At 41.2% G+C, this 140,069-nt stretch overlaps 16 protein-coding genes and 1 pseudogene across 18 annotated transcripts; 7 read left to right on the top strand and 10 right to left on the bottom strand.

Moving 5' to 3' along the window:
- The first annotated feature begins 10,705 nt into the window (after positions 1-10,705).
- LOC107304799 lies at positions 10,706-11,576 on the top strand. The gene has a single exon (XM_040527075.1). It carries the CDS (start codon positions 10,744-10,746, stop codon positions 11,026-11,028), a length of 285 nt encoding a protein of 94 aa, XP_040383009.1. The 5' UTR covers positions 10,706-10,743; the 3' UTR covers positions 11,029-11,576.
- A 6,538-nt stretch (positions 11,577-18,114) lies between these two features.
- LOC107304773 lies at positions 18,115-19,544 on the bottom strand. The gene is made up of 2 exons (XM_015840356.1): positions 19,243-19,544; positions 18,115-18,363 (listed from the first exon to the last, which is right to left on the bottom strand). Exons 1-2 carry the CDS (start codon positions 19,463-19,465, stop codon positions 18,299-18,301), a joined length of 288 nt encoding a protein of 95 aa, XP_015695842.1. The 5' UTR covers positions 19,466-19,544; the 3' UTR covers positions 18,115-18,298.
- A 208-nt stretch (positions 19,545-19,752) lies between these two features.
- Positions 19,753-23,937, top strand: LOC102710325 (uncharacterized protein At4g14342). Its single transcript, XM_015840265.2, has 5 exons — positions 19,753-19,914; positions 20,795-20,848; positions 21,822-21,907; positions 21,986-22,109; positions 23,570-23,937. The coding sequence occupies exons 2-5, from the start codon at positions 20,843-20,845 to the stop codon at positions 23,615-23,617; spliced, it is 264 nt and encodes an 87-aa protein (XP_015695751.1). The 5' UTR covers positions 19,753-19,914; positions 20,795-20,842; the 3' UTR covers positions 23,618-23,937.
- Positions 23,938-25,905: 1,968 nt separating this feature from the next.
- Positions 25,906-26,956, bottom strand: LOC102710046 (tetraspanin-8-like). The gene has a single exon (XM_006660108.2). It carries the CDS (start codon positions 26,954-26,956, stop codon positions 26,120-26,122), a length of 837 nt encoding a protein of 278 aa, XP_006660171.2. The 3' UTR covers positions 25,906-26,119.
- Positions 26,957-30,267: 3,311 nt separating this feature from the next.
- LOC102709763 (keratin, type I cytoskeletal 9-like) lies at positions 30,268-31,261 on the top strand. The gene has a single exon (XM_015840403.2). It carries the CDS (start codon positions 30,387-30,389, stop codon positions 31,032-31,034), a length of 648 nt encoding a protein of 215 aa, XP_015695889.1. The 5' UTR covers positions 30,268-30,386; the 3' UTR covers positions 31,035-31,261.
- A 431-nt stretch (positions 31,262-31,692) lies between these two features.
- LOC102722885 (30S ribosomal protein S17) lies at positions 31,693-33,624 on the bottom strand. Its single transcript, XM_006659393.3, has 2 exons — positions 33,345-33,624; positions 31,693-32,008 (listed from the first exon to the last, which is right to left on the bottom strand). Exons 1-2 carry the CDS (start codon positions 33,504-33,506, stop codon positions 31,844-31,846), a joined length of 327 nt encoding a protein of 108 aa, XP_006659456.1. The 5' UTR covers positions 33,507-33,624; the 3' UTR covers positions 31,693-31,843.
- Positions 33,625-40,125: 6,501 nt separating this feature from the next.
- Positions 40,126-45,850, top strand: LOC102722603 (probable LRR receptor-like serine/threonine-protein kinase At2g23950). Its single transcript, XM_040527066.1, has 11 exons — positions 40,126-40,343; positions 40,453-40,585; positions 40,742-40,813; positions 40,957-41,100; positions 41,191-41,262; positions 41,391-41,450; positions 41,622-41,755; positions 41,843-42,004; positions 42,081-42,458; positions 44,275-44,666; positions 45,224-45,850. Exons 1-11 carry the CDS (start codon positions 40,250-40,252, stop codon positions 45,596-45,598), a joined length of 2,016 nt encoding a protein of 671 aa, XP_040383000.1. The 5' UTR covers positions 40,126-40,249; the 3' UTR covers positions 45,599-45,850.
- A 949-nt stretch (positions 45,851-46,799) lies between these two features.
- On the bottom strand, positions 46,800-55,650 carry LOC102709484 (histone-lysine N-methyltransferase ASHR3-like). The gene is made up of 10 exons (XM_015840134.2): positions 54,661-55,650; positions 52,445-52,570; positions 51,562-51,588; positions 51,071-51,191; positions 50,837-50,936; positions 50,573-50,666; positions 50,303-50,381; positions 48,246-48,417; positions 48,041-48,121; positions 46,800-47,171 (listed from the first exon to the last, which is right to left on the bottom strand). The coding sequence occupies exons 1-10, from the start codon at positions 55,648-55,650 to the stop codon at positions 47,084-47,086; spliced, it is 1,878 nt and encodes a 625-aa protein (XP_015695620.2). The 3' UTR covers positions 46,800-47,083.
- A 1,989-nt stretch (positions 55,651-57,639) lies between these two features.
- Positions 57,640-62,578, bottom strand: LOC102709197 (AP2-like ethylene-responsive transcription factor At1g16060). The gene is made up of 8 exons (XM_040526526.1): positions 62,120-62,578; positions 61,937-62,019; positions 61,741-61,749; positions 61,556-61,644; positions 61,318-61,391; positions 61,085-61,135; positions 60,916-60,992; positions 57,640-58,844 (listed from the first exon to the last, which is right to left on the bottom strand). Exons 1-8 carry the CDS (start codon positions 62,269-62,271, stop codon positions 58,129-58,131), a joined length of 1,251 nt encoding a protein of 416 aa, XP_040382460.1. The 5' UTR covers positions 62,272-62,578; the 3' UTR covers positions 57,640-58,128.
- A 7,857-nt stretch (positions 62,579-70,435) lies between these two features.
- LOC102722322 lies at positions 70,436-74,043 on the bottom strand. 2 transcript variants are annotated; one of them, XM_006659391.2, is made up of 3 exons: positions 73,948-74,043; positions 71,084-72,645; positions 70,436-70,953 (listed from the first exon to the last, which is right to left on the bottom strand). In XM_006659391.2, exons 2-3 carry the CDS (start codon positions 72,575-72,577, stop codon positions 70,930-70,932), a joined length of 1,518 nt encoding a protein of 505 aa, XP_006659454.1. In that variant the 5' UTR covers positions 72,578-72,645; positions 73,948-74,043; the 3' UTR covers positions 70,436-70,929. The 2 variants fall into 2 exon arrangements, with proteins under 2 accessions (XP_006659454.1, XP_015695837.1); XM_015840351.1 differs by lacking the exon at positions 73,948-74,043 and having other exon boundaries at positions 71,084-72,650.
- Positions 74,044-74,552: 509 nt separating this feature from the next.
- Positions 74,553-77,260, bottom strand: LOC102722039 (calcineurin subunit B-like). The gene is made up of 7 exons (XM_006659390.3): positions 76,997-77,260; positions 76,666-76,853; positions 76,418-76,542; positions 76,172-76,268; positions 75,961-76,070; positions 75,319-75,393; positions 74,553-74,882 (listed from the first exon to the last, which is right to left on the bottom strand). Exons 1-7 carry the CDS (start codon positions 77,242-77,244, stop codon positions 74,832-74,834), a joined length of 894 nt encoding a protein of 297 aa, XP_006659453.2. The 5' UTR covers positions 77,245-77,260; the 3' UTR covers positions 74,553-74,831.
- A 12,092-nt stretch (positions 77,261-89,352) lies between these two features.
- LOC102721571 (QWRF motif-containing protein 4-like) lies at positions 89,353-94,181 on the top strand. Of its 2 annotated transcripts, XM_006659388.3 has the most exons (6): positions 89,359-90,826; positions 91,214-91,333; positions 92,388-92,504; positions 92,603-92,692; positions 92,890-92,997; positions 93,788-94,181. In XM_006659388.3, the coding sequence occupies exons 1-6, from the start codon at positions 89,549-89,551 to the stop codon at positions 93,845-93,847; spliced, it is 1,773 nt and encodes a 590-aa protein (XP_006659451.1). In that variant the 5' UTR covers positions 89,359-89,548; the 3' UTR covers positions 93,848-94,181. The 2 variants fall into 2 exon arrangements, with proteins under 2 accessions (XP_006659452.1, XP_006659451.1); XM_006659389.3 differs by lacking the exons at positions 92,890-92,997; positions 93,788-94,181 and having other exon boundaries at positions 89,353-90,826; positions 92,607-92,676.
- Positions 94,182-96,888: 2,707 nt separating this feature from the next.
- LOC102708918 lies at positions 96,889-99,698 on the top strand. Its single transcript, XM_015840313.2, has 3 exons — positions 96,889-97,026; positions 97,264-97,661; positions 98,648-99,698. The coding sequence occupies exons 2-3, from the start codon at positions 97,344-97,346 to the stop codon at positions 99,176-99,178; spliced, it is 849 nt and encodes a 282-aa protein (XP_015695799.1). The 5' UTR covers positions 96,889-97,026; positions 97,264-97,343; the 3' UTR covers positions 99,179-99,698.
- On the bottom strand, positions 99,678-102,525 carry LOC102721295 (chorismate mutase 2, cytosolic-like). Its single transcript, XM_006659387.3, has 5 exons — positions 102,177-102,525; positions 100,592-100,678; positions 100,333-100,476; positions 100,141-100,233; positions 99,678-100,027 (listed from the first exon to the last, which is right to left on the bottom strand). The coding sequence occupies exons 1-5, from the start codon at positions 102,444-102,446 to the stop codon at positions 99,776-99,778; spliced, it is 846 nt and encodes a 281-aa protein (XP_006659450.1). The 5' UTR covers positions 102,447-102,525; the 3' UTR covers positions 99,678-99,775.
- Positions 102,526-117,726: 15,201 nt separating this feature from the next.
- LOC102721008 (cinnamoyl-CoA reductase 1-like) lies at positions 117,727-123,485 on the top strand. Its single transcript, XM_006659386.3, has 5 exons — positions 117,727-118,060; positions 118,213-118,367; positions 118,490-118,678; positions 120,359-120,714; positions 123,063-123,485. The coding sequence occupies exons 1-5, from the start codon at positions 117,892-117,894 to the stop codon at positions 123,283-123,285; spliced, it is 1,092 nt and encodes a 363-aa protein (XP_006659449.2). The 5' UTR covers positions 117,727-117,891; the 3' UTR covers positions 123,286-123,485.
- Positions 123,486-127,125: 3,640 nt separating this feature from the next.
- Positions 127,126-139,665, bottom strand: LOC102720449 (annotated as a pseudogene).
- LOC102708641 lies at positions 127,957-128,882 on the bottom strand. The gene is made up of 3 exons (XM_015840441.2): positions 128,715-128,882; positions 128,461-128,598; positions 127,957-128,365 (listed from the first exon to the last, which is right to left on the bottom strand). The coding sequence occupies exons 1-3, from the start codon at positions 128,859-128,861 to the stop codon at positions 128,249-128,251; spliced, it is 402 nt and encodes a 133-aa protein (XP_015695927.2). The 5' UTR covers positions 128,862-128,882; the 3' UTR covers positions 127,957-128,248.
- Positions 139,666-140,069: the final 404 nt, after the last annotated feature.

Genomic DNA, 140,069 nt, shown 5'->3' with positions numbered 1-140,069 from the left:
CCGACAATAACCACTATGAGGTGATGATTACAATAGTAGGAGAATACACCGGGTCGTCGCTCTCTTCCCGTGCAGCTTACAAGGGATATATATAAGGGGAAATCAAGGAGTCCTAATAGAAAAGGCCTGACAGAATCCTATTAGGAAACTAATCCTACTCCTATTCCAAGTAGGAAATGGTTAAGAGAAACCTAGTAGGAAACTAGTAATATAATCTAAATACATTATAGATAATAATTCGAATCATATCTCTAACAATCTCCACCTTGAGACGAATTCCCTTGTAGCATAAAAATTAAAATCACCAGAAACCTCATGTAGATAAAATCACCTTGCGACAAATAGTCTTTTGGACTATAGCAAGCACGAACCAAACTTGAGGATAACGAGAATCTCGCTTGTTTTGAACAGAAGCAGAATATCATACTTCAAATTCGCAATGGGAATAAAACCCTAAACCTGTTGGTATAAATTGGTGGAACCCAACAGAGATGCGAACCAAAACGAAGTACTTTAATCTCCTGATAAACCTCATCAAAAATTGGTCATATGCTCATAACAGTTCCTCTGAAATCACGTGATCAAAACAAGAGCATTGAGTAATACTTCAAAACTCACCGTAGGATCGAATCCTAAAGTTGTTGGTATAAATTAGGGGAACCCAACAGAATAGTGAAATGAAGTATTGAAATCTTCTGGGAAATTTGATCAAAGTGATAAACAGGAACAACCAAAAAACTCCTCTCGGTCAATTGTTTTTTCCTTGCGAACACCAACTTGTGCAAGAAAACTCTTATCAAAACCTATCATATGCTGAAATTGATCTTGTCATCAAACTTCTCAATGTCTAATTTGGTGAAAGACTTCAAGAAAAATTACAGATCAAAAAATATATTGTAGATCTAAAGAATGAGAGAAAAATTCCTCGATAGACTTGGTGTGAGCACGTATGATGGCAGATCAAACCAATTGGCTGTTGCGTTGCAAGGCATGCACTGATGCCTCTGCTCTGCTGCGCGTGTAGACGATGCAGGGACGGACCAGGCGGCTGCCTTGGTACCGTGGCTGGTGGCCGTCCGCGAGGAGAAGCGACGATCGCTGCTGCTGTGCCGTGACAGGGATGCACGACGACGACGCAGCCGACTGAAACGCACGACAACGAACTGGACGATCTGCGCCCGCTCTGATATCACTTATTATCAGTCATACTATCTGGTCTAGCCCCCAATGCCGTCTGAACACCAACTTGGGTGAGAATAGCTTTCATCTGAATCTGTCATATGCTGAAATTGATCTTGCCATCAAATTTCTCGATGTCAAATTTGGACGACATATTAAAGAGAAAAAAATATAGTAGATCAAAAAATATACGGTAGATCTGAAGAAAGAGAAAAAATTCCCTGGTATGAAAGTTGTGTGCACGTAGCTGAAAAATCTCCAAAGAAATTGAAGAATAAACGGGTGTTGGTACGATTGGTCGGTGTGAGCGTAGAAAATTCCGCCGGAAAGTCACAGATCAGAACAAAAATTGATGCTTGTTCCTTTTCTTTCTCGTGAAACCACTTGTTAGGAAATAGACATATATCCAAGAAGCAGATTTAATGTGAAAACCCTTACGAGAAGAAATCACGGGCGCCAACCGGCAATAACCACTATGAGGTGATGATTATAATAGCAGGTAATAGCAGGGGAATACACCGGATCGTCGCTCCCTTCCTGTGCACCTTACAAGGGATATATATAAGGGGAAATCAAGGAGTCCTAATAGAAAAAGTATGACAGAATACTATTAGGAAACTAATCCTACTCCTACTCCAAGTAAAAAACGGTTAGGAGAAACCTAGTAGGAAACTAGTAATATAGTCCAAATACATTATAGATAATAATTCGAATCATATCTCTAACAGGTTTAAAACGGATGAGCTCAAATTTTAAGTATATATGTTGATTTAAGTAGAGTTGTGGAAGTGCGAAGGGTTTTAGCCCATGATCACTCCTAAGGACAACCTTGTTCAAAAGTGCTAGTGGATCTGCTGCTTTGGTATACGAAACAAGATGAGTCATTAATATATAAATAATTAAGTACCAGACATTATAAACTTAAAAATTAGATTTATTTGATTTGAGAATAAAACTCCTATGTTAATTGTTCTTATAAAATGTTAATTAGATCGATAACATCATACATTGTTCTTATAATTAAAGGGGCCGACTCCGGTGTATTTTATTGGCGGTAGAATTTAATCTATACCGTTGATCTATTTTTATGGGATGATTCTGATTAAATTATACTACCAACAATACTATGTGTAGTAGAAATTTAATGAGGTAATATCATCCTTTTTATTATGAGCTTTATTGAAAAAACAAAATTACAAAATAGTACTAATTAAGTAATTAACAAAGTATAAAAATATATGTTTTCTACTACAATTAATACTACCATTAAAATGCACCGGAGAGTTGCCTTTTTTATAAATCGAGCCAGTCGCAGGGCTGACTCTACAGGATGTAGTGTATGGATCGATGCGTACGCACGCTCGCCGGCCGGCCAAGCGGACGGACGGCCAGCTAGGCCGCTGTACGTAACGCGATCGGGAAAAAGATTCGGCCTGCGGCCTGTCGATCGTATCGTGGAGCTGTCTGCCCGATCGAACTGTGAATGGACGGCTGGAGTGACGGCAGCACAGTGCCGAGAGGCATGCTGAATCGATCGAAATTGGAGCTAGCTAGCGTTGTCAGTCCAGCTGCTGCTGCCTGGCGACTGACTGCTATGGCTCGATCGAACCCGCTCGTGCCCATGGCCGCCCTCGCCCTCGCCCTCGCTCGCTGCCATTTTTTTTGCGTGTTTCCTGCAGCGAAACCACGCGGCCGGCCGCCGAGAGAGAGAGGGAGCCTCGTGGGTCGGTCGATCGACTGATTCGGACGGTGCCGACGTTGAGATCGATGTCTCGTCCACCACCGCCGGCGCCGGCGCCGCCGACGACGACGACCAAACTCGATATTTGAGTATTCTGCGAGGATATTCAGATTGGTAACAGGAACAAGAACCGTGCGTGCTACACCGTGTGCTAAACTCAATTCACTAATACAAATCTTTCAAGAGCAATGATTTACTATATTCGTACTCGAGCCGACCCATTGCTATCCCCGGTGTTTTTCTTACTGTTGTCAGTATCAAGCATGTTGAGCACTGTTATCAGTATTCCGAATGTTAGAAATAATCTTGTCATTAGCATTAGCATGTTTATTTTGGTTGCATGTGAAAAATAAATGTATAGGTAGCAGCACGTGGTGCCCAAAGAAGCTTGTGGTCGTACGCGAGATGTGTACGCGAAGATGGCCGAGAAGCCGTGCGAGACGGCCGGGTACGTGCGAGATGCTGCAGGAGCACGTCATGCACCTTGACTGAAGTGGCTGAGATGGCTGGGTGATCGGTTTTGTGGCATGGAACGTAGCAAGCAAGCAATACAGTGGCTGGTTAGTTGAGTCATTAGCATAATGGCCGGGTCATTAGGATCTTAGCTAATTAGTAGGTGTGCATGGATGCACTAGTCGATCGTGTAGTCGTGAACGTGGCATGTGGCTGCTAGTGGCTCACGTCCTGGTCTCTAATGCCTATTTAAGCATGTACTTAGCATCTTGTTTAATTGAGTCAAAAAAAAGTGAAAAAGGTTGCGTTTGTGCAGCACCAAACTCCAGTGTTCTTCGCCCCCTGGTGTGTGTTCATCAGGAGTGTGTGCAAGTGTTTCTAGCTAGGGAGTGATTCCCAACAGCGAACCCTATCAATAAAGAAGAGGCAGAGAAAAATTGGAAGACACCTGTCGGCATGCTGTGCTAGAGTCTCGATCAGGCTAGACATGAAAATAAAGTCTGATTGCACTGCAGAAAACTGGAAAGGAATGAGCGTCTCTTCTATAACAGGGCGGGATCTAACGTTATATAATGATTATAGCCATGCATTGCAATTGGATACTCTTTCATAATGTTTACGAATACTAAACGATATGCAAAATCAGTACCATCATTATTAATTGTTCACTCTTGTATTATTATCCCATTTCCATGACAAGCATGATTACATGTGGTAAACTTCAGAGACAAAATCTGATAAGCCTCTGGATCCGAATGATTTCTATTTCAACACACAAAGAGTCCTGGTTGTTTCAGAAAAAAAAACAATCTGAAAATTCAGATTCTGAATTGGTGGCTTTGCTTTCTGCAGGTGAGGTGTGGTACTGTGGAGACGTTGCCTCGGCTCTCCTGTTGCTGCAGAAGCATCTCGGTGTAAACCCATGTTCCCAGCTCCCACAGTGCTTGGGAGTGGCACATGTATTGTCCGGGAAGCTGATGATTTTTTTTCTGATTAATGCTTTCCTTTTTATTAGTTGAAATAGCACTTTCATACATATAATATCAACCTTTAGTTAACACCTGTCCTGTTGTTAATTTGCTGATCGAAACCAGCACCCTGATGAATGTGCAAAAGAACATTTTAGTGAGAGATTTATCTGGATTTTTATAGTTATTGACGGTATAAACGAACGAATTAGCTGCTACAAGTTAAAAATTTACTCTAACATGATCATTTTTATATATAATTGTTTTTATATATAATACTTCCTCTATATTTTTTTATATGACACCGTTGACTTTTAGGTCCACGTTTGATCATTCGTCTTATTAAAAAAATTATATAAGTATTAATTATTTTGTTATAATATGATTTATTATTATAGAAACTTTAATTATACATTATAGTTTTGCATATTTGGATATAAATTTTGAATAAGACAGATAGTCAAACGTGGACCTAAAAGTTAACGGTGGCATACATAAAAATATGGAGGGAGTACATTGTTTTGGCGTTTGGTAAACGTGTCTACGATTAATCCAAGATCTGTGGAGGAAAAGAACCGGGTCACTACTCACTAGTCTATCCAAGAAAATTTGGCAGTTTTTACAAAGTGCAAAAGGCAAGTAATATGTAGACTTCACATATGAAGATTCAAGCGTGCAGCAAGTTAGGTATAGATTCTAATCATCTTGTAGCCTCATCTTTTGCTTCTGGTTATAATTAAATTTATATATAATTGTATTAAAAAGAACTTATAATATCTTATTTATGTTATTAAATTGATCCGTGGCGTTAGCACAGGTATATTGTTTGTTATAACAAGAAGGATAGAAAGGTACCAATTAATTTAATAATAATGTTACTTAGATGGATCCAAATTTATACTAATCATTTCTTCCCATGTAAGCACGTTTCGTTTCGCACACAAGGCCACAAGGGTCAAACTGAAATGATATAGAAGGATTTAAAAAAACGGCCCGATCATCCTTTCCTTTTCTCTCATGGCCTCACAACTCTATCGATCAGTGAATTAAATCAAACACTGAATTGCGAGTAACTTTATAGCCCTTGAGTAGGTCCCGAGATATACCAAACTTTTAATATCTTCTGGTACCTTCTCAAGCACTATAAATATAAAATTACTCCTGAATTACACTAAAACATACCGTTCTCCTTCGCCTCTCAAGTCTTTCTATATAAATATCTCAAAAATTCATTACCACATCTAAGACGTTTTCAGATCTCAGCACCCTACGACTTCGTAAAGCACAAATTGGCCATGTGTGTGCAGGGCCGGCCGGCCAGTGCTGCAATTGGGCACCTGGTCACAGTGAAAACATTGTCATGGGAAACCTGCATGCATCACATAGCTAGCTTCTGCCAACATTCATGCCACAACTCGACAAAGATCACATGGAAAACTTCCCAATGATTATTGCAGCCATTGCTAACCAATATATATATCCAGTGATTAGATCATTAGAACCGTGCAATTTGCTCTAACCTAACCATTTGCAACTAACAACTTAACGACACATGCACGGACATAACTTACTTTAATTTGTCCCTCACAGGAGTAGAGAGAAAGCTCACCGGAGTTCACCTCTACCAGTACTGGTACGTACGAGCGACAAGCTGCCAGTCATCATGTGCAACTCCTGTGCATGTCTTGCCCCAGTTCGCCGGCGAACGGATCGATGAGCCAATGGCTCGCCGGCCGGCCGGTTCATTTGGAAGCAGCAAGCTCAACTCATGTGGACGCTTCGATTGTTGCAACAACTCCTGGCTTCCAAACAGAGCCTACCTGTATGAAGAGAGGTAGCCTATGTTAGTAGAGCAATTTTATAGGCATTGAGAAAATATTAAAAGATACCAAAATTTTAGTGTAGAATTTAATAGCTCTTGTTACCTTAGATACTAGCAAATACCAAATTTTACACTGAAATTTTGGTACCTTTCGTACCTGCCTAAGTACAAGTGGTGCAGCTATTGTGCGACGGCCCTAATTGTTTAAGTTTCTTTTTAATTGCCTAAGTAAAGGGGGGGGGAGTAGGGACGCTAACAATAGTGGTGATCGAGCAGGACAAATAGGAAATCATGTATTTGTTAGAGAAGCTGGAAAATGCTAATCATACATAACGATGACATTGACAAGAGGTGCCATATAAAACGCCACGTAGAGCACGTAAGACCCAGGCCCCGGACAACCTGGCCATGGCCCTAACCCTAGGAATAAGACAACCTTGACATAGTATGGTTAATGATCATATCGTGTATTCTCAGCATGCTCTTGCACAAACGCAAGAGAAACTTGACTATGACAACCGGGTTTAGCCCATTTTTAGGGTTATCTATGCCATTTGGCAATAATAAATAAAGCTTAACTTTTGCACATTGCTTTCTTCCAGGCACTTCTTATTCTCTCCTACCACACGACCGACAATGAACTTCGTATAACCCTTGCTATTGCCCTCCAACCACATGACCGACAATGAACTCCGTATAACCCTTGCTATTGCAATCACTAGCGCCTTGGTTAACTGTTGCGGTACGGCATTCATGGCTAGTTATGCCTTCACCTCCATCTACTACAAATCTAACCAATTTAGGTCATATTTCTTTCAGCTTCAGACAGCTTATTGAATTGGATTATTATAAATTGAAGGAGAATAAGCTGCTGATTGTTTCTTTGTCTAGATTATTGAGTTTACACGGCTAAACGCTAGAATGCCCTCAACTACTTTTGGATGCATGGTAACAGGGCATGTAATTAATTAGAAGTAACCAAGGGTGGTGGGCCTTTTGCTATTAAAAATACTCCTCTTGGTGAGCTTATTGGATTATAATAATCAACCATCAAGATTATAATAAGCTATAAAAATAATCTACATGTCTCTTTTAACTTACTAAGATTATAATAATCCCAAGGTAAATAACAGGGTCTTAGCTTACTGTTTTAATAATTCTCAGAAACCAAATAAATTTAAGAGGCTTGTTTGTAGAGCCTCTTAAGCTCCTTTTGGAGCACAGGAGTTTATTTGAACCAGTAAGATTTCCACACAAATTAAGGTGATTATTAAAAATAATTGCAGCCTACTCCAATATTCTACACTTGAGACTTCATGAGATCTCACATGAGAGGGAGTATTTGAATGTATAAAATGAATCATCTGCATTTTCCTATCAGCTTAGGCTTTAGGTGTAATTGATTGGTACATGAAACTTAACACCTTAAGGTATTTTTTCAAGAATGATAAAAGAAAACCCTTTGAGATGGAGATCAACCCAAGCCCTTAGTCCTTAATTTCCAATTCAATAATATTATTATTTTTTTGAATATTGATGGAAGGAGGGGTGTGCTATGTTGCATTAACAAGTTGCTGCATGAGGGTTTTCTCTGCTCCTCTTAGAACGCACGATCCATTTGATTTCTTCCAAATTTCAGTTTAATTATTGCAGGATTAACACAATCCAAAAGGGACCTAATTAAGCTCTTCTTTCTTTTTTGTGTGGGCCATGTAGATTAATGGGTGTGATTAACACAATGTGCCGGTGGGCTAATGAATTAATCAACATGTTCCCGTGCAGTCGCTTGCGATCTCAGGAGCAGCAGCTATTTGTGCAGTGGCCATTTTGGCATCAGGTTGGATTGAGAGAGATGGAGTGCGTGCATGCGAGGACAGAGCCCCATGACAAGGAAGAAACAAGTGCACGAGACGTGGAGACGTCAAGCAATTATTACCCAATTTATCGAGCTGTCCTCTCGCCACAACAACTACACGTCCCCCAGCTTTTCTCCAAGAAAGATGAACAGCTTATCTTCTTCCATCTATCATATCAATCGCTCGATCGATCATCTGACGGTCATGTTTTGGGACATGGAATTCTATACGACCTAGTTATATATACCCCATAAACAAATGTTACTCTCCAATCATAAACATTTGATGTTCAATATAAATTTTGATCAAACTTTTTAAAGTAGATCACTATTCATTTTATGTTAAATCAATGGGTTCGGTCTACTATACTAGCAGTAAAATTTAATCGACACCATTGATCTATTTTTATCGACACCGTTGATCTATTTTTATCAGACGACTGTAATTAAATTATACTCCAGCAATATTAGGTGCAGTAGAAATTTAAAATGGTAATATCGTCCTTTTTATTGCGAAAAAACAAAATTACAAAATACTGCTAATCATTAATTAACAAAATATAAAAGTACCTTTTTTTAATCGATGGCTGAGATTACGTATTGTTAGTATAATATTATCAGTAAAGTGCAACAGAGAGGGCCCTAAATCAATATGTTTATAAAATAGTAATTAGTATAGTATAATATCGTTATGGTAATCCTATCAGTTTACATAACTGACATCCTTGACTTAAATATTTAAACTTTGACCACTGATTTGTTACACTAAGGCGAACAGAAGTTTTATGCTTATATTTATAAAAGAACACACTTTAATAACATGGATGTATTTTTGGTGTTTGAGAATATTCTAAAAAGAAGACGAGTGTCAAAGTTTGAAAGCGAACAATGCCCAGTGACAACTTTTTAAGAACAGATGTGAGTATTTTCAAAGCAAATCTATGAGTTTATTTTTTAAAGCCTAGAATTTGAAAAGTTATTGGTGGTCAAAGATTTGATCAAATCTTATCCTAAGCATTGAATATTTTGTCCTAGATGGAGTATCAATATTTTTTATGCTTATATTTATAAAAGAACACACTTTAATAACATGGATGTATTTTTGGTGTTTGAGAATATTCTAAAAAGAAGACGAGTGTCAAAGTTTGAAAGCGAACAATGCCCAGTGACAACTTTTTAAGAACAGATGTGAGTATTTTCAAAGCAAATCTATGAGTTTATTTTTTAAAGCCTAGAATTTGAAAAGTTATTGGTGGTCAAAGATTTGATCAAATCTTATCCTAAGCATTGAATATTTTGTCCTAGATGGAGTATCAATATTTTTTGTACAAATTAATTAAACTATGATCGATCAACTTGCTACCAAGGTCAGTTTGACCGTAACAATTTTGTCAATCACCACATGTGTTTTTATCTTAAATTGTAACATCACATACAAAATTTATGTTTCGATATCAAGAGTAGTACAACAGCGTATATTCAAATTTGAAACCCAGGTTAAATGGACCTAGAGTTTCCCCTAATACCAGTTAACGCGGTACTCGGGCTTAAGGTACGAATGGGAAGGGCTAATTGGTAGCCTCGTCAAGTTTGAAAAACTAAACCAAAATTGTAAAATTTGGTATATTTTGTTTGCGTCTTCTTGGTTTAGTTCATGATGTAACCCCTCCCATAATTAAGTAAGTGATCAAAACCCTAATGGACCTGGTCAATGACATGACAAATCCTCGCATAGGGCATGTGCCCTCAGTTCTTTTCACATGTGGTCCAAATAACTACAAAAATTCCAAAGCAACTAAAAATCACAGATTATTGTGTTAATATCTCTCTTAATAGACATGTAAGATCAAAATTGATCTATAACTACAAATGCGACTACAGTTTTCCTTGTCTGATTTCTCTTCTCATGTGTAAACTAATTTTGACCTTACATGTTAATGTAGTATATCTAAAAGAATCATATATATTTTCTAAGGGAGTAACTGTTGGGCTTTTTCATGAAAAAACAAACAAAATATTTGAAAAAAATAATAATTTACGAATAAAATTTTCATATACATATTCTTGGCAATCTAAAAGCCAAGGGCCTAAGGTTGAAAAATAAACTTTGGGAAAAAAACCTAAAATCAATTCTAAATTTAAGGGTAAAAAAATAAATTTTGATTTATAAGCATAATCGAAAAAGCTAGGGGTGTATTTTTTTTCCAAATATTTTATAATTAGTTAGGCCACGTACAAGAAATGAGGGTCCTCAAGGCTTAAAATAGTCTCCCAAACAGGCACAAGAGAAATTAACAGAACCAAAAGATGGATAAAAACTAAACAATAGTACTATCAAACAAAACACATATACCCTAACCTACAAGGCTATATCCTATATGATCAAGAGGAGGGGCTGAAAGGCTCTTAACATATAGGTTTCTCTCCTCTTTGGATTAAACTAAAAGCAGGGAGGAGCCACCCTACCCCCAACCAATAGTCACACACAAGCCATAAAGATATGGTAATCTCACAAGAACTGATGGCCTTTGATGGCTCCAAGTATACCCTCCTTACAGCTCAGTCTACAGCTTTTAGAACCTAGTTCTCCTCTTCCCCCACATGGCCATGAGCAATCTCTTGCCTTTGCTCTCCCCTATAAATACACACACTCCCTCCCTTTACACCCCCACACACACAGAAACAACTCACATTGTAGTTGCAGACATTGTTGAGAGAGAGAGAGATGACAAGGAAGTCCATGGTGGCAGTGGGGAGGAGGAGCAATGGGAGGTGGTGCAGCGGGGGGGTGCAGGTGTCATTGAGGAGGAGGAGGCCGTTCCAGCTGATGGTGCTGAGGAGGCTCCGGGAGCTGAAGAAGATCGTGCCGGCCACCAGCCGCCGCGGTAGCGCGGCGGCCGCCGGCGGCGCCGACGTCGACGCGCTGCTCCGCCGCGCCGCCGAGTACATCTGCGCGCTGGAGCTCAAGGTGGCCGTCCTGCGCAAGCTCTCCGCCATCTACGGCGCTTGATTAGTTAGCCCCCACATGCATATGCATGCCACGCCGGGGAGAGCTAGCCTCGTCGCCGCCGTCGCGGCCGCCGCCGCCGCATGCACGCCAGTGTCGCCGCCATGCACTGTACATGTAGCCCATGTAGGAAGGAGAACGAAGGCCGGGAGAGCAGCTAGCAATCTCCATTTCTTGCCTTAATTTTGCTTCGGCCACATCTCTCTCTGTATACCACCCCTTCTCTATCTCTCTCAGCTTAATTAGCTAAGCTCTCCCATCTTCTACCACCCCACAACTAGTAGTGTTAATTAGTAGCATATCATGTGCCTCCTCTACACAAATATGTGATTGGTTAATTAGGTCACATATGGGAGCGATCACTTTAGGCCTGGCTAGCTATATATATAGCTATAGCTGCAGAATCAAAAGCCAACCGTTTCTTCATCTGTTGGTAGTACTGCTACAAGGAAATATGTTTTGACTGGTGTTTGTTACTAGTTGGCTGTGGGAGAAATGAAGAAAATATGCATGCATGATTCAAGTATCAAATTCTCTAGCTGTGTACAATGGATTTGTATAATCTATTACTCACACTGATCCATATTGCATCATCACACTGAGTGTGATCTTATCTTCATTGATCGATGAATGCAATGGGAAAAAGTGGCATAGCTAGCTAGCAATGTACAATTATATACAGTGTGGATAAAATACACGCGATCGACAATTCAAAACTGAAAGAAATTAGGGAAGAAAAAGGCAACACAGGTGATGATCCAAGCTCTGTGCGCACAGGAGCATTTGGATGCATGTCACCTTTGTCGCATTACAAAATAATAATGGAGTCACACACTAGTGACTGTACTACTCGATCAATTACCCATGATCAGGAGGAGGACGTGCAGCTAGCTGTGTGTGTGCCTACCAGCCAGGCCTAATTGCAAGCCTCCAAACACACAGAGCAGAATATTGAGGGGACTAAATCCATGTGCTGATTATCATCAACCGGCTGATTAAAATTCTTAGCTAGCTACATAGTAGGGACAGCTATGGATCTTGTTAGATCAGGCTCGCCCAAGTGAAACAGGTGAGACAAGGAATTCCCTGTCCAGAATCTCATCATACGAGTCAAGGATTCTTCAACAACAACACAAATCTTCAGGGAAGAAAAAAAAATGGATTCTTCAGGCTTCAACATGGCATACGTACTCTCTCCCAGTCCCTCTGGATAAGAACACACGCATAACCACCTGCTATATTAAAAATGCAAACAGAATAATATATACTCCAATGTACTAGTACTAGTTTTTATTTTTTGAAGTAATTAATTAGATAGTCTCTACCAATGAAAACATTTTGAAATTGGGCGGTACATTTCTACTGAAAGAGAAGTAGTTCCAGCTGGGCCATTGTCAAGTCCATTTCTTCAGGTAGACGGATGGATGGGGATGCATGCACGAATGCATGAATGCATGGTGCTGAGCTAGCTAGAGGCTGTGCAGGATTTTTGATCCTTTTTACCTATGGGGAATATATGCTCAACATGTCACATCAACTGGTGATCTACAATTCTAAGATGGTGTTTAAATTGAGAAAATTTTTGGAAGAAGTGTCACATCAAATGTTTGACCGGATATTGAAAGGGGTTTTCGGACACGAATGAAAAAACGAATTTCACGGCTAGCTTAGAAACCGCGAGACGAATCTTTTAAGCCTAATTAATCTGTCATTAGCACATGTTGGTTACTGTAGTACTTATGGCTAATCATAGACTAATTAGACTTAAAAGATTCGTCTCAAGATTTCTTCCATAACTGTGCAATTAGTTTTTTGATTCATCTATATTTAATGCTTTATTTAGATGTCCAAAAATTTGATGTGATGCTTTTGGAAAAAAATTTAGAAACTAAACAAGGCCAACTTAAAAAGGATGGCATGACGAAGTGAGAGAGAGAGAGGCTACTACCTGTGGGGGATTTGATTCATGCGTGTGTAGTGTACATGTGGATGGATGGATATAGGGTGTGTTATTTTGGTGACGAAAGATAAAGATTTATTGATAGCTATTTAATGGTATAAACGATAAAATTAATCAGTATAAAGTTAAAAATTTACTCTAGAAAGATAAGATGATGAATTTCCGTATAGCAACTTTTAGTAAAAGAGTACACTGTTTAGCAATTTAAAAAAAACATACACGTAAAGGCCAAGAAATAATCTAACAATAATAATTTGCAGAGAAGAACACAGCCATAATGCATACACTCCACTGCTGACCAGATGGATAGCAGCTGGGATATCGGAGGATGCGTCCAAGGACGGCATGTGCGTGCCAAGCCTTGCTCCCTGATGACCTCTAGCTTGCACTGTCCTCTTTGGCTCTCCACTGCTTCACTGCTATTGCCACTGCCCCTCCTCCTCCTCATCACTCAAATCACTTGCAGCTAGCATCCAACAAGCTTAATGCTGCACCAACATTTTATATATCATCTATGTGTTAGTGATTAATCAATCCACTCGAGCTAATTCAGGGAGAATTGAAGCAGGATAGTGGTGGTGGTACTACACACACAGGATGGATTTGCCCAAAGGAAGGAAGGAGCTAGGTCGCCATTAATCTATATCTAGCAAGTTGTCTCTCAGTGGGTGACATTAAATTCAGCGTTGAGGAGGGTTCTCCCCTGTCGGAGCATTGGGGAAAGGGAAGCAGCGCTGGCTGGCCTGAGCTGAGCTGAAGGCCGGCCGGTGACAGTAAAGATTCTGCAATTTACAGCACAGCCATGTGGGATATTCCCTCCAAGGCTTCGTCTTCGTGCATGCTGATCTGATCACTCATCGGAGCCAGGCTAATGCATGGCTGCATGCAGTGCTTGCTTGCTCAGCTACAGGCTCCAGGTCCATGGCCATGGCCATGGCGTTTCCAGCCAGCTACAGCGCTGCCCAAGTTGCCAACGCAGCAGCGGGTGGCGTCTTGCAAGCCGTGGCAACTTGGGTAGGGCCAGGATTTCTGTGCTTGGAGATGGGTGCTGTGACCTGTGAGGGCAAATGCATTCAATTTTTTCTCACCCCAAGGATACTTGGTTTGTGGCACGTTCTGTCATGATTTTTGTACTACTGGCAAGTTTCCATTCGGTTCGATCTGTCAAGAACTCAAAACAAAAGAAATCCATCTGTTTGGTGTCGTAGTAGAGGGGTGCTTGGGTTGATACAAAACATCACCAATGCATGTCTTTAGTTTAGACAAATATATGTTCCTTACTGAGTAGTAGGTACCGAGATTACTGAGTAGTAGGTACCGAGAGGTGGTACCTCCTGATATCTCCTCGATTACTATAAAATTGCTCATGTTTTTTTTCCTATCAAATTATGGCAAGATACCACTCCTTTGAAACCCATGAATCCTATAAGACATATGGATCAAAAATAGTATGTCTAGATGATCATTAGGAATTTTGGACTGCAGGGATCGTGTGAAACTCCAAACTCACGTTAGAAAATCCTCCAAAATTTCTATGAATAAAGTCATTGTAAAGGAATTTACTAGGAATCTCAAATGTGCATTCCTTTGTTCCAAATGAGCATGTAGGAAAATTATCCGTAGGATTTCAAACCAACGAAAATACTCCTTTTTTGTTCCAAAGGATGGGTGTGGCTAATTTGGTGCTACTAAGCTGTAACGAGGTAAATTTGGCATCAGTATAAACAAATCCTATATTTTCAGCACAAGTCGCTACAAAAGAAATCCCTTCCTAGTGTAAAATATGCACGTACCTAAATATGTAAAATTTATTTCTAAAAAAGTAAATATCTATTTTTTTTCGAAAAGGCCAAAAGCAGGTTATGTGGTCAGAAACAAACAACTTCGTTTCCCCACAAATAATCCACATATTAAAGCACATACCATGTTGGAGACATGAAGCCGCAGCAGCCGCTTAAAGACACAACCAAGCCAGGCACAAATCATGGATGAACTATACTTTTTTGCAGTCGCTTTAAAAATCTTAATTTTCGGCCAGCCAATCCAATCCAACTCAACACAAATACCTACAAATTATTCCGTTGGTCAAATTTTAAATTAGTTTTGACTATGACGCACTACAGGGAATCATCAGTGCGAAATCAACAACTAAAACAATCTCACAGCACAAGATGCAATCCACAAACCTAACTAGGTTACTTGAATTTAGCTCATGCAAAAGACACAAATAATGGTCTGGCTTTTCTTGCGGCACCTGGAGCCCATCCATGTGTGAGCAACTGAGCTTGTTGCTTGTGTGGTTCTACGATTTGGACTATCCACCGTAGACAGGACTCTGGCCGGATCAGTAGCATGTGCTCAGCATTAGCCTGCAACAAGACAGACGTGTACAAATTGAAACAATGGCAGATTACTGGATTAGTGCTTGAGCCACATATACATGAGAGTTGATGAATAGGAATATAGGATGTGGTCCATTCAGCCAGGAGATGACATGAAGAGATAACACATTGCAGATTAACAAAGAAAAGTTGAAGGCATGCACATGTTGGAGCATGAATGAATAAGCCAGAGGAAGCTTGTTCGAAGCCAGGGTAGCAGGAATGTCACATGTCATACACTACACAGGGTCGAGTATCAAATTAGTGGCAGCCCTTAGCTCATAGGTTTAGGAGCAGCTGGGCATCATCTGGAGCACAACGCAGAAAGCAAAACAGCTATACCTAAAGCTACATTGCTGAATTTCCTAGCAATAGGACAAACAAAGTTTTACGCTTTAAACTTTGAGCTAGCTAGCTCGTTATTTCCAGGAAACCCAGAAAACGTTGGTGCCATTCACTAAACAACAACAATGAGCAGTCTTAACCGCTTTGGTTATCTCGTCATCAAAAACAGAAATCATACAAATGCTAAGCACTGTATAAACAGATACAGGACCAGGGTTGCAACCAATGGAGATGACATGACGACAAGGTTGTGCCATGCCATGGATCTATCTATCTAATGTTGTTTTAGTAAGAGACTTTTAGGGGCCAAGACAACTGATGTCCTCTCAAGCAACCGGCAATCATCAAACAAGAGATATGACTCGTGATGCACGCGTTCTGATAAGATGTTACGAATGCCAACATAAAAAAGATGTAGGAAAAGAGAATTAGAGAACGTGTATTTGTTGAGTTGTTCTTCCACCTTTTTCTCCTTAAGACAAAATAGAGGTAACGATGAAAGATTTGTATTTTAAAGGGTACCAGTGGTGGCGTGGGTCTCTAGCTCATTGCATCTTCCTTCACATGTAGCAGAGCAGGGTGCGCTACTGCACTCCCAAAAGCATATTCATAATGCAAATTCTGCCTGCAGATAGAATCTACCAGATAAACAGCCGTGCAATGATTGTCACACGCCTTCACAGGTTATAAAAGCGTCTCTGGTAACTTGATTTGGCATGGATTAGCTTAGCATTCAATCACTAGCTTGAACACAAATCATGGAGATATCTAACATGAGAGCTTACCTGAAAATGGTCATGAGCATTTCTTGATCACAGAGCAGCTATAAAGGTGACAGTCGCTTCACCAGCAGAAAGCGAAAGCGAACAACCATCACAAGACTGTTCCTGCGTCTTAAGCAGTTAGACCAACCGGTAGCTTCTGCAGGACCTGGAAGAGCAAAGGTAAGGCCTAATAGCCTCTTTTCGGTGCAATTAGTCCAAGAACATCCAATGATTGCCTAGCTCACTGAACTTTGGTTTTAAGTAGCGAGTACACTTCCCAGAAAATGGTTCACAAAAAAAGAACTTGAAATGTCAAGTGAACAGCCCCGGCTCACTGTGCCATCTAACTACTTTCAGTGAATCAAACACCCAAACGATGAAACTTCACCGTCTCTCAAACCTGATTTCCCGTCATTCCACTGAAGAACGCTCACTTCAATCAAATACCACACGAGAGCAAACCAAATATTAGCTTGCAGGTCCATGCAAACACAAACCCAGTGGCAAACCTATGCAAATGTGGGGGCTCCAAGCCATGTGCACGCATGTGGCTGCTGGTCCTGTTCTTCTGTTCCAACTAATTCAGATTGGCCACCTTTGCTTCCTTCCTTATGGATTTCTCATGACGCGGACCACTAGTTCAATCTCACCATATCCCCATAGGTAGCACCACAAAAATCTCAGGCATGGCCATTGAACTGTACTTTCTGATAAGTTCCAACAAAGCTGGTGGTCATATTCAACCATGTTTAGATTGGAAGAGATCTCATAATTGTCCATGCTTGCCCTCACCCGCACGAGCTCATGGTTGCGTGTGACTAACCTTATTAGACCCAAACAAAGTTACACAGGGAGGACAATGATGATGAAAGTGGCCCAAGAGAGCTAAAGTCCCATGCTTTTTTTTTCTAATCTATCCCCACCAATCCACCAACTACCACAGGAAAGGGGGTTTTGCAACCTCATCAAAGAAAGCATTACTACAAACACAGGTCCTAGATTCCTTAGTGCGTGACCATCGCTTATATTTTTTCTCAAAATGCTGGTTCATTACAGTTGTTTTTATTTTCGTTTTGAAAATGGAAGAGTAAAAGAATATATAAAACAACTGATATTAACTGATGCTGAGAACTAACCTTCGTGGTTTCGTGAAATCAACACCAGGCCGCCAACCTCTGAGCCTGCACTGGTTCTCATACAATGAATGCCTGAGTTCCTCGTTTAAATTCAAAAAGGAATGCTGCTGCCAATTAGGCAGTAGGTGAGTGTCAACAAGGGAGAAATTCTTAATCTTTTCTAGCACCATCCAAGCAAATAATACCAATTTGCAAGAGGTTCAGACTAGAAGTAAGTCTACAACCCCAATGCTTCAAGAGATACATCCCACAATATACATGTACTTGGTGGAAATGGGCACTAATTCTAAACCAAATAAAGAGCGCATCTCTCAATAACTGACATACCAAATAAGTACAAATGTTACAATCTTACACAGATCAAACTACATCACAATGTATAAGGCAACATATGTGTACAACGAAATGGAGTCAAGTGATAGAACAATAGTAAAGAATGCCACTCAAACAAGGAAAAATGTACTTGTCATGATGAAAAGTATGGCACAAAGACAAGGTACCGATAGTTAAACGAGTTCCCCACATTAACATAGTTAGCCTTCTACAGGGGAGAGGAACTCTAGAAGACAGTTAATTGTTAAGATACAACATCTATGCATTACAACAGAATAAAAACAACTAAAACTAGCAATATAACTATATAAGACTACAACTCCAGGAACACCTCCAACTTTTCCTCAAATTCTTCTAGCATGCAGTAAAGGTACCTCGCCAGGAGCCTCTGTATTTTTGCACCAAAGTTAACGCTTTATCTGCAATTCGCATGAAAATATATTGTAAAGTGAACACCTTTCATGATTGTGTTAGACTGAAACCCATATTTCAAATTGCTGAATATTCAAATAGATGGACGGATTCATTGAGGTTTGCTTTACTCGAGGCTTCAAAGGCTACACGGAATAAGTCTATTCTGCCTCCCTCTTCTCTTTGGGTTGTGCCTTATATGGCTGAATTAAATATATTTTGGATCCCTTACCTATTTTTCTTCCCTGCTCATTGGACCATGCTGGGCCAGCCCACCGTGCCAAGGCATCTGCCCTGGTGTGATTTATTTTGATTTTACCAGCAGACTTTAGGGCACTAAGTTAGTGTGATTTATTTTGATTCTACCAAAAGTATATGAATTCTAGTGGGCAGCAAATTCTTCCTATCTATGTCCATTTTGCTCTTTTCCTCTATAAGATTTCCCCAGTACAAATGAAAAGGGTGCAGCATTCCTAATTTCATCGAAATTTACCTTTTCAGGACTCAAACCCATAACATCCATCGTAATCTGTCCTTTTTAAGGACTTAAATCCACAATATCCAGTTTCCAACGAAAGGAAATGCTATCCATCGGTGACTCGGTGTGTGCAATGTGTGATATCAACAGTAGCACAGTACTCAGTTGAATTGCACATGCAACGCACTGACAATAGAGTTAACATTCGAAGTAATCACGGAATCTGAACCAAATCTAGCGGCATCCTAGTTAAACCTGAGCCGAAGTGGCCGGAGGAACCAAGCCCAGCCTGCACCAACAGCTAGCGCTGGGAAATCTGTGCGAGACAATCACCAGACCGAAAATTTTCTAGGGCTCACGATGCTAGCTAGAGTACTATCAGGAATGGGGAATTGGTAAGGCAACTAACCGGAAGAACCTGCTCCCGCAGGCGTCGAGGCAGGCGCTGCCGAGGGCGGCGGCGGCGGCGAGTTCGATACCAGCGGCGCGTACATGAAGGAGTCGGAGGCGAGGTAGGCGGCAATGGCCTTCGCCATGCTAGTCCCACCGCCGCCGCCACCAGCCGTCACCTTGCGCCGCCTCTTCGTGAGCGGCGGGCTCCTGCGGACGCCGAGAAGCTCCTTCTTCTCCATGGATCGATCGCCGCCGTGCCGTGCTGTGCTCGTGGTTTTCGACGGCGAGATTGGAGTACTGGAATTTCGAAGCGGGGAAGAAGAGGAGGAAAGGAGGGTGACGTGGCGCGCGTCGCGGAGGCTTCCAGAATTTTCTGAGGGACGCGTGGCGGGACACGAGGAGATGACGTGGAGCCCAACGGTGAAGTTGGGCCTTCTTCAGCCCAGCTGCATTGGGCCCACTGGGCCGCGTCACCAGTGATGTTGGGCTTGCTCTCCATCGAGCCCTCGTATCCCTAGTAATAATCTTTTCTTCGTCCTCTCTCTCCCCTTACGCGGCAGGGACAGGCGGACGGCTGGCCGGCGAGCTCCCCCCTCCGCGCTCTCCCTTGCGGCGCGCCCATCTCCTCCTCTCGCCACCTCCGCCGATCTCCCGCGAGCAGGGACGCTGTAGTCCTTCGTCCTCACCGGTGAGCATCCATCCATCCCTCATCCCTCTCTATCCACGCATTTTTTCTCTCTTCTGGATTGTGCATCATGAACCCTAGATAGGTTTTCTTCTGGATCTGGATTAATTTGCCCTAATAAATTGCCTTGAGGGAGACTAATAGCAGGTTTCTTCTGTTCCCAAAAAGTTTGGGGGGTTCAGCTGAATAGATCCGCCCCTGTTTAACTTAAACCATTTCATATGCGCACCAAATAAATTGTGTTAGATGAGAGTGATAGAAAGTTATGCTTTATTAGTATCCTCTTGAGCATAAAGAAACAGCAAGAATGTCTGATAATTTATGAAACCTTTTTTTTTTGGATTCTATATGCTTCTATATACTAGTATGTTTCCTTGCTTTCTATTGAACAAATATCCTCATAATAGCAATTAGTAGATCTTAGAATACTCAATCATATCCTCATGAAACCAATTGGTTGTTGTGAGAATGAACGCCTAGTTAGTACGACTATTTTTATGGTGCACATTACATATTACCTGTTCTAAAAGATGTATGTACGTGGTTGTAAGAAGTTTGGTGAGTACTGCATTATCACTTAAAAGTTATTGTTGAGACAAGATTGTTGTGGCCGTGTGGGTGAGTGAGTGGATGGCAGCCAAGGATCCAAATGTGCCATCGGCAAGTGTTAACTTGTTGGCAGACTGTTTGTGATAGTTCTGTTTTGCATCCTCTGTCTCTTAACTTTTGCTTTTCTTATTGCATATCTGTATCAATTGCTTGCTTTTGGTATTTGCTTTTCATGTGGACCAATTGATTTATAACAGTGGTTTACTGTGGATTACTGGACTATAAACCAATTCGTGCTTGTTTTCTCTTATTCTAGCTTTGGTTCTGACTGCAGGTACCTCAAATATCCTGTCCAGGATCAAGACTAAACCTGTCAGCCATCATGCAGGTTAGTAGTCCCTGATCATTTCACCATGCAACTTCAGTTTTTATTCGTTGGTGCCCAACTGCAACTGATACGGATCTGTTTGGATTTTTTGGTGCCAGAACACTTGGGTTCTTGTTTGAAGGGACATTTTTCTTTTGATCTTGAATCATCAATTATATTTTACATTGAGTTGTTCGATAGTAATTGTAGCCTCTGGTTCTTTATCAATTTACAGGGGCATGTGCACCCTGCTGCAGCATTATAATACTTTGGGCTGTTTGCTATGATGCTAGTCTTTGTAAACCTATGTCTTATTAATTTTCAGATATTACTGGTAACTGATTTTGCATGAACGTATTGCCATTAGAATGGTATTGATATGTCTCTTCTATGCAAGGATCTTGATATGTTTAAATGCTTTCCTTGCCTAAGAGCAAAACTTGTGTATATGCTCCATTATTTTACTTATTAGACTACTGTGTTGCTATATGTTCAGGTTTAGTGATTCCCTCTTAGGACAATGTGGAATTGTATATAAAGGTTTTCTATATTTTGGAAAATAGTCCTTAACATGAAGTGTGATAGGAACAGCTGAACCTATCAGTCTTCTTTGTGAGAACAGACTCTGTTTTGTACTGTCTATTCTTTGATTGATTAATATTTGTATCTTTTTATTATAACTATTTGACAGTAATTTTTAGATATTTGAGATCAACAGACTTTGTTTTGTACTGTCTATTTTTAAATAAAAACCTATGCCAAGCAACCATAATTTTTAGATATTTGAGATCAGCATTTTTTGTTTTCGTTAGATCCTTGTCTGTCATGTTAATCTTAGAGCTCACCTGCTGCTGTATACTTTGGATCAGATATCATGATGTTCATTTTCCCTTTATTTACTACTTAAATATGCTGTACTTTTCAATGTACTTTAGTAATATCATTTTATATTTTGACCATGAGGTTGATATGATACAATCACCTTTTTTTAAAGGCTAGTGATAGGTTCAATATAAATTCTCAACTTGAGCATCTTCAAGCGAAATATGTGGGCACCGGGCATGCTGACTTGAACCGATTGTAAGTATAGCTTTTTCTAAGATAAAAAAATCTTGTTGCGAATGTACTAACCACTATTTATAATTACTTTTATTGCAGTGAATGGGCTGTGAACATCCAAAGGGACAGCTATGCATCCTATATTGGGCACTATCCAATGCTGGCATATTTTTCTATTGCTGAGAATGAATCTATTGGAAGAGAGCGTTACAATTTTATGCAGGTATGTTAAAGGCAGTTTCCAATAACATGTATACTGTGCAATAGTTGAAAATTGCGTTGAGCTTATCTGGTTCAATATTAGTGTAGAACTGCTCATAAAATAAAATGAAAGAGAATCATTATCTTGGACATACATTGCATCTGGCCATATTGGCAGCTCATGAAAATAGACCATACCACTACACTTTAGTCTAACTACTCTGTGCAGAGACAATCATACAAGTAGACAACCAAAGTTGGTATAATCACTTAACTGTGTTGTCACATACTCACATGTCAAACTGAATTGTTAGTTTTCTGTCACAAAGACCAGCGCAGAGACATTGGTCTCCTTGGATTTTGTGTGTTGGATAAGTGCATGTGAGCGCTAGATATTTTATGTGATGATGTATACATTTTTTAGATTTAAATTATTTGTTTGTAATTTGGTTTTAGATATTATATTATGTCTATTTTCCATCTGTTGCAATTCATGGTCAAACCGCTATTTCAGTAAATTGACCTCACATAAACTAATGATATATATATATACACAATTTACTAACATTTTGACTGGTATTTTCTATTCCACTATTGGAATATAGCGTCTGCAATCTCCTACATTGATCCCAATCCGCAACTCCCCACAATATGCTATCTAGAACCTTGATATCAAATGAGATAATTTGTACATTTCAACTTCCAACTTTTAGTGGCTTTGGCTATCCATGTTAATGTTTACCTAATCGAATTTAGTGGCGAAAAAGCTGATTTCTTATCTTATTTAATGGTGATACCTACTGAGTATAGAGAATTATAGACTATTCAGATTTCAGAACATATTTTGTTGACTTCAAGTTTTGTTGTTTTGCCTTTGCCTTAAAAGCTGTTGCAAATCAGGATTCAGGGCTTTGTTTTGTTTATTCACCTTATATTGAATAGGCTTCAGCTGTACAGGCTAATATGATTTATACATTGCACGATGTGGTATGCACAAGGAAATGCTTAGATCGTTCTCTTATTGATGATTTTACAATTTAGTCATGTTAGTTAGCGGTCTAGTGTTTTCATGAATACATGATTGTATCTATGGTTCAATTTTATTCTGCAATAGCATTGGCTAAGAAAATATGCTAGGGCAGGGCACAACTTAATATCTAATAAGAAAAATACAGAGTGATGCAGACTTGTAGCCAAGTTTTGAAATCAACTTTTGTGCTCAATTAATTTAAAAGGACAACCTCTTGCAATTCAATTTACTGTATGAACTCTGCGTTTTCCAAAGTACATATTATTTGGTTTCCATCTGATATAGCAAGCTTGAATTGTCATAAATACCATCATTAGATACGGTCACTTTTTAAATAGCTGTTCATGGTTGATTGTAATCATCATTGTAGTTGTGGGCACTTCTATGCAGTCATTTCAATGAGGTATTGCTGTGCAAATTTATATACTGTCTCACCTTTTCTGGTGTTGCAGAAAATGCTGCTTCCTTGTGGCCTCCCTCCCGAGAGAGACGAGGATTGACTTGAAGCAGCCTTCCGTTGGCTTCAGCTATTACAACTACTGGAACTTGGGTTCAGTAGCAGGTCGCTGCCCAAGGCACTAGCATAGCCATTCAGTACTAATATAAGACTGCCTATCTTAAACATCTTAAGCTTGTGTACCCTTTTCGAATGTTCATGATGAATGTTCAACATTTGTGTGCAACTGATACTTTCTTGTGAATGTTGAGAGACAAAATGTCCCTCGAAACTGCTACCTTCTTGTCAAAGCGATCACTTTACCGAGCCATGCATTTCAAAAAACTGCAAACATAGCGAATTGTTTCATCATAAAACTACAAACTTTACTCTTTTATTGATCGATCATTGCTATGGTTGGAAGTTTGGCAAGATTTTGTAAAGCTTGCTATGGTGTGGTTGAGGAATTATTGACTTTAATTTAGATAGATGTGATAATTTTTTAGATTCAGATTTTGTTTCTTTACCAACAACCGTCCCAGTCAATGAACTATTGCTGGTCCACTATCGTCTTTCCCCGTTTGACGTTTCCGACTTGGCAACTGATCCTTAGCAAACAATTGATGATGAGGATCCGGGTGCTGCTTTAGATACATCATTCTCGTACTACGCATTTCTTTATTTTTCTTATTAAAAAAATGGCTTGAATTATATATAGCCTATGATTATAAAGATGGTCAATAGTTGAAGCACTACTATCATGATATGCCCATCCCATGTAGTACAAACTAATGAAACTACGAAGGGTAGGATAGATAACTACGCAGTCCTAAACTAAAAACGCTGTTAGAAGATCAGTAGTGTAGTACTGTATAGCATGAGTAGAAGTAGCAGAAACTAATTTGCAATTAACTTATAATCCGTTCCATTATATATTATAAAGATGTTTTCCTCTTATAACAAATCTAACAAATACCATCAACAAACACTTAATTCTAAGAAATACCATCGATGAGTGTGAGATCTACGAAATACCATCATACAAACGAATTTGTCTAAGAAATAAGAAATGACATTGTCGTTAGGGTTCCGTTAAGTGTTATAGTATGAACAATGTATTTAACGGCAAAAAATAGACGGAAACCTAACGGCAATTACATTTCTCAGACAAATTCGTTTATACGATGGTATTTCTTAGAACTCACATTCGTCAATAGCATTTCTTAGACTTAGACGTTTGTCAATGATATTTTTTAGATTTTCTCTTTTCTTTATCCGATTCATCTAATATATTTTATATTTCTATCTAGGTTTACTGGCTTACCATTCTATAAAGAATCAAAACATTTTATAATATTAGATTTAGGCCTTGTTTAGTTCCCAAAAACATCACGTTAAATTTTTGGACACCTAAATGAAACATTAAACATAAATGAATATTAAAACTAATCACATAGTTATAGGGAAAATTGTGAGACGAATCCTTTGAGTCTAATTAGACCGCGTTCGGCAACCCCCTTAGTTAATTTATCTCTCTCGTTTTCCACACGCATGCTTTCCGAACTACTAAACGGTGTATTTTTTTAAAAAAAAATTATAGGAAAATTGTTTTAAAAAATCATATTAATCTATTTTATATTTTTTAATAATTAATAATTAATTGATCATTTACTAATCTATTACTACGTTTTCCATGCCAGGGCATAAGTTAACTTATGCCTGAGCACCGAACGCGGCCTTAGTGCATAATTAGCCATAAATGCTACAGTAACCAATATATATTAATGATGGATTAATTAGACTAAAAAATTTGTCTTGCGGTTTCCGGGCAGAATCTGAAATTTGTTTTTTAATTAGACTACGTTTAATCTTCAAATGTATAACCGTACGCGTCGATGTGATCCCTCTCTCAAAAATTTTTTGGGAACTAAACGGGCCTTAGAACATCTCCAACAAGAGGCCAATATGATTCCTAAAAAATAAATTTTGGCATTAAAGGATAAAAATAGACTCCAGCTGCCCAAAAATACTCCTAAAATTCTAGCACCCCCAAGCATCAGTGTATTTTCACCTAAATTTTGACCTTGTCATAGGACTCCCAATCTCACGATTCTACGCCATTTTTTTCCACTGCCGCCATTTTTTCATTCCGTCCGCGCACGAGAGAACAAATCCATCGTCGCCATCTTATACTGTCTCATGTCATGTTTAGAGTTCTATTGTTGAACATTTTCCGATCTATGTTCTAAAATTATCCTCGGATGCAATATATATTTTTGAATTCTGAATGAGTTGTTAGTATTATATGTTTGACTCATGCATATACTGGAATGGTTGTTGCAAAGGGGCACAATGATGAATTGGCATATTTAAAGTTTTTGGGTCTATATTTTTAGGCATCTTTTGGAGATGAGATGAGGATGTTTTTTTAGCCCAAAAGTTATTGGCTAGCCCCAAATCCATAATTTTTGGGACTATATTTTTAGGCAGCTATTGGAGATGCTTATGATTATATGTAAAAGACTAAAATATTTTATAATATGAAACAAATTCAACAGTAACAAAATTAGGCATATCCGGCCTGCTTCCACCCGCCGGCGCGGCGGTAGACACTGTCCCGCCGGCTGTTCTTGAACGCGCAGCATCCGACGAAGTAGACGACGACGATGAAAGAGAGGAAGACGACGTTGACGATGGCCACGCGTTTCCAGTCCTTCTTGAGCGTGGCCACCACGCCGGCCTTGCACGACTGGCAGCCGAAGCAGAGCTCGTCGGCGTCGTTGCTCCACTCATCGCAGTCCGGATCAGCCGAGCCCATCCTGGCCGTCTTGCCCCACCGCGTGCCACCGCCGTAGGTGAAGTTGCAGCTAGTGGGCGGCTTGCAGCAGCCGGACTGGACCGGGGAGAGGTCGGCGGCGACGAACTGCGCCCACGTCTCGTTCCTGCCCTGCAGGCTCCCGCACACGCCGGCGCCGGCGAGGCAGCTCCTGATCTTGTCCCAGTTCTTGCTGCTCTCCACGCGGCGCTGCAGCCACGTCGAGTAGTCCCCGAGGCGGTACTCCCTGTACCCGCGGCCGGAGACGGCCTCGCCGGCGCCCTTGTTGGTGACGGCGAAGGCGAAGGCGGTGAAGCCGAGAAGAAGGACGATGAGGGCGAACATGGCGAGGAGGTAGACCCAGAGCAGCCAGGTGACGCGGCAACAGGCGCCGACGAGACCCGCGAGGGAGACGGCCATGAGGACCGCCCCGAGCGCGATGGCCGGCGAGGAGAGGTGGCGGTCGCACTCGCTGCCGTCGCCGCGGGTGGCCATCCAGACCCCCCCGCCGAGGATGGGCGCCGAGAGCAGGAGCGTCACCAGGTTGAGCGCCCCGATCACGTTGTTGCTGAGCCTGAACGCCGCCATTGTCGCCTGCGTGCGTGGTCGATTCGATCGAGCTCGCCGGATACTTGTAGACCGGAGACGCGGCGCGGGAAAGTTCGTGGGGATTCCGGGAAAAGCGTCGCCGCAGCATGCGGGTAGTGCAGGTGGAGCAAGCAACCGGCGGCGTGGCGCGCGGACACGGACCCTGCTGCGGGGTTGACCGCGTTGACCGATGTTGGACTGAACAGTGGCGCGGACCGGACGACTCCGCGGTCCGCTGGTACGGCGAATATGGGCTGGGCTAAAACTACGGCCCGTCAAAGAAACGGGCCGAATGGCCGGCTAGGATATATATGGGCCTAGTTGCCACGCTGGCTGGCCTGTTCTGGGTGCAGACCGACTCTTCCGCGTATTCCGATGGGACATCGGCGCGGTTCCAACACTCCGAAGTCGAATTGCTCTGCTTGCTTGCATCCATGCCTAGCATTCGGATTGATACGTGACGATGGGTCTGTTTAGGAAGTTTTAGATTCTGAGAAGCTGCTGCTTGGTAGCTAGCTTTTAAGAATCTGGAAAAGCTTCTAAACCCAGCTTCTCTAGATTCTGGATTCTTAGTTCATTTTCCAGAATCTATTATTACATATTCTCAGAAGCTGTGGACTATTTAAGGCAGCTTTTAGCAGAAGTAGTTTTTTCCGGATCGTTTGGGACAGCTTCTAGCAGAAACAGCTTTTGGAAAAAGCTGTAGCCGAGAAAAACTCCCCAAAAAGGCCAGATATAAGGCGGGCAGCGGCCCATCAATTCCTCACAATTCCACAGCGAGCGATCTCGTCTCCGGTGAGCTGCTTCCATCGATCGCTTTTGCTGCACCTGCACGTACGCGTCACTCTTGCTCGTGACACCGGGCGCGGCTGGCCATGTCCACAGCGGTTCTCCCTCCGCTGCTCCCAACCCCGCCGAGGAGCCAGATGCTGCCGCTGCTCCCGACGCCGTGCCTCATCGTCCTCCCCGCCACATTTCGCATGAGGTCGCCAGCTGCTGAGCCAAAGCCAGGACGTGCCGACTCCACCGAGACGTGGGACGCGCGCAAGAAAGCCGACGGTTCGCCGGCGTCGGCGGCTTTGTCAAGCGCCAGCAGCAGTACAAACCCCTGCCGCGCCGACTCGTGCGAACGCTGGGACGCGCACAAGACACCAGGCAGCACCGCATCGTCGACCGGCAGCACCGGGAGCCCTCGCCCGCCTCGCCGTTGCCGCGCCGACTCCGTCGAGCGCTGGGACGGCAACAAGCGGCCACTGACCCGCGCGCCCTCGGCCGAGCGCTGGGACATCAGCAAGAAGCCTCGCCCGGATCAGGAAGACGCTCTAGGCAGCAGGAACAGCAATTCCGCAAGCCGGACGAGGACGACGAGTGAGCAGTTGATCAGCAACCCTCGGACCGACGCGACGACGTTGATGGCGGCGCCACCGCTGCCGTTCTCGGGTCCTTCCTTCTTCTCTTCGCCGAACCCGAGCATGCTTCCGATGCCCACCTTCTTGTTGGCTCACTAGTGTGCTTGCTGTCGCGGAGAATGTGTTTCTTCGAGTTCTAGGCTTCTAGCTAGTTCAACATGGACGTTCGGTTTGTATGGTTCGTGCTCAATTAACGTTTGGAACTAGACACGATTGTTCTAGTTTAATTGGTAGTAGTAACCTAGTAGTAGTGGTATAACTAGAACGATTTGAAGGATGTGATTATCCTTGTGTAATTTGTAACTTCCCATTTAGTTCTTCCGACAAAAGAAGTGTGATGATGAGATATTTTGTTTGCGTATCATGTTCTTCTCCTCCTCTTAGAGCAAGTTTAATAGTATATCCAATTACTAGTTTCAAATTATCTATAGTCAATTTAATAATCAATACATACGATGTTACCTACAAAACATATACAATACTATTAATACCTGATACAACCTATTATGCACACTGCATCTTGTAGTCCGTACTGCAGCTGGCTATAATTCTGTAGCTCGGTGCTATTCTCTCTCATCTATCTACTTAAAAATATGTTTATAGCTAATTTATAGTCTGCTATTGTATCTGCTCTTGCTAACCCAGTTTTTCTCGTTTTTTATGCGTACGCTCCTCGAAGGGCTTGACGGTGTGTTTTTTGTGAAAATTTTCTATAGAAAAGTTTCTTAAAAAATTATATTAATCTATTTTTTTATTTCTTATCTATTATCTATTGGTTTATTTTCTACCCTGGATAACTTACCACCAAATGAAATGGCCAAGAGTCCGGCTAATCCCAGACTTTGTAGCACAACTCTTGTGCCACTGTCCACAGGCGCTTGGAGACCAGCCCATTCTGTTGCTTACTGAGGCGAGGCCCATAGGCTAAAAACACTGCGATGATTAACTCGTTCATCGTCAAAACTCATATTCTCTCCGTTAATAAATGTTCAAAGTGGTTGATTTTTTATGCGTATTTAACTTTTTTTATTCAAAAATTTATAAAATTATTAATTATTTTTATATCATTTTATTTATTATTAAATGTACTTTATGCATATATATATATATATAGTTTTATGTATATTTTTTAAAATAAATAAATAAGACGAGTAGTAAAATATGTATTAAAGAGTTAATTAACGGCATCGGAACGGAGGTAGTACTGATTATCTGGCGTTGGGGACGAACTCGGATTTCGCGGTTGACAACGAGAGAGAGAGACGAGCACCAGCTAGCTGGAGACCACCAAATCCAATCATTCACCGCATGCACGAGCGAGCGACAGAGGTCAACCAGTGACGAAACAGATCACACGAGTCGGTCGTCACTCGATCGTCACGACTCACGTTGCCTTCTCATCTCGAAGCTTCCAAACGGAACTGGATGCTCTACTTGTATACTACCATTATACGTACATGGGGTAGTTGCTTGCTGCATCCAACCTAGCTAGCACAGTTAGTTTTACCTTACATTGGCTCACGCGTACGTATACATGCACCACATGCACATACACGTATACTCAGTACTGTACATACGTGATACGTCACACTCATGCGTTCAATCGATTAACTGTGAGCTAGCCGCGTTTACTTGGTTCATCGCCTCGATCGGTCGGGGTTACGTGTCGAGCGGCGCGCGGAGAGCGCGCCCAATCTGCGCGCCAGGATAGCTCCACTACCCGACGCCCTCCGGCCGCGGCCACAACCTCGCGACACCAACGCAAAACCCACTAAAACCCACCCTCGACGAGACGACGCGCCGCGCTTGCCTGCGTACCACACTACCACCACCACATTGTTGACGTGCCGCGCGCGTTATAAATTCCACCCGAAATCCCAGCCACCGAGCCCATCATCAATCCGTCGACCCACACCCACACTCCAGGCAGAGGAGCGAGCGCTGCTGATCGATCACCGGAGCTGAGACACCATCACCGGAGTGTCTGTCTGTCAGCTACTAGCATTTGCTTGGTTTGCGCGATGGCTTCCGTGAAGGCCGCCGCCGTCGTCGTGCTGGGCGCCGCGTTGGTCGCGGCGGCGGTCGTCCTCGAGGCTGAGGGCCGCGTTGCGCGGAAGGACCTGGGGATCAACCTCGGCGGTGGCCTTGGAGGTGGAGGCGGCGGCGGCTTGGGCATCGGCCCCGGCGGCGGCCTCGGGGTCGGCTCGGGGATCGGAGTTGGCATCGGTGGCGGCGGCGGCGGCTCTGGCTCCGCGTCCGGGTCAGGCTCCGGGTCTTACTCTGGCTCAGGATCCGGCTCCGGTTCAGGGTCTGGGTCGTGGTCTGGCTCGAGCTCGGGTTCGAGCTCCAGGTCAAGTGGAGGAGGCTCATCCGCCGGCTCGAGCGCTGAGTCAGGAGCCGGCTCGAACGCGGGGCCAGGTGGTGCTGGGTCATACGCCGGCTCCAGAGCTGGCTCGTATGCTGGCTCAAACGCCGGGGATGGTGGCTCCGGCGCAGGCTCGTACGCTGGCTCTAGCGCGGGCTCGTATGCCGGCTCCAACGGCGGGGGTGCAGGATCATACGCTGGCTCCGAAGCCGGCTCGTACGCCGGCCCGCATGGAGGCTCTGGTGCCGGCTCGTATGCAGGATCCAGAGCCGGCTCCTACGCTGGGAGTGGGCATGGCAAGTGAGCTTACCAAAGTGCTATATTGTTGTGTTCCTAGCTTTGTGTAATTTGTGTTCAGATCACCTCATTCATGTACTATGCATAAATAAGGGTGTAGGTGATGGTGAATGACTAATAAGCGCTACATGCGTACCTATCGATGTACACATTTATGTGAATGTATAATTCATAATAGAGATTACTGCGTATGGATACTGTCGCTTGCTTGCATGAGGTTTTTTGGTATTTGAAGATGCAATCCCAGTGTGTTGATAAAAAAACTAGGCATCACTCGATTCAAAAGCAAGTGACTGAAAGTTGAGAGAGCCACAAAGATGGAACTATACGAAACGATGAATAATTATGCAGCTTGTGCAACATGACCATGAAATAAAAGACCACGAAAAGTATAATTTTATTGCAGCAGAATGTTGGCCTCCTTTTCTTTTGTCCAAGACAAGTACTACCACGATTGTGCAAGAAAGTTTAAATTCAAACTCCCTTTATTACATGCGCGGTGCTAACCTCGTACCAGCTAGATTGTACCGAGCAATCAGTCAAAATCTACTGAGCTACAAACGGCATCCAAAATACCAAGAACATAAGTGGCTAATCCGTTGGTCAGGTCTTCTCAGTTGTTAAACGCATCTTCAATGGGCCTCGTTCAACAGGGGCACTACTCGTGAACATGCAGAACAACAAACTAAATTCAGCTAGAAATTACAGCAACGGTGGCATTTCTCTTTCCATATGCAAGTCAGATTGAACATTACATCCACAAGGAAATGAACTGAGGAAACCAAACGACACATGTGTCTAAGCCTCAGACAAACTTTATGTTGATGATTTGCTAGCAGCTTCAGCCTGTTGAATTGTTGCACCGAGTTGAGCAGAAGCTTCTGCAGCAGCTGCCGGAGAATACACCTTAGCTCTGCGAAGAATCTCCGCAACAACCCAGTGCTTATTTTTGCTCAAGGGCCTAGAAGGATCAAGCCTAACCTGTGAAGAAATTATCCAGCCATTGTCAAAGTGTTTGTCGGAGAGAAAAATTAATGTGGTTTTGCCAAAGGGGTCAGTGGTCTCCAGTAAGCAGATAAAAAGAATGTGAACAGAACCACTCAAGATCATTAATGTATTCATGAAGTCCGAACATATGCTTTTTAAATTTCGCTATCACAAAGTAGAGGAAAAACTTTGTGTGCATATTTTTTACAATGAGTGTAGGCAATAGTCAGAGCAAAGAAGCTTATATTAAATCTAGACCCTGGGTAATGTGGCTTTGTAGGCACACAGAGCAAATTAATCTGAAAGCATGTCATGATGTTAACATTGCTATGGCATTTGCATAAAGCAAAACTAATTAGAAAGATGGCATGGTAACACTATGACAGGATGCTTTACAACAGATTGTCTATCAGATCTATGCCCATGTTTGCCATACCACATTAGATCTTATAAAATGCAGAGACAGGAAAATACCATTATTACAACCTTCATTGTACAATATCTCAACACATGATTGTTTTGCATCGTATGAACTAATAAGTTTATTGACAATTCAGCCTATGAGCCCAGAAGGCCAAGCTAGCCTCTCTTATTATCAGGAGTTGGAGCATCGGGTTGAAAGGTTTACTGTTTAGCATAGAATTAAACTGTGTATCATGCCTTTGCTTCAGTCCTGATATCATAGATTGAGGCTAAGATACTTGACACATCAAAAAAGCTATCACTGCACTACTCAAGAACTCTATTACTACTATGTGCTAATAATGATCAACCTCCAAATTTGAAGAGTGCCACTAGGCAATAGTGACCTATTAGCATCATATATGAACATCATACGCAGAAAGCAGTAGAACAATATCCAAACAAACGTTCACTGCTGAGAGTAGTAAAATCCAAAACTAATATTAGTTGAAGCAAGTCTCATAAGGCAGCATCCTTGATACCCATTTGTTTATATGCTTAGATAAAATATCCGATCCGGGAAACAGTGTGCCCTGAGGTCCAACAGAATTACTAGTCTGGCAGCCTGATTTGCAAAAGTTTCTAAATCCATAGCATTATTGAGAATGATTTTACAGCTTATCCCTCTTGACGTATTCGAACAAAAGAGCATAGTGTGTTAGCTTCCACATCGATGAATAATCAAAATGATTCAAGCTATAGTCTAAATCCAAACTGAGAAAAAAAGATCCCAAATGGGCTGTGACAGAGAAGATCCAATGAATGAACTCACGCCACCATACTACAGCCAAATGCCCGCATCGCAAATTAGCATGTATAAGAAAGCTGGAGGGCGAGCTCGAGGGGGAGGGGGGTGAGTGTTACCGACCCGGTCGCCGATGCTGCAGTCGTTGGTCTCGTCGTGCGCCATGAACTTGGAGGTCCGCTTGACGTAGCGGTTGTACATCTTGTGGTGGAAGAGGCGGTCGACGGCCACCACCACCGACTTCTGCATCTTGTTCGACACCACGATCCCCACCACCGGCTTCATTCTTCCCCCCGGCGGAGGTCGACCGCCGCCGACGGCAACTGGACCGGCTCCTGCTCAGCTGGGGATTGGGGGCGGCGGCGGCGGGCGGCGAAATTACCCTAGCAACTCGGGAGGGGATGGAAACAAAGAGGCGGCGGGTGGCTCGCTGTTGGGCCTTAGCTACGACGGTGGGATTTAGGTGGGCCAATACATGAGATTTTTGATTGGAACAAGTTCATCAGAGCTCCCTTGACTTGACAGTAAGTTCGATTTTCGTCCTTGAAACTGCAATACCATATACAACAGGTCCATTAACCATTAAAACCGGTGTAGCTCCCTTGACTTGACAGTAAGTTCGATTTTCGTCCTTGAAACTGCAATACCATATACAACAGGTCCATTAACCATTCAAACCGGTGTAGACATAATCCCTCGGTTGTTTATATGGTGATTTTGGCTGACATGATGGTTACGTGGCTGATTTGACTTGGTTCTTATCCTACGTGGTAGTGAGGTGACACTAGAAGCAAAATATAAAAAGTAAATATTTAAAAAACTATGGGGTCCCCATATCGGTTAGACAAAAATAGTGGGACCCACGCTCCGCTCTATCTCCATGGCGAGTCAGGCCGCCTCCTCTCTTCCTCCTAGTCTTCCTTGCCACACATATTTAGCTCTATCTTTTTAATTGTTAAAGTTTGTTTCATGTATCATGTCAGATGAAAACTGAGTCAAATTAGCCATGTAGCCACCATATCAGCTGAAATTATCATCCAAACTGCTTTGAGACTTATTTTACAATAGTTTTGATAGTTGAGGGACCTGTTGTATCTGTTTTTTTGATTGGAGGATGAATCGAATTCGTTAACAGGTTAATGGACCACATATGAACTTTTTTTTTTGGGAAAAGGTTATGTGATTTTATCTCCCTCAACAATAAGCCAAGTCTAATTTAGCCCCCTCGTTGATAAAACTGGATAAATTGATTTCCTTATCTATCGAAACTGATTCAATTGGCCTCCTTGGTGCTTTGCTGATACTTTGTACACATGTTGACCATTTTCTTCCTACATGGCTTTGGCCCACATGTCAATCATAAGAAGAAAAAACACTACATCCATCTCAATCTCCCTTCTATCTTCTTTCAGATGTGGATTCTCGAACTTAAGTTACTTGAGTTCGAGTTCATGACCTACGAGTCAATGAGCTTAATGTCACACGATTTAATTCAGAGTATCATGTTGTATCTTCTTCCTCCTCTCTATCCTCCCCCCTCCCTCTTTTGTGTAACTTTGCTGGTATTAGAACTCCTCCACTTAGGGCCCAGTGGTTGTGGCATTGAGATAGAATAGATGAATTGTCAAAATAACTCTATATATGAAATAACTCTTACATTAGATATTGGCATTTCCATACGAGTATGTGTTATAACCCAATCCACCCATCATTCCCACTGGAATACAAATGGTGGGATAGGAGACGATTATATCCAAGACCAAAACCTCTTCGATGGAATACAAATTGGAATGGGGGTGGGGGAGGAGGGAGGGTTGTCCATGCTCGGAAAACGGATTGGTGGATTATTGCATAACTAATTAAGTATTAGTTAAAAAATTTAAACAATGGATTAGTATGGTTTTTATAAATCAATTTTAGTTTTATAAAACTTTAAAATGGATTAGTATGACTTCTAAAATAACTTTGCTGTAGATTTTTTCCCAAAAGGCCGTTCAGAAGGCGGGTGTGCGAAAAACAAAGAAATAGAAGTTGAGAATATGCATAAAAGCACACACCTAAGGCTCCTCTAAGCAGAACATGGGATAATTATTCCCATCTAACATCTCCTAATCCCACTAGCGATAGCCCTAAGGAAAACGAACACATGTCTGCATCTCTTACACACACATTAAACATGTTCAGTGGTTGTATGAGAATCACGTAGTTTCACAAAATGCATACATGTAGGTTCATATTAAGTCGATTATGTTATGGCATTAGATGTGTTGTTTAAATCTTTGACACGAAAACATGTTAGTTTGGATCATGCGACTTTGAGCAATAATTTTAATGTAATATATTTGTGAAATATAATAACATTATAAATTTTAAAAAAATTAAGAAAGAACATATACAAATAGTTTTCAATTTCATGGATCTAATATAAATGTTAAAAATTCAGAAGAATACTTGAGGTGGAGCGGCCTTTTGATATATATTCATTAAAAAATGAACTTATTTGGTAGATTTGAAATGATAAAAAAATAATTAGTAAATTAAAGAATGAGAATTTAAGTGGTTATTATTATTTTTCTTTTTATATGTACAATTAAGTTGAATATGATTTTGAAATTCTGTTATATTATAGAATAGGCCATCCTATGTTAAGTATTTATTTTAAAAAAAAATTGAGAACTTCTAGACCAAGTGATCGATGAAAGGTAAAACTGCAACACATCGTCGTCCCTTAGAAACATGGCAATAGCTATATATAGACATTGATCTACATGTATGATATTTTCGTTGATCCGATTGATACCACGGTATGGGTATGATCAGATATAAAGTTACGTTCAATGATTACTCTCTCAATCAAGAATAATGGTTTGATTAAAATAGGTTGTTTTAAAACAAAATTAAAATATTAAAAATTGATTTATTTTGAGACGTAAGGAGTTGGTCTGAAGTTCCTTAAGATCACATTCACAGCTCATCTATTACTAATGGTCAAATTCGACCAGTGTTCGATCAGTACGTTGTTCACCATCGGAGGGGGCATTAACATGAATGTTTTCTTTCAAAAACAAAACGAGTCATTTTAGACTGAGACAACATGAAAAATGGAACGTACCAATAATGCTCCTTCATGCAAAGGCGTTACTTCCAAGCAACACAATGGCCAGACCAAACACGCACTCTGCAACCTCATCTGTAGTACGTCCATTGTATCCATCTAGCTCACTATCTGAAACTATTAAATTCGATCAGCGCACAGCCATATCCCCCCACATACACACCGGCCGGTACTACATACTACTAGCGAAACCTCACCTCTAATCTTGTCACCTTATGCGTGAGCGCGACAGTGTCCCTGACTCCCTGTAGCCGATCAGCCCCTGCCCGTACGTGCACCACCGGCCGGCTGCCATGGCCATGCATAGCACGCAGGACGCAGCCATGCATCTGCCTGCGCGTCGTCGTCGTCTCGGGCGCGCGCGGCCGGCTGGCCGGCCGAGGCCGACACGATCGAACAACTCGCCCGCGCGCGGCGCCGCAACGCTTAACAATCCACGCGACACGCGCGCGCGGAACGTATCATGACGAGCACGCATCATTCTGCACGTCCATCCCGGCCATGATTCCGGCCCCTTCCCCCCTCCGCTAGCTAGTCGGGCCGGCAGGGCCCATGTGCCACGCCGGCCGGCCGGTGTGTCGCCGTCCCAGCTGATCACACAGCTTTGGTTTGGCCCGAGAGAATGCGACGGGGAGCGAGAATGACTGAGCGAGGAGACCGGCTGGCCGGGAAGACGAGAGCCATGGATCGAGATAGCGGCAGCAGCAGCAGCAGGAGAAGCGCTGTGTGCCCCTCTCTGCGCGCATGTCCTACGACTGCATGCATGTCTCTCTCTCTCTCTCTCTCTCTCTCTCTTCTTCACTCATCTTTGGGCTTGCTTTTGCTTCTCTTTGCTTTCCCAGCACAAACACGCTCTCTCTATCTCTCTCTCTCTTCTTGCTTTTGCTTCTTTTTTTCCCTCTTGTCATCTTTTGCGTCTCTTTGGCTTTGTCAGAGAGGTTGCGCGTAGTACGTGAAAAGAGGGCCGTCACGTTCGCGTACGTCGTACGTACATCATGTGTTTTTCGCAGCCGAGAGAATGCATATGGATCGGCAATGAATTTGCCATGTACTTATGTGCGTTCTTGTGTGAGTGCATGTGTGTGTGAGTGCCCTGTACTGATCTAGAGTAGACTAGTTATTAGTAGGAGTATAGTACATCACTACATTGGCTTGGTTGGTACAACTGTACAGCTGCTTGCGCTCGGAGAGGCAGACAACTCCTACGTCCAGTACCAGCCTCTGACCATTGACCTGACCTGTTGATTCACGCGACTACGAGTCGTGTTTCGCTGCCATGTGGGGCCAGGGATTTTATGGGGGTCGACATGTCATGTGGTGAGGGCTCTTCTGATTTTCCTTCCTTTCTTTTTTGAATCGAAGAGCGTTCATGAGATGGATGAGATACCCTGGGCCAGGTTAGGCAGCTCTGTATCCTGACAAACGAATCAAAACGACCCCTCGGCAACGGAATATATAATTGGCTAGCTATAACAAGTACTCGCCCGTATGTTAATACATGCCTCCATTAATTAGTACATATTTTATCATTTATCTTACGTAAATATCATCTATTTTTTTGTCAGGATTGAATTTATTAATAAATATATTTTAATTATAACTAATATTTTTATATATTCACTTAAAATTCTTATAAGATGAATGTTTAAAGATGAACTATTAAAATACAGAGAACGTATATGCATGAAGTTGCAACCATTACCCTAAAAAATATGCTCATAGGCCTCCCTTGTTTGTTTTTTACTTAAAAACATCAAATGACATGTTTGTAAACGAAAAATATTTTTTGAATAAAAATGTTATATACATGTTTCTAGCGATTTAAAAGTAATGAGTGAAAATAAATTTTAATAAAGAAACTCCCTAAAATCAACTCTGAATTTACTGTTAGAATTTTAAACTTTGGCTTATAAGTATAAGCTAAAGTAAAAAGATGAGAAGATATACATCGACTTGATCATGAATTATTGTTGTGTTTTTTAACGTTTACTACATTTACTCCGAAAATACCGCATGCTCTGTTGAATATGGATGGATATCTTAACACTTCAGAGAACATATGAAAAGAAAATGAATCAAGCTCGGATTAGTAAGGATAACCAGTACTATATATCCATGATAGGTAGTTGTATTACCTAAAGCCTACTCTGATCCTTGCATAGAGTAGGGTACCTCTTGGTATAAATATAAAGACCTACAAGAGGAGGGGATCAAGCCTTAAGACAAATGCAAGCCATGCCAAGTCAAGATCTAAGTAGCAGCCTCATCGTTAGCCACCGACTTCAATCTCATCCACTTCATCACCACCTTGTAGCTAGATAGGCTAGAAGAGTAGTTTGTTCTTATCTTCTATTGCCGTGGTTCTCACTAAATATGTATAAAGACAATATCGACTCTTGCCAGTAGGAGTAGGGCTATTACCCATTACCAAGGGGGTCGAACTTGTTTTAAAATCCATGTGTTATTCTCATTGGTACAGTCTTGTGAATATCTTGGCATCGATCGAACCTACATAATCAAATACCGACATACTGTATTCGATCTATATTTAACAATAATATTATCAAGAAAGGTGTTCATTCATCAACCTTGAAAAAACTGTTCACCCCTCGTGTTCTCTTCAATCAATAATTTGGAACCCTCCACTCAAGTTCTCATCGATCAACAATTTAAAACCCAACATAATGTTATGCAGTTTTGTGATCCCAGTGATAACAAAATGTCCTTAAAATTTTGATATAAGAGACCACATTTGATCCATCATCATCACCACTCCCAGTCACCTCCAACGCACATATATAGTTCTTAGGTCAAATATTGGCATTGCGGACCTCTGATCCATAACCATTGATAGGTGCTGTTGTCCATGGTGAGCCTCTAGCTAGTGGCGACACCTCTTGAACTCTTTATCGGTTCTATTTTTTTTTAATGATTTCATGGTTTTCCTGTTTTTTAGCCCAAACTACATAACCTACTTCATTCATTGTGTTTTTTAGCCCAAACTACATAACCTACTTCATTCATTGTGTCTTGATGGAATGACATTTGACACTTTCTCAAGCCAGCACACCCTCACTCCCCCTGCCGAGGCTCCCCTTCCATCTATAAGGCCACCTCTAATGTGTATCTATAAACTATCTATAAGATACATTATATAATTTTTTAATAGAAGAGAGACAAACGCTATCTTTTAATCAAGAGATAATCTCTTGCACATATTTTAATGTCAAGTGAGAATAAATTATATGGTCATTTATACTATGAGCTATTCACTAAAAGCTAAACCATTGAAAAAGTTGTCTTTTAGAATGCTTAGAGATAGTATGCTATCTTTATTTTTGGAGTGGCCTAACGTGGTCCCTTATTGGTTCCATAGGGCACCGTCTCTTCACACATGCTATTTATATTCGTAAACTCTACGATCCTCCCATAGAATGCCAAAGAAGATCCTTTCAGAGAGAGAGAGAGAGAATGCCATGGAACAAAATAAGGTTCCATAAATACTCACTGCACCATCCGCCCCCCAGAAGATCAGAAACAAGGCCCTCTCACCTCTCACCCCTCACCCAGCAGGCCAAAATGGCTCTCACAGTCTCACTGCACAGTGGGCCCACGTGGACCCACCTGTCATCTTCTCTATGTCATATGATCATTTCAATTTCATCAAAAGATGCCATGGCATGCAGGCAGTAACATACCTCTCAGGCTCTCAGCCCATGGCATCATCCCCCCGGCCGGCCTCCTTTCCCTCTTCCATGACACGAGAAAAAGAAGAGAGAGCCACTCCGCTCGCTACTCCTGCCTGCCTGCCTGCTCCTCACTCCCACTTTTCTTCTCCTCTCCCCCTTCTCGGGCGCCTCTCCTCACCATCATTCCTCCCACCACAGCTCCTCCTCTCCACCATTCCAATCCAATGGCCTCTAACTTCCTCTTCTTTTTCCTCCTCCTCCTCCTCATGTCCTCCGTCCCGTTCTTCGCCTTCTCCTCCGAGCCCCTCAACGCCGAAGGTACGTTCCCTGGCCTTTGCATGCGTGCCGCTTTTCTTGGAATGAAGCGAGATGGCCCGGCCGGCCGGCGGCGGCTGAGAGACGTTGGGTTTTGGCTCGCGAAATGCAGTGGAGGCGCTGATCGCCATCAGGCAGGGGCTGGTCGACCCGCACGGCGTGCTGAGCAACTGGGACGAGGACTCCGTCGACCCCTGCAGCTGGGCCATGATCACCTGCTCCGCCCACAACCTCGTCATCGGCCTGTAAGCGCCTCTGTCTGCAGCTCTCTCTCTCGAGCGCGCGCCGTCGTCGTCTAGCTTTTGCTTGTTTCGAGCGACCTTAGCAAGAAACCGGAAATGGCAGCCGACCGGGTCGATCAGCTCCATTAATGCGTGCTTCTGTACCCTCTCGCGTTTCAGGGGAGCGCCGAGCCAGGGCTTGTCGGGGACCCTGTCCGGCAGGATCGCCAACCTGACCAACCTTGAACAAGTGTATGTACAAAAAAAAGAGAGAAACTTTTCTCTCCTTGCTTAATTAGTTTGCTTATCTTTGTGTTCTTGGGAGGGAGAAGAGGAAGGAATCAGAGTTTCGAATGGCGATGATGCTAACGTCGTCGTCTCCGCTTGTTTCACAGGTTGCTGCAGAACAACAACATCACCGGGCGGCTGCCGCCGGAGCTGGGCGCGCTGCCGAGGCTGCAGACGCTGGACCTCTCCAACAACCGCTTCTCCGGCCGCGTGCCCGACACGCTCGGCCGCATCTCCACCCTCCGATACCTGTCAGTCACCCCCACACTCTCTCTCCCCCCTACGCTTTCCATTCCATTCGCCATTGTTCTTCTCACTTGTCGTGTGTTTGTTGCGCGCAGGAGGCTAAACAACAACAGCTTGTCCGGGGCGTTCCCGTCGTCGCTGGCCAAGATCCCACAGCTCTCCTTCCTGTACGCTCTCCTGGCTAATCCCACACTGTCAAATCGTCTCATCAGATTTGCCTCTGTTTTGTCGTGTTTATAATTTGAATCGATCGATGTGATTGATGATCTCGGCGCACGCACGCGAGCGATTGCAGGGACTTGTCCTACAACAACCTCACTGGCCCTGTTCCTCGTTTCCCCACAAGAACCTTCAAGTATGGACATGCTCGTGCATCCGTGTCTTCTTATTATTCTATTCCGGTCGCCCAGTAGCTGGCTCTGTTGACATGGATATAGTAGAAAGAAATATACTTTGGTTATGTTTGGAATCTGATGCCGGTGTTTTTTTTTTTTTTGCAAATTATGTTATGCGTGCACGCATGCAGCGTCGTGGGCAATCCAATGATATGCGGCAGCGGCAGCGGCAGCCATGCGGGTGCGGGGGAGTGCGCCACCGTGGTCGCCCCGGTCACCGTGCCATTCCCGCTGGACTCCACTCCGAGCAGCAGCAGCAGCAGCAGTGAGTCCTCTTCTTTGTCTTTGCGTTCTTGGGTGCGTACGCCGTGCGGCTCGGCTGATCGATCAGAGGACGTACGCGTGCATGCAGCGGCGGCGGCCGGGAGGTCAAAGGGTGGCGCCGCGCGGTTGCCGATCGGAGTAGGGACAAGCCTCGGCGCCTCCGCTCTCGTGCTCCTCGCCGTGTCCTGTTTCCTGTGGAGGCGCAGGCGGCGGCACCGGCACTCCTCCGTCCTCGGCGGCATCCTCGGTGGTAACGCGCCACACGGTCTCTCCATCAAAACACAACGCCAGCACTCGAACGCGCGCTAACTGTTCGACGCATGCAGAGAAGGTGGGGCGAGACGTGGAGGACGGCGGCGGCGGCGAGGCGGCGGCGGTGGCGAGGCTGGGGAACGTGCGGCGGTTCGGGCTGAGGGAGCTGCAGGCGGCGACGGACGGGTTCAGCGCGAGGAACATCCTCGGGAAGGGAGGGTTCGGGGACGTGTACCGGGGGCGGCTGGCGGACGGCACGGTGGTGGCCGTGAAGCGGCTCAAGGACCCGAGCGCGTCCGGGGAGGCGCAGTTCCGGACGGAGGTGGAGATGATCAGCCTCGCCGTGCACCGCCACCTCCTCCGCCTCGTCGGCTTCTGCGCCGCCGCCTCCGGCGAGCGCCTCCTCGTCTACCCCTTCATGCCCAACGGCAGCGTCGCCTCCCGCCTCCGAGGTACGTACGCAAGCACAGTGCTAGCTAGCGTCGGTTTTTCCGTGGGCCCCCGCGCGCGTCGGGGTGCGGTGCACGCAGGAGTCATGGGAGGGGGAGGATCAGTCGTAGTCCCGTCGCTGTGTACTTTGCCCCCTCCTCCCTGCCACGCTGGGCCCACGCGCCCAGGCCACCGCGCTCACGTTTTGTCCGCTTCACGGCACGGCCCGCGTGTGCGCGCCCGCCACTGTAGCAGTCTCGCCTCGACGGGCGCCGCTCGGCTGCACCCAGGCGGAACCGAGGTTTTAGCTACTGCCTCGGTCCCATAATAATTTTTAACCTCCTCTTCTTATTTAAAATTTTTTTGCGATTAATATTTTTATTATTACTAGATGATAAAATATAAATATCACTTTATATGTGACTAATTTTTTATAAATTTTTCAAATAAAACGAATGGTCAAACGTTTATCACGGAAAAACGAAAAATAAAGTTATTATAGGATAAAGATAGTAGTTGAGTAGAAAAGTGGAACGGCATATATTTATATAAATTAAAAATAACTTATAAACAAAATTTTTATACGCAGGTATCTAGAAGAAATGCTTAAAAATAAACTATAATGAAAAATAACTTCAAAATTAACTTAAGTTTAATGTTGGAAATTAAATTTTGGTTTGTTAAGTATAAATAGAAACTAAGATAAAGCCGTAAATACTCGCTTTAGTTTTTTAATCGACGCTACTGACTTTGTGACTTTGGATCTATGTTTGACTCCTGGCCTTATCCAAAAAATATATAATTATTAGTTTTTTATGATTTGATTTACTCCTAAAGTAACATATAATTTATAATTTTGTATTTTTGGATAAAAAGTTTAAATAATACAAATAGTTAAATATAAATTTAAAAGTTAATTGCATCCATTAAAAACAATCGAGGGGGGAGTGAAATACTTAGGCCCTGTTTAGTTTAAGTGACTAATCCATTAGTCCCTCCACTTTAGTCTCCTTTAGTCCCTAAAACCCAAACAGGAGGAACTATAAAAGGGACTAAAATTGTATTAGTCTATTAGTCTCTTCCATAGATACTTATTGGGACTAAAACTTCCTTTTATATATGTCCCCTATCAAAAATTTCTATATATGATACACTTTTAGTCTCTTTTAATCCCTCTAACCAAATAGCAGGGACTAAAGATTTAGTCCAGAGACTAATTTTTAGTCCTAGTAGTAAGGAACCAAACACCACTTTACTACTACTACTCCATTATGATTAGTCGTCGCTTGTTATCAGGGTCACTAGCTGATCAGTGTTTGTGGTCTGGGTGTAACTGTAAGCAAGGCTATCATTGCGAAGTTTGGACTCTTTGGAGATCGGCGTGGTGGTCCGGGGCAATTAAGGGAGAGCCACAGTGCAGCGGGAGCAGCGCAGCGCAGCGCAGAGGAAACGTTTGTTTCTTCTTTTATTCCGGCAGGGGGCCTCCTCTCCTCGCAGGGCGGCAGGCAGCGGCAGCGAGCAGGCAGGGCTACGTACCCAGCTACGCTACGTGCCCCGTGTGTCTGGTCGCTGTTGCCGGCTCGGCTTGCCCGTAGTAGGCCCCGTGGTTTTCGGTTTCTGTATGCCCTACGTACTTTGCCGGTTCAAACGTAGCAACTGGCTCAGCCATGTTCACTGTACACTACCACACGCAGCATAGACACTCGTACCGGACAAGTGTCTTGTCTTGTGCTTGCAGCGCACTGTTCGTCGTGCGATTATCGTGGCGGAGAAACTGTAGGTGACTCGTGAGAATTGAATTGCTAAACTGTTTTTGTTTTTGAAATTTGGGTAATGAAGGGAAGCCGCCGCTGGACTGGCAGACGAGGAAGCGGATCGCGGTGGGGACGGCGCGGGGCCTGCTGTACCTGCACGAGCAGTGCGACCCCAAGATCATCCACCGCGACGTGAAGGCCGCCAACGTGCTGCTGGACGAGTGCCTCGAGGCCGTCGTCGGCGACTTCGGCCTCGCCAAGCTGCTCGACCACGGCGACTCGCACGTCACCACGGCGGTGCGCGGCACCGTCGGCCACATCGCGCCGGAGTACCTCTCCACGGGGCAGTCGTCGGAGAAGACCGACGTCTTCGGCTTCGGCATCCTGCTGCTCGAGCTCGTCACCGGCCAGCGCGCGCTCGAGGTCGGCAAGGCCTCCGGCGCCATCCAGCACCAGAAGGGCGTCATGCTTGATTGGGTAAATTAAGCACATACTTTTACACATTTTCGTTCCTTTGCTTGCACTTTTGAGATGCTTAGCCATGAGAGAAAAGATGTTGCATGCACTAGATTTTGTTTGACAAATTAAAAGCTTTGATCGTCTTTGGTAAAGTTCGCAAATCTTTCTAGGAAAAAAACCCATCCAGGACACGGGGCATGTGCGTTCATTGCGGTCACTGGCTCACTGCACTTTGAGGGTGCTGCATCATTCAATTGCAACTCCTAGTGAATCTGTTGCCCGGATGACAGTAGGCGCCCCAACTGTCAGTCTAGATTAATTGGAAGTACTATGAACCTGACATACTGCTAACGCAATCCTGCAAGCGTTGCATTGCTAGCTGCTGCATGTTTAAATGATCTGATCGTCCTCTCACGCACTGTTCAGTCTGCATGGCATATGCCAATGCTTGCTGCATCTGAAAATGACAATGTCTTCAGGTAGTAGTTTGCATGTGTAGATTGATAAATGGTCTGAAAATTTTCTCTCTCTCTCGTTTTCTCTCTCTCTCTCGATCGTGTGTTGTCGAAATGAAGGTGAGGAAGGTGCACCAAGAGAAGATGCATGACTTGCTAGTGGACCAAGATTTGGGACCTCACTACGACAGGATAGAGGTGGCGGAGATGGTGCAGGTGGCGCTGCTGTGCACACTGTTCCAGCCGTCGCACCGGCCGAGGATGTCAGAGGTGGTCCGGATGCTGGAGGGCGACGGGCTCGCCGAGAAGTGGGAGGCCAGCCACCGGCCGCCGGCGACGGCGGCGGCGCCCCATGAGCTCGGCTACGACCACCGCAACGACTCCAACGGCTCCGTCTTCTTCAACGACTTCCACGACAACGACAGCAGCCTTAGCAGCGACGAGGTGCGGTCCATCGACATGGTGGAGGAGATGGAGCTGTCAGGGCCAAGGTAGCAGCTAGCGTGCAGCAGAGCCATATGCATCCACAGCACTGAAAAGAAAGAAAGAAAAAAAAACTTCAGAGAATCAGATATTCAGGGAGAGAAAAAAGATACAGTATTACAAAGGGAAGGGATGATTGGATTTGTTGCTAGCCTACTAGGAGTAGTTTCAAAGTGAGATGCTCTTTAGTTTAGACCACAGTGTGTAGTTTTCTTGTCTGATCAAAGAGATAGGCCCTTTCCCCGAGAAAGATGTAAAGAAAAAGGGCTCCTCTCCGGTTTCTCTTTTGCTTCTTTTCACAGGCTTCTTTATCTTTTGCTGCTGCTTTCTTTCTTTCGTTGTTGATCTGAGGACGGACACGGCACATGCATCGTTTCAGAGACCTTTGGTTTGCACTCGGGCCCTGATCTCGAGCAAACTTTTGCAGGGCAGCCCCCTGGTCATATGCATGGGCTGCTTCTGAAGTCTGAAACCTCATCCATTATCTGTATGTAGGAGAGGTGTGTGTGGACATGGAGTCATTTTGACTGCTTTTGTGAGCTGTAAAGATGATCACTGGAACCATTTTCTTTTTGGATGTGTAACAGTTCATGGCCGAATCTGAGAGTTGGAATGTTGGAATGAGTCGGATGCATTGCTCTCACGAAAATCTAGGGGGTGCTGCATTGTCACTTTCCTTAATCTGCAAAAGGTTATATGGCATGCTGGGCAGTGTCATGGCCATGGCCCATGGCGATTGATTTCTTTGGAGCTGTCTGAGGCTCTGAGCTTGTGGGCCATTCATGAGGAATCTGTATGGTACAATCAAACAATACCCACCTATGAAGTTTCATAATCAAATCGACCTGGCATCGAGCTTCCATAGAAGGTTTCATGCTTAAAAGTGCTGGCATCAAGCTTCATTGAACCTACTCGAACCTGACAATAAGGTAGCTGGAAGTCCAATTTAGTCTCGACCTGAGCTTCTATCCAGCTCGAGCCCGGCAGCGGCGGGGAACCTTGCTCAAGTTTGCTCATGATAGCCAACACTTGAAAACATTCAGTAAATATTTCCTGCAAAATTTAATGTCCTCCAATACTCATCCTTATTAGGTAGAGACGCCCTCCAACCATGTAGGAAACTGAACTCTCAGAACAAGTTCAGAGATCTGACTTTCTCTTAAAGCCAGAGTTTCGGGGGATATAAAATGATCTTAAAGAACAGTACTATAGCTATATATCAATCTTTGCAGCATGTGTTTGTCGTATATTTACATAGTAGTAAAATATGTACATGGATAGTGCCATCCAATCCTAATTCAGAAGGAGTTAACTAACAAATTGTCTATGGGACTTTGTACTAAAGACAATGAATAGTAATGGTGACTGATGTTTCCACAAGCTGATGAAACAAAGAATAAATGTGCTTCAGAATAAATCTTCACTATATATTGCATGTACTGCCATTTGTAATGGCTTTGGACCTTCTATGTACCTCCTAACAGCATATAACTTTGATCAATCTTTACTACTCACAGACAAGCTCCCTTGGCAGTTTTTAGAGCCGCAAAAACATTCTATTTCAGGACCGTAATGTTGCTCGAATCTACAAAACAGAATCAAGAATATTGTGGTCATGAAGTGCATTATGAATATACTTTTTTCAAGCAAATAGAGGATCTCTTTCATGGATTTGAGAAACGACTTTTGAACCGAAGTAATATGACAACTGCTTTTTTTTAATGGAAAAATGCCTTCGACGGCCCTTAATTTGTGTATGAATATAGGATTAACTGTATCTATGCCATTATAAAAATGTGTAATACCCAAATAGAATTAATCTTATGAAAGTACTTTAAATGACAGATGTTTACACATTTTTTTTCAACTTTCATATATGCAATCCAAATAAAAAGATATGGTGGTACTAAACATTTCGAAATTTGGTTGCATTGCATTTATCCCAAAACATAGTAGTGCATTTGTAACCAGAGTGTGCAGAATTAGCATTCTGAAAGTGCTTTTCAAGACATGCAAATATGATTATCATATTAAAAATAAAAATATTAAAAGATTTAGATACACAAGTTTTGAAATTCTCGTTGCACGTATCTATGTATGTACAAAAGATATGTGTTTGTGACCAGAGGGAGCAGACTCAATAATTGTATAATGATAGATAGTACTTGTCATCAAATCAAACTAAGATAATCATGACAAAAACACTGAAGCATACGTACGAATAATCGGTAATCAGTACCACCGGTGTATGTGTGCTCACAAATAGGATTATTTTTTATGGTCATTCTGTTGGCTGAGATAACAGTTCTGAATTAAGCACTTCAGCAGGAAAAAACTGAATAATGCAATGAATAAGAAATCCTTTTGATGGTAAAAAAGACAGGGCATAAAAATCGGTTTAAAGTTCTGATACTGGAAAGGACAAAACCCCTTCAGGTTGATAAGAACAAGTACCTGTAGTCGTAGGTCAATGGTTCCCCCACTTCTATAGCTTTTGAAGCAAACACACCTAGCCTTGTCTTGCCATTGACTTGCCTGGTAAAACAAAAAATAATTGAAACAATCTTGTTTAAGCAGAAGGCATAGCTAGTTGGAAAAAAGAGCCATAAGCAAACTAAGAAATTGATACAGTGCATCAGCGAGTAAAGAACATTCTTACCATTTCTGTAACTGACAATTAGGTTCACAGCTGTGGTTAAAAAAGCGGCAATCATTTCCTTTGAATGTTGCATCAATCACAAAGTCTTTTTTGACTTTACACATGTAGAAATTCTTATCTCCACGCTTTCTCATGTCCTCAAGCCTTTCTTCACAAGCCTTGTCATCAATAACTGGAAAGATGGAAAGACATGTTAAGAACAGAGAAGTAAAGAAAATTATTTCATTTGGAAAACCTAGAAGTTTGGATGTTTCACGAAAAAAGCCAAACGGAATATTTGCAAATGAAAAATAATTTATGAATAAAATTTTACATCCATATTCTTAGCGATCTAAAAAAATAAACTTCGGTGAAAAACCCCCAAAATCAACTCCAAATTTAAGGTTAAAAATTTAAATATTGGCTTATAAACATAAACATAAGCGAAAAGATGGGGTTGCAAATAAGTAATTTGGTGATCATTATTCAAGTATTGTCGTCAATAGAACTGATATCTAGCAAGATAATTAAAATTCAAAATATACTGCTTCAATTCTATATTTTGAAAAATAATACAGCGTACCACCTTTTCAAACTGCTTAGAAATTATATTCTATTAATGATCTGGCCAGAATGGTGTTATTCAATACTACAGAAAAAAATGTAAGAAAAACAGGAACAGTGGCTCATTAGTATCAATATACACTGGGAAGGTAGTCAAAAAAGATGTTTGCTCCAATGCACACCACTAGTTCAACGGAAAATTGGACATGAAGCCTAGAAGGGATGTTTGTAGGATGAGTTGATCCATAAAATGAGAGGTCTTGATTCTTTAATACTTTCTTGTAGTTTCATTACAATTTTGCAATGAAGGTAAGGCTCATTAAAGTATAACCAGCTCACAAAACTAAAACCATGTCTAAGTTCCTGTGCACCAAATAAATAGAGAAATAAGCCTTGGCATTGGATGAGCTGGACAGGCGAGGCTTAGCTAAACTAACTGTGGGATATCTATATCAGGGGTATCTGTAGACTACAAGGTCAATGGGGTATCGAATAGGAAGGAGATTATATCTGTATGGTGTCGGCTAGGAGTTCGGTATGTACCGGATTACATGCCGTGTACTTCGGACTCAAGCTATAACTGAATTAGGATAGATCTTAATCTTGTTACACTAGGACTCTATCATATCTGTAGTCCCTCCCCCACTATATAAGGGGATACATGGCGCCCCTTGAGGACACAGAGAATCATCTACGCAATACGATCGCCAAGCAGAAGTAAGGTATTATTTCACCACGTCGAGAGCCTGAACCTGGATAAATTGTCTCTCCTCTTTATCTTTACCATCGAATTCCGAACCTAATAGCCACCCTATAAGTTTATTGCCGACATCAATCATTGCTAACCTTGGAAATGGCCAGTTACGTGATTATACCAATAACTCAGTGATATACTTGTTAACCGGATTATTATTTACTTGGTTTTTCTTAACAGGTTCGCCTGGTGGATCTGGTTTTGAAACGATGGCCATATAGCATTAATTTCGTTTCCAGCAGCCAGAAATTGGCAAGGATAAAAATGAAAGTGAAATATAATATACAATTGAGAGACAAATGGCTGTAAAATGAAAGTGAAATCTTAGCACTGTATATAAAGTGTTACAGAGGCAATCATATTGACCGTCAAACTATGCAAACACTGCCAGTTTGTTTGAGATACACATTATCATGTGGAATTATAGTATTGCTCTGTTAAACAGGGTCTTCCCGTATGTGATGTAAGTTGGAAATAAGCTAAAATGGATCTAACTTTGTCCTGGTAATGGTTCATGTTGAAAACAAAGGCCAGTTATTAGTATAGTTTTTATCACAAAGCACTAAGCAGAGTTAGAAAATTTCTAGACTTCTAGTTAAGTTCCTTCGGTCCTGCCCTTCGACAGTAATTTAACAGTTTAACAGATGTAAGGACCTTCTACAAATTAAGTTCACAAAAGCATAAGCCAGAGAAAAGAAGCAGCAATCTGAATAAATTACAACGAAACGTTTAACAAAACCAAATAATGAATCTTTCATACCTTCTCCAACAAACTCTATAACAAAATCATCTTTCTCAATGGCTTCCAGTGCTCTAGCGCCCCATCCACAATTTTGTGTCTGCAGAAGCACTCCAATAATAAGTAGATTATCAGGAGCAAAACAATAGCAACAGAAAATAATCCAAAGCACAACCAAGCATCGCCTAAGAACACAAAGAAAAGGAGAGTATTAGTATTGTCAGAAAATATCAATATCAGCAGGACAACTATGACATATAGCTGCTGCGCGGAATCCATGGCAAGCCTTACCTTAACTATCTCAATCTTTTTCTCTCGGCGAAATGGTTTGTTAGTGCACTTATCTGAGCAGTCACAAGCCCGAGAGCAGCTAACAAATAGAGACCTGCAGGAATTATCTTAATTTTCTGTCAAAAAATTTAAAATTTCTATTTTCAAATAGAAAAAATTCACATAGATTTATATCCAATAAGCATAAGAGGAAACACGATATCCAATGAACAACAGGAAAAGATCTTATAGCTTCACACAACAAATAGAATGGATACTTTGTACCTGCACGAGCAGCTTAGTTTACAGGTAAAAGCCGGGACACAATCTGTGCATCCACCTTCAATGGAATCATCACCACATTTGTTCTTGACAAGATAAAGATCTTAGTTCATTAAGGGAACAATAGTTGTTGAAGAACTCAAAGCAAAAGGAGTAAAAACTGGATAAGCATAAACTCCTTTTATACTAAAAATATTAAATAGAGCTGCAAAAAAAAAAACTGTATATTTTGGATACTACGCTTCATTTGTACATACGGAAGTGGTTCTGTCCCATTATTGTCCAATTCCTCTTTCTTGACAGGGTCAATGTTGAACTCTTGGAAAGTGCTTGGGAGAGGTAAGCGCCGGAAGGCTGCCTGTAAATCAATCAGAATGCACATAAAAAAGTAGAAACAAAATACTGAACTGAAAAAGTAGAAAGACATCCATGGCTGTTACATTTTATCCTTCAATTTTTTTCCACGAAACAAATCATCCCAGATTCATACAAGCACATATAGAATGAGTAAAAATCAAATCTTTTTAGAAAAAAAACAATTTCGCAACTGATATTTTTTTCATCGAGAGCATGCAAAACAATAATATATTATCTAACAGAATGCTATGCATCAGATTCAACCACATCTTACCAGCCAACATTAAAGAGAAGGTGCACCTTAGACAGATAGATAGGTTCTAGTGTTCAATAATACAGATGACTGAGTAAGAAAATGAAGTATCGATCACCTCTATATCATCTATAGGATCTGCATCCTGTAAGTAGCATCAAACAGACATCAATTAAACTACCATCCAAAGACAGAGCAAAAATTGCAGAAATAACGACATTAAACAGACATGCAAATAATGTTAATAGAAATAAAGCAGGTACATGTACAGAATGCTTAATATTTTAAACAAGTAAAGATTTATGAAAAACTCTAGTCAATCCGGTAAACTTATAACTAGTAGCATGACATTTTCAATGAGGCAATCTGGTCTCATGATATTATTAAATATGAAATCTCCACTAAGTGCAAAAAAAAAAAACATTTAATGCATGGTCATTGTGAGGAAACAATGAAACATTAAATTTCAGCTGTACATGCCAATTAGTTAAGGCTTCAAGTTACATCCATATTATCAGATCAGCCAATACCCAACTCTTTTATTAACCTCTATATTAAATGAGCGCCATAAACAGATCAGGATAAGTGGTTAATGCATATATACTTTGGAACTCTCAGTTTCTTTTTAGAGATTTGCTCCGATCCAACAAAAAGTACTTTGAGGTACTGATATCTCGAAGTACCAAATCGTTTCCCACCATTAGATCTAGCTGAGTAGGATGTGCACCATTAGATCTAACGGTCAAAAACAATTTGATACAGTAAAGTACTGGTACCTCGAGGTACTTTTTGTTACTTTTTGTTGGACTGAAGCAAGCCTTTTCTTTTTATCAGTAAACTGTAATTATCGGTTGCTATTATTTTGGGCCGTGTGTCAAAAGTCTCTGTTATGTGCATATGCTATTTCAATTTTCTTTGCTTTTAGGCAATGAGAAAATGCTGAGAAACATAGGAAGCTTAAGTGTTAAAGGGTTAGCAGTGGCTTGGTTTCAGAAGCTTACATGTCGAGGACAGCATCCATCACCTTTTTCAGAACAAGCCTTATGCAGCTTTGCATCGCAACCACGAACTGAACAACACATCTTGTCACCACGCGGAATACTTTTTGAACAAACCAGGCACTCAACCTAAATCCAAAATGATTTAGGAATCCTTTTTCCAGTAATCAGGAGGTGTCACAATACTTTTTGCACTTCAATTAAAAAGCAGATGAGTAACAGAAGGAGTATACACCCAAGTAATACTGAGCCCAGACAACTTGATATTAAAATCCTATGATCCAAAAGTTTCCAGCCGGATCATAATGCTATGGTAAGATTTTCTTATCATCATTCCTCCATTTATTGATGAAGCTTCATCTTTTCTTGTATTAGCTGATAAGAATATCTGGTTTAACTTCTATGCTGAAGATGTCCACACCCTGACTTCATTTATACAGCAGCCACAATCAGATATTACTTGCTTGCCACAATCAGTTCAATCCATATTTGTATATGCACAGAAAGTGACTTATCATTTGTACCAATTTTACAAATCTTTACCTCCACCAGCATTTCACTTGGTTCCATATTATGCTTTTAATTATCAGCTATCTCAAATTTAATGAAACCAGCTTTCTTGGAAATACAGTTGCTGTCCTTAGTCCAACTGTCCTAACACAAAACGAAGTTTCATTTCACTGTCATTACTATTATAATTGGAATGCTTTTCCTGTAAGTCTACAAAAGTTGACGATTTAATCCTTAGTCATCCACATCCCTGTTGCAGCCCTTTTTATACCTTTTTTTTCTCTCGAATACGCCCTTGATATACCTTCAAGCTAGTCAAAACCATATGTCACCATATCCATATATCCAAATCCATCGTCAAATAATTTTGTACAATGTCGATCTTATTAAGATTATATAATAATGAAACCAATATGAAAGCAGATGTCCTTTGTTTCAGCCGGTACTCCAAATTCTCTGCCATCAAATTACTCCTAGTGAACCATCCAAAGATCAACACCTTCTCAAGAAAGCTAAAAATCTAATGTTGTAGTTCTCAAATTTCTGGGTGATCAATGACAACAATTGTAGTCATTCTAACCAGTTACAACATACAGTTGTGCTAACAATGAATCCAACATTTGTGTTATTACCTGGTCTGTAATACAAAGCATAACAAAAGAGTTGTTATACAGACAAAATTGAATCAGCAGATTGTACAGTGACGCTACAAATGTCCAGACTATGTACAGCTACACTAGATTTCTGAACCATTAAGAAAACCAGAGTTAATATAAGTTCTAGTGGATCTGGATCTACTTGTTTTCACAGAAATATTCATGACGCGAGTATGTCTGAACATTTATACTAGATCAAGAGCAAGAAAAATATTATGGGCTGTGGCCAAAGAACTTGGTTCTTTCCAGGCGAATATCTATTCAGAGGAATACATAGTCTTGTTTATAATTTGCCAAAAAAGTTTTAGGGAGTCCTGACAAAAGCAAGAAAATCTGGTTCTACAAATGACAGTACACTTCAAGCGAGTCCGACAAGGAATTGCTCACATAAGACCCTGTGTAAATTCTGCCTAAAATAATGGGAGACGGCTATCCTTCAATTTCATATCCTAGCGGGCCAAATCAACTAAAACTTATTAGTTGACAACATAGGGGTGGAAAAAAATGCCAAATGATATATTTACAAATGAAAATAATTTACAAATAAAACTTTTATATACGTGTTTTTAGCAATCCAAAATTCAAAGTTGAAAAATAAACTACGATAAGAAAAACCCAAAAATCAATTTCAAATTTAAGGATGAAAATTTAAAATTTGGTTCGTAAGCATAAGCAGGAGCGAAAAAATGACAACCCCCTCCCCACCCCAAAAAATAAACATGTGGTTGTAATGCTTGTACTGAAAGCTTCAGGGAAGATTGGATTCACGTGTACATTCGCTAATAGTCGAATTCTGAGGTACTCCTAAGTCCTAAGTCCTAACACCCCACAGATTGCCGTAAACCACTCTTCCGCGGTGGGATCAAAGCATCGCAATAGCAATAGGTTGAAATTTTCGTAGGGTGCAGGATCAAACCCAACATGGAACATCGCAAGCGGTATAGCCCCCGAAGAGCCGTACTAGTGCATAATCACCCACGAAATAGAACGACCATACACTATAAGGAATCAAATGCTAGAAGAGAACGGATTGGATAGTTGCAGCTCACGTACCTCCTTCTTCCTGGGCGCACCTTTCTGGAGGAAAGGCAGGACGCACTCCTCCTCGGGGGCTCCGGAAGCAGCCGCCTTCTCCTTCGCCCATTCCGCCGCGAGCGCCTTGATCGACGGGGGCGGGGGCTTCGCGGGGTCCTTGGGCTTCCTCCTCGCCACGGGGGACTTCACCCAGGGGACCACGCGCACGTGGGGGCGGAGCTTGATGCGAAACGATCGGCGGGGAGACGTGCCCCCTTCCCCAGCCACCGCTGCTACTGCTACCTCCCCCTCGGGCGGAGGCTGAGGCTGGCGATCACCACCGCGGCGGCGCCCGGGCGGCGGGGAGGTCGCGGAACCGGAGGGAGCCTCCGAAGCAGGGGCCTCCCGAGGAGGATGCGGGGGCTGGTGATCACCGCCGCGGCGGCGCCCGGGCGGCGGGGAGGTCGCGGAACCGGAGGGAGCCTCCGGCGCGACCTTGGGCTTCCTCCTCGCCACGGGGGACTTCTCCCAGGGGACCACGCGCACGTGGGGGCGGAGCTTAATGCGGAACGATCGGCGGGGAGACGTGCCCCCTTCCCCAACCACCGCTGCTACTGCTACCTCCCCCTCGGGCGGAGGCTGAGGCTCGCGATCACCGCCGCGGCGGCGCCCGGGCGGCGGGGAGGTCGCGGAACCGGAGGGAGCCTCCGGCGCAGGGGCCTCCCGAGGATGATGCGGGGGCTGGTGACCACCGCTGCGGCGGCGCCCGGGCGGCGGGGAGGTCGCGGAACCGGAGGGAGCCTCCGGCGCAGGGGCCTCCCGAGGAGGATGCGGGGGCTGTTGATCACCGCTGCGGCGGCGCCCGGGCGGCGGGGAGGCTGCGGCACCGGAGGGGGCCTCCGGCACAGGGGCGTCCATAGGAGGATGCGGGGGCTGGTGATCGCCGCCGGTGCGGCGTCGGCCGAGGCGCGGAGGGCTGCGGGCGGACTGCAGGGAGGACGAGGAGGCGGTGGGAGGGCCCGGCGCCATCGGCGGCAATGCCGGGGAGAACGCGAACGGAGGAGGGCGGGGGGTTAGGGCTTCCCCGTGCGCCGCGCGACGCGCTGCGGTGGGGTTTGGGGGATTCGATTGTGCGGTGGGTTGTGGAGGCGGAGAGGAGAGGTGGAGGGGAGGGCGGGAAGAGGAAGTGAAGATCGAAGAAGAGGAGTGGAGGGCGTGGGCGAGGAAGGAATCAAGGAATGCGCGTCAGCGCGACGTTCGGTCGGTTCACTGCGTAGTGGCGATGTGGGCCTTGGGCCGTGGGCTGTAACCTTGCTGGCACGGTGGCACCGGCTGGAATTTTTTGAATTTTAAATTTTATTTATTAAATGATTTTGCATTTCAAAAATCATAAAACTAACCTCATGTTGCCCTCTATGAGGACGGAAAGGTGACGTGGCACAAACGGCCACTCGGGCGCGAGGGACAGCCAAAATCGGAGCACAACAAATTTGGCGGAAAGGGGCTAAATGTAAAATTGTCGTGGTGCCCAGGTATTTTGCGATTTAACCGGAATTTTTCGATTTGAACCTCGGTTTGATATATATAGGTATAACGTATTTAATTGTTTAATCACATGTAGTACCTTGGCTCAGTGATCACCATCTCCGTCTCCTATGTAGGAGACCAGAGGTCAAATCCTCCTAGCCCATTTCCGCCATGTAAAATTCGCCGTGCTACCATTTCTGGTCGTCCCTCGCACCCAAGTAGCCGTTTGCCGTCCTAGAGGGATGGCATGGGGTTAGTTTTGTGATTTTTTGAAATACAAAATTAAATTTATAAATTATTTAATAAATAAAATTCAAAATTCAAAAAATTCGCACCAGCTATGGGAAGAAAATTACATAAGACTTTCGTCCTTTGCGGTCTATGAAAACCCGTTTCGTTTCACAATTGTCACGTGTTCCGCGCTTATTTTTTATCTCTAAATCAAGTGTCTAAAATTTACCTTTATCTTTCTGTTTTCTTGTATGTAGCCCTAGCTCTAAGATTCGTGTGAATACGTAGTTGCAGATAAGTGAAGTCTTTCTAAATATAGAAAGGACAGATGTCCTGTATAATTTTCATCCCTGACTGCTAGCGAAGGGGGTTGTGTAGGTGTAGAGCATCTTCAATAGACTACCTATTTAACTTGTCATACCAAATTTTAGTAATTATGTTAAAAAATTATATTTTAAGAGACTACCTACTTAACTTATCATGTCATTTGAATGACTAACATGCCTTTTCGATGCCCAACTCTGGCAAGTTTTTCTCATACCCAGCACGATTGTTATCTGTGACTCTCACATGGTTAGGCCCACAAGTTATCCTTCCAACGGTTAGCATTTGGAGAGTAGGAATGGAGGGTCTGTTGAAGTGCATAGTAATTTAGAGATGAAATCTTTTGATACGAATGACTAAATTAAGATTTCGATAGTCAATTTTTTGCTATTCTCTTTGAGATGCTCTAATGGAATGGCTTGGATATGTGGATTTTACAAATCAACTCAAAATTTAACTTTGAAAGTTTAACATTAGATTTGAAACTTTTAACATAAATTCAAAAACTCTCAACTACAAATTTGAAACTTCTAATTCTAATTTAAAACATTCAACTCAAAACAAAACCTTCATACTCAATTTTCAAAACAGCTGCTTTTTTAAATTTATTTGGTTATCCATCATGGGCCTGTCATTATACCACTAGATTAAATTTTCCATTTCACGAGCTGAATTTTGAGTAAAACTAGGAAACAGAAAAAAAAAATCACGTGAGAACACAGTCATTGAGCGGAATACTTTCTTGTATTGGCTTCGCCGACTCAAGCGCACAGCTTCATTACTCTGCACGTGCGCGTATATTAGGAGCAGTGTAGATTAATACAAGATTTTTCAAAACCAACCGTTTTTCTTTTTTTTTTTTGGAGTTGCGATTGTAAGTTGTTTGTGGAAGAGAGGGAGAGAACGCGTTGCACACGAGGGGACAAGAGGGGAAGAACGAACGGCTACACTTTTTTTAATTACTCTAGAGGAAAAAAAAAACAGAATTGATAATGTACATTGTACAATGCTGCAAGGCTTCGTGCAACTGGAAGTAAGGAGCTAGCTAGCGATGATACACGATCCATACGGCCATACTAGTAAAAAAAAGAAGGCAATATTTACTCTCTGTTACAGTACTTCTCCCTTCGCAGAGATGGGCAACGAATGAACCAATATTTACTCTTTGTCCAAAACTATTTTTGAGTTAACTAATAAATCCTCAGAGCCAGCATCTCTCTTTTTCTTTCCTTTTTGAGAGCCTCAGTTCCAGCATCTCGGCAGCCCAAACCTGGACGCCTCCCATGTCAATTCCCCAGGCAGGCCCGACCCAGGTAAAGGCCCAATTTTAGTTTAACTTTCTGGCCCATGTACATTGATGGGCCGGAACTGCCGGCCTCCCAAGATAGGCCCGGCCCAAATGGTGGAACTCATGGCCCGGAATCATCATACGTCCAGGTCCAGCTCGAACTGAAACATGGGCGCCGCGTACGCGCCCAGGTCCCCGAACAAGAACGTGTCCACCTCCGGGTAGCCGAAGCCGCCGCCGTCGTCGTCGAGCCCGAAGTACGTCTGCACGTCGTCCGGGAAGCTGCATATCGCCGCCGCCGCCGCCGACGTGTCGACGTTGTACTGCTCGTCAGTTATTGGGTCTGGCCGTGGCCCCGGCGGCGGCGGCGATGTCGAGGGCGACGGTGATGGCGATGGCGAGGGTGATGACGACGAAGGTGAGTCTGTGCTGCTGCTACTGCTGCTACCAGAGGATGCTGCCGCCGCTTGCTCGATGATCTCCCTGAACTTGGGCGACCGCAGCAGCAGCCCGATCGCCGAGGTGGACGCCGCGCGGGCCAGCGGCCTCAGCGGAGGCGGGAGCTGCGCGACGATGTCTTCGTCGTCGGCGAGTTGCAGCTGGTGCGTCGGCGTCGTCGTCGTCGACGACGACGAGGACGACGGCTGCTCGCAGTCTCGCAAGGCGGCGGCGATGGCTTCGTCGAGATCATCGTCAACAAGGGTGACCGCCATGACGTCGCCGGCGGCGCTGGAGCGGCAGGAGCTGTGGCACCACTTGATGTAGATGTTGATGTCGAAGTTGGTGACGGCGTTGAGCCCCCGGTGCTCGATCGCGGCGACGTCGTACGCTACGGCTGCCTCCTCCTGCGTCGCTGCATGGTACAGTACACGAGAAAAAAAGAAATAAGAAATATAATTTTCGGTTATTGAGAATGTATCTGAGTGTAAAATTTTACGGAAAAAAGTGTACCGGAGATACTAAACTTTTAATCAGAAAATAAGATACCTCTGTATACCTTATAAATGATGGTTAAAAAGCTCAATAAGAAAACAAACACGGTGATTCGTAAATAAATAAAACTATGGAAGAAGCTAAAAAGACTATGAAAGAAATTTATTTTGTTAACAGAGGAAAATCCCTGGCCACATATTGCTGAGTTGGGTGTCAGGGTGTGGGCTTGTGGCATTGTGGCCGCCCAGAACTCCTGTCTCCTGCCTCCCGGCGCCCAGGCCCAGTGGTGCCCAGGGGAGCTTGGGCGTCCGCTGACTGTGGGCCCCACAGTCAGGAGGTCTATAAAGACCAAAATACCCATGTTCACCGTGTAAACCACAGCCATGCAAGTAGTATGAAAAAAACATGACAACTATTAATAGCATGTATAATAAAAGGTTATACGCCAACTACACACATGATGAGAGAAAATAAAAAATAAGTAGTGTTAGTTTTTACGTAAGAGCTAGCTTTACACATGCTTAAAAGTGATGCATTAAATGAAAAAAATATCTCAAAATCTATTCTAAATTTAAAAATTTCTATTTTGCTTATAAACATAAGCATAAATAAAAAGATAAGATTAAGACGTACTAAAATTTTATGTTAAAATATTTAATAGTTTTAAATACTATGTATCCGGAGGATAACTTTTATATTAAAAAATATGTTACCTCCGGCTACCATTTTAAAGACTATAAAAAGCATAATAATACGACTACATAAGTTTTATATATAAATTATTCTTTTGTCTTTCATATTTGTACGGTTTACAGCACGGAATCAAAGTGGGCAATTGACATTTCGCTTAAGACTTAAAAACAATACACTTCCTTTATGATTGCTCAAAATTACCCGTGCACGTACGTGAATTGTCAACTTATGCAGATAGCCAAGTAGTATGGCATCTTTTTTTTTTTCTTTTCTGAATTGCACATCCATTGTACAGAACTACAGATGTGAACCAGGCAACGCTACGGTTGGGTAATAAAAACCGATTTGAAATATGCAGATGCACGGCGCATTATTGTCACCGGTTTTCGCAGCCGCAAAACGCAATAGTTGGCCGGCAATTGCTGCAATGACGATTTATGAATGATGACGAAATATAGCAAGATAATATTCCATATGTTGTAGTACTATGCAGGATCTACATTTTTTTACAAAACCCGGTCGAAAACCGTGAAATTCCGATGTTTTAGAGCATTAAAATTCAAATCAAAAAAATTCGACCAAAATTCGACGAAAAATGCTGTGCCTCCAGGTTAGAATCTAGCAGTTTAGTCCAAAATGCAAATCCTGGTGGTACTAGGTTAGAACCGTCCAATTCATGCTGCAAATCGCACAGTTGCAGCAAAAGGCCGTCCATCCTAGTCAGTGATGGACCGCATGTGTCGGCTTTTAGCAAGAGCGTACGGAAATATTTCTGTGGCACACAGATGAGTTGGGCCCACCAGAGTATAGCCATCAGCTGCTTCAAACATACTTGGCAAATCTTATCCCAAAGATCCTGAACTTTACCCTTATCCGAATTTTTTCAAATCCCAGTTTGGATAACCAAAGTTTGAAAAAGGTCTAGTTCTTTTGAATGATTCAGTGTCATTCTTTCCAAAGTATTTCTCATGTGCCTTTCCATCTTTAATTAGACTAACTGTTGACGATTTAGTTAGTTAGGTACCACTACTTTTCTGACCTCTGAAGCCAACAACACATCAGCAATGTTCTTGGATGCGTCTCTACGAAATTCTGTTTCCTTTGCAACTAACATTCAGGACTGCCACCTATCTAACAACGACACCTACCTTTTGATAACTCATGCTGACTCACTCACATCAGAAGAATCTGTTCCTCTGTAAAATTTAGTACTATTTTCAAAGCTTTCTACCCATAAGGTAGATGACCGGATTACCAGTTTTAAGAACAGTTTAATGGATCGAACAAACAGCAATTACCATAGGTGCCCAGGTAGAGGTATTTGTTGCCGAACACACGGCCAATCCGAGCCTCCCATTTGCCGTTGTGATGATGTCTGAACAGATCAACAGTTAATTTAACTGATGCTACTAGCATGTTCAGTATAGAAAGTTGGAAATTTCAGTCTAGATTAGTGTAGATTAGTACCTTGCAACGCCTCTGTACTTGGACACCCCCCTTGAGAAACCACTGCTTTTCCTGCACGGTGAGAAAATGGTTTATGATCTAAGCTGACATGGATATTTTACACTGCCTGATCAGAGAAGCATTTTTCAATGATGTTTAACTTAGATTTTCTGAAACTTGGTAATGATCTGAGATAGCTTTTTTTTTTCCTTTGTTGAGATTCAGTGGTAATGTGGGGGTTAACTGAATATTACCTTCGAAGCGATCCGATGTACTCCTCCCTGGACTGCCCCTCCATTTCCTTCAACTCTTCGTCGTATGTTGACAACTGCAGAGAGTTCCAACATGAGAAACAGCAGCAAGAAACGTCCTTAGAACTCCAACAGAATCGAATCAAAGAAGCTGCACTGTGCATTCGTTTCTTGGAGCTCTGAAGAACACTTGTTGCAGACAATTCGGTTCAGACTTCAGAAGTTCAGAGTATATACGTACAGGGAAGTTGAGGACGGTGTCGAGGCCCCAGTACTTCAATGCCGCGAGGTCGTACGCGCGCGCCGCCGCTTCCTCGCCGTCGTAAGCCCCTGCAACGGCGGCGCACAGACAGAGAGAGGTGAGCACTCAGAAAACAATCCTTCTCATGCATGGCATGGCCAGAATCTTTCAGATTGGGAGCTCACCGAGGTAGACTGCTCGTCCGGCCACGCGCCAGTCCGATCGCGAATCGAAGCGCCGAGAGAAAAGGATCAAAAAGACGCAGCGAAATCAGAACCAGGCGAATTTCTCCGGCGAGCTGCGCTGCGCTGCGCTGCTCGGAGGGTGGTAGCTATGGCGGATTAATGGAGTGGGTTTGTGACAGAGCACGATGATATATACCTTGCCTGCCCTTCTTGCTCTGCGACTCGTTCCAGGTGTTCTTGTCCCACAGGTGCGCCTCGAACCGCCCCGTCCACCGGTGCCTGCGCGCCAAAACAAGAAAACCCAGCACCGTCAGACGAGGCGACGCACGCCGACGAGGACGTACTCCGGCGGCGCTCAGCCGCGCACGCACGCACGCACCGTGTGACGCCGCGGAAGGCGGAGCTGCGCTGGGAGGGGCACTCCCGCTTCTGCCGCCTCCCCGCCTCCACCCCGCCGCCGCCGCCAGAGCTCGAATCGTCGCTGCTCGCGGCGGCGGCGCTCTCGCTGCTGCCGCGTCGTCGCTTGGCCATTGCGAAGAGAGCGCGCGCGCGGGCGGGTGGAAGGTGGGGGTGGCGTCGTCCGTGTCGTGCACCGCCGGCTAAACCCCGACCACAAGATGGGAGCGGCAGGAGACAGGGGAGGGGGGAGCTTTAATAAAGAGCAGAGAGGCGAGCTAATGGCGGCAAGCAAGCAAGCGCGCGCGAATTAGCTGAAGCTTAGTGGTGCTCGCGTCGTCGCCAAAATGGGCTGACCTGAGCTGAGGCGCCGAGCTGAGCTGACCTGAGCTGAGGAAGAGGAAAGAACCGAGTGAGGCGGCTCGGGTGCAGTGGTTTGTTTGTCTCCTCCCTCTCCCTGGATTTACTAGGGGCCATGGTGAATTATTGTGACTCCTTTGTCCCCATGTTGCTGAAACCGTTGCAGGGAAAACAGAGAAAAAAAAGTTACCGTAGTTGCTAAATTACGAGCATATGCAAGAGAATGTCAAGATTTTATTTTATACAAAACTTGTATTATATTTATCTAAAAATTATTGGACATAAAAATTACACATTCAGCCAACAGAAATCTAAAACTGTTTGTATTAGGAACACATATTTTTGTCCTAAATTTAGGATACAAGAAAACTAATTAGGCATGAGTAAATTTTAGTAATGTATTTAGTACCCGGTTGGAGATATATTTTCTAGCTCAATTCGTAAAACTTAGTTTTAGGGATCAATTTTAGACATCATGCTCTTAGTTCTTGACTTTATTTACGAGAATTAACTAGAGCGAGAGCAAGGCAATAGAGGTTTTAATATTAATTATTAAAACTTAAAATTTAGATTCATTTGATTGTAACTTTTATTGAGAATTTTTTTGCATAAAACATATCGTTTAATAGTTTTAAAAGCGTTAATAATAGAAACTGAGTGAAAGTTAAGCTCTAAAGGTTAAAAAGGATGCACCCATATAGCCAGCTTGTACAGCAGCGGCATATGAATATATATTATATTATAATACATAATGTCTTAATAGTCTACGATACAACTAGATATAAATCTACGGTCCATTTTTCTTCTCTCTTTTTTAATATGATGTGATAATTTTTGAAGTCTACTTAACACTTTATCAGTGTTATCGTAGTAGCCCTAATTGATCAATACTGTTCTTTTTGCAGACAAAGGGATTTTGGACTATTTGCCATCTTCCACAATGGAGCACTCCCAAATACCATCTTCCCAAACAACTTAGATTATTTTCCACCCTAACCCCCACAACTTAGCTCTCCTCTACCATTTTGAGCCCATGACAAATAAACATGGTTGCCACATCAGCATGCAACGTGGGGCCAAAGACAGAATATGTCCATCTTACCCCTTAGCTAGTGTTAACACAGAAAAATAAGGGAAGATATTATGACCGACAAAATCAATTCCACCGAGCTAGACTTGTTAAGCACTAGACGATACTCATTTACTCTGTACTCGTGGAGACTTCTTAAGCACCAGATGATACTCATTTACTCGTGGCTGCTGCGTCGCACTGAATATCTGACTCTTTATCTCATAGCTATCCTCTTTATCTTATTTAATTTTTCACATAACTTTATTTTTATTAGATGGTAAAACATGAATAGTATCTATATGCGTGACTGAATTTTAATTTTTTAATAAAATTTTTAAATAAAACAATTGATATTGAGGGAAGAGTCCATCTATAAATACAATTTGAAAACATTTTAAAAATTGGAAAAATTAAGAAAAAAAGTCAATATATAAATATAATTTAGAAGTATCTAAAATTTGAATTATAAATTAAATACAAAAACTATCATGTTCTTAGGTTTTTTTTCACACGAGTGCTGCTAGGGGCAATACTGGAATTTCACCACCTCAAAGCCACAACTGCTCACGATCTGGCTGTAAAACTAGACAAAAGTAGCACTAAATCAATAAATTTGTGAGGTCAGTGGTAAATAGCTAAAGTCAACGAAAGTGGTAATTTGGGAACGCCCGTCCGGGAGGATGTCAAATCACCCAAAGTCTCGCAGACAAGGGATTTCATAATTCAAAATTTGTTCATAAATATAAAGAATTTGGAAGTATTAAATTTCAGATTCATCCTACCATTGCATGTTTTACTCCCCTATTAATCATACGCACCATTTATTACTCACTACTAGTTCCATTGCTAGATATAATTTTTTACTTAGGTGAGAGCGAATTTTGCCACATTTGAAAACATACTGAGCGGTACACGTCTTCCAGTGTAAAACTCCGTTACCCTAGAATTAGGTAACTGGTGTTACCAGTATTTTACTTCGAAAACTTAATAACTTGAGTTGCTTCCTTAATGACAATTAAAATTCCAAGTCAGGTAAAGTTCTAGAGGCATTATATTTTAAATTTTGCTAAATAACCTAAAATTCCTTATACTCTCCCTTCACGTACCAACGCAAGAATTCATACGATACTACTTATCAGAACAGTCATCTCTTAGTCATAACTTTTTCAATCTAACATCCAACCCTCTTATTTGGTACGGGGCAATAAATCTTCTCGAACTAATCTATGGTAAACAACACGAAAAATACATATCTATACTATTACTATTCTAAAAGAAGGTATTAACGGTGCTGACAGTGAATCTGTCATCTATCAACTATAATGTTTTAAAATAGTGCTATATATTGGTTTTATTTTTTGTCTCTAAAAACAAGTCAGACAATAATAATTCATATTTCTTTGTAGCAAATTACATGTATTTAGCTAGTATTTGTAAATAGTGGAAGTATCTATGGACTGAGGGGTTACAGTCCCAGCATTTAAATTTTGTCAAAGATAGTGACAATCCTATGATACTACCTTTTTCCCTCCAACCATCTGTCGTGCAAATTTCTCCTTATTTTATCTCTAATCATTCTTTCACTTCTAACCACCTTGGATTTAATGAGCAACTTGCTTCTTTACAGTAATAAATAATTATCCCACTCTCTCCTAGGATTGTACCGGTTTGGGACGGAAGTACTATGCAAGTACTACTGAAGAGAATACACGAGCTGAAAAACTACTTCCATGTGTTATATGAAATTAACATGCCGGCATTTTAATTCCGTGAATTTGACTTTGTGCAAAATTTGCAAGACTTCAAGAGTAAAATAGTTGACATTCTGTCGACTGCAGTTTTGAACTGTCCTCTTCCGGCTCAACCCAGCCATCGGCAGCACACATGTTCTGATTTACTGCCAGATTATGACCGAATTAGCTGCTTGTTTCATATGTTCGGTGACGTGACTGAAGAATGGAACATGATTACGATCTGAAGAAAATACAGGAGTTTGGCACTCCAAAAAATTGACTCGAGGATGATTGTTTATGAACTCGGAACTCTGAATTTGTTCCAAAATCCACACGATTCCCGTCACATGCGTCTGTGTACGTACGTAGCTGAATATGAACAGCTGATCTCTGCATGACCAATCGCCGACTATTTTACACAAGGCGTCAAACTGTGTATGCTGCATGCGTTTGTGCAAACCGAGTCTAAATTGAATGGCTCTTTCTTCGATCATCATCAGAACATCGATCAGCAGAATTGGGCGAACATTTCCTTGGGATGTCAAAACTTTGAGGCATGCTTGCTACATTCTTACTGGACAGTCCGGTTGTTTTGAAGCGAGATCGTGTGACTAATCACTGGTTAGGATCGAAAGATCAGAAGGATGAATTCATATTTGACACGCACGGTAGTAGCTAGTACCAGTTTTCTGACTGAAAGAATGCATTTCTGAACGTTGTTCTTTTATTGACATAGAAATTTCCTTGTTAGATCTACTTGAGTTCTTTAAGGGTAAGTAGATAAGAAAAATGTTTGCTCAGATTCTGACCCTTTTTTATTATGTCAACCACAGACCATGCATTGGATACTAAAATTTACAGGAATAAATAAATTTCAAAGAAACCTGGGACATAAATATTTGTTAGGAAAATTCCAAGTTTGGTTCGTACTTGGTATAGTATAGTCCAAAAGACTATTTGCTGCAATATGATTTTGTCTGCGTGAGGTTTTTGCCGCAATATGATTTTGTCTGCGTGAGGTTTCTGGTGATTTATAATTTTTATGCTACAAGGGAATTCGTCTCAAGATGGAGACTGTTAGAGATATGATCTATGATCTGACTTATTATCTATAATATATTTGGATTATATTACTAACAATATTTTTATGCAAACATTGTTTATATATATATATATATATATATATATATATATATATATATATATATATATATATATATGTATGTATGCATGGTTAGTCTGGCAATCTTTGCGTGAGAACCTGGGAACATTTCCATATATATATATACTGTTCAACAAGAGTTTGACTAATGACTGTCCGTGTATCCTCATCTCTGCTTCTTAAAATAACCAAACTCTAACCTAAAGATAGATAGACGTCAATAACCTATAGCCGTCCTAATTAGACTGAAACATTATTAAAAAGTAGACTGTCAAAGGAATAGGTGTGTGGTGAAGCAACACCGGTTTGACTGGCCTATATTTTCTCTAGTCATGTGATCATGTCTTTGTCATGGTCAAGTTCTTGCCCCTCTTTCCATTCTTGATTTTATATTAGTATATTTCAAACTGTTCACCCATACTTGCATCACTATCGTGAAGTTGCAAGAACAAAGAGCAAAAAAAAAAAACTCCTGTTATTATCTTGTGGATAGCATGGGCAAAAGTTAATGATTTATGACATACTGTAGCAACTTCCAACAAATAGCCGTCAGAATAAATCAGTAACCCTGAACTTACACCAACATTGATCAGTTATGGTGATTTATGAGCATTCAAACAGATAATCCATTCTGAATGGTTGCTAGTGGAAGCCATAGTCTTGATCTGATCAACTAGGTCACCTCTATTTTCTGAAGACTATAACTGGGTCACTTTTGATCAACTGTAGCCAACAGATTTTGACATAGAAGCAGGGCATCCATCCTGGACCTGTTCCAGTTTCAGGTAGCAGACAACACAGCGTACTTTCGAAGTCCCGGGACAAATCAGATGCTGTGGGCTCTGACTTCGACTAAAATATGATTCAAGTTTCTAATACAATATAAATGAAAGAGCGTGATTCTAGGGAAAATAATTGAAATCAGTTGGATAGATCTCGAATTCATGTGCTCAAGAGAGAGAGAGTCTGAAAATGGCACGAAATTTGATCAATTCCATGGCCCAATCAGGCAATCAATGTACTTTCCGGAGGAATTGATAATCCATGCAAGATTCTGATCATACATCATCTGGGAAACTAATTTCATCAATGAGTTGTATATTCACTCCCCTCTTAAAAATTAAAATCTTTTAGCAAAATAGATTAATATGAGATATATCATTTAATAAATATACAACTTCATATTCCACTTCTACAAGTTGTAACAGAAATAATAAATTTAACTATAAATATGAGTATATTAGTTTTGATTTAACTTGTTATTTTTGTTATAATTTGTAAAAGTAAAAAATTTGAACCTACATGTTTGTAAGGTGATACCACATATTAACCATCTTATCATTTTATTAATTTTTTATAACTATATAGATGATATGTAAGAAATGTATGTATATCCAACCGAGGCATGAAAATCTATTCCACATCATTTATCAGACTATCAGTCATGAACAGCTGAAGTGAAAACTTAAATTAGCCTTCAGTTACGTACATGATAGTTATATTTCCCATCAGTACGAGATGAACTGCGCAAATTTGACTTGTTAAAAGCATACTACCTCCGTCCTGTTTTTTGATACAATATTTTGACTCTTCGTCTTATTTGAACTTCTTTTGCGATTAATATTTTTTCTCTTGCTAGATGATAAAACATAAATAGTATTTTATGCGTGACTAATTTTTTAAAGTTTTTTACAAATTTTTTAAATAAGACGAACGGTCAAACGTTAGGCACGAAAAAACAAAAAATAGAGTTATTATGGGACGGAGTTAGTACCAAACTTTTTTCCGACAGTTATTAGGTGAGCAACCTGATTTTGCTCCGTACAAGAGTTCTATGTATGCGTATATACGTTTAGTAAAAACACCAAGTGGCTAATCAAGAACCAATCGATTCAAGTTATGCAAACCCTGGCAATTACAACGCCTAACACGTGTGACACTGGTTGCTTTCTCAGGGAAGCCGTTTGAAACGACACATGGGCAAAATGAAATGAACAGCTGACTGCCGATCAGAGTTTCACTTATCGTTTTTTTTCCTTTGAAACCATGCGCCCGTGATAATCAGGATAATTATAGAGACTTACATGAATCTAAATTCAAACCTTTTAAGAAAAATCGTTGTGGTTTAGGTAGTCAAACCATACGATATAAGCGATAATCACGCAATATAATATTAGATGATTATCATGATGGTTTTGGCAATAACAATAATTGCGATATCTAGGACAATAATCACAGCGGCTTTCGCGATACGGTAATAACGGTTTTGGTATGAAAACTACATGAAATGTGGCGATTATCATGATATATATCATAACTATCGGGATATACCAACATGATTTTTTTCAGATTCTTTTCCAAAAACTTTTATAATCTTTTGAATTCTCATGATATTTATCGAACAAAACCACAACATCTGGTTATCGTGTCTAGAGGTATGGGCGATCATCGTGTGAAACCCTGCTGCCGATATGAAGCACTTTTCCAAATGACTGCTTTTTTGTCCGACATGAGTACCTGATCATTTATATTTTTGACTTGCTTTTTAGATAATAAAGACAATTCACATCCTGGTCTCTGCCAGATGGCAAGCAGGCAATAATTCTTTTTTCAGAATAAAAACGATATAGTGTGATGGGAAAAATTGCCAGCTACAAAAAAAAAAGGCTGGTTGAAAGGTTATAAATAACCACTTTAATTATATTGAGTAAGCATGTACACACTTTTTCACATGTATAACAACAAATAAATATAATCACATAAGCGGTAAACTTTGATTTATCCCAACAATCAAGTTGTACAAGTATACATCTATCCCTGCTTGTATTATGTAGAATTAAATGTTACATGGATTTTTTTCTCGAACGCGCAAAAAATTTGTACGTTAATATATTAGAAGAAAAGAGTTTTGATACACGACGCCTAGATGCCAACTTTATATGGATTCGTTCAGTAGATTCTTGAATGTAATATTGCTATGTGTTACTAAGATGAAATTAGAATTAGTATAATTGGGTGATGTACACGGTTATAAGAATTGACAGATTGGATTTGTGCTTACGTTGAAAGAAATGAAAGAATTGAATAAAAATAGGATACAGATTTGTAGCTAACGGTACGATAGGCTCTAAGAAACCATGCGAGAGAAAGAGGTGGGGGCATCTTGCAGAGGCAATTTTGTAGATAAAAAAAGGTCTAAAATTTTATATTTCTTCTTGATTGCAAAGTACTGTTTTGGATCAGGAATTAGACAGTTAAATAATTACAAATTGAGCACGACACAAGCGCACTAACACAATATCTAGGTAGGTCGGTTACCTTAGTGTCATCTCGGCCTTGTCGATGACACAGTCGGAACTAGTGGATTTTTTATTATCTTTGGAAGTAACTCGAGGAAAAAAAAGTTCTAGGTAATAAGGTACTAAACTTTTATACTGACAAATATGTTAACTCGAGATATTTTTAAGAATGGTAAAAAAAATCTCGGTATGCTATACGTAGGTTGGTTACCTTGTTCATCACGGCTTTGTCGACAAACATTGCTCCTTGGAGGATGCATTGATGCATGGATCATACCAAGGTTCACGAAACCACGGTTACCGCCGTGGTAACCGCGACCTCTGCCGAGCGTCAGTAACGGCACGACCACAGTAGGGACCAATAAATTTGAGGCAAATTCAAAAATTTTAGGAAATTTAGTGAAAATATATGTGATAGAGGTTGATTCATAGCATAGTTTTACGTGAGAAATAGATGAAAAATTATATTTTCAGACTATTTAAAAATCAGTAGTGAAAAATGATAACTAAAAAGGAAAAAATAAAACTGTTCATTTGAAGGCCCATCAGAGACCAAGAGGAGTGGGAGACCAAAATATCTATCCCCCACCCATAGGCAATAGAGTAAACGTGGAGACAGACCAAAATATTTTGTATTGTGTTATAGCATGTATCATGGACACTAATATATTCGAATTTGTGGTGGTATTTATGGTTTCCGCGGTTAGTAACTGCGCCTCCACCAGGTTGTAGTTGGAGGTCCTCCTGCGGTTTCGCGAACCATGGATCAGACTCGAAGTGATTCAGAGTCATGATGTATTCGAATGAACGTGTCAAATCTGACACATGGCCCGTCCAAGGTTGAGCTGATATATTTTTCTGACAGTATCTAAGGTGCAACACATGTTGATTTCACCATAGGCCCCAATGCCTCATGCAAGTTTATATGTACATAAGTAACAGCTGCACAGGTTGCAACTGCAGTGAAAAAAAAAAGGTTGCTACAACGGATGCCGAAGATTGGACGTCAGGTCAGTCACAGCTCACCAGACTTTGTGGTTCTACAATGTATACAAAACACTGTGCAGCTGGCTATGTAGGGAATGCATGGAAGAGTTTATCCTTGGTAGATGGCCTCTCAAGATATGCTTTAGAAGCTCAGATTGTAGAGTAGAAGCCACAACGGGGCTATATGGAGAAGGACAAAGCCGCCTATTGTAAAAATTGGCATGATTAGACTACGAGCTTTTTAACTATTCTTAAAAAAATATCTTAAAATACTATATTTTTTACTATAAAAAGTGATACCATTAGAGAACATATAGAAAAATTAGAAAATTACCTCCAAAACAGAGTCCAAGGATTGTTCATTCCGAGGGGTCTCCTGTGAAGTTGAAGGCCTCATGTGTGACTCTATCATGTTGAGCTGCTCGTACACCTCCTTGAGCATTATGATCTGCTCCTTGCTTCTCCTGTTGTCATTCATCTCAACCATCTTCTCGCTCTGCACCCGCTTCAGCCTTGATCTGGTCCTCTCGACGCCAGCTCGTGGCGTTGAGCTCTTCCCTCGTGGTGTTGAGCTCTTCTCGGTGGTGACATGGACATTCCTGTAGAGGTTGTTCATGGAGCCAACTTTTCTTGTCGCAGATAGCTTGGATAGAGCATGTGGCCGCCGCTCTTTCAGGACGGCGTTTGGAGAAAGTTCCGATTCCTTTGTGATGATTTCAGTCGCGGTGCATGAGTATTCTTCCACTCCTTGGCTTCTTTCTTGAATCTTGAGTGTGTCAGCGATGTCACCTACAGGATGAGCTGCAACGTCTTCCATTTCAATGCCTGAATGTGACTCTTTGGTTTGATCACCATGCAGTGCATCTTCTGCATCCTCTTCAGCCTGGGTCGCTCTTTCACTGCATGAATCTGTATGATTAGTCGATGTGGGGAATGAGGAACAGCTTGATGTCTCTTCCAAGGGATGATGAGATTGTACTTCTTCCGTTCCAATGCCTGTATGTGACTCTTTGAGTTGATCACCATGTCTTGTCTCTTCTGTATTTTCTCCAACCTGTACTGCGCTTTCACTGCATGTATCTCTATGATTACTTGATACGGAGAATGACGAACAACTGGATGACTCTTCCAAAACCTGAGATTGTTGTGAAAGATCACTGCTTGCAGGATTTGGTTCTTCTCCGTGTTCTCCTGTAGCATCCACATCTGTCAGCAAGCTTTTCTGAACCTCTAGAGCCTCAAAGTCACTAGCATTTCCAGAAACATGCTTCAATTCATTTTCACTCGAATTGCATACGTGGCCACCTAACCTGCTCTTTGCTGATTTTACTGCTTCAACATCTCTGCCGGTATCCTTTTCAGCAGAAAGTTTATTCAACTGCAAGATTGGCAGAGAGAAATTCCTTTTGATGTTATGACAAAGATTCTCCATGGTTTTGCTTTCAAATAATGGTATATTGTTAGTTATGGTCTCATCTGCAATATCACAATCATCAATACCAACACCCAATAGCTTGTGTTTATATACCAGCAATTGGTTTCTCAGATAAGAAGTCTCCAATTCCTTCTGCTGCAGGACTTCCTGTAGAATCTCCAGTACTTTGTCACTGTGGCTAATCTTTTCCTCAGCTATCCGCTTGTACTGCCATGCTTCCATCCTCTGCTGCTCCTTCTCCTTCTGAAGCTTTCGAATCATCGACAAGGCTGCACTTGCAGCGGTTGCTGAAGCTTCTCTCTCCTCTTCTAGCTCCATGAATAATTTCTTCATCATAATATATTGTGCAAATATTGCTTTTTGCAACTGAGTATCTTCAGTTTCTGCCATCATTCTCAACTTGTCTGATTAGTATATGGTTTACTATTTGCCTTATAATATATTGAATTCATCTGTTGAACCTGCAATATTTAGAAAAACTTCACTTTATTGTCTGAAGACATTCAAGGACGGGATAAACATGAGAAAGGAAGAAAAAATAAAGTTGGTTTTAAAGTGTAAACATGTCCAGAAAAGAGCCTAGAGTAATAATATCAAAATTCTTAGGCAACCATAAAAATAATACTACTTCACAATAAGAATAACAAAAATGCGTTTCAATTTTTCACCTACTAAATCTTAAATACAGGATGTGTAAGATTATCTAGATAATTATGTTTGAATGTAAAGCTTTAATCCAACATTCTATGCACCACCCAGATCATTGGATGCCTACAAAGTTACATCTCACAATGTTTGAAGCCTATGAGTTAATATCAGTTTTGGGGGAACTCTCAACACATTACACCTGCACTAGTATATTCAAAAGTGGCATTGCCAGTAGTATTATATGCTGGTTTAAATAAATTTATGCCCCTAGCTAAAATGTGTGATCCTTCCATGATGAATAGAGAAGCAATGATATTATATTAATAGCATCATAGCATGTTGCATATATATTCGTATTCAATTTAACATGTGGAAATGAATCCTACATGCTAGAATTCGAAATAAAAATAGCTGTTGGTTAATCAGAAAAGGTAGAATTTCTTTCTGCAAGGATGATGACCTCATGACCCCCATTTTTTTCCTGGCTAATATGATCATATATATCGTGTTAACTTGGAGAGTGGAGGACCAAGGCAAAAACTAGGCAATACATGATGCTTTTGAAGAAAAGCACCATTTTTCTGTTCATGGATTAACCCATGGTAGCTACAATTAATTTGAGAGGTGCCCAATCAAGTGCATTTGAAGAGGCCAACGAAGAGGAAAGATTATATAAATCAAAGGTAGTACCAAGAACCATGTCAAGAATATAACAGATCAATGAAACATGTTCCCTATGGAGAAGGGTTATGTTTCCATGATCAGAACATAATGCACGTTGAATGAACAAAAGCTAATTAGATGCCAAAGTATCACAGAAAATTGAACTGAAATTCAACATCCAGAATGGGTGTCCTGGAAAAAAAACACAACGAAGTAATAGTGCAAGGGTTCAAATTGACAGAGAATTCTGATATGACTTTGCTGTCAAGGTTATACTATAAATCATGCATTCGATTCCCCGAGGTGTTGAGAGATGTTCTGGTGATAATTTACTCCTCAAGTCGACCACAAAATCTGACACGACTGGATTAACTATTGAATATAGAAAACAGATATTGAACAAGCACTTAAGCAGCGACAAATTGGAGCACATGAGTTCCAGACAATCTCACCGATATTTGAAACCCCCAAATGGTTCAATTCTCCAATGGTTCTGCCATTCTTTCCTACCTGCGAGGGAGAAGTGCAGGTAATCAGCATAGCGTCTAATAATAGGAGAAAACATTGATGGCCTCCTCTTAAGAGGGAGAAAGACAGGAAGGTGTTCCTTATTTTTGGGATGTGAATTTGGAGTCATCTGAACTGAGCAGACCTATTTACTCTTCACCTGTTTGCCTGGGATACTAACAAAACACGAGGATGGCAAATATAAGGCCAGAGGAGCATGTCCTGTCGGAAACACATTTAGGTTTTCTAACTCGATGAATCTTTGGCAGTAAGTTAAAGTTGCCTCACTTCGGCTAGTCATATTGACCTAGAAAACTGAGGTCATCTTGAGAAAGCATATTTACGACGGAAAATAATTTATGAATAAGAATTTACATATTCTTAGCGATCTAAAAAACAAGGCTGAAAAATAACCTACGATGAAAAACCCTCCCAAAATCAAGAAGACGAGGCTGCGGATATTTATAGCATGGCGAGACAAACTATCCCTGCTCCAATTTGCAGATATCCTCGGTGCCAGAGAACAAAAGAGTACTTTTTTCAATTATGATGGAAGGTATTAGCAATTATTAATAAGCAACAATAATATCACAGATGATTTCAATATGACAAAATGTTATTTTTTTTCTGAAAGGGACCTTACAGAGTAACAGTACCTGAAAGGTCATAGGATGCATAGGCGGTAAAATGTTAATTAAGCCTGAAATAATCAAATACAGATGTTTCACTAATTACAGCTTCATCCCTGATAAAAAGTACTAGGGTCTAAATATTCCATCTGCTCAAGCTAACACACATGTTGGGAAACATTCAATAACACAAGTGGTTCTTAGTCAATAGGAACTTCGACCTCCATCTTCACATCTGAATTGTCAAGAATCTGGAAACGGAAACAAAGGTGAAACTTGTTACCTAAAATAAAGTAAACACAAAGATCTCCAGATTGCAGTGATTAACCACAGTTATTTTTTTATAAAAAAAAATTGGTCACATACTACATATTTTTAACAAAATAACATAGTATGGAAAGTTTAAATCAAAACTGAAAATGCCATAACATCTGAAGTGAACGGGATGCTTGATTTACAACAAATTTGGAGATTGTGGCAACTAGATTTTAATTTAGATCAACAACGTATTCAAAATTAAATAAGTCAAATAACAGACAAGATATTATCCTTCTATATATATCAAGAGAGAGACATCTATCGAATTCACCAAGCATACGTGTATGTTCCTAATACACTGGTGCAGAAAATATTTGTATGTTGAGGTTAAAGAGGTATATGGGAATAAAGTAGCAGATTGGAGCATACCTTCATAAAGTCTGGTACAGTAAAATGTGAATCTTTTGTATAGCCAGCTTCTTCTAAAACATGGATCAAAACTTTCTGATAATGCATAAGAAAAGACATAGCATCAGTATAGCAGAAAATAACTACAGTATACATAATACCATGAAAAATTACAAAACGACATCATTTATTTAAGAAGACAGCATAGATGTATTAATACCTACTATACCAGTTGCGCAGAAGCACAGATTGCATGGAATCATACTTACAAGGAAAAATATTGTGCAGGTGTGCTCTAACAAAAAGCTATTACCATTACACTTTAGTTGAATTGGCTTACAGGTAGAACTCTCTATTTGATTCTAGCAATTCGCTCAGCCAGTAACAATAAGAATGTGATTATAGAGCAAAAATGTAGTCCAGCACAGCATTTAGAGTTTCTACTTGCACAATCAATAGTTCTGACCACTCAACTACCAGCTCAGCATTGCATGTGAGGCACCCATTTTAGCAGCATTGTAGTTGCAAGTTGCAACAACATGACTACATGAGCTATCTACAAATTACAATTACATGCATACAAGCATTTATGGACATAAAGGAACATGCATTTTTCTTCATAATGTAAGATTACACACGGCACCAGAGATCTTAATCACAAACCTGTCTCTGTTGCTCGGTCATAAAAGAGCCACTCAAATCTCGCAAGATGCTCAAGATGTCATCAAATGCCACCTTCCCGTTGCAGTCAGTGTCATAAACCCTGAAAATAACTACGGAGAAAACATAACACAACAAAACTTATTTCTCAGAACATCTAAACAGCCGTGAAAGAAAGCTAATGGAGGAATTTAAGTACGAACTGGGAACCCACATTCAATTTTTTGCTGCAGGCTTGCACGGGGACTAAAGGCTGACAAGAAAGCCACGAACTCCTTGAAGTTCAGCCCATCTAACATCCTCAAAAGCCTCTGACAGAGATTTATCACATCGTTCAACATATAACATTCCTCGCTTCTCAAACATCTACCCAATCACACAATTCACTCCTTCCCAAATCCCTTGATCTCAATCCGCCCCCCAAAAAAAGTAATGAGAGGAACAGAGCGAGAAGCCTAACCTGTGAGAGAGGGTTAACGGCGAACTCGGGGACGGTCATGAACTCTTCGGCGGAGACGAATCCGCCCCCATTGCGGTCGAGCTGGCAGAACCGGTGGTACAGCGACACGATCTCCTGCTGCGAGACTAGAACCGAAGAACCCCGAAACAAACAAGCAGGTCAGATCGGAGGGGAAACCGCGGCAGCACCAATCGTGGGTAACTTTAGAATCCAAACCGAGAGGGAAGCATTCACAAGCGCAAACTCACAGGCGTGGTCGCAGTGGTCCTGGACCTCCTCGATGTCGTACTGCGTCAGCATAGAGGAGGTGCTCCCCATCTCGGACGGCAGGATCGCGAGACACCTCCGAGACTCGGCGGCGCCGGAGGAGGCGGGGATCCCGGCCGGCCAAAATTCGTGTTCAGATGGGGGGCTCCTCCCGGAATTGGAGTCCGATCTGGGCATTCATCAACGATTCCGCATCAGCACGCAATCGATCAATGCTAGAGAATCCCACCACGATACTTCCGCATCAGCACGCGGCCGTCGGCTACACCAGATCAACCACGAGGAAATCGAGAGGGCACAGGGTAAGTCGACCTGATAGGGGGCTCCGGCTCGCCGTTCCGGCGCTCGGCGGGCGACGCTGGGTTCCCCTCGAGCTCGGAGCTCCTCCGCCGTCGCCGGCTGCTACCACCACCGAGGAGGAGAGGTGGGGAGGAGGCGGAGGCGATTTCCGGTGGGACGAGAGGGGATCCACCCTCCAGTTGGGAGGATAACGGCAGAAGTTGCCATGTTCGTGCGCATCCACCCTCCAGTTTACATCCAACGGCCCTCGTAGCAAACATCAAGAACCGAGGCAGGTATTCGGTGACATGTTTTGGCGACTCTTAACATTGGGTTTAGTGTTTATTTATTACTCGTGTAATATATTAAGGTTGTAAGGAAACTAATGAGTTATTATGTGTGTTTCATATTATAAGATAGCATTAGGTTTAGTTTTTCTTTAGCACTCGTGCAATTCATTAAGTTCACAAGAAAACTAATGAGTTATTATATCCGTTTCATATTATAAAATATTATGGCTTTGTTTAAATTTATATGGATACTAATGAATATATGAACACATATATCCATATTCATTGATCCACGATAAATATAGGTATGACAAAAGAATATCTTATAATATAAAATGGAAGGAGTTTAATCATTTGTCTTATTAAAAAAATTATGCAATTATTATTCATTTTGTTGTGATTGGATTATTAGCAAATGCATTTTGATTATAACTTAAATTTTATACATTTACACAAATTTTTTTAAACAAGATGAATGTGTGAGAACAAGTTGACATCATCATCTATTAGAGTATGGAGGGAATACTATATTTCAAGTTTTCAACTAAATTTGGGTTTTCCAAATGGTTACCACTTCCCTTCTTTGTACCATAGGCTATGTTCGATAGTGTGGTATAGGCTGAAAATTTCTCTTATTTTTCATCAGTCTGCTTTCTACTTTAGTAAACATATTATTTCATTTTTTAGTTTATAATAGCTAATATTCAATTAATCATTCCCTAGTAAAATAGCTCAATTTGTGTGATCATCTTACTCTTCTTTTTTCATCACCTTCGAACACATCCTCAATTTTTTTAAGTCTTCCATGGACGTGCTCTATCACCGTTTCTTTTTACCAGTACTACATCCATTTCCAAAGATATACCATCCTAGAGTTGCCTACAGTCAAACCTCTAAACCTCAAATGATTAATTAATAATCAATATTAGGATTTAAAGTAAAAAGAACATGTTAGATTTACGGTGATAAATACTTTCATATAGTTATTAATAGGTTTATAAACATATAGTTTAAAAAGTGGTGATAAAACGTATGTAATGTAGATAGTGTCGATGTAAGGGCAATTGAAAAATGAAGGAGGTAGCACATATTTATAAACTATTGAAAAGGATAATTTTATGTTTGATTGCGCATATCATAAGACAACATATTTATCTTTACTGTCATTAAAAGTGAAGTCATATGTTTGGACCCCCCCTCTACACATCTCGTCACGTGCCCCTCACAAGAAAATAAGTTAATATCAGAAAACCAAAAAATAGTACTAAGCGGTTGGTTAAAGGGGCCCATCTTATCGCTTTTCTAAGAAAAAACCAAATAGTATATTTGTAACCTAGAATAAGTTAATATCAAAAAACCAAAAATAGTACTAAGTGATTGGTTAAAGAGATCTTATCGCTTTTCTAAGGAAAAAAACAAATGGTATATTTACAAATAGAAAATAATTTGTGAATAAAAAGTTTATATATATATGATCATAGCAACCTAAAAGTCAACGCTGAACAATAGACTATGATGAAATAACTCAAATCAACTCCAAATTTAATTTTGAAATTCAAATACACAAAAAGCAAATGATTAGGGCGAAAAACACTTATGGGCCGATGTTAAAAAATAGCTCATTTCTTTATACGTGTAGTCTACCCTCACATCCGTATAGACTTTTTGTGAGTATTCAAAATTCAGATAAAACACGTGGGAGTGCAAGGATATTGAACTGTTCGGAGGTACGGGAAAATATGATCCAAATACCAACCGCCTCAGCACATGGGCTTATGTTGGGCTTGTGCTAATGTTACCATGGTTCATGTAAAATGGATTTGTATGTTGTGCAATAATTGGTTAGACGAGAATTAGGTTCGATATGACGATGCAATTCTAAAGCGAACAGGCATGTCAGCATGCCATTTATCGAAAGCGATAAGCCATGCCATTTGCAACAATATATCATATTTAATCCGTTCCACGTTTATAAAATTTTCTGATCTTACCTAAATTTATTTATATGCTAATGAATCTAGACACGTATAGAGAACCGAGCGTTGCTTGGTAGCTGCGTGGGTGTGTGAGCAGTCCACGCGAATCGCAGCTCGCGTTTCTCACTCGAGAATTTTTCTTCTCACACATGTGCGCATCCAAAATCCTAAGCGTGTGCGTGTGTATGTTGTGATGTGAGTGTGGTGTGTTCGTGTGCGTCCTGAGTTGTACTATTGTATCTAAAGAAAATCTAGACACATATACAAAACATATAGGTAGATATGTAGATGAATTTAAATAAATTCTTGTAATTTAAACAAAGAGAGTACTAAATAACTAACTTGAGATAACACTCATGATCGGAAAGTTGTACTAGTAATTTATGCACATGACCACAAAGAAAAGCAACGGAGCGCAACGACCACTCTTAATCGCAATCCCGCAATGGTCGATACGGATAAGTAGAACTTTTCTAGTGGTTTTTGTAGGAAACCAGCGGCCCACGAAGTCTCAGCCCAGCTACGCACTAGATGAGCCCATCACTGGATATGGAGATCTTCCATAACTAGTGTGCTTTATGTAGAGAGGAGGCTCTCGCTATTATTTATGCACTAGTAAAGTAAAAGGGCATGTTGACTTGAGTAACACTTAATATCCTAAGTTCAAATCTTTATAGGAGCATGAATTTCAGATTTGAGTATTTGAGAGGCTAAGTCCTCTACTTAGGCTAAATTTCCAAAGTTCTCAAAATAAAAAATAGCTGCATATATCCGAGTGGATATAGAGGTCGGATAAAAATGCCCTTCTCTAAAAAAAGGAAAATACAGTAAATGAATGAGAAAAAGAATATGCCTAGTGTCCTACTCTGCCTCTCTTTCCTTTTCGGTATGTACCCTTTGGACTATCTCAACTAGGGGATTGCACCGTATAACTTTGTGGGAGCTAGGCAATCCATCCTAGATGACCTGTTACATACGTGAGGTTGTGCGCTAATGTTTGGGGGCTATGATTCTATATCCCATTGTAAGTTAATTGTTGTATCTTGCAAGTCATTGCATTTAGAGTAAGTTTAGTATTTAGAGCAAGTTTAGTAGTATAGCCAGTTAGTAACTTTAAACATTAATATGTTATCTGCACCCAATCTAACAGCATACCTATATGTTACTACCTCTGTCTCATAATAAGTTTATTTTTTAGTTTGTAGATAAAATGTTTTGGCTAACATGAATAACACTTTATACGTGACTATTTTTTTAAAGTTTTTTAACAAAATTTTTAAATAAGACGAATGGTCAAACGTTTGGATACAGAAATTAAAAAATAAAGTTATTATGGGATAGAGGTAGTAGCTATATATACACACTAAATCATTATTACTAATCCATCTCCCATACAACGTTTTAGAGCCTTGGTACAATTGATTATAAATCTATAACCCATTTTAATTTCTCCTTGTTTCTTTTATTTCTCCTACAAAGTACGAATTTAATATGATAACTTTTAGAACCCACTTACATCACTTATTTATATATATTGTACATTACTTCCTCCTTTTTTCAATTAACGTAGTTGACTTCTGAATCTATTTTTGATGATTCGTCTTATTCAAAATAATATAATTATTGATTATTTTGTTAGGATTTAATTTATTACTAAAGCAATTTTAAGTATGATTTATAATTTTGCATATTTAAACAAAAATTATAAATAAAAAAATAGTTAAATATAAATTTAAAATCAACCGCGTCAATTAATAAAAGTCAGCGATAGGATATGATTTTATATCGGAGACGCGGTCTATTTCTATTTGAATGGCTAGTCTCATGTCAGTGTTCGAACTCGTCCAAATCTTTTTAGCCCACGCACTCATCACGGACGGCGGGTGAGGTATAGCCATCACGAATAAGGTTTTTTTTTTTCTTGACGTGCATTTACTCAGGAACATGCAGGCACACGCGTATCCCCCTCATGCATACTGAAGTCGTCGTTCGTAGTTGAGTCACTCACACTAGTCACTGCATTCCTCCAACTGAAATTCTTCAGATGTAAGACCAATAAATCATTCTTCTACATGTAAACGCCTCCATACAATTAAGTTTGTACATACCAAATGTACCAGCAAATGCTCCTACTCACTCCAAGCTATCCTCGAGTTAGTCTCACCGGTCCGGTACGTGGCCTGGTCAATTATGTCGTCACTCATCATCAGGCGTCAGCTGGTGTGTAATCAAGACTAGGTAATTAAACATAGCTACCAATTAATTTTACTTAATTTACTCCCTCCATACACAAAAATATATGACGTCGATGTAAAAGAACATATAGTCTAGTCTAGTGGAAAGGCCGGTTCTGAGTTTAAGTTTCTGTATAAGTGAATTTCAAATTATGTATTGAGGAGCTAAGTTTATAATTGGTTATAGTGATTTGAGTATCACTTAAGGTTCTGAGTTTAAGTTTGAAATTCAGATTGTGTATTGAGGAGCTAAGTTTTTAATTTAAAAAAGGCTGCATACGTCGTTTGGTTAACGTCAAATGAATAAAATGGATGGGGGTATTATGGTGGTGTTTGGGACAAGGGACTCATTTTTAGTCTCTTGTCCCATCGAATGTTTAGACGTTTATTATAAATAGTAAACGTAGAATATTAATAAAATTTATCTATAATTTTGGACTAATTCGCGAGACGAATCTATTGAGCCTAATTAATCTATGATTAGTCTATGTGATGCTACAGTAAACATGTTCTAATTATGGATTAATTAGGCTTAAAAAATTCGTCTCGCGAATTACCACTCATTTATAAAATTAGTTTTTTATTAGTCTATATTTAATACTTTAAATTAATGTCTAAACATTTGATATGACATGTGGCTAACAACCCCAATGTTACCGTCGAGAGGCACAGAAGATGACAAGCTAGATCGAGAGCAAGGAGAGACACGGGCGGCCAACGGGGCAACCAACGCATGCAACACGCACTAACGCGCGTGTACACCGCGCAAATTGAAGTTGATAGCCCACCACCCTTCTTAATGGCACCGGATCTGACCTAATCCCGCAACGGAGCGAGCTAATGCATGGCTAGCTAGCTAGCTAGCTAGGCGACCGGACAAAATTTAAGCGTCGCGCGCTCTAGCGACCACCGGCACATGGTCCAGCGCGTCACAAACTCACCGCGTGCGCGTCGACGATTATCGAACTGAATAGTATACGTACGTCCGTGCATGGCCGAGTTCGTTTGGTGATGAATAGTATAGATTTTTCCACTCGGCTTTTATATCCACGATTATCGAACTGAAAAATAATATATATTTTTATAAAGAAAATTTAAGTTCATCATCTTATTTTTTATAAGTAGATTTCTAATTATGTGATAGCTAATTTCATTCTTTATACCATTAAATAATCATAAAATTATATATTAATCTTCGTCTTTCATTAATCAAAGAACAGAGGAGCCACTGCCCACTAGTCCACCATGCAGGGGTTATCAACCATCCGACTGATGGTTAGGGACCAGGGGTAGTAATGTCCAACCATTTTATCTATAAAATTTAAGGGTCAGGTTTAAAATAAATTAAAAATAAAATTATATAAAATTTTAAGCTAATTTTTAAGAATTAAATAGAGTTATGAAATTACCTACACGCCTCAGCCATTTCCACTCCGGCCTACCGGTGGTCGGTGGACCGTACGTGTTCCTGCATGTCATTATGTCCCGTGATAGTATCATACAATCGCTATGGCCCCCGGCCCGACACTCATATATACTGGCCAGTTCTGTGACCCAAAGCGTGCAAACAGTTCTGCCCATCCATACTAAAAATGCATGGTCAATTAAATTAACATGCATGACACACACGTGCCTTCGTTGCTAATTAGACGATATTATAATGCTTCTTAAAACGGTGGCTTATAATAAGTGGTGGACTGGTGGTTCATCGAAGCTAGGATTTAAACATATGATTAAGGTCAACTTGTTAGCTTACTGTGTGTCTTCGTGGTAGTCTCCTGCCAGGGGTATTGTTTCTTTCTAGTTATATGTTTGGTGCTTGGTGGCTGAGGTTGTTGTCCTTGTGAAAAATTGATGTTGCATTTGTCCATTTTGGATGTGTGCATGCTATCGAGTCGGAGCTTATATGTTGTAAGGGGCAAGCTTCATAACGATGACATATGTTTGATGAATTCAAAGCCATGGTGTCGTCTTTTCAGCAAACTCAGTAACGATGTCTCGCATTGTGCTCCGTCGTTTGTTTTTAGCTGGTAGCGAGGATTTGTGTGTTATATGTGTGCCGAGAGGTGTTACCAACCACAATTTTTTTTTCTTATAACCTGTCTAGGTTTTTACTACTTTTTAATTGAAATATAATTTACAGTTCTCCTACCGGTTTAGTTTAAAAATAACTTTTGACATAAATTTCCTTCAAAATAAATATAATATAGTATAATTATGGTGTAGTTATGTTATAGTTTCACTGTAACTATCCTTTGCTGCTTGGATTTTTCTCCTGCCTCCCATCATAAATCTTGAAGCAATCTGACTGTCGAAAAACTGAAAGCTTTTTCCTATATTTTTTCCGTTGACAGATTGCTAGCCATTCCATTATAAATTTATAATATGACCCCAGAACAAATCTTGAAGTAACTCACCGGTCGAATTAAAAACCATTTTTTTCTCATATTGTTCTGTTGACATAATGTTAGCAATTTCATGTTTCATAATATAATATTTTCTAGTTTTAACTAGACATATATATAAACTATATACATTGATTAATATAAATAGATAAAATTATAAGATCTTATAATATATAAATAATATGGAGGAAACACAAAGTAAGAGCACTTTTGGTTGTTTGCAATCTTGGGCAATAAACCAGCTAGGCAAACCAATTTGGTGCTTTTTTTTCGCTGGGTTTGCCCTTCCGAAAAGCTTGGAAGATCATGAGGTAAGTTTCGCGTGGAGCGGAATTAGCTCTCCCGCGAGCGAGAGCTCTTCTTTGCCCCTTCTGCGGTATATACCTAACCTTATATCTCAACATTAACCTAAGTCTTTTAAAAGATATAATTTTTTCGTAGTTTAAATCTAAACTAGAAAAATTGAAGGACGGAGTATTTGTAAATAAAAAATAATTTATGAATAAAACTTTTATATATGTATTCTTAGCGATTGAAAAGCCAAAAGACTAGGAAATAAACTTCAGTTAAAAACCAAAAATCAACTTCAAATTTAAGGTTAAAAATTTAAATTTTGACTTATAAGCATAAACATAAGCGAAAAGATGGAGATAAGAGTTATTTTAGGACAGAGTAAGTATTTGTTTTTATAATTTTACAACAGAAAAATTGTTTTCATGTCTGAACAAGTGATAGTTTTTATTATTTTTTACTCTTTATGACGGATCAAAAAGCTAAAGTCCAAATAGACAATCAAACAAAAAATATATATATAAGTTACTTTAAAAAATCAAATTAATCTATTTTTTAAGCTTGTAATAACTGATACTTAATTAATTATATATTAATGATTTTTCTTATTTTCCGTGCGTAATTAGTCCACCTCCAACATAGACTTGCGAACGAAGCCTAAGCCTGAAAAAAAAAAAGCACCCCTGCCTTGCATAGTTTGCTCTAGTCGCTTTGCAGGCTTGCAGCTCAACGAGACCGACCAAAGCCAGCGCTGAGGGGACGAGCAGCAAGTTTCCCAAGCGAGCGAAGCGACCCCACATGCCATGTGCACGCTCGGGGGGACGGTGGGCCGGCCCACCAGAAATGCCTCCCGTCCAAAACGTTGGTGAGGCAGGCTTTCGTGGCCGGCTGCTGCCCGAGCTCAGCTGGGGCGTCGTCGGCGCTACAGCACACGCGGGGGAGACGGGTGGGACCAGCAGAGACGACGCGCGACGACGTGGCCCCGGTGGGACGCACTTAAATGGCGCCATGCACGCAGCAACGATGACGCCGCGAAATCGGAAGGCCAAGGGGGCAGAGGCAAAACAAACAAACGCCCAGGCTCAGGCTCGAGATGTGTGTGTGTGTGAGTGGGTACAAGCAACTGTAGAAACAGATAGAGGCTATCTTTTTGTTTTTTCTTTACAAAAATCAAATAATATATTTATACATAAAAAATAATTTACGAATAAAACTTTTATATATTCTTACTCTTAGCAATATAAAAATAAAGATTGGAAATAAACTATCATCTATTCTTTCTTCGTTATAAGCTAAAATTTAAAATTTTCAGTCTTAATTTTAGAGTTTTTAAAGTTTTTTCACCAAAATTTATTTTCCAAGTCGTTAAGAATATATATATATATATAAAAGTTTATTCATAAATTATTCTCATTTATAATTATATCATTTGACTTTTTTTCAGACAATCACCTCTTATGATGAAGAAATTCTAAAATTAACATTAGAAAGATTCCATTCAAATTTAGGTTATAAGCATTAGCAAAAGCGAAAAGAGATAACCTCGGGATGGCATGTCAGTGTGTTGCTTTGCTCACCGAGTCAATGCTGTACGTGTCGCGCGGATCCGTATGCTTTTCCTGGCGTCATGGACAGGGAAAAATTATTGCACCATTGGGTTTCGATGGCTTACAATGAGGAACAAGAACAACAACACTCATGACGCCCATGAATTCAGTTGATGGTTACTACTAGTACCAATTTGTCCGTGGCTTCTACACCGGCACGGCAACGGATGCCTGGATGGCAGAGATGGCTGGTGGCGCAAAACAGCGGCTGCGGCTCCAGTTGAGCTTGATCAGATCCACATTTACAGATGTGCATCCACGTGACAGTAGTGTGTGCAGGTACAATATCCATAAAATCAGAAATAAAAAAAGTCGATATGATTTACGAATTACGAACACATGAGCCCATTTCAATACAAGTTCGGGAACTTCGCTGGCTCTACTATTTGATTGTTTCTCTTTTAGCTTGAAAATGTGCAAAATATAAGTAGTACTACCAACGTCTACGTCTGACGACACTAGAACCAAATACTTGATTTACATGGTACAACTAGTTTTGAAATGAGAATGTGTCCAAAATCACTCTACTAGATTGTGTTATTATAACATTATCTCTCTCTACTATATATATTCATAGAAACGATGAGGGTATATTCAAAGGTATATAAAATAAACTCTTCTTTAATTCACATCAGAAATAAAAATCTATCTTATATAAATGTAAATAAGATATATTTTCTATTACCCTCATATCCTTCAATAAATGTTAAGGGTAGAATATTAGGTGTTGTTATGGGTAGCAACTATTTTTTTTCTTCTCTTTTCTTCATATCATATCATTGTATTTGCTTGTGTGATGTTGTCACCTAATAACTATTATTGTAACTGTCGTAATAAGTTTGGGCACGTATATATATAAGATTACAATAAAACTATGTAAATAGTATGTTTTATTACTTTGAGACTGAGATAATAATAAATACTACCTCCATCCCATATTATCTTCATTTTCAATTTTCAGATACAATATTTTGACTCTTCGTCTTATTTAAAATTTTTTTTACGATTAATATTGTTATCGTAAATATAAATAGTACTTTATGCGTAATTAAGTTTTTTATAATTTTTTAAATAAGACGAATACTCAAAATATGAGATATAGAAATCGAAAAATAAAATTAGGCCTTGTTTAGTTCGCAAATTTTTTTCCAAAAACATCACATCAAATATTTGGACACCTAAATAAAGCATTAAATATAAATGAACCAAAAAAACTAATTGCATAGTTACGGAAGAAATCTTGAGACAAATCTTTTAAGCCTAATTAGTCCGTGATTAACCATAAGTGCTACAGTAATCAACATGTGCTAATAACTGATTAATTAGGCTCAAAAAATTTGTCTCGCGGTTTCGAGTCTAGCCATCCGATATCCGATCTCATGACACTTTTCATGGAAATATTTCTACGATTTCTCCTTTTTCTATTTCCCCAAGGGCCCACCACTCCAGTAAAGCAGCAGCGCAGTAACCGTGCGTGTTCGTCTACCACGCCCACCTCCTTCCCCTGCACTCTGCACGCCGCACGCGAGAAATCTGCAGGAGTTCGTCGCACGGCACAGCTCGGCCGCCCCGGGATCCCATCGCAGCCGATCCCTCGCGACGCAGGGAGGAGGCCAACGAAGAGGAGGAGGAGGCGGCGGCGGTTACCGGTCCGGCGTCGGCGGGGCTCCTCCCGCGGGCGAGCCGAGGTGAGTTTATAACTTTGAAGATTAAGCACATTACTGCTAGTACGTTCTGGTCGTTGCTTTGATTCCCCGATCGACGATCGAAATTGGTTCGTGCGTGAAGCTGCATTCTCTATGCGAGTTCTCCTAATCCCCTCATCCTTAAACCCCTATGTGCTTCCTCCATTTGTTTTGAAAGCGATTCGTTGAATTTCTGTGGTATCGGAGAAATTTGTTTCCTAATCCGATTCCGTTGTCGTAAGCATTCTTCACCACGTTCGAAATTCCAAACGCTTTCGATTTTTTTTCCCTCTGATCGCTCTCATGAATTCGGGACGGTTCCTATTCCTAGTAATCGGGAAGAGCCCATTCGTTTTACTACTTGAAACGTTTTCGAAACAGGAGATTTTGTTTGTGGGGCAGACGATTCGAGTTGGCCTCGCGTTCCAGCGAGCGTGCGTGCGTGGGTGGGTGGGTGCGCTGTCGATGCGATCCATCCGTACGGGGGGCGCTTTGAGAAAAAGGATGAACCCTTTGCGCCAAAGTTAAGCGTCCCTTTCCGTGCGATTGGGCTCTGATTCGCTGTTCGCACGTACTGATGATGTACACTGCGAGCGTGGATTATTCAGGGAGAAAGGCCCCTCGATTTGGGTCGTGTATACGCCATCGAGCTAGCTTGATTTCCTTCTCTTTTTTTGCTTGCCCCATTTGATCCTATCCGATTTGGAGAATTTAGGAAATCCTGACCATGTATTCAACTGAATATTTTGACTGTTGCATCGGCTAGCGCTATATGCCTATATCTATATATGAATCCTTGGCTACTTATGGTAGGCCTGGTACTGTGCTGCTGTTTTCATCTACCACTTGTCTCTCTTCCTCGGCATTTTTGATTTGGATGTCATGCACTCCTCTGCATGTACAAATTCACCGAGACTCCAATTTAAGGTCAGTCTCGTATAGTTTCATGGTACAGTTACAAACTAGGTAACCGAGCTAGATAAGTTTTATGGGGATGAAACTCCTATCTCATCTCATGAAGTTTTCTCGTTTAATGACTCTGTCAAGTCAACAATTTTGCTGACGTGACATCTTATTTAATATGATGACACCCTTATGAAACATGCATTGAGACTAGTCTAAACTTCCAGCCAAATATACTTTATTTGGTAAAATAGGTGACTCATGTATTGGGCTTGGAAAAACGGAGAGACAAATTGGATTTGAAAAGGTAAACAACATTATAGTCTTTATGTATTTATATTGATTTGTAGCATAAGATAAGCTAAAAATAAAGTCACCGGAGTACAATGCAAGTTTGTATTATTCTTCTGGAATGGTAAAGTGTTAATGAAATGCCTGTTTCCCATGCTGCTTCTAGTGAAGAAAAACTAGTATTAAATCTTTAAGGAAAAAGTAGAATACATTTTCTACATACAGAGATCCATGTCGCATGGATGCATGTGTCCCTGTCGGGTCCAATAAGTTATGAATCGCCAGGTGAAAAAGTGAACTTATTAATTCTCTCCTCGTCCTTGGTCGAACTTATCCATGTTACTACCATGTAGCAGAGCAATTGGCATTTCACAGCAAGAAGCCATCTTTGATTAATTATCATACCTGCAGTTACTGCACTGTTGCAATTCTGTAGGCCCCAAGCAAACACGGGAGCTTTCTTTTCCTCCTTGGGGCACTTTGCGCCCACCCGACCATGGCATCACACCGCGAGAGGGACCGGAGGGCAGTAGCAACAAATTGGACAATTCTTACATGCAGATGGCCGTGACACTAGGTTGTCTCCATCCATCGTTGTGAGTAATGTGCAATCGTCCATGCTGTTTGGTTGCCTGCATTTGCCGTTCTTTGACGTGGTGGCCGGTGGGGGATGGGGAGGGGAGGGGAGGGGAGCCTTCTTGCTTGTCTGTTTGTTTGGCTATGATTGTGTCAGAGGTTAATGCACGCATGCATATTTCGATTATATATCTGCTTATCCTGGTGGTTGGCGTCGTCTTGTGGTAGATCTCTCTGATTTTGCTGCTGTGGAGAGTAGTGCAGCTTGATGAGAGGAGCTGGCCAGTACATCAATGCGCGCGTATCTTGGAGCGGCTATTCGACTCCATGGATGCCGTGAAGGCCGAGGCGAAGAAGGCGGCTGGTACCGTCGACAGCGCCCTGCGACGGCCGCTGGTGCCGTCCGAGAAGAACATTGCCGCTCCGGCACCTCGGAGGAGGGAGGTGGCCTCCAGGTTCAAGGCTGGCGTGCCGCCGGCACCGGCGCCGGCTGCTTCTTCGGCGAGGCGATGCACGTCTCCAAGTCTTAGCCGGCCTTCAGCAGCTGAATGCACAGCATCGACAAACAGAGCGCAGTCAGCTGAGAGGAGGAGGTCTTCGACGCCTTCTTCCAGTTCGACGCCCTCCGGCGGCTGTGCTGCGTCGAGGTCTAGGACGCCGGTGCGTGATACCACAGCCACCGAGGTACGTGGCATCTCTCGTCGTGCAACCAGTACAAAGCCCCCTGATGGGTTGTGGGCATCAGCTCGGAGGTCGTCTCCATGGCTTCAGCCAGAGTCTGTGGCAATGGCAACACCGGCCACGAAGAGAGACAGGCTTCCCCATGTCTCATCGTCTGACCAGAGTCACCAGACCAAAGTGCAGCCAAGAACCGTAGCTGAGGCTGAGAGGAAAAGGAGTCCTCTCAGAGGGAGGAATATTGGCAACCAATGTGAGAATGCTCGGCCATCAGAAACTCCGAACAAGAGGGTCGTTGAGCAACACCGATGGCCGGCGGCAATGATGAGTGGCCGTGGCTCTGCAGGCTTAACTTCGAGAAACAATGGAGTTGCTGACACGCCTATCAGGTCTGTCACTCCATCAAACACTACAAGAGGGCATTCACCAAGGAGGATTTACCCTGCTGATGTCAAAGCCAATGGTCTGAATCAACCATTGAACGGATTGGCAAAGAGATTGGCTATGCATGAGAGCAGAAGAGACGATAAGACAGAGTCTAGTACTGATGATGTTTCTTCACAGACGTCAGAATGCTCTAAATCTGCTGCTCGCCCAAGCAGGACTCTGTCTTCACCTGTCCCGGTTCTACATCGCTCGTCATCACCAAACAAGGTCTTGTCAGCTGCATCCTCTACTTCTACGAACTTTCAAAGTCCATCGAGGACAAGGCCTTCGGCACCTTGCCGATCACGATGCTGTTCAACAGCATCAGGCGTTACACAACCTGTTTTTAACTATATAGTTGATGCGAGGAAAGTGAAGAAGAGCGCAAGCCAGATTGAGAATATCCACCAATTACGTCTGCTGTATAATAGCCACCTGCAGTGGCAGTTTGTAAATGCTCGTTCAGAAGATACACTATCCTTCCAAAAGAGCAGTGTTGAGGTATGCTATTTTGATTTTGTTCCTTTCTGTTTTCAAATTTCTAAAGTCGACTTTCATTCATGCATATTCTACAATTTTCTTCTACGAGATGATAGGAAGAGCAACTCCTGTGATAGAAGTACAACTATTTGGCGAGTTTAAGATTGCAGGACAAGAGTTTGAAAGATGTAATCATGTCCTTGCACTTTGTTTCACGTGTAGTTTAATTTTCTTTCTTTCGTGATATCACTGTAGTTTTGAGTGTGAAATAAAGCAGCATAAAAGTTTTTGCTCAAGTTTGTGCCTTGATGCAACCGTTGTTTCTTTAGTGGGTACATTTTCTTTAGTTTTTGATTAACCCAGCAATGTTCAACTAATGTAATGTTTCTCTCCTCCCATATAAAACAGAGTGTTCTTTATAGTGTGTGGAAAAGTATCTTGAAGCTGCGGGATTCGGTTACAGTGAGAAGAACTGATGTGCAACTCCTGCAGCAAGAACTCAAGCTATACTATATTTTAAAAGAGCAGGTGCTTTTTCATGCATCAACTAATTTTTGTATTATTCTTGGCTTCAATCATGGAAATACTGCATAGTTTGTCACATATGCTATATAAATGCATCAACAAAATTCTTTTATGCTCCTAACTCATCTGTTCAATGTCCCTAAATTTTATTTTAACTGTACAAGCCCATGCATTTTTTTTGTCCCCAATGTGTACTAGAAAAGACTTAGGCCGCATTCGTTTGAGCGCCAGTAAGTTAACTTACCCCGACGCGAAAAACGTAGTAATAGATTAGTATATGATTAATTAATTACTAATTATTAAAAAAATATAAAATAGATTAATATGATTTTTTAAAACAACTTCCCTATAGAAATTTTTTGCAAAAAATACATCATTTAGCAGTTTAGGAAGTATGCGCGCAAAAACGAGAGAGATAAGTTAACTAAGAGGGGCCCGAATGCGGCCTCAAATGAGCATATTACCCTAGTCCTCAGAAAAGAAGGCATATTAGCCTTGCTTGGCTCATAACCTTAAGTGAGAAATCACCCTCCTGGCCCAGCAAGGGGATTTTCTAGCCTATGATATTTTAAAAAGAATACCACATGGTCAGAATTATCAAAATCATTGAAATTTAATGAATAGACATTGAATTTTTGAAAAATTTACCAAATTTGAAGGGATGCACTCGGAGGCAGAACAAAAGTTCTAAGTTGGCTGAAATTGGCCTCTAAAAGTGCTTCCCTTAAAATTTGATTCGAAGTCATTCAAAATTTGAAAAATATGAAAAATAATTGTAGTTACCTCATTCCCACTACAAAATCATTTTCTAATTTGGTTTAAATTCATTCAGTTTATATTTTCAAATTCAGGGTGAAAATATCATAAATTTTAAATTTCTAGTGATTTCGGTAATTTACACCCCCTCCCCCCTCCCAAAAGTTTGTTTTTTTTCCAAATTTTGTTGGAACTCATTAAAAAGTGTGAATATTTGGTGTTTTGGGTAATTAGCCACTTACACTTTTTTATGTCCAAAAGAAATCTTGGTGCTTTTACTCACCATATTGTTGTGATTCAGATTGCTTACCTTCAGCATTGGCCGGCACTAGAAGGAGAGAACGGTAGTACTTTAATTGGGGCTATTGAGGCTTTACAAGCATGCACACTTCGCCTTCCAGTTACATCAGGAGCACAGGTGCGTGGTTGCTTAATGTCAAATGATCTTGCATTTGCACTTGCAGTTACACTTATGTTGCTTTATCTGGGACGTTGACAATTCCGTTATATTAATAGGCAGATGCTGTTGCAGTTAAGAATTCTATAAGCTCCGCTGTTGATGTTATGCAAGCTTTGAGTTCCTCAATTCTGTACCTCCTTTCAAAGGTAAGAAACACACATGCGCCGTAAATTATTTTGTAAATGGAGGAAGAGCTCTGGTTCTAATGTTGAATTTTTGTCAGAATATTGTTTCTTTGATAAAACTAAAACTTTTAAATTAGTATACTGTACCTCGCCTGTCAATTTTAAAGATACAAAAGCCTTGTTGCTTTTATTGACATTTATTAGGATATGCGTACCAGGTTGAAGGTAGGACGTCTTTGGTTTCTGAACTTTCAGACATGGCAAGACAAGAAAAGGGTGCCCTTGGTGAGTGTAGAGAGCTCTTAGCTACGGCTGCAAAATTACAGGTATTTATGAATCACCGTCTGGCCAAAAAGCTTTGCTCCTAATTTCAAACGAACATTCCACTTTAAACGCCCCACCAGTTATCACAGTAGCTGACTAGCTTACCCACCCTTTTATGTTCAAGAACCTTTGGAAACATCGTACTTTTTGTTGGTTACTCGACTTGTTTTCTGCATTAACCCAACCACTCTGGTTGGTCAACCTGCCGGACACAATTTGCCGACACAGCCAGAGGACTACATAAATCTGTATAAATCCATGTAGCATGTCCTGCAAGAGTTGCATACCTAGTCAGATCTGGATTGTTTCATTCATGGGACGAAACTTCTGGTTATTGCGCGATTGGAAACCGACAATTTCTGGTAGGCATCAATGTCCTAGTTATGGGGCCTTTTTTTAGGTAGCTATATTCCATTTCTCATGATTCATAAGATATATTAGGGTGATTTTTTGGATTTTTCATAAAAAAAACCAAACAGCATAATTATAAAGAAAAAATAAATTATGAATAAAACTTTTATACACGTATTTTAACAATCTAAATGCTAAGGCTAGAAAATCAATGAAAAAACCCTAAATCAATTCCAAATTTTGGTGTCCGACAGCTTTTCCAGAAAAAACGACTCTAAATTTAAAGTTAAAAATTTAAATTTTGGCTAGCATAAGCAAAAGCGAAAAGATTGGGGGATTGTCTCCTTTCATACACCCAAGTCTGCATATGTAGCACATGTTAAGCGCAACTAAACTATGTATTACTGTATGCAAACATCAACTCAATCCTTGGTGTTTCAGGTACAGGAGTCCAGCCTCCGTACGCATCTGATGCAACTGAGGGAAGGAGTTTTAGGATGACTTCGATAATCCAAATTGAAGAAACCAGTTATGCTCTCAACAGGTACAGGCAGTGTAAAAATGGAGCGTACATACAATCCTGAAGTAACACCCCCTTGGGAGAATGCATGGCCTGATGCTCTGCAGGCTGCAGCTTACAGTGCTTAGAAAATTGAAAGATGAAACAGTTGTCTTTGAACAGACTTTTAACTTGGGTGGTCGGGGTGTATACTCACACCTCTCACCGAGTGAGTTAGGTCACTTCCTTACGTCTCATTGTGTTTATGGAAGATAGAAGATGATTTGATTCGAGTGTAAATGTTTCTTCGATGTACAGTTCATTCAGTTTCATCCACTCCTAGACTCTTAGTTTTGGTGTTACACTTTTAGGTAATGGCAGTTTCTCATTGATAGACTGTCCTGCTTACCTATTCAAACCGATTGCAAACGAAATTGGGATAGGAAAGAGAAAGTGGCAATAGGTGTTTTTCTTTTCCTATTATGATCGAGTGGAAAATAAAATCCAATATGGGTCAGTTGAGCTACGGCGAGGAATGCTCGGAGGTTTTCTAGCTACTGCCAGGTGGTGTGCTAACTGACCTAGCTTTGAAGTCTCATCTCTCAATAAATTCTGATATGAGTTCTCTTTATCTCATATCAGCATTGAGTTCGGTTTACGTCCTCAACTATAGTATGAATTACTCATAGTCTAATAAAGAGTTTATGTCCTATGTGGCCAATACCTAGCAATCTAATATGGAGAATAGAACTAAAAAGTTATTATGTGGCTCACATAGTCACATGTCATCTCTCACATTCCCCTTCTCACTTGTCTCCTCTCCTTTGCTTCAAGCTCCCATCATAGGTTGGAGGAGATGTATGACGCGACTGCCTCATCTTGTTCTAGCCTTGCTTCCGTCTCTTAGAGGAGGAGATGCAAAGCCCAACAACTGGCTTGTTGAGCTTGAGGTCTTCCTCCGCCTTTTTAAGCTCTGGCCCACTCGTGTCGGGAGTTAATAAGTGGGGCCTGGAGCTCCGCTTGATGGAGATAGCAAGGTGGTAGGAGGAAGAGCAAGGTGGCTGCTGTGGCTTTGCCTGATGCACACTAAAAGGTGGGCGGAGAAAGAACAGGGTTGTGGCTAGAGCTTCGCCCAATCTCGCCATAAGGATGGTGGTCGCTACTAGCCTATGCCACCCACACTAGAGGATTGAGGGCATTCACACCCAACCATGAGTGGTTCCCTCTGTTGGTCCTCTTTAGAAACTCAATCAACCATGCCCACTACCCCTAGCCACCGACACTAACTGTGCTCTTGTGCATCCAGGAAGATGGAAGGTGCAATATCAGAGGTTGGAGAAAAGGGGGAGAATCGATGGAGGTTGGGGAGGTATGTTGTCATCAAATTCCTCTTTGCAACCCCTTTCCCAGCGTTGGTACAAGCATCCTCTCTGGCGACCTCATTGAACGAACCTTAAGCCTTTTTCCTTAGCATTAGCGCAAACATCTTCTCTCGCGACCCTACCACCAGCAGACCTCAAGCCTCCCCCAAGATGTCACGGGTTCCTGAGAGAGGGAGAAAGTTGTTTCCATGTAAAATTGATCTACACAAAAATACTGTAGTCCTCGTACTTTCGTGTCGGCAAACGGATGCTTTTAAGCAAAGCAACAGAGAATTCCTCTCTTTCATAGATGTAACCAACCGTTTTCGAGCACACCACGACAAAGATAATAACGATGAAAATAAATGCAAAAAATTAGATGAACATAAAAAGAAACAAGTGGAAATTGATGAATTGTTTTTCTCGAGAGGCCCTCCAACTGACCGAATGTATATATGGGAATATGCCACCTATGCATATAGAAACTCTATGCAAATTTGTTTTTAATTTAGCACTACTGAATATGATATGATCTTAACCAAATAAATAACTACCAAAAATAAATTTGCTTTGTATAATGCGCTTTACTCTGGCAGGGAAATCGTGAGATGAAACTTTTAAGTCTAATTAATACATGATTAGACATATATGTTACAGGAACCTACATATGCTAATGACGGATTAATTAGACTCAAAAGATTCATCTCATGGTTTTCTTGACTGAATATGTAATTTATTTTATAATTAGACTATGTTTAATATTTTAAATATGTCCGTATATCTTACGTGATGTTTTTTGAAGAAAAATTACAAGCTGAACAAGACCTAAATGGGGCCATAGCGTAGAAAATATCCGTCCCCTCGCGTTGATGGACGGGCTTATCTCATCCGACGGTTAAGAGCAGGTACAATAGCAGGGCATGATTAGTTCCATGAATCTCACTGCACTGACCATAGTAAACTCCTTCTCGTTGTACCGGGATGGAGGTAAGATTTGAACGACCAGGTACAGCATCACGGGACTCCATCTCGCATTCGATCCCCCTCCTTTCCCTGAAAGAGTCGAGGTCTCTCTGGACTTCTCTTTTGCCTCTCTCCCAGATTCAGAAAAAGGGAGGAAGAGGGCCTCTCGACGGGAGTGATTCCCCGAAAAGAGCTCCTTCAGCGCCCGGGGATTGACGTCGGACTGGAGTCGGCTCAACATGAAATCAAGCATGGTGCGATAGTCTTCTTCACGGAGCTCCTCTCCATTCTTCAGAGTAATATCACGCAATGTGTCCAGAATCTGGGCGTGACAGGCGCGGGCCTTTTAGTCAGCTATAAGTATATTTTAATGAGATAAGAGGAAGAGAGGTGGGCTACTAATTTATAGCCAGCTGTATACGGGCTCCAAAACAAAATATGTGTATGACATGTAGGACTATATATTAATGTTTTGAAGGTAACTAATATATAAGTTAGCTATTATATTAACTATATATATGAATTAGAGTCAGTAGCTCGGTACTCTAGGATACCTCCCGTCACATCCAACGGCTCGCGGTCACTCCGTGCACATGGCCCAAGATTTCGAAGTTCGCCTACCACCCCGGCGCCCGACCAGAAGCTGAACCATTGCGTTTATCACCATCATCATCAAGTGAAGAAACACACCGATCCTTCGCATTTCGCACCCCGCGCGCGCGCTCTCTCTCTCTCACTCTCTCTCCCACGCAACCAAACCCTAACCCTCCCAACAATGGAGTTCGCCCGCCGAGGCTGAGCCGCGTCCCCGGTCGACGCCGGCGACGGCGACGGCCTTCGCCACCCCTCCCCGCGCGGTAAAGTGGCTTAGTTCCCTCCCTGCTCTTGTTCAGTCATTCTGTAGAACGATGTGTGTTCGTTGTCCTCGGAGATTAGGCGTAATCCTGTTCTTCGTTTAGCTAATCTAGAATTTCTTCCCGGTAGGATTATTCTGCATTGTGTGTAGTAAACGTTGCTCGCTTTCCTGCGGATTTTTTTTTTTGATGGCGAGATCAAGATTATTTCCTGCACGATATTAAATGCGTTCTTGACAGCGAGATCGATCGTGCGGAATTTGGTGGGAATTAGTGTGGTTCAGAAACCTAACGGCGGGCGGGTTGGAGATGCAGCGCAGATGACGATGGACGCGCTCCGCCGGGAGCTCTGGGAGGAGAGCATTCGCCAGGAGCTTATTGCTGCTGAGATTGCGGAGCAGCGTGAACTGGAGGCCGAGGACCAGCGCAATCTTGGATTGTCCTGTGAGGTGCCATCGCGATCCCCTGGAACTTCCAGGTTCCAGCCTTTGCCACATGGTCGGCTTCGGTTAGAAGAACAGATGGCGATGCGCACAGGAGCATCCGTGTTTAGATTGCCTGTTAAATATCGAATCGAGGAATGGTATTGCCCTCCCTGGCATAGGACGCTTGCTGAAGAGAATGCAACATTTAATGGGGTAAGCTATGAACATGTGACTGGCTAATTTTTGTTCACTTTTTTTGTCATCTTTTAAAAATATTAACCGATTATTGATATGTTACGAATGGATAATGTTGCCATGTTCAAGATGGTTCTGTGTCCACTTTCTAAACTGAATGTTTACTAGTCTGAATTTACTTTAAAACTTGCCTGGTCTCCTCCCAACTATTAGTTGTATTCTTGGACCTACCCATCTTGTTTTAGTCCAGTTGATTATGCATGCTTAACATGTTAGATTTAGCTTGAAGTAAAAAAAAATGACTAGGCATTAAACAGTCCATTGATATGTAACGTTGTCTGCATCTTTCACTGAGATAGGTGTCATATATGAATAATCTGCATTGGTAAGCAATTTGCCATCTGGTTTCTATTAGTAGTGGTACTAGCCTTTGTTATTCCTAGCTATCGCGGACTATAGATTCTATACTTCTAATAATTGATACTTAATAGTCAATACCGCCCTAGTTTTGAATTCTTATAAAATCGAGGCCATTATCTCAATAATATTTATATTTTTTTGTAACTATTCTTCAGAATTCCTTTGCTAAAAGGCAAGCAATGCAGTTTATAAATGGTGTTAGTATAACTGTAATATGGTTAAGTGATTCGCTGCTTCTCGGAGGACGGGTAATTTCTAATATGTAGATTATTGATAAAATATGCAAAATGGTATGTGTTCTTCAAAGAATTTGACTTCATGTATGGGACGATTACATATGTTGCCTAGTATACTGGCAGTTGAAATTGAATGGAAAACAGTATAACTAGAAAAAGGAAATTTAACTCCAAAGGGAAATGTAACTTGAAACCATGCAGATCATAGTACAGAACTATAATGTTTAATAGTTTGCTTGTAGATATGATTTTTATGTCAAAGATAGTAACAAGATTATTCTTGCCTTTTCTGAAAAATGATTGATTTTTGCCATTTTCATTTTCTAATAAAAGTTCATCATAGCACAGGCCAAGCTGCGGAAAAAACTGTCATCTGGAGTGAAGAGGAAAAGGAGTGCAGATACTTTCCAGACAAACAGCAAGAAATTATGCGTGCAAAGGAGCTGTGTTGTGCGCCAGATGAATACACGCTATGAGGAGCACTCTTCTGGCCATAGGCACCAGCCAAACATTGCAGTTTTGGAGTCAAGAAAGGAAGCTATTGGGATGAAGAAAGTAGAAGCAGAATCCTTATCTGTCACCCGGTACTGTCCAACAACTTGGAATTGTGGTATTTGCCAAGCCAATTGTTCATGTGAAATGGATTTAAGAAACCATCTAAGAGGTAGGAGGCACCAAGAGAACGTAGAAGCCCTGAAGAGAGAAGACATGGAAATTGAAGCAAAGTTGGATGGAAAGAAATTGTCTCAACTTGCTGAGAAGAACCAAAAGTTTGTGCCAGGATGGAGTCGCAGCACTTGCAAGGCTATCTGTACATCTTCATCTGACTTGGAGAATCACTTACGGGGCAGGAGACATCGACGGAATGTAGACATGTGAAACTCAAATATAATTCCTCCTGAGATGCAGTTGCAGACGGAAGATGTATTTCCTCCGTGCTTAACTGCAGACCACTGAGATGCAGTTGCAGACCTACGAAATAGTTGCTAGAGATGATGCTATAATACAGGGCACCAGTAAAAATCTCGAGCAGTAGTTTTTGCTATTATTTCTGGGTGACTAATGAAATCGTATCCCGCATCACTGACATTAACAGAGATTCCGAAGCTACAAGAGTGTTTTGACATCTGGAGGGATTTTTGGACTCTGATTATTTTGTCATTTACTTTACATTTTGTTCATTGCTAATTGTTACGGCACGCATGGAAGTACAAAGCATGAATTGGCCTTGTTGAAGCATGAACCTTGTCTTTCTTCTCATCTGTGTATAACTGTTTTTAATATCCTTCGGCAAATGCTTTAGTGAGCTGCCAGTCACTGGTGCAGATCAATATGTACATTTAAAATAGCATCCACATTTTGAAGAAAACGATGAGCTGGTCAATCCTGCAGACTTTGCTGCATATTTATTTCAATCTTTCATGTGAATACTGGTTACATTTTTGAACGAATAGGTTAGCTAGGTACAGACTTGATTCAATCAAGACGATGGAGTAGGTACTCGACCTCCACTTGTTTGGTCAATGGTATCACCCATTTGTCGTACAGTTTATACACTAATGAAGGATCAACTTTGAAACTGGTTTGGCTACTGTTGCTGTTGCCAGTTTCAACTGGCCCATCTAATGTCACATTTTGGCCGAACACCATGGCCTTCTTCTGAACCCTTCTCTTCACCACATCTTCCTGGGCTTCAGATGTCAACAATTTCATCAGAGCATCCTTGTCCTGTGAAAGAGAAGATTCACTTGTATGACACATCTCCAGAAAAAAAAAAAGGTACAGGTATCACGTCAACACAACAACATCGATCAACTTATCAAGGTGAGATGATAAAATACCTTTTTACGAATTAGAGTTGTGTAATTCTGCTGGTCTCCTATGAACTTCACTTCTGCCACATACCTCCCATAGTTGATCCTTCTTGAGAGTGCCTACATCAAAAAAAATATTTTTTCCATGTAAACTTGGGATGACTATGTACATATACAATATCTGGTCGCCTAAGATGACAGTGTAGCATGTATCTGTACCTGCAGACACACAAGATCTGATGCAACAGTTGCAGCATAGTTGCCATCATCACCATTCTTGGCCAGGAGAGGGAGCAACTGACTGAAGTACGTGCTCCATATGGCACCATTCACATTAACGGATGCAGCCGCAGCATGCAGCTCCTGTAATTTACAGCAGCATGAACATGATTACAGTGAGTTTATTTTGAGAATCCATTTTTTTTCAGCATTGTTGCACTTGCACATGGATCTTTAGCTATGGAAGCTGGATGCTTACGGCTGTGAAGTTATATGGAGGTGCCAGTGTGAAGGGCACTCTGAAAGGGAAGAATGGAATCTCCTGCAGGCTTTGGTACCTTCCTGCCTGCAGATTAATCCAACAGAAAGTGAGGGTTAGTGTTGCTGACCTGAAATAACGTTGAGTTGATGCCTTTTGTCATAATCCACGCATCATATTGGTAACGTGCCGTTTAATGTTGACGTGTGCTTTATCACACCACGAACTACATCCAATGCAAGATGCATTATTCTTTATCTTCGCTTAAAGTAAACATGCAAACTTTTTGGCAAGGCTACTCCAGTACTCCAGAGCAGACATTGGGCCTGTTTGGAGGAGCTTCTCCCGGCTACAGTTTTTCCCAAAAGTTGCTTTTGCCAGAAGCTGCCTCAAACGGTTCATAGCTTCTGAGAATCTGTAGTTACAGATTCTGGAAAATGAACTAAAAATTTCGAAGCTAGAGAAGCCGGGTTTAGGAGCTTTTCTAAATTCTCAAAAACTAGCTACAAAACAGCTAATTCTCAGAATTTAAACCTCTCCAAACAGACCCTTTGTGTTTTTGTTCTTGCTCCATCTCAAGACTTTCCTACTTTGGTCACGAGTCCTCGGCATGAATGATTTGATAAATAAGGCCTGATATTTCCATGAAAATCAACATTTCTAACTTTGATTAATAATTATACCGAACAACATCACGGTTCACGAAACCATGATTATCACGATAATCACATGTATCGCCAAGATATGATAGCTATTTTTTAACGATAATCGCGACTATCGTCTATCCGTTCAGAACCGGTTCTGGCCCCTTCCACGATAAATAAAACCCTGACAACATATATGTTTAGGGCTACATGTCTGATACTATGGGATTCATGTTCAAAAATTATTTTGATATGAATTTAATTTTTACATATAGTTGATGATGATACATCATGGAAAAAATTAATGGCCAAAGTAAAATATTGGAAATTGTGTCAGAAACTAAGGGACTGTTTGGGGAGCTTTAGATTCTGAGAAGCAGCTGCTTAATAGCCACCTTCTGAGAATCTGGAAAAGCTCCTAAACCCAGCTTCTCTAGATTCTAGATTCTTAGTTCATTTTCTAGAATATGTAACTATAGATTCTCAGAAGCTGTGGACTGTTTGGGGTAGTTTCTGACAGAAGCAGCTTCTGGAAAAGGCTACAGCTGAGAGAAGCTCCCCAAATAGGCCCTAAGTCTTATATGGTAGGACAGAGAGAGTAAAATAAATAGATTAGATTAGTTTTAGTCAACAATTTTGACGAGAGCATGCAGCATTTGACTAAGATTTTCATATGCTCAGTTAGTCAAATCATTTAGACAGCAACTACAGGTCATCATCTAGCCTAGATAATTAATTATCAAATTAACATCAATTTTCTGACAACTTCTGGTCATCATCATCTCAATAATTAATTGCCCAACTGCCGGATGCACTAGCAATTGACATTTGGCAATGCAAGCAAAACAAGGCCATAAAAATAGATGACACCAAAACAAACAAAACCACGTGATGAGGAAGAAAAGAAAGGAAAGTGTCATGCATGGATGGAATGGCCGCACCTTGGCCTGAACCGCCTCGGACTCGCGCACGAACATCTCGGCGAAAGAAGCGCCGTGCAGGCGGCCGAGGTCGCCGGCGGCGGCGGGGCCGTAGGCCGGAGCGTTCGCCGGGTACCTGGCCCTCTCGATGAGGCTGAAGACGATGGCGTCCTCCTCCCTTGTGAGGAAGTCCCTCACCGTGTCGAGGCTCAGGCCGCTGCACAGATGCAGCAGCAGCACAAGCGTCGCGTTGCAGAGGAGCAGATGCCTCTGAAGAGTCACCGCCGCCATTGCCGCTGTTCAGAGAGAGAGAGAGAGACCGAACGAGAGAGAGACAGAGAGGAGGAGGAAGAAGAAATCAAGAGAGATCGATGATTTGCATTGCCGGCTCGGCAATTCTGTCGTGCGATGTGTAGTATATATATGGAGATGGTCAGAAGGAAGAGAGAATTTGATAGTGTGCGCAGGCAGCGGTAAACTGGCTGGATCGATGATCAGTCACCATCCACTCTCTTTAATTAGCGTTGAATAAACAGGTAGCGTGACGAGCTTACATTGAAGCTTGAGATCAACTGATGATAAGTCAGAATATATATGATTGGGTGCAAGGTCAAACGGATGTGAACAAATGTGGAGTCTCAATATGCGCGCAGATCATAGGAGCGGCTGCGTAGTACGTAGAAGGGTTACTAGCAAAATACCCGTGCATTATTAGAGAACTAAAAATTCATATCGGTACATTATAAAGAGGAAATATATATTAATTTTAGACCTTAAATTTTAAAATTAATCGGAGTTTTCTACTTGTGAAATTTTCACTCATATTTAAAGAAAATCTTCATTTGTTATTAGTGTGTGAATAGTTATGACTGGAAGGCTGGAAGCTCTACGGTCTATTCATGGCTTCTACTGGTTTACCGTATACTTGGTTAGAGAGTTATGAACAATTAATAAACCTATACATCACAATTTCTGAGTATGCTCACCATCATCGTTATTTTGTTTATAGGTGTATATACATCTTATGATATTATTATACATCCTCTGATGACGTGATACAATTAATGATGTCCGAATTACGATCCTTATCAGTAGGAAAGGAGATGCTAAAAATACAAGAGCACTGAGGATAACATGCCCCCAAAAATTTTGATATTGTTGATAGCCGTGTCTACCGACTAGTGTGTGAGTTTGGTGAAATTCCCGTCACACTCAACCTGCACATTAATTAATTAGAGAATGCATCATCCGACCTAAGATAAACTACTCCAGTGAAAGAAGGAATTAATTAATCTCAGGCTCCGAACCTCCGGCAAAAATGGCATGCGCTCCATGGCCTTTTTCCCCTTAATCATTACATGTGCTTCATCTTGACTTTACAGAGTTCTCTCTTCCCGTATGTTTATCTATATAAGCTAAAATTTAAATTTTTAATTTAAGAGTAGATTTTGAGGTTTTCATCGTAGTTTTTTTAGTCTTGTCTTTTAGATCATTAAAAACTTATATACAAACATTTTTACTCATAAATTATTTTTTATTTATAAATATATCATTTGACTTTTTGTTTAAAAAGCTAAACTATCACCCCGTGAATGTCCCTGTGGCCTTTGAGATTAGGGGCCTTAATTTGCCGCATCAACGGATCGAGAGCCATCTAACCAAGGTGTAAATGGGTCATCCCTGCTCCTCTCTTCTGTTACATCCAGCCCACCGGCCCAACATTCCACAGTTCCCGTCCCTCCGGGCTAGGGCCGGTCTAGACTTTTTAGGGCCCTGATACGAAACTAAACACAGAGGCTCATATCTTACACTCCCTCCGTTTTTTCTCCGTTTTTTATCGGGTGACGTTACTTTTAGATTTATGTTTGATCCTTTATTTTATTTAAAATTTTTATATAAATATACAAAATTATAAATCATGCTTAAAGTTGCTTTAGTAATAAATCAAATTATAACAACATAATTTATAATATTATATATAACTTTTTTAAATAAAATAAATGGTTAAACGTAGACTAGAGCGCAGGTTTTTGTGCGCTAGACAAGAGCAGAGACGTTCAACATCTTAATGAAATTTGGTTTGGCGGATCTTAGGCCAATCCAGCTAAAAAAAGGAATTAGTTTGACTCATTAGTAAAAAAAAATGTTTGGCTGTAAGGATGAGATGGGATGGGATAGAACATCTCATCCCAGGTAGTGTTTATTTTATGAATTGGGTTGGGTTAGACCCAGTTGGGTGGGATGGTTCCACCACGGGCGAACACATTGGCGCATCACATAGAGGGCATCGCAAGCTGGGCATGCCGCCGCCATGTTGTAGCTTGTGCGTTGAAGGTTGAAGCTTTTGGCTGATTTTTTTCCTCCGAATACTTGTGGCTGTGGCATATATGCTTGTTATAGCGGTACATATTAACATATATGCTTCTTTTTCCTCTAATTAAGTGTGAAATGACATATGTAATTCTATTTATTTGGTGTGGTTATAGGCAATGATGACATGTCCAGTCTATTATATTATTAATTGTAAAATGTCCATATTCATATATTAAATTGATTTTAGTTATAACTTATATAAACAAACACAAAAATAATATGTTGTATTTGAATGATAAGAGGTAATGTTATTAACTCATTGTGTAAGCTAATCATATCTGGTCATCCCATCTTCATCCCTTGAACCAAATAAGGGATCACTCCTATCACATCTCATCTCTCCAACTAAAAAAAACTTGGTCTAACTCATCTCACCAACTAAATCAAAAAATAAAACCAACTCATCTAAAAACCAAGGATAAAACCAACCTATTTCATCTAGTCCATGAATCAAACAAACTCTAAACTTTCAGCCCATGACGAGCATCCAGACCAACAAAACACTGATATTCCATCGTCTCCATCATCCGAACGATGGGTTTGTACTTCTGTTATTTGACCTTTTAGTTTAGTGAACTTGCGTTCTATGGTGATGACATTGTTTAAAGTATTTGATTTTACAGTTGCATGAATAGCCACTACTACTGCAGGTGCTACATGAGTTGTGGTCAGAAATTTTATATTGTGGACTTGAACAAAGTGTGCATAGTAATGATATCTATCTTACGAGGATCCAATCCTCACAAAATCTTTCAAATAAGTCGATCGCCCATTCGCCCTGATCTGCAACATTTCTTTACATCTCCTCGATATTGTCTTATCGAGCGAACCATGTTCATCTTCTGCTATTGGTTATGCCGCCATGGTATGGACACCAGAGTATGCTAGGCTAACTGCTTTATTTTGCATTAGTTCATACAGATAGCAATCAAAGTTTTTTTTTTTTGAGAAAGAAGGGTGCATGCCCTTCCTATTTCCATTAATAACATGATACAAAAAGCTGTCCATACATAGATAAAGCAATCGAAGTAGTAGATAGTTGACAGCAAATCTGGAATTTTTTTAATAAATAATTTTATTATTAAATCTCAGGAGAAAATATTTTCACCGTATGAACCTTTTGACCACACCACCAACATTGGCATGGCAAAACAACGCTACCACATAGAGTTTTTGGCGTGGCAAGCCGCATCATTGTCGTGCCACGCCACTAACACTGGCGTGGCCAAAAGATTCATCCGGTGAAAATATTTTTCTCCTGGGGTTTAGTAATAAAATTATTTATTAAAAATGTTTAAAAATAAAAAAATTCCAGCATAATTTGAGGTGTTTGTATTTGCAAATTTGGTAGTGTTAAGGGAGATGCTTCTGTAGTTCTATACTCTATGAGCCTATTTGGGAGAGCTTCTCCTAGCTACAGTTTTGCGCAAAAACTGTTTCTGCCAGAAGCTGCTCCAAACAGTCCACAGCTTCTAAGAATCTGTAGTTACAAATTCTGGAAAATAAATTAAAGAATCCAGAAGCTAGGTTTAGGAGCTTGTTCAGATTCTCAGAAGCTGGCTACCAATTAGCTGCTTCTCATGATCAGTTCCGTATGTCGCTCGACAGAAGCACGCGTGATTCAGGTTTCTTGCACTGTCCGTCGTCCAGACGGGCTGTGTTTTTTAAGAGGATACAAATTACGGCCTTTTAAATTTCAGGGCTTGGGCCAGCGAAAATAAACTGAAATGGGCCACACTACCACCTGCGGTTGAAGCGCGGTGAACCAGGTTCCACAGCCCATTAGGCACGGCCAGCCCATCCAACAACGCCTCCCCGTCACGGCCCAGTAAGTCTGGCCGGGCCGAATGCACAGCACCCGGCCCAGGCCCCGGTCCCAACGTTTTATTCTCTCTAAGGCCATTCTTAATGTTATTTTTCATTTCACAGTTTCCAAGTATGACATGTCGGTACTTCAGTTTTATTTTATGATATAAAATCTCCTCTCTCAGTTATTTCTATCATTTTTTAGTTTCATAAATTTGATAGAGCATTGAATTCCTGCATAAGAGTGTGATCAAATGTGCTATACAAATTGTAAATAAAAGAAAAGTTTGATCTCAATAGACTTTTATTCCGTTTTTATTTGTTTGAAAATAACATCACGAGTCTTTCCCTGGAATAAAAGGGTTTTCTTCTCTACCATGTCATAAAAAAAATCTACGTGGCAATATGGGAATGACCTAGGTTGGTGGTTGCGCCTCACCATCAAGCTTTTCGAGTAGAGGGGACAGGAAGCACTAGGGGGGCGCTGCCACTGCGCAGTATGCGAAAAGCGTAGTAGGGATATTGTTTGATGTTCCCGTGCCGATCAGATTCATATCGCTTTTCCCTTTAAATAATACAAAATCACTGTTCTTTTATTTAGATGATGATATATAATACTCCTACATATCCTCCGACCTCCGGTGATACGTGGCAGTACAGGAATGTAACACACATGCTGGGTCATGGCGGTAAGATCCAGGTTTATTTTCTCCTCTAGAACCGTACGCCAGCGAAGAACGGAAGAAGCGATTATCGGTAATAATCACGGAGAAATAGCATAAATTTAAATTCAACTTTTAGAGAAATCGTTGTGGTTTAGGGGTCAAATCGTGCGGCATGGAGCGATGCTCATACGATATTTGGTGATTATCGTGGCAGTTTGCTAGTAATGATAATCATGGCATCTATGACAATAATTATGATAGTTTGCACGATATCGATAATTATAATTTAGGTGTGAAAACCATACAATATGATTATCATGATATACCAACATGAATTTTTCAGCCTTTTTTAAACTTGCAATATTTACCGAATAAAGCCGCAGGATATTGTTATCGTCTCCTGGCGGTAATTGTAATTATAGTGATAACTAAAAACCTGGTAAGAGCACAACGAGGATACGTTGGTAGGTTCAGTGTTCAGTGTAGGGCTAATGGTAAAGGAGTTTGTCCGCTGTTTGGTTTGGTCTCTGCAGCTCTTTTCGCAACTTTGGTGAAGCTCTTGCCCTGAATATTTGGTCTTTTGATGAAAGCCGACTTCAAAGCGAAAGTGGATCTTTACTTGTAGGAATGGTGGTTGGATGCTGCTGCTTAATTTCTGGAGAAAATGCCTAGAATGCTCGTAGGTAATGGCTTGACTTCAGAAAGGCCTAGAATGTTCTACCCTACCACCAAACCATCTTTTCCAGAGCGTGCAGCGTCCCCCCACAGGGTCGGTGCGAGAAAGGCATCAAAAGTGCCCAAATTAATCCCCACTTCACCTACACTTTCCCACATGCTCGGTTCATATCGAATCAAGATTCAGTCACTATGTACACGCCCTGGCAATGCTCCTTTGTTCGCTTAAAGCAATGTTACGGTAGTAATGTAATAATATTTATATATAACTATATATTTTTATAAGTATATTAAATATATATTTCAAACATTGATAAGATATATTTATCAATTTATCTATTTTAAAATAATATATACCACACAATTTTATCGTATAGTTATATATTTTAGTTCGAATTTTATTTTTATATAATTTCTAATACACGTAATGTAGTATAACAAAATCAGAACCATTAAATCTAAAGCAATAGACGACCCACCATCATTTAAGAATGCCTTAAAAAAATCCTTGGTTAAAAGGTTCTTACACGTGGCTGAGAATAACACCACCAATAAATTCATCACCACACATAGCAAGACGATCTGGAAAAAAAAGGTGATGAACAAAAGAAAGAAAGAATCGATAGAAAGCATAGATAAGAACACTATAGTACAGTGCTACTCCACTCAAACCTATATGCCACTTTCTCTTCTACTTAGGCCGCGTTCGATATATCCGGCTAGTTATCTAATACACATCATTTTCCGCATTTTAAAAAATCATATAATCTATTTTATATATTTTTAATAATTAATAGTTAATTAATCACGTGCTAATCTATTACTACGTTTTCCGCGTCGGATAACTAACCCACCCCATACCAACCTCCGAACACGGTCTTAGAGCAACTATAATAGCAGGTTATAAGCTGGCTAATTGCTTATGTGGAGGAGAGAGGAGATGAGAGAGTGGAAGCAGGCTATAAACTTGTAGCCAGCTCGGACACAAGAACCAAAAAACTCTATAAGAGTGACATGTGAGTTCTGCATTAATGATGAAGAGCTAACTACTATATGAGTGAATAAAAAAAGACTATAAAAAGTCTTATATTAGTCTTGCTCTTAGTCGTCGCGGGCGTCGTGGAATAACAAACGCAGGTGGGATGCACAATAGATGGTAAGTGTAGGATCGGAATGGCACTTCGGCAAATGGCAGTGGACTGCATGCACCCCCGGTCTCGGTCGGTCGGTCTCCGTGTCCGGTAGTTGGCTTTTTTAAAAGGAATAAAAAAGCTAAACGTATATTTATAAATAAAAAATAATTTAAAAATAATATATATTCTTAACGATCTAAAAGTGAATGCCGAAAATAAACTTCGGTGAAAAAACTCAAAATCAACTCTAAATTTAAGACTAAAAATTTAAATTTTTAATTTATTATAAGTATAAACATAAACGAAGCGACGGGCTGTATGTACGCTCCGGTGTCCTGTTTGCCCTGTCGGAAAGCAATGCCCACCGGCAACAGTGGTAGGATATGATTCGATCCGTCAGTGAAGTTGACATATCCTGATCCAGTTTAGTGCGAGCTTCTAACACCTGCATGCAGGCGCCATCATCCAGCGATCGACAAGCAAGCAAGCAATCCCACATGACAATTGAAGCTTACAGGCTACTAATGTTAATGAAATTAACTTGGCTGCAAGTGAGATTTTTGTTGCAAGAAATCAAGAATATTGATCTCTGTGCCCAAGCCCAAACCACGTTAATTCTAGAGTACGTATACGTATGCGTGTGCTAGAAACGGAACACGTGTGTAATACATCGTGGTCACGTTTCCTGACAGGTCGGCATCCCACACCAGGCGGCTCATCTTTTCTCCATTTAGTCTTTGTTTTTTAAATTGATAAAAAAGTATATAAAAAATATTTTTTTATTTTTGTAAATATATTGTCTGGTTTTTTTAATGAAGACAGATTAGGTGCCGGTGTGATTTGTTTCCGTGCCTCACGTGCAGAGTTTTTTCAACATATCATACAGGTGTCACTGTCCGGACTACTCGGGGAAATTAATCATAAAATGCATGTCAAAACGTATCAGTGTATCACCAGGCACTAGCTGGCTCCCTTCCCCAATCGGATGCGATGAAGTAACAAGCGACGGACCCCGGTTGTACACAGTCGTAGATCTCGTGTTTTGTCATGGTGTCAAAGACGATACTTACTCCGTAATAATTTAGTGCAATCCTGATGGGCACATGCATGAACTCAATTTGCAGACGCCATCGTTCTTGTGCTCTTTCTAGAAAAACCCCGGCTGCCGGTTAACCGCATGCAGCTAGCTAATTACATTGATTTCTCAGTATAAACCATGTTTGACGAGCTCTATGCTAGTTATGCCGAAGATAATTACAACCATGGCTAGATTTCACCAAAATAACCGGTGGTCTGAAAGAGCCAAACCGGGGGAAATAACAATTTCAGCTCCGAAAGAAGCTGCTAAATTCCACCACCAAACAGAAACAGAAGATGTTTAGATTGTAAAAATTTTTGGGAGAAAGTATCACATCAAATGTTTGATCGGATATCGGTTGGGGTTTTTGGACACGAATGAAAAAACGAATTTCACGGCTAGCCTAGAAACCGCGAGACGAATCTTTTGAGTCTAATTAATCTGTCATTAGTATATGTTGGTTACTGTAGCACTTATGACTAATTATAGACTAATTAGACTCAAAAATTCGTCTCAAGATTTCTCAATTAGTTTTTTAGTTTATCTATGTTTAATGTTTTATTTAGGTGTCCAAAAGTTTGATGTGATGTTTATGAATTTTTTTAAAAAAACTAAACAAGGCTTAGTCGCCAAGCTAGGCAAAGTAGAATATAGATTCTAGCACGTTTTTTCCTCTCTCGCACGCGTGCAGAGTAGCCGGGAAAATTCGCCGCGGAAGGACGAATACAGAACCGAACAGAACGCCGGCAACCGCACTGTTTCTGTTCCGCCACAGTAGCACACATGCGAAACGCGTCCGGGCTGATACCAGCTTAGTCGCTGTTTTGATAAGGGATTTTTTTTCAAGTCTTTTGTCACGTTGGATCTTTATACGTTAATTAAAAGTATTAAATATAGACGAATAACAAAACTAATTATATAAATAAAGACTATTTTATTAGACAATTTTTTAAAACCTAATTAATCCACGATTAGCAATGTTTATTGTAGCACCATATTTTATTAACTATGGACTAATTAGGCTTAATAGATTTCTCTCGTGAAATAGTCAAGAGTATGAGGTGGGTTTTATTAATAAGATTTTTTCATATCCTTGAGGAAGTATCATAAGGTACCACTATTTTATATGTAAGAGGTATCAAATTTTACATAGAAAACAGTAGTACATCTTGGTACCTTCTTAAGGATGGTAAAATTGATTTTTATTAATAGTTTATATTTAATACTTTTAATTAGTGTCTAAACATTTAATGTGATAGGGATTTAAAAAAATCTTAGAGATTCAAACAGGGTCTTAAGCTAGTGAATATGCTTATGAAGCATGTGGCACTTCACTGTCGTATAGAAGCTAGGGTACACTGTACAGTGCAGGCGTTTGACGTCTTGTGCCGCGGTAAACCGTGTTTGACAGATTCTCGTCAAAGAGGGAGTACTGATGAGGTAATGAGCGTTAGCATGAAGGCCCCCTTTGCCCCTCTTACTAGACTTCAAACTCTAGTAGAGATAGGTAATAGTAACCAGGTCTCGTCGTGTACTCGCCTACTCGGTACTTAGACTGCCGTGCAAAATGACACGATCAATCTCGCTCTCGCCGTCAGTCGGTCGCGCTCTCGTGCAGCCGTGCGATGTGCACTGCGGTACAGTAAACTGGCAGTGGCATTCACGGCCCCGACGTACGTCAAACGCGGCAACTTCTGCGTCCGAGAGCTCCCCACAACCACCGCACCACGAGTCCACAACGTACGACTGCCCGCAGCGCCGGCGCCCATGCCCCTCGCGTGGGTGGGAGGGGAGCGTGGACGACCGTCCCTACGCTACGACGTGCGCAGGCCGCGAGCGGGGTGGTTGGTTCGGATCGCCGGGTCGGTCACGTTCAGCGGACTGGGGCGCACTAACTCGCTCGCGTGCCGTGCAGCGCTGCAGCCGCAGCCCCCCGCGCGCGATCGAGACGCTTTTCGATCCGCGGGGCTGCGCCTGCCGGTTGCTGAGGCGATGGCTTTAACCGGCAAAACGTATGGGCGCGAGTGCCCGATGATCGCTCGGTCACGTCCCCGCGGGCTCCACCGCTCCACCAGTCCACCGGCCTCACGATTTGTTGGAGAAGGGCCCGGGGGTGCCATGGGTTTGGTTGGTTTCCCTTTTGCTCCCTTTGATCCTGCGCGCTCGCGGTTGCAGATTCGAGTAAAGTATATATTTGACATGATCGCGCGCGCCGGAACGGAGTGTGTGTGGACAGCAAAGCAAAACGGCCGGATCCCACAAACTCGCCGTCATGCCTGCAGCGGCATGCACTGGCCCGCCACGCAGGCAGGCAGGCAGGCAGGCGATCGGGCGAGCACCATCGGTGGCCCTGATGCACCACCACCGGCCATGCTGCTATGGTGGGTCATGGGTGAATAGGTAGGTGATCACTAGTATAGAATAGGATGTGTTCCTCTTCTGCAGCGCTGCGCTCCTGCCTTGCATGTTCCTAGAGGCCGCCAATTATGCCATTTGTCTGCCCACACCTCCTCATCTAATCAGACTTAAGTGATGTTTTAAATAAATGCAATTAACATGTATGCGAACCAGGATGACGCTGTCACCGGCACCGGTGGCGAGGTTGAGGAGAGTCGGGGAGGGAAGGGCAAGATGCGATTGTTGCGACGACGTTGAGAGAGTAGGGACTAGGGAGGAGGTGGCAACATGGGGAAGAGAAGCTAAGGTGTGGAGTCGCACCATTGCCGGCACTGGCACAAAGATCAGGAGGATGACCGTCTCTCTTCATGCACCCGTGTGGTGCAACCATGCGGGTGACTAGGGGTGGCCATGTGGGCAATAAGGGTTTGCTCCCCTTGACTTAGGTATTTTGGGCGAATGGGCTGTGGACTTAGGAATTTGGCCTAATGGGTCGTGGAACAGAGGAGGCATTTTCAGGTTTTTAGAAATTTCTTGGAAAATATTGGTAATTCCAACCAATACGGAATTCTGACAATGTGGTCCAAAAGAATTACCATTTCTATTTTCATCACCATAATTTTCATTACCGACTGAAACGGCCAGTAAAAAACAAAAACGACAGCCAGCGTGGTTAGGATTTTTCGTATCATTTTTATCTCTACCAGTATCAAGGAGAGTTTGTGTAGTGATGATATTTGTTGACTGTGTCCTTGATGTCGCCATAGAGTAAGTATAATACGTATGGAATAGAAGGCTATAGGCCATGTACAAGCATATGTGAGAGGAGAGAAAATAAATAAATAAAAAGCTAAAGTATTATCTCCCATAAAACAAGAACTAGCTCTATACATACTTTAAGATAAATAAATCAAATACATAATTATTGTCGTTTGACAATGACATGATATTATAAATCTATATTTAACTATGATTTTCTACCAAAATATATAAATAAATATTTATTTTTATTAAAATATTCATTATGACTCATGTATACATATTGTTCTAGTGTTTTCAAACTAACTATTTTTAAAGTTATTAACAATTAAAGTTATAAAATTTTAACTACACTTATATCCAAAACAAGAAAAATTATGGAAATAGAGGAAGTACAGGTTAACTCTAGTTTAAATTTATAACTAGTAGCTAACTCTAATTGGTTTGTGGGCTTAGCAAACGAATACATAGGAGGTTATGGGTTGGTTTTCCAATGAAAATGTCAAATGACATATTATAAACAAAAATAATTTATAAAAAAACTTTTATATACGTATTTTTAGCGATCTAAAAGCAAATGCTAAAAAATAAAGTACGATAAAAAACCTTAAAATTAACTTTAATTTAAGATAAAAGAACTAAAATTTAACTTATAAATACAAACAGAAGCGAAAAGATAAGTGTGATAAGAAATAATGGCATGCGGACTACCGAGAGGACTTCACAGCGACAATAGTGCCTAGCTAAGCCAACAAGAGGCGCGTTCGGCAGCCCGGGCAAGTCATCCAAATCCCCTCGTTTTTCACGCGTATATTTTTCGAACTGCTAAACTGTGTACATTTTGTAAAAATTTTCTATAGAAAAGTTGTTTTGAAAATCATATTAATCTTTTTATATTTTTATAATTAATAATTAATTAATCTTGTACTAATTTATTACTACGTTTTCTACGCCGGATATCTAACCCTCCTTCTCACCTAAACGAACGGGGCCAAGGTATATATGCCAAAACAAATTTCACTTTGCACCAGGTTCCTAAGAGTCAATTTAGCGAAGAAGAATCATCGGGCTACTTTCTCTGAGCCTTCTATTTTGGCTTTTATGTGAAAAAATCAAAACATATTTACGAACAAAAAATATAAATAAAACTTTTATATGCGTGTTCTTAGTAATCTAAAAGCAAAGGTTGAAAAACAAGATTAACTCTAAATTTTAGGTTAAAAATTTAATTTTTTTCTTCTTATAAACATTAACATAGGCAAAAAAAAAAAACCTTCTGTATCTCTTGTTTGGAACACATGAGTTTCACGTAATCTTCGCAGACATTTCGTATGAAACAGATGAATTCCACGGGAATCAGCAAACATTATTTTGTTGTAAATGGGACCTCAAGTGTTTAGGTGTTAGCTTTCTTCGTTATGTTTCTCTCTTAACACTGGACACGTACGTTCATGACTCTAAAGATTCCCACTTAAGAAATCTAAACAGAGAAAAATCAAATGAAGAATCTTCAGCAATTGAACCAGCAACAACTCATACTACGTGGAGATTGAGTAGATGATCTGTTTCAGAAAAAAAAACAATACATTCTTTTAGGAAGCTTTAAAAACTGTGTTTTTTTTGTGCTTGACGATATGTTTTAACCGATACATATGCTTAACTTATTCGGCTGCAATATTTGGCCATCTATACACACGCCCGTATTCTTTTGTTTTCCTCTAATTAACTAACACACACGCAGTTCTCTATTCCTGCTCTAGCTTCTGCATCGATCGAGTCAAGAAGAGAGTGCATTTTTAATTAGCATTGGGCAGTTGTGATAAGCACGTAGTGTCAAAAAATATTGGGCTTTCGCCCATTCGATGACCTCATGCTGATGCTCCAACTGAGCTACCAATCCTTCACGTGCAGCTTAGCTTCCATCTTTGATCTAGCTAGCACAACTACCGAGCATGTCTATCATCTCCTCCTCCTGGTCTTGGTGAATGAATCTTGATCGACCATCGATCGATCAAACAATTATACTAAATATGAACATTGTTTTCACAGAACAACAAATTGATAGAGAAACATGGGCACACCTTAATTAATTGCACGAACCCGACCCCGGCCCACCTGTCACTTGTCAATCGACGAAACGTCACCATGGTTAATTAATTAATTAATTACCTAATTTTACCTTTAACTAATGATCTTCCTAGAATCCTAGGAATCAAATTCTTTAAAGTTCCATTAATGTATTTTCCAGAGAGGTAAAGTATCTTAACTGGATCCTGTTTGAAAACGCTTGAGATTATTCCAAAAGGCAGCAGATGAATAGCCGATTATTGATGAAAATATAGAAAGGCTTGATTTTCTAGCTTCCAAAACTCCCAAACAAAACTCCAGATGAATAGCCGTTTATGTTGAGGTTCTACAGCAATAGATTATCTGAATCTGGGAAATAAATTCTAGATTGTCTGAGGGATCTACAGATTAATTTTAAGAGTAGCTCTGGCAGCCAAAACTCCCAAACAAAACTTTTATCTCCTTCAGAACACATGAGTTTTACTTGGTTTTCACTCTCATCTTTTCACTTTTGCTTATACTTATAAGCCAAATTTAATTTTTTTTCAACTTTAAATTTAGAGTTTATTTTGAATTTTCATTAAAGTTTATTTTCCAACCTTAGCTTTTAAATCACTAAGAATACGTGTATAAAAATTTTATTTACAAATTATATTTTGTTTACAAATATATTGTTTAGTGTTTTCCATGAAAAAACCAAACAATCACCTCATTTCCTACGAATCAGATCAGTTGATCTAATTATTTTGCGAAATTCCTCCCAACCGTATAAACGATAGATTGCGTTCTAAACAGCTTATATGGATTGAGTTTTTAAGTTGTTTTTCATTAGCATGATTTTTAAAGTACTAAACGTTGTATGTCATGCAAAAACTTTATATATAGAAGTTGCTTTTTAAAAAATCAAATAAATTTATTATGGGTAATACTTAATTAAACATGTACTGATAAGGTTTCTTATTTTGCATGCCATAAAACAACTTCAGCCGGCAGCCTCAAGAGATGCAGAGGCTAGCAGTAGCGGTCACGCCTACTAAGGTCATATTTGTTTTCACGTGAATTATTATAATATAAATTAGGGAGCCAAATTACTATAAATAGATTATTATGTTGAGATTGGTAATGATGATAAGGCATGCAATTAAATTTAAGGTACTACTAGGGAGTCTTTAGTCACCCGTTAGATGAGTTTATCAGATTACACAGTGATATAGCTTCTAGATTATAATAAACATTTGTTTATTTTAGATTATTTCTAATAATCTATTATAATAATCATTGTAATAATCAATGGCAGATGTATCATGGGGGCTAGGGGTCTGTAACTGTCAGTTCTAAAAGCCACCACTAAATTTTCTACTATAATTATATAAAGAGTGGCTAAAGTTATTTACAAAGGTTGAAGAAAAGAGATTTAGCCTCTATTATTAGGATCCGTTCGTCTAATACTTCCAACGGTTTTTGTTGACACCGTTTGACCCTTCGTCTTATTTAAAAATTTTGTCTAAATATACAAAATTATAAATCATACTTAAAGTTATTTTAGTAAAATCAAATCATAATAAAATAGTCAATAATTATATAATTATTTTGAATAAGACGAAGGATACGGAGTATTAAGATCTCGTGATAAATTTGATCAAAGTGATAAACGAGAACCAAAATCTCCTCTCTATGAATTGTTTTGAGCACATGACCAATTTTTCATGAGGTTTATCAGGAGATCTAAGCACTTTGTTTTGGTTTGCATCTCCGTTGGGTTCTACCAATTTATACCAACAGGTTTAGAGTTTTATTCCCATTATGAGTTTGAAGTATGGTTTACTACTCCTGTTCAAAACAAGCGAGATTCCCGTTGTCTTTAAGTTTGGTTCGTGCTTAGTATAGTCCAAAAGACTATTTGCCACAAAGTTATTTTATCTACCTGAGGTTTCTGGTGAATTATGATTTTTATGCTACAAGTGAATTCATTTAGATCAAAAAATCAATAGTCTGAAAAAATCACTTTTTTACACGCGTTTGAACATTCGTCTTATTTAATATTTTTAAAAATATGTAAAGCTATGTATATACATAAAAATATACTTAACCATAAATAAGATGATATAAAAATAATTAATAATTTTGAATTTTTTAATAATACGAATGAACAAACGTGTATAAAATCTCAAACGGCGTCGTAGGGACCGAGGTGTAATATTTAACTGAAAACCAAGGCAAGATAACGGTTCAATTCAGCTGCGCGATCACGCGAACGCTTCGTCAGTTTCACGGTTTCGCCCGAGGCGCGCGCGCGGGGTCGCGGCGAACGGCGCGGCGCGCGGCCCGCATGAGCTAGAGCGCGAGACGGACGGATGGCCGGCGCGTGGTCGCGTTTACAAGTCTACTCGTGGTTAATTACTAGTACTAGGCGGTAGGCGCAGTCGTCGTCGCCCGTTGCGGCGTCGACCGGCCGGCGCGAGACGGGCGCTCGCTCGCTCGCGCGAGGCCCTCACCTAACCCCGGGTCGCCGTCGCGCGCGGGGGTAGGGGAGGGGGACCACCCACACACACACACGACACACGCGGTGCCCGTCCGTCTCGTTGTCCTGTGGCTATAAATTCCGCGCCACGCCCCAACACATCTCCTCCCAGGAAAAGAATCGGAGCCCCTCGCGCCACCAAATTAAACCTACCGAACTCATTTCCTCCGGCCAGGAAGACTACTCGAAACTTTTTCTTCTTCTCTGCTAGTGCTAGCTAGTGTGGTGAACGTACGATTGTTGTTTTCGTCGTCGATCAAGGATGACCGTCGTCGACGCCGCCGCTGCCGACGCCGGCGCCGCCGCGGCGGTGCAGCCGGGGAGCGGGCAGACCGTGTGCGTGACCGGCGCCGCCGGGTACATCGCGTCGTGGCTTGTCAAGCTGCTGCTGGAGAAGGGGTACACTGTCAAGGGCACCGTGAGGAACCCAGGCATGCACTGGACTTTAACTAGCTACAGTAGTCATTAGCTTTCTCGTTTCTTTTCTGTACTTGTTACTGGTTAGGTAGAGTAGGCACGCAGTACGAGAGTGGTAGCAGCAGCAGCAGGTAACTGATCTGGAGTGTATGGCTGCGTGCTGCAGATGACCCGAAGAACGCGCACCTGAGGGCGCTCCACGGCGCCGCCGAGCGGCTGACCCTCTGCAGGGCTGACCTCCTCGACTACGACGCCATCTGCCGCGCCGTCGAGGGCTGCCACGGCGTCTTCCACACCGCCTCCCCCGTCACCGACGACCCCGTACGTATACCCAAGACCGACCTCGCCGCCGACACACACACTCCGCCATTAATTAATTCGACTCAACGACAAGAGCTCACACTCATTTGCATGTGCGTGTGTGTGAATGAACGTGTGAGCAGGAGCAAATGGTGGAGCCGGCGGTGAGGGGGACGGAGTACGTGATAAACGCGGCGGCGGAGGCCGGCACGGTGCGGCGGGTGGTGTTCACGTCGTCGATCGGGGCGGTGACCATGGACCCCAAGCGCGGGCCCGACGTCGTCGTCGACGAGTCGTGCTGGAGCGACCTCGACTACTGCAAGGAAACCAGGGTAGGTGCATCTGCAAATCTACCGTCTCACTTTAACCCCTTTTCTCTCTCTCTCTCTTTTTTCTTTGCCCTTCTCAAATTAAAGCACTGCCCTAGCTTAGCTTAGCTAGCTCGTACTGTTACTGTACCTTTGGATACCTTTTCCTTGCATAGTTGCATCATCATGCTATTGTTGTTACCTTTGGATCAGAGGGGAAAAAAAACTTGTGTAGATATGAATTATTACATGCCACTACCAACCAACACACAAAAAGATGTGTGTAGCTTTTGAGCCAACCAAGACAAGTGCTCGATCATCGATCGATTACCCTGTGTCGACGTGAGCCTTTTTTTAAAAAAAAATTACTGGCGACGTGTAAATGTAACTGTGTAATTAAGTTGGGTGTTACTCACGTAAAGCATGTGACCAATCCGGATCGATCGATAGAAGTTAGCTTAAATACATCTCGGAGTTTTCTCTGCCTTACAAAGTTACAACATGAGGACAAGAAGTGGTCATGATTATTAGCTAGCTTGGACGTACGGCTGTCTCTGGGCATGACATGTTTCGTGTCAACTAATTCATATGAGCTAGCTATTTCTTGATTATTACTGTGCATCCACATTTTTACGGAAAAATGAAAAAAATATAAGTAAGCAAGTTTTACTTAGCTCCATATTTTAATATAATATAACTTTCAGTATAACTATACGATGTTATATTTATTTGCTTGAAAAAGCAGTTGTAGCTCACTACATATCATTGTAATACAGCTGCAGAGGATGCATGCATGCATGCCGAGTTTTCAGACATCTAGCAAGTGCTGTGAGCAAATCATTCACCACAACTTTCTTAATCAAAACCAAAGTTAATCCTAATACCAACTTACCAACAACAGATGGATCAAAACATATATGTGTGCGCCGTGGAAGTTGTTGCAACGTAACTTACAACTAGAAGTCCAACCCACCCAGCCACTGGAATTGAACACTGGCACGTCATTTGTTACCGGCGCGTCAACGGTCAGGCGTTTAATTAATTAATCATGTGTATAGCTGAATTGCATGCATGGTCACGACTCTCAAGGACTCTCATGCGTGTTTGGCCCTTAATTTGTTAGTTTCTGTGAGAAATTGAAATGGTTCACCTTGAGATCAGGATAAATTTTTTTGCATTTTTTTATCCGTTGGGGGAAAAAAAACCAGGCGTTTCTTACCCATTCAAAAAAAATCACTTTTAATATTACTATTCACCTTGACCTTTTTTTTAAAAAAATTATTCTCCATCGGGTGTTAGGCGCCATGTACGATACTAGATGTGGTAAAAGAAATTGTTTGGCAGAAGCTAGTGTAACTTTCATTTGTTTTTAGCATAAATGCGACATAAATATTGGGATGTTTCAGTAGACATGAAGAATAACATGCTTGGTCACAATTATGGAAATAAAGAAATTAATTAATCAAACGTGTACATGCATACGAAAGCGAAACTCAATTTCGAAAGCGAAACAAATTAAACTGGACTCGATCCCAAACCTAAAACTGTACTGCTCCGTATAATTTTTCTCGTGGACCCACACGGCCTCCAGAAGGAAAGAAAAAAACCACTACCAAAATCCTGACGTCATAATTGCGTCAGCATGCGATAATTAATTATGTGGAATAAAAAATTTATTTTTCTGGGGTTGTAAAATCGATGCAGAACTGGTACTGCTACGGGAAGGCGGTGGCGGAGCAGGCGGCGTGGGAGGCGGCGCGGCGGCGCGGCGTGGAGCTGGTGGTGGTGAACCCGGTGCTGGTGATCGGGCCGCTGCTGCAGCCGACGGTGAACGCCAGCGTCGCGCACATCCTCAAGTACCTCGACGGCTCCGCCAGCAAGTTCGCCAACGCCGTCCAGGCCTACGTCGACGTCCGCGACGTCGCCGCCGCCCACCTCCTCGTCTTCGAGTCCCCCTCCGCCTCCGGCCACCGCTTCCTCTGCGCCGAGTCCGTCCTTCACCGCGAGGGCGTCGTCCGCATCCTCGCCAAGCTCTTCCCCGAGTACCCCGTCCCCACCAGGTACGTCATTACTCCTCCTAATTAATTAACTTCTCCTAAACGCGTTATTAGTGCATAGTACATAAGTGCTATTCTCTTAAATGTTAGCATTAATTATGTGCTGTTAACTAGGGGCACGTTCGCAAGTGACCACGATTTTTCCTCTATTTTGCGTGAGTATACTTTCCGAACTACTAAATGTATTATTTACAAAAATCTATGTAAAAGTTATTTTCAAAATTAGATTAAATATTTTTAAAAAGCTAATATTCAATTAATTAATCATATACTAATTACTATTTTTCGTTTACGTCCGCGGATTGGACTAGGTGGCACCATCAAGTACGAACCCTACTTACACAAGTGTAAGTAGCAGTTGGTGCGCCCGTAGTCACGACGTCTAAATTGATCACAAACTTCATGTCTGCTTAGCTGATCATTTGTTCATTTCTTAATTAATCCCTAGTGAAAGGGGTGTTTTGCCATTAAGTAATGACTAATTAGTTAGGCGTGTTCCCAGCGTTTTGGTAGGTAAGGATGGATAAGACTTGCCTACGGCCAATTGCAGCTTCAGCTCAGGTTCAGGTGAACCAACTCCGTTCCCTGACCCTGCCACAGCTAAAAGCTTTGAGCTTGAGTTTGCTACTGAAGAAACACCACAACTAAAGCCCTAAAATGTTACTAGCAAATTCCACTAGATTACATCCATAAGTGTACAACCAAACGATGATATTACCCGGCAACGTCATGATCACACACACATGAGATCTGGAGATTGTGTTGGTGGTGGCAAAAGTTAACTTCCAGGCAACTTGTGCCACACACACACACACACAAGACACACACACGTCCATGTCGAGCAGAGTTGGTGTGAGGATTGATTCCCCGGTAAGCCACAACCAAACCCTACTAATCTTCTCGGCTGTCCACTTCCTCGATCGCATCAGATATAGAGCGACGTGCCGTCAAAAAACTGGATCGGCCTGGACGACGACGACGACGACGACAGTAACGCAACGCATGCAAGGGTGTTCAGCTCCTCTCCTCTCCTTGGCGATCACGATCACGAGCATCAGGAACGTCTTGAAAATTCAGTGAGGCGGTGTTGCGTTGCGATCCAAGAACGTCCTTTCGGACTATTCAGTTCCCTTCTGGCTAGGCCTAAGCTGCATTTGTGGTCGTTGGCGTTGGCGAACACTCCCAGACACGTAGGTACGGCTGGTACTGCCTTTGGGTGTCATGTCATCGCCTATGCATGCATGACTTCACGATCCTGAAGTTTTTAAGTTTGCATGTTGCGGTCGTAGACATTTTGGAACTGGCCGTATCCAACTGCCACAGGATTACCTACCTAAGAAAAATCACAATGAAATACTGAAAGTTGTTAGTAGTAACATTTAAGGCGTTACAATTTTAAGGAAAACAAAAACATGTAGATTATGCAAATACGGGAATAAGTCCTACCAACTCTCTGCTTCTTTTCTCAGATAATTTCTCACATTTTGTTTATGAATAGAAAATTCTCTGCTTTAATTAAGCCCTTAAACGGCCTTACATGTTTGGTGAGCAGTGTCTATGCATCCCTTGAGTCCTAATGGGCCTCACCTAATCATTAAATTGTTGGCCACACACTTGAGAGCAAGCAGGACTGTCTCTCTCGCAATCATTTGTCCTGCTTCTTTCTATATCAACTTACCTAATGATATATTAATCAATCAAGGAGAAATACGCCTTTTTTTTTACAAGAGGAAGCTTCACTCAGAAATATGCAAACACGTTAATGTTGACATTTGGGAGTATAAAATCAATCGGAATGGCCTGGTTTCAATGTACAAACTGACAAGCAACTACAACGCAGGAATATTCAGCTTCTTCTTCTTCTTCTTCATTTTTTGTCAAAACGTCGTCACAGCGGGTTGGACTTAACCTCGCTTGCTAATACTACTTTTCAACTGGTATATCCCATAAACCACAATGCTGAATTTGGCTCATATTTATTCAAGATCCTGAAAATGTCCACATGAATGTTTCAAAGATACCATGCCTGACTGTACGTGAATAAACACAGTCAACCGGATGTCGTAATCTTACCAAACCTTACCTCTTAAAAGGACCACTAGTACGTTAGCATGATGTCAGGTCAGGATGTAATGGGTCCAAGGCGACCAAGGAATCCCAACTTCCCAAGTCGAGCCGTCGTGTTTACACCTGAATATACATACTACATGTTTATTTGTTCGAAGATTCCAATATTGTAAGGGAAGGGAAATAAAAGCAAAATCAGTGCCTGATTAATTCAGTGATATGAAACTATATTTCAGTGTTTGTACTGTACCTTAAGCTGAACTGGTGCTATACGTTGCCATCAGGTGCTCCGACGAGAAGAACCCGAGGAAGCAGCCGTACAAGATGTCGAACCAGAAGCTCCGGGACCTGGGGCTCGAGTTCCGGCCGGTGAGCCAGTCGCTGTACGAGACGGTGAAGTGCCTGCAGGAGAAGGGCCACCTGCCGGTGCTCGCCGCCGAGAAGACGGAGGAGGCGGCGGAGGAGGCCGCCGCCGAGGTGCAGGGCGGGATCGCCATCCGAGCATGAGACAAGCGGCAGAGGAAAACGCAGTAAAAAAACAGCAGCAGCAAGTGTCCATACGGTGTTAGTGTTTACTGTGCTGTAAAAGCAAGTAGTGCTCGCTGGTTGTCTAATCTGAAGCCTGTGTAATACCACCCTGTTGTTACATGTGAACCCAGAGTGACCAAATAAGTATTTCTATGGAGTTCTCTATGTTCATTGTTCAATTGTGTATGATTCACTAGGAAAAACAGCAGGATGTGAAACCCCCCCCCCCCCCCCCCCCACACACACACCAAAATAATCGATCCACAGGGTTTGCTTTACAATACTGCATATAGTGCAAAGCAAAACTGGAAATGCCTACCAATCTACGACTAAATTTTGGCAAGAGAAAGCTCTAGATTACAACTCATATAAAACATTACAACAGTCACTGTTGAGTATTGACCGTCAAAGTTCATAAACTTTAAAAGAGTTGTCAAAAGTAAAGGGTGCAAACAAAGAGCATTTAACAAAGATGCTGGAACTGTTAAACTAATGAGTTGGTGGGGGGAAAGGAAGAAGTAGAAAGAAAGTAACACTTAGCACACAAATGCCCCTACTAACTCCCAGGATTAGAATCTGCATCTTCTCAATTCTGATTCTAAATGGAATGGTGTTCTATCATTGTCAACTGAGACAGCAACAAACCTTACCAACCAAAACCAACACAAAACATGAAAACAACATAGTGTCCTATCCAGACAAGAAAGAGGCCAGCATAAGAGGCACTCACAATATATCAGTATAGGAGAGAATACTCTAGGGGGTGGGTGGGGATGGAAGATATGATTTACCATCCTTGTAATCATGTACAGTTAATTATGACCTCTTACATGGAGTAAATGGATAAGGAATGTAACCAGTTTCTCAAATCAAATTGTTTCTATGTGCACAAATTTCACGTAACTACAGATTAATGATCACAACTATCAAGTGCTATACTTTCAAGAACCTATTTCTACAGAACTATAAAGAACTGTTTTTGAGACCCGTAAACTACCAGCCTAAGTCATAACCAATATCACCATTTCCATTGGTTTTTAAAAGTATTTTGAGTCTTTGACAAGCTTCTCCCTGAAAAGGCAATATAAATCAAAAGCATGTCGATAGGTAGGAAGTCCAAAAATTTTTTCTTAAAAAAAAGAAATGCACCAAAACTTGAACTAATAACCAATTCCAAGCATATAAGTAATGACACAACTTGCATGAACAAACAATCTAAAACGGTCTTCATCATAATGAAAGACAATTAGCCTACATAATGAAAAAAGATGGTGTAAAATAGCCCTCATCATGACATCAGAAATCAAGCAGCCTTCCCAATAATTAAGAAACAGGGTTCCTACTGTAGTAATTAATAAAGATATTTGGCTACTCGGCTTAAGTCTGTAGCTTAGCGATACAAAATGTCTTAAATATGTAGTTAAATAGGTTCATAAATCTGAAGTTCGCTGGAAGCTATTATGTCGAACGTATGTAGTTTAACATAATTCAAAATTCATATCTACTTTCATGTAAACTTATCATTCATATGAATTGGAAAGAGTTTGCCATTTGTATAACATTACTTTTCTGTTTCACTGAATGAAATAAACCCTATCACATTAATCAAGTTTCAGTACCCTTGGCATTTGTAGTTGAATTTGACATGGTAAATGGTATAGCATTTACTAGAATAAATGCAGTCCAAATCTGTGAATAAACAAACATATCATTATCAAAATAAAGAATAGCAATGCAGACCAAAGAATTATCAGAGAAACCCAAGCATATAACAGGATAATTTTATTTTCATATCACCCCAAAGGCCCAAACCAAAAGGTTTAGATTGTGCCCAGTAGTGCCATAAAATTATATTTTAGTATTAAGCATTAACTACATCACATGTAGGGAGTAAGCCTGAAATTGAAATGAAACAGTATAAACACTCTATCCTGTTGCAAATTAACACGAGATCTTTCTTTCACCTTTCTAATATCTAAAGGTGGTTCTCTATGGAGATGTCAAACTGAATAACATTATTCAATCATCTGGTTTTGTCAACCACAGGATGAACTATCCACGCAAGATTCACAGGAAGCCCAAATAAAATCCAAGTGGAATTCATGTGTAAAGAACTGGGGTATTGGGCATGGATTACACGGAGATATTTGGTCAGAAGAATTTACAGCATAAAACAATAAGAAGTTGATAAAATCTCATGCAAACAGTCAAAGCATGCGCAATCAATGTGTTCCATTTCTACGTTGACAAAATCTGTCCAATGACTACAGGACCCACAGAAAATCACTACCCGATGTTTTGATGCATTGAACAGTTTACTAGGTATAGGTAAAATCCAAAATTGTGTACTTTAGCATTTTCCATTTGTTACCAAAGCATTGTCTTTGACAAGACTCTCACTGAATAGGACACGTAAAACAAAAGCCTATCAATAAGTAGGAAGGAAGTCCCACAGGTTCTGAAAGAAATATTTTGAACCAAAACTGGAACTAGTAACCAATTCCAAACATGCAAGTAATGACAAGTCGAGTGAACAAACAATCTAAAATAGCATTCCATCTTGACAAAAGATAATCCATAAGCCTTCATCATGACAACAGATATAAAATAGACTTCCCAATAGTTAAACCAAGAAATTCCTACTAGTAGAGCTAAGAGGTATTATTGGACTACTCAGCTTAATCAGTAGCTTAGTGACACAACAATGTCTTCATACGTAGTTATATAATAGGTTCACAATTTTGCAGTTCGCTGAATCCTATACACCTTATATGTAGTTTAGTGCAATTTAAGCAATTCGTATATAATTTTGTGAAGACTTATCATTCATATGAATCACAAAGAGTTCACCATTTGTGTGTAACAAACTAACATTCATTTTTCATTTCACACTTTCACTTAACTAAATAAACTCTCCTCTTTTTTTTTGTTATTGCATCTCCAAATTATTATCCATCACATCTGTCTACACCCCTGACACTGGATATCCTAGATGTGCAAGTTGAATGTTGCATGGCAATGGGCATTGCATTTACAAGAAAGTATAAAGCATAAAGGCGCTATGAATCTATGTACAACAAATACATCATTACCAAAGTAAAGAATATCACTGCAGGTTATAAACACATTATCAGAACAAAGAAAGTATAAAGCATAAATGAGCTATGAATCTATGTATAAACAAACACATCATTACCAAAGTAAAGAATAGCACTGCAGGTCACAAAAACATCATCAGAACAAAGCGTAGCAATGAAGACCAGCAAAAATCCAAGAATTGTTGCAGAAATACAAGCATATAACGAAATACTTCTCTTCAGATCGCCCAAAAGAAAAAAATTTAAATGTTCCCAGTATTAACATAAATATAAAGTGGTTTTCTATAGATGTCAAATACTATCCCATTGTCTGTATCTCATCAACCATAGGAAGGGGTGGTAATGGGCCAAGGCCCTTGGGTCCTTTTACAACCCTACTTAACCCGTAAAAATGTTTAGCTCAAAAAACTATAAAATTTCAGCCCACCCCATTTTGGACTCAACCGGTCAACCCTTAAATTTTGTAGGCAAAAAAATTGGGCCCATTGTCACCCCTAACCACAGGCCATATCTCTACAAGTGCCAAGCAAGATTCACAGAAAGCCCAAACGAAATCTGAGCATAATTCATATGCAAAGGACCAAATGGGATGTTGGATGGACTACACAGAGATTCGGGTTGGAGGAATTTACAGGATACAGCCACAAATGTTGCAAATGGTAAAATAATGCTCGAGTCATCTCCTAGTCTCCTAGTACAACCAATGAAAGTCTGTGTAGAATTTTGATTGATGATCAAAGAGTCTGCTTTACTTAACAAAATCTGACCATAGGACCCAGTGAAAATCAGAAGAGCCAAGCCAACACCTGATGTTTTGATGCAAGAGTACTAGGATTAGGTAAAATCCACATAGTATACTTTAGCCGTTTTGACAAAATATAACACTAAACAGTGGCGGATCATTGCTATCAACTCAGCATTTTAAATTTTGAATTATTACATTTTAAGACAAGGTTACTAATTGCATTCATTATATAAGGGCATGTTCAATGGTAGAGACTATTATAGGCTCTAGCTCAAGCCACGTCAGTAGAAAAAACTCCTCATACAAAGGACAGTCTTTTAAGTTGACTCTTCATAATTACAGGCTAATTAATTCCCGTTCACATTCATCTGATCAATGCCTCTGATTAGAGTCAGCACACGTACAAAGCAGATTTTCTAGTTGTCTTCTTGTTTTATGCGCCAAGAGTCGGTGTTTTGCTGACTCCATACAAAACAACCACTTTTCTCTCTTCTATCCTCTCTCTTTTCCACGTCAGCAAGCATGCAGCGATAAAGACGGCAATGAGAGCTCTTTGTACGTGCCCTAAGAGGAGTATTACAAATGAGACTCCTGAATTCACACTTAGGAACTCACTCAGCAAACAGGAAATATTAAAATATGTGTTAACGATGCTATCATTTATGTGGATGACGAAACAGCACCCAGAAAAGTAATGAGAAAATGAAGCATATGTCTGTGGAGAACCATACCTTCCTCTCCCTGTCCTGTAAATAGCCAACACGCAACTTGATTGAACAAGTAATCTTTGAATGTAAACTTTGCTCATTGAAATAAAACATCAAAGAGCAGAAGTTCTAGTAAGGATTATGGACAGTACCACTGTATTACAGTTTGCGCAAAGATATAGACAACACTACCACAACAAAGATCTTGATTACGATAAAAGTCATAGGCAAGTTCCTTCTCATCCATTCACAGTTCCTAGCAACGAACTACAAAGCAGGTATGATTTCATCATAGCAACACCAAATCTGAAACCAATACTGTCGCATCCAGTCTCCGAAGCAAAGATCTAATTCAGCTCGCCACCGAGAGACAGAACAAGCCGCGGAGCTACCTATTGCTTGAACGTGTAGGGCTGGGGGAGCGAGATGGGGCCCCGGCGGTCCTCGCCGCCGTCGAGCAGCCGCTGCACCCGCTTCTTGGCGCAGTACTGCCGGTCGAAGTGCTTCACCTGCCAAAGGAACGAAATTCCGCGCTTCAAGGGAAGCAAGGAAACGGCGCGGATCGTGCAAGGGCAACTCGCGGCGGGGGCGGATTTCGGCTTACCCAGGAGGGGCGGCAGCTGCTGACGAAGTTGGCACGGGACTTCTTGCAGTCGGCGGGGTAGAGGAGCCCCATGGTGGCGATCTCGGTGGGCTTCTTGTCGACGTGCTTCTCCACGCACGAGTAGAAGGCGTCTCGGGCCTAGGGGTTGGATGGGAGGGAGGGAGAAGAGAAAGCGTCGCCTCCGTCAGCAAGGAACGAAACGCGGCGAGGCGAGGGTAGGGCGTGGGGATAGGGTTTTCCGTCGGCCGCCTCACCTTGTAGCAGGCTTCCCTGCCCTTGGAGAGGACGTCGGCCATCACGTATCCGCCTCCTTCTCCGCTGCCTCCGCCGTCGTACTCGCCGTCGCCGGTGTCGTGGCGGTGGTCGGAGTCGCCGTGCGGGGAGGCGGCGGCGGCGGACATCGGCTGCGCGGTGGTGGGGGATTGGATTTGTCCGCGGCTTTCGCTTGGGGGAGGGGAAAGAAGGGAGATGGGCCGGCTCGGGCTCGCACGTCTCTGGGCCATATTGCATAAGGGCCAGGATATCTGTGGGCTCGTAGATGGGCCCTAGACGCGGCCCAAATCAGGTCGCTGCGAAGTCCCGAGCCGGCTGCCTTCACAGAATTTGACCATGTTTACAGAACTAGTGAATTACAGATTGCTGTGACAATTTGTTCTTTGTGGAATGCCCAATGTATTAAATGATGTTCTCTAAGCGAGCAGGGTAATATATTCGAACTGTGAGTTTTTTGAGAAATAATATTATTTTAATGAAAAGTCGTAAAATTAGAGGCCATCTGCGGAAAATCACAAATTTAGGGTCACGTCGAACTACCATAGTTCGATAGGGCCCTTATTCAATGCCCAGCAGTCGACTGGGGAGGAGATCGAAGGGTTGCGAGCTCTACAGGGCCTGTCGAGCAGGACCACTCATCGACAGGGTCACGGGAGAGTCCTGTCAAACAACCATCGTTCGACAGGGGCGGTGAGATCCAAAAACATTATCCAAAAATAAACCCCTCCAGAAACATTATCCAAAAATAGATCTGTTTCACGGCATCGATGTATAACAGCTTGGGGTGGGGTTGATTGAGATATAGTATGCATCGAGGTAGGGTTGACGTGGTGTTAGACCAGTCAACCCCACCTCTATCGTGCCGCCGAGTTGTTATACCTCGTGTTGTGAAACGGATATATTTTTTAATAATGTTTCTAGAGGAGTCAATTTATAAAATTTCTTTATAAAAAGGGCTAGAACGAGAGAAATTCAGACAATTTCATTCTACATGGTGCCTATGTGACGCGTTGACCCAGTCTTTAATTTGTCCCGTCTATCGCATACATATGGCCAACATAGAGGCAGTAAAAAGAAAAATAGAAAATCACAAAGGCACATGTCAGTCACATAAAGAAAAAAAATATGAGCCCATGTGCCAATCTTTCCTACCGGCTTCCTCTAATCTCTTTCTAGCTAGTGGAAGCGTATTGCTAGGTATTGGTGCTGTGGTGGTGACGCTGGGCAGTGCACCCATTGCAAGAGGAGGCATACGGTAGTCGTTTGTCCCATCGAATATTTGGACATTTACTATAAATAGTAAACATAGACTATTAATAAAACTTATTCATAATATTGGACTAATTCATGAGACAAATCTATTTAGCCTTATTAATCCATGATTAGCATATATGATGCTACAGTAGACTATCCATGATCAGCCATCGCCCACGCACCTCAACCGTCGCAGCTGCTCCCTAGGTTGGCGCCATTGCCAACCAGTGCGGGAAGTCCTCCACCACCGTGGTTGTCGCCGATGCCTCAGGAAGCGCTCCCCTACATCGTCGGTCGCCGTGCACGCTCGCGGGGAGTCCCACCTGAGCGTTGTCGTCGGTTAGAGATAATGCCGCCAACACCAAGCGGAAGACAGAGATCGAGGGAAGAGGGCCCATCGGTCCGAGCATCGGCACAAGGCCGCTCGACAGCGGCGCACTCACCTTTAGGCAAACACGCGCGCCGGTGAGCGAATGGGAAAGGGGACGGCTGCAGGCCGGCCGAAGCATAGTGTCGGTGCCACCGTGGCGCGTTGCATCGCTAGAGAGAAAGGAGGGAGTAAATCGAGCTAGGGTTAGGGTTTTGGTGCGACAGCGACTAGGATTTAGGTTTTGTCGCCCCGAACTCGGCGGACGCCTATTGGATCGCCACCCGGCCGATCGGATGGTTGAGAGAGACCATACCGATTTGGCCCAAGAAGGGGCGCGTGGGGGTGATGAATACGTGGCCCAGGCCCAGGTTGCGGCCTAGGTACGCGGATGAGCTTGTTACATGAAGGAGATTGTGGGCTGACATTAGAAAAAAAGTCTATTTTAAGTCCTCCTGGACGAAGAAAAGTAAAATGCCGATGGGCCAGAATTTGGGCTAGAAAAAGGTCTATTTGACGTCCCTCGACTAAAAGGAAAACGAAGCAAGGATGAAGGGCTTTGGGCCGAGAAAATAAAGTTTGTTTAGTCTCACTCTGCCCAAAGAAAAAGAATAAAGACCTTGGTGAGAGGCTCTAGCGGTGATACCGTGAGAGGCTCTACCGTGAACAGCCGGACACATTGATGGAGGACTCGGCTAGAAATCCGACATCACAATTTCTTTCTCTATTTTTTTCTTTTTTCTTTAGCGATATGTTCGACGAAAGATTGGTTCTAATTTATATTTAAGCGGTTATTGTTTCGCCTTTTTCTTGTCACTTTCACAATGCTTTGGATGGAGGATTATAATGAAGTGTTAATCATAATCGTATATGTATATTTACCTTGTCAGAAATCTTAAGTCACTTAAGTCTTAAATAACAAATCCATAGACATACGATGAATTTTTTTTATTGAAATCCCACTGTAAATCACGGGCATTCAGCTAGTCGTTCTTAAAAGCTTCAAACTTTAAATTTCAAAGTCGCTTGGGATAATGATTTTAGACGAAAGACTGTAACTTTGTGCTGAACTAGTCACCTGCTTTCCTGGAGAGCCTGTGCTTGGAAGCTGTAGAGATCATCGAGCCCCTCCATTGCTTTAGCCTGTCCATCCAAGAGCTTCCTCTGATTCTCCAGTGACCTGCCGACGACGCGGCCGACGTCATCGGCGGCCTCTTTAAGCCTGCCCATCTCCTCGCCGATGATCCTGTACGACGCCTCAACCTGCGCCGTGCCGGCGGCGACCTTGTCCCTCATCGCCGCCTGCCCGTCCCTCAGCTCCGCCTGCGCGCTCGCGATCGCCTCCGACCGCTCGACGATCGCCAGCGAGCTCTCCAGCACGTCGCCGATGCGGGCTCTGACATCGTCCGAAGCCACGGACAGGTGCTCCGTCTGCGACCTGATCGACGACAGCGAGCGCCGGAGATGGTCGGACTCGCGGATGAGCTGCCCCGACCTCTCCTCGATCGTCTCCAGCTTCTCGTGCGCCGACCTCGCCGACCGTGACAGCTCGTTCACGAGCCTCTCCGTGCTGCGCTTGAACGCCTCCGCCCTGCACATGCATCAACACGCCGCCCAAGAATTCTCACGTCGCCATTGACGGACTGGTCGAGATGGAGTTGAGTTGATCGGAGTCCAGGAAGAAGACGACGAGCTTACTGCAGCTGGTGGCAGAGGGTGTTGGTCTCGAGGAAGAAGGCGAGGAACACCTTGGACTGGGAGTCGGAGAGGCGCTCGCGGCAGTGCACCATCTCGGAGCCGGCGTCTCACGCCGGCAGCGGCGGCCGGTCGGTGTCCTCCTGGAAGCAGCCGCTGAGGTGCCACGCGAGCCTGGACTGCCGCTCCTTGTCGGCCATGATGTCGGCGCAGCTGGCGAACAGGCTCCGGTACGCGTACGCCTCGTTCCAGCAGGTGATCTGCACGCCGCCGGCGCTGGCGGGCGCCGGCGATCCTGCGCCGCGCGTTATCCAGCAGCTTCTCGCCTCTCACATCCCCACCGCCTCCGTCGATGGAGAAGTCGGCCACCGTGTCGCCGTCTAGACACGGCGGCGCCATTGATGACTTCTTCGATGATGAGGAGAAGATGCTCCACGAGAGAGCATTGGTCGAAGAACACAGTGATGATATCATCACCAAGATCGCAAGAACAGCATGGCATCTGATTCTTCTCATCGTGCAATTCGCGGTCTGAATTCTGAAGAATTTTTTTACCTGCATCATATTTTTCATATCATGCATGAACGAGTGTTGCAAGCAAAATCAGTGATGCTTTTGGTAACATTTTAACACTCGCGCGGATTGAATTTGGGTAGATCTTAGGAAGTCGTAAAGGTTATTGATCAATCATTAACATGATGCATGGAGAAAACTATTTATTCCATGTTTCATTTTACACGCTGAATTGGAAGCGTTCATATGAATGCATGATCAAATCGAAATGAGATGCTACATCCGTTCATTACTAAATAATTATTAAAAATATGAAAAAGTTTGAGATATAGGTTAATATGATTTATATGACTCCACAAATATATAAGCTTAAATTTAACTTATACATGTTGTAAAAAATAACAAATATAATTGTGAATGTGCATATACTAGTTTCAGTTTAATTTTTTTTAACTTATAGAAGTTGAAGTTGAATTTGCAAATTTATGGGGTTATATATCTTGTATTAATTATCTTGTTGAAAAATTATATTTTTTATAATTATTTAGTGAAGTCCATCTCCATTACAAAATACAATCTAGCATTGAAATTACTTCATTTCGCCTTTGAAGGAGAGGGCTTTTAACTTTTTGCCACTCTTACGGATTTTCATAACAGATTTGCTACTGGACCTACATGTTATATACAGCGAGTGACAAATCTGTTTTGGCCGCTCATAAGAGTGACAAAATGTTAAATTTCTCTTGAAGGAGTCCCTACTTTCTATAAAGTTAATGTTAATGTTATTCTCTTCTCTCATGAAGTCACATCACCTCAATTGTTTTTAGCCTTAGTATGATACATCAAGGATGTAAATTAAGCCACATCATCTTAATTATTTTTAGTCTTAGAATGATACATCAATGGTGTAAATTAAATCACATCGTCTTAATTGTTTTTAGACTTAGAATGATACATTAAGAGTGTAAATTGCATCTCTTTTCCAAAAAACACATCATACAACCCAACCATTTATAACTTATGGATAATTGATCAAGGCACAAAAATATATAAACATATCAAAAAATCATATAGTTGGTAAGATTTTTTTAAAAAAATTCATATCTACTATATTATCACACAGTTCTCCCACAACAACGTGCGGGGTATCCATCTAGTATTTCTCGAAGTCTGAAGTTATTTTGGCATAAGAGTTCAAAGAATTATTTTGGTCCCAAAATAAGTGATTATATTGGTCAAAAATTGTTCCAAAATAAGTGACTAAGTTGAGAATTAAAAGTTTTTTAAAAAAATCAAAGTATTACTGTACATCTTTCTATCACCAAAAATGGTAAATAGATAGAAGCATAGATGCTATTCTTTTGAGTATTAATTTATATGAAATTGATCAAAGTAGTTACTTATGTTGGAATGGAGAAAATATTTTTTTGTTTAAAAAGGATTTTTTTTAAATTTTACAAGTGAGACGCTTGGGCCTTTTCTTGCGGCATGAGTTGGCCTCTGAGCTTAATTTTGCCCCGGCCATACATCAGGCCTAGCTAGCCTCCTCCTTTATCTTTGCTATTAATACAGCTGGTGGTTCAGCAGTGTGCTGGAAGTCTGACGATTATTGTGGGGTTAAGATTTGCGAGTCTAACAAGATCATAATTAATTAACAAAATAATAATGTATACTGCTGTGGCATATATCTATGATAAGCTAGCTAATGATATAGTAACAAAGTCTCGGAAGTCTCTTGCATCTACCAGAATTCATGGATCACGTGCACCTGCACCGATAAATTATTGCATTAAGTTGTGTATATAGTTCATGCATTGTCAGATGAACAAGAGGATGCAGGATGAACTAAATACGGAGTATCTGAATTCTGAAGCGGCTTAATTCCTGTCACATTGTCACTGCATTGGTTACTAATCAATAGGTCCTTTAATTGGTTGCTAATCTGAAATGGTATCCAGTATACACAATAATTACGTACATATTGTGCTTCAACAAAAATATCTCTGTTATCTAAAAAAAAACATCAATACACACAGTAATTGACCGATAAACTTGTGGCTAGAATATGCAAAAGTATATTGCATGTATATTTTTATTAGTCTTCTGTTCTAAACAATGGTTTTAATAGAACGACATTGAATTTTAAATATATATTTGGTCATGCATCTTATCCAAAAAGTTGTGCAAATATTTAAAATATATTTATTAATAAATCAAGTCATAATAAAATAAATTATCATTATTTTAATAAGACAAACGAACACAGATACGTCCAAAATTTGATGGCATCGTCTATTGATCAAAATGGGAGAGAGTGTAGTATTTTGATTGAAGAGCTGCTTACTCTAAACGGCATATTTACAAACAAAAATAATTTTATGAATATTTTTTATATATGTATTCTTAGCGATTTAAAAGTCAAGTTTGAAAAATAAATTTAAGTGTGAAAACCCTAAAATCAACTTTAAAATTAAGGTTGAAAATTTAAATTTTAGCTTATAAATATAAGAAAAATGAAAAGATAGAGTGCAGAAGTCGTCACACAAATGTTGGAAATCAATCAATCCATCATGCATTCGTTCACATTACATATCTAGGGACCAATAAAACGTGGATCCTGACTCATATGTTCATGCATTCATCCAGAGTTCAATCGTCCACACGTCCAGACTTGGCAACACGCGTGCCAGATTGTCTGTTGCAGCTGGGGTATATGGATAGGATAGCTCGCTGATAGCGAGACACATCCACATGGCGATGGATATCTGTACTGCTGCAAAGTGTTAATAGTAGCATGTTGAACACATCCACATGGCGATCAATATCTGTACACTACAGCAAAGTGTTGGCACCGTGATGAACACACACACATCCACATGGCGATCGATATCTCCACAGCTGCGAAAGTGCTGCTAGCATTTTGATAGAGATGTAGCAAACCAACAAGCTGGCCAAAAATAGGCGCAGAGACATGTCTTACATACGTACTCACTCTGTTATATATAAGACTTTTAAGATTACCTAGATTTTTTATATATAAATATGTATCTTTTATATATGAGTTTAAATTTATTACCATGTAAAAGAATATATATATAAGGCTAGAAAGTCTTATAAAGTGGAACGGAGGGAATACTTGCAATTGAGAACTAATGTTACAGTGTCGTTACTGCTAGTATAAACAAGCGTCTGAAGTTTAACATAATATTAAAAAGAGTAAATATTTTTTTAATATATATGGTGATTTAGCTTTAATCAGCAGAGAAAGCAATGAACATAGAGCAACTTTTCGGCGCATTTTACTAGTAATATTATCCTACCAGTAGAAAAGGGGTATTTTTTACTTTGTTAATTACTTGATTAGTAGTATTTTGTATTTTTTTGCAATAAAGATCATAATAAAAAGGACGATATTATCCCTTCAAATTTCTAATATACATAATATTGTTGGTAGTATAATTTAATCACAGCCGTAAAATAAAAATAGATCAACTGTGGAATTAAATTCTACTACCAGTAAAATGCACCGGAGTCAGCCCCATCGACATAACATCAACAGGCGACAATACGCATGTCAATGGCACAATTCTTACCCTGGACTTGCGCATCCCTTTCCCGTCTAGTTGGGTAATAACATAGTGGTTTACCAAGTTTCCCTGTAATGACATAGAATCACCAAGTGTTCAATTCCAATTTTAATGTTAGGCAAGTGAATTGACAGTGTAAGCAGAAAATTAGACAAATTCTGAAATATTGCAAACCGGTCTCGGGTGTAAGACGAAGATCAACACTTCAACTTATTAACTCAATCTTGTTTCTCTACGAATCACTAACTATATAATTTCTACGATATTACAATTTGAACAATGTAGTTAGCTATATTTTAGATTAAATTATACTACCAATAATATTAGGTGCTTTAAAAATTTAAAAAGGTAATATTGTCCTTTTTACTGTGGTCTTTATTGCAAAAAAACAAAACTACAAAATGTTGCTAATCAAATAATTAACAAAGTAAAAAAATATCATTTTTCTACTAATAGTAAAATACACGACCGGAGAGTTGTCTATTTTTATATGGAAATGGCAGCTTCTGCCGTATAACACACAAGCGAAAAAATTATGACAAAAGAGGTATTTAGCTAGATACGACATCCATGTAAATGATATGCACATGTATATAGGAACCAGGGCCGTCTCTAGAACTTCAACACTCGGTGCAAAATACAAAATGAGGCTTTAAAATTGAATTGAGAAGATAAAACGACAAAAAACAAGTAGTCGGTGTGGCATTATGGTCCGCAGCACCGTGGCAACTATCAAGGGGTGAGTTCATGTGCATGACCTAGGAGCATAAGCCCTTATCATGCTAAACAGTGGAAAACATGCAAAAGTTAATACAAAAATTAAAATTATTTTTAAATTTATTTGAATTTAGGGCAGTTACCACGGCACTACCACGAAAGCCGTCATTGTTTTCGCGATTTTGGGAACCATCCCTACAAGACAAACAAACAATTTAGGTTGTGATGTTTGGTTAGTTATTTCACTTTGCCAAGCCCACTTTCCTATCTGACTTAAGTATAGTATGGAACGATAAAGGTAAAATGACCCAATAAAGTCAAACTGACCCAACATGCATATGTACATTATTTCAGTTCCACAACATTTATCATATTGTATAATATTGAGTATATTTCACAAAAAAACTGTAGAGTTTTGATGCATAGAAAGTTACCAAAATATTACAAATTTAGGCCATAGTATCCGAAGTATATACTAAGCGGTAGTTTTACTATAAAATCGATTTATGATTATAGATAGATATATCATGACAATCGTCAGTTGGAATAAAATCCAAAAGTATGTAGTTTTGCTATAAATTTGTTGCGAAAATTATATCTTTTTTTCTGAAGATCATGCAAATGAAACAAAGAGATTGATCAGAAAGGCCAAGTATTTACAGATATATATGTTGTATTCTCCCGGTATTATATCCCCCAGCTAACACACACACACACACACACAATATATATATATATATATATATATATATATATATATATATATATATATATATATATATATATATATTTCCCCATGACATACACCACCTTGCTCTTCCTCCTTGATTTATTTTGGAGATGAGCAAAACTTGGCTGCAGTCCTTTGTTGCACTGATTTTTTTTCTGCATTATTCCTTATTAATGCTGCGAGACTGTTTTTAAAAGAAATAAGCTAGGGGAGATTTCATTCCATATCATAACTGTTTGATTAATGCATAAAAAATATTAAAAAGAAACTAGAGGGTTGATCTTAATTTGCTTTAAAGATAACATATCATGTATGAATTAATTGATGTTACTTACAGATTCCAAGTGCTGGATAGCTAGATGTATATATGTAAAATCTCCACGCAGTTAAAAGCCATACAAAATCGTAGTACTGAATAATCATCATCATGAAACTGATGACCAAACATCTCATCTCATGAAACAAAAATCTCACCGAATTTTTGCATATTGCTGTGCCCTCTATATATAGGAAGAGGAGGGCCGGGTTTGCGTGCATATATATATGCAGGATGAATCAAAAGAGAGCATAAAAACCAAGAAGATGTTTGCAGTAATATGCATCTTATTCATCTTTAACCTAACAAGCAGGTGTTAAAGAACAAATTAACGGAAGTTGCTCAAGAAATTACCAACAGATCGAAACTAAGCAACAACGTGGGATCAGATCGATCTTCAAGAGCAGGAGATCGACTGATCGAGTACATACCGCAGTTTCCAGATCTGGCAAGAAGCCGCGCGCAGTAGCAATGGATGCTCTAGTTCTTCGTGCAGATCAGCCTAGCTAGTCAGATCTAGCTCCTCCAAGGCACCGACTCTTTAATTTGCCATGGCTGTCCGGCCTGTCCCCTTGCAGCACACATGAGATGACACCACAAAAACGCATGAGCGAGCTAGTGTTCCAAAGAGAAGTGGTGTAGAATTGAAACAAAATTAAGCATCAATAACACATCAGATCTTGGGATCCACTAGTGATATATTTCTCACCAGCAGCTAGCTAGCTGCAGCTAGCCAACCTCGCGTGGTTAACCGCGCTCAAATCAGACAAGAACTCCAATTACAAGTTAATCAAATCGTCACGCGCGAGGGGGCCGGGGTGCGGGTACGTCTCGACCTCCTCCCCCCAGATCTCTGGGAAATCAACCAAGACAAAACCTGCAAAGCAGAAGAGCAAACAGGAGTATTATATCTGTATATTAACTATGGCAAAGCCGGCCATGTACTGCAGCTTATGCCAAAATAAGAGTCTCCCAAGGCGGCCGTCTCCTCGTCGTCGTCGTCGTCGTCCTCGATCAGAGAGCTCAGGGCACGTAGGGCACACCCGGCCCGCCAGCCTGCAGTACAAGATAAGGACGAGGTCCCGCCCACCACAACCGAACTGATTCAGCAGTATGCTCTCCTTATCTCATCGGAGAGCGTACGGCATATGCAGAGACAGAGAGAGAGAGAGAGAGAGAGAGAGAGTGAGGAGATCGAAAGGGAGCAGTAGATAATGGGAGAGTAGCAGCAGCAGCAGCAGCAGCAGCATGCATGCATATGCAGTGTTGGCAGCAGAGAGGAGAGAGTGTGGGGGAAAGAGCTGACAGAAAGAGAAGTGAGCACGCAGCGGCAGCTGTATCATCGTCAACATCATCTCATATGTCGCCATGGCCTCCTCTTTTTCTAGCTACTCCATCTGCTAGCTATCTCTATCTTTGTCCAGGTGAAGGGATGGATTAATTGATAGATGCAGTCTGGCCGCTGTGTGCTCACTCTCTTCTGTCAACTGCCCCATGCATACAAGCCACCGCGCACACCCCAGCGTAAAATCAACAAAGAAACCCATGAGCTAAACTGAGAGAAGAGGGGAGCTAAGCTAGAGAGAGAACCAGTCGGCTGGCCGGAGATGTGCCGCCGGCCGGCCGGAGTGGGAGAAGAAAGGGGGCCGGGCCTCAGATCTGTGCATGTCTCATGGAGACCTCCCCTTGATTGGTGGCCGGTGTGTGGCCATAGCCTGGTGCGCACCGCATTATATAGACGGGGGAAAGAGATTATCAATGGGTTAATTCATCCTCTCATTAATTTGCCCATATCTCTTTTCCTGATTTTCTCATGATATACCATATATATACGGCTGTTTAATTCTAGCTAGCTAGGGTTTGGCTGCTGCGGCATCCTGGAGAGATACATGTCGTGCTATCACGTTGTCGTGCTTTGACTGGGGAATGAGGTTCTCTGTAAAGAAAAAAAAAATTCTTGAATGCCTTTCCGTCATACTGGCCCATCCACTCGGCAACACCTATCCACAGATTGATTGATACCGCTAGGTCCACATTTCAATGTGTGGACGACGATTGATCTATCATATGGATTTCTTAAGTTTGCATTTACAAGAGTAAGTATAATAAATGGTACTAGATTATAAGAAGTTGTTATCTCAGATTTACGATGAGTTA

Source organism: Oryza brachyantha, chromosome 8 (genome assembly GCF_000231095.2).
Source record: "Oryza brachyantha chromosome 8, ObraRS2, whole genome shotgun sequence".
NCBI classification, from domain to species: Eukaryota; Viridiplantae; Streptophyta; class Magnoliopsida; order Poales; family Poaceae; genus Oryza; species Oryza brachyantha.
This window is presented reverse-complemented; position numbering and strand designations above follow the sequence as displayed.

What these genes read in the sequence shown, in the direction of transcription:
- LOC107304799 (XM_040527075.1), top strand. Translation starts at nt 10,744, where the DNA reads ATGACAAGGAAGTCCATGGTGGCAGTGGGGAGGAGGAGCAATGGGAGG.
- LOC107304773 (XM_015840356.1), bottom strand. Translation starts at nt 19,465, where the DNA reads ATGGAGAAGAAGGAGCTTCTCGGCGTCCGCAGGAGCCCGCCGCTCACG. An exon ending in TGCGGGAGCAGGTTCTTCCG is followed by an intron (nt 18,364 to 19,242) that starts GTTAGTTGCCTT and finishes TGCGAATTGCAG; the next exon opens with ATAAAGCGTTAACTTTGGTG.
- LOC102710325 (XM_015840265.2), top strand. An exon ending in CATGCTGACTTGAACCGATT is followed by an intron (nt 21,908 to 21,985) that starts GTAAGTATAGCT and finishes CTTTTATTGCAG; the next exon opens with TGAATGGGCTGTGAACATCC. An exon ending in AGCGTTACAATTTTATGCAG is followed by an intron (nt 22,110 to 23,569) that starts GTATGTTAAAGG and finishes CTGGTGTTGCAG; the next exon opens with AAAATGCTGCTTCCTTGTGG.
- LOC102710046 (XM_006660108.2), bottom strand. Translation starts at nt 26,956, where the DNA reads ATGGCGGCGTTCAGGCTCAGCAACAACGTGATCGGGGCGCTCAACCTG.
- LOC102709763 (XM_015840403.2), top strand. Translation starts at nt 30,387, where the DNA reads ATGGCTTCCGTGAAGGCCGCCGCCGTCGTCGTGCTGGGCGCCGCGTTG.
- LOC102722885 (XM_006659393.3), bottom strand. Translation starts at nt 33,506, where the DNA reads ATGAAGCCGGTGGTGGGGATCGTGGTGTCGAACAAGATGCAGAAGTCG. An exon ending in ACTGCAGCATCGGCGACCGG is followed by an intron (nt 32,009 to 33,344) that starts GTCGGTAACACT and finishes ATTTCTTCACAG; the next exon opens with GTTAGGCTTGATCCTTCTAG.
- LOC102722603 (XM_040527066.1), top strand. Translation starts at nt 40,250, where the DNA reads ATGGCCTCTAACTTCCTCTTCTTTTTCCTCCTCCTCCTCCTCATGTCC. An exon ending in GAGCAGCAGCAGCAGCAGCA is followed by an intron (nt 41,756 to 41,842) that starts GTGAGTCCTCTT and finishes GCGTGCATGCAG; the next exon opens with CGGCGGCGGCCGGGAGGTCA. An exon ending in CCTCGGCGGCATCCTCGGTG is followed by an intron (nt 42,005 to 42,080) that starts GTAACGCGCCAC and finishes CGACGCATGCAG; the next exon opens with AGAAGGTGGGGCGAGACGTG.
- LOC102709484 (XM_015840134.2), bottom strand. Translation starts at nt 55,650, where the DNA reads ATGGCGCCGGGCCCTCCCACCGCCTCCTCGTCCTCCCTGCAGTCCGCC. An exon ending in TATAGAGTTTGTTGGAGAAG is followed by an intron (nt 48,418 to 50,302) that starts GTATGAAAGATT and finishes CCATCTTTCCAG; the next exon opens with TTATTGATGACAAGGCTTGT. An exon ending in CCATTGACCTACGACTACAG is followed by an intron (nt 47,172 to 48,040) that starts GTACTTGTTCTT and finishes TCTGTTTTGTAG; the next exon opens with ATTCGAGCAACATTACGGTC.
- LOC102709197 (XM_040526526.1), bottom strand. Translation starts at nt 62,271, where the DNA reads ATGGCCAAGCGACGACGCGGCAGCAGCGAGAGCGCCGCCGCCGCGAGC. An exon ending in TACATCGGATCGCTTCGAAG is followed by an intron (nt 61,136 to 61,317) that starts GTAATATTCAGT and finishes CTCACCGTGCAG; the next exon opens with GAAAAGCAGTGGTTTCTCAA. An exon ending in AAGTACAGAGGCGTTGCAAG is followed by an intron (nt 60,993 to 61,084) that starts GTACTAATCTAC and finishes TGATCTGTTCAG; the next exon opens with ACATCATCACAACGGCAAAT.
- LOC102722322 (XM_006659391.2), bottom strand. Translation starts at nt 72,577, where the DNA reads ATGATGGCAGAAACTGAAGATACTCAGTTGCAAAAAGCAATATTTGCA. An exon ending in CCTTGGACTCTGTTTTGGAG is followed by an intron (nt 70,954 to 71,083) that starts GTAATTTTCTAA and finishes TTTTTACAATAG; the next exon opens with GCGGCTTTGTCCTTCTCCAT.
- LOC102722039 (XM_006659390.3), bottom strand. Translation starts at nt 77,244, where the DNA reads ATGTTTGCTACGAGGGCCGTTGGATGTAAACTGGAGGGTGGATGCGCA. An exon ending in GAGCCGGAGCCCCCTATCAG is followed by an intron (nt 76,854 to 76,996) that starts GTCGACTTACCC and finishes ATGAATGCCCAG; the next exon opens with ATCGGACTCCAATTCCGGGA. An exon ending in GGACCACTGCGACCACGCCT is followed by an intron (nt 76,543 to 76,665) that starts GTGAGTTTGCGC and finishes CTTCGGTTCTAG; the next exon opens with TCTCGCAGCAGGAGATCGTG.
- LOC102721571 (XM_006659388.3), top strand. Translation starts at nt 89,549, where the DNA reads ATGGATGCCGTGAAGGCCGAGGCGAAGAAGGCGGCTGGTACCGTCGAC. An exon ending in ACTATATTTTAAAAGAGCAG is followed by an intron (nt 91,334 to 92,387) that starts GTGCTTTTTCAT and finishes GTTGTGATTCAG; the next exon opens with ATTGCTTACCTTCAGCATTG. An exon ending in TTCTGTACCTCCTTTCAAAG is followed by an intron (nt 92,693 to 92,889) that starts GTAAGAAACACA and finishes TATGCGTACCAG; the next exon opens with GTTGAAGGTAGGACGTCTTT.
- LOC102708918 (XM_015840313.2), top strand. Translation starts at nt 97,344, where the DNA reads ATGACGATGGACGCGCTCCGCCGGGAGCTCTGGGAGGAGAGCATTCGC. An exon ending in AGAATGCAACATTTAATGGG is followed by an intron (nt 97,662 to 98,647) that starts GTAAGCTATGAA and finishes ATCATAGCACAG; the next exon opens with GCCAAGCTGCGGAAAAAACT.
- LOC102721295 (XM_006659387.3), bottom strand. Translation starts at nt 102,446, where the DNA reads ATGGCGGCGGTGACTCTTCAGAGGCATCTGCTCCTCTGCAACGCGACG. An exon ending in CAGATCTTGTGTGTCTGCAG is followed by an intron (nt 100,234 to 100,332) that starts GTACAGATACAT and finishes TTTTTGATGTAG; the next exon opens with GCACTCTCAAGAAGGATCAA. An exon ending in CAACTCTAATTCGTAAAAAG is followed by an intron (nt 100,028 to 100,140) that starts GTATTTTATCAT and finishes TCTCTTTCACAG; the next exon opens with GACAAGGATGCTCTGATGAA.
- LOC102721008 (XM_006659386.3), top strand. Translation starts at nt 117,892, where the DNA reads ATGACCGTCGTCGACGCCGCCGCTGCCGACGCCGGCGCCGCCGCGGCG. An exon ending in CCCCCGTCACCGACGACCCC is followed by an intron (nt 118,368 to 118,489) that starts GTACGTATACCC and finishes ACGTGTGAGCAG; the next exon opens with GAGCAAATGGTGGAGCCGGC. An exon ending in GAGTACCCCGTCCCCACCAG is followed by an intron (nt 120,715 to 123,062) that starts GTACGTCATTAC and finishes CGTTGCCATCAG; the next exon opens with GTGCTCCGACGAGAAGAACC.
- LOC102708641 (XM_015840441.2), bottom strand. Translation starts at nt 128,861, where the DNA reads ATGTCCGCCGCCGCCGCCTCCCCGCACGGCGACTCCGACCACCGCCAC. An exon ending in GCAGGGAAGCCTGCTACAAG is followed by an intron (nt 128,599 to 128,714) that starts GTGAGGCGGCCG and finishes TCCAACCCCTAG; the next exon opens with GCCCGAGACGCCTTCTACTC. An exon ending in GCAGCTGCCGCCCCTCCTGG is followed by an intron (nt 128,366 to 128,460) that starts GTAAGCCGAAAT and finishes TTCCTTTGGCAG; the next exon opens with GTGAAGCACTTCGACCGGCA.